The sequence below is a fragment of the Erpetoichthys calabaricus genome, chromosome 8 (genome assembly GCF_900747795.2).
Source record: "Erpetoichthys calabaricus chromosome 8, fErpCal1.3, whole genome shotgun sequence".
NCBI classification, from domain to species: domain Eukaryota; kingdom Metazoa; phylum Chordata; class Cladistia; order Polypteriformes; family Polypteridae; genus Erpetoichthys; species Erpetoichthys calabaricus.
In genome coordinates, this window is record NC_041401.2 from 121,111,591 (window position 1) to 121,220,878 (window position 109,288).

Sequence of the window (109,288 nt, forward strand, 5' to 3'; positions counted from 1 at the left end):
CCTTATAAGAATTTCCCACACCACAATCGCAGTCACTATTCAAATCAGTACACAGCAATACTGTAACTCTGTCATCTCCCTTTGTCATCTTCTCTGCCTCCTCTGCTCCTCTCCACAAGCTTTTTCTACTTGTTCCTGATTCTGGCTCCCTGATTGAAGTGAGGCTGCTCCTTTTATGCAAACCCCAGAAGCACTTTCTAGGTCTTGAAGCTGTGGCTTTGGAGTGCTTCCAGATATGCCGGGTGCCCAAAAAGGTAGGGCTCACAAATCCCCTCAGCACCCCATGCCAGCACCAATGGAACCTAACAGGGCCAACCCAAAGTATTACATTCCCAATGATGCCCTGTGGGTACCCACAGTGATGCCATAACTCAGGGGGGCTGCCACCTGGTGCATTGGGGAAGACATTGCCCTGAATGACTAGTCTTCCCATGTTCTTCCATTGTAATGGCCTCCTGGCTGGGTAAGGATCCATGAATGTCCACGTGGGCCATCTGTCAATATCAATATTCTAATATATCTTAAATTATTATTTTGAGATACCTTGAAAAATGCATTTCTAATCTTTCAAGAAAGTTACCTGGAAGTGCATTTGCAGTATCTTTAGTTGTATTTTGGAGATCTCATATCCTATTCCGATAGCTTGGAATATCTTTTTGTCTTTTTAAAAATATCTTATATTCATTTTATATGATATATCAGATAAAGAACAAACAATTTTAAGATATAAGGAAATTAATTTGATTTACCTAAGATATGGTTTAGATATTTCAAATGTTAACCATAGTGAAAATGTCTGAAATGCAAGATCTTGGTTGTATTTCAAGGTGTCTCCAAATGACAAGATATCTTAAATTATGAGAGGTATCTCAAAATGCACATTTATATTCAAGCAGTACTCCACCCAAAAATGCTACTTTTTATGTGTTAGTTAGTGATGTCCAGTAAAATGTTTAAGCTCATGTTTTTGTGGAGAATGGAGATGAAGTTCATAATATAATACAAGACAATGGTGACCAATGCTGTACAATAGTAAACAGTGAGAAAAACATTTATAAAAAAAGAAAATTGTGATGTCACTTGCGGTTTTTGGATTATTGTTTTTCATGTTTCTGTGTGGCGGCACGGTGGCGCAGTGGGTAGCACTGCTGCCTCGCAGTTGGGAGACCCAGGTTCGCCTCCTGGGTCCTCCCTGCGCGGAGTTTGCATGTTCTCCCCGTGTCTGCGTGGGTTTCCTCCGGGCGCTCCGGTTTCCTCCCACAGTCCAAAGACATGCAAGTTAGGTGGATTGGCGATTCTAAATTGGACCTAGTGTGTGCTTGGTGTGTTTGTGTGTGTCCTGCGGTGGGTTGGCACCCTGCCCAGGATTGGTTCCCTGCCTTGTACCCTGTGTTGGCTGGGATTGGCTCCAGCAGACCCCCGTGACCCTGTGTTTGGATTCAGCGGGTTGGATAATGGATGGATGTTTCTGTGTTATGTTTCTTGGGTTTTGTTTATTTATTCATTATGTGCTGTCCTTTTAAAGTAGTTACTGTCAACATATAATAAATTGTTCTAATATGTCTCTTGTTCTTTGTGGGTGGAGCCCAAGAGGCAGGGCCTCCGTGATGTCACTACTGAAGGACCGCCCACAGCATTTATCTTCCAAAACTAAAAGTAGATCCTTCAGTGGTTCATTGATGTTCAGTGAGCGCATATACCTGTGAGTATTGGATTTTCTGGATTATTGGAATTTTTACTTCTGTTTTTGATTTTTAATACCTGCATTTGAGTTTTCACCTAGAATTGCCATTTAGGGAACTCCTTTTTGCCACTTGTGTCCTTTTTAAAATTTTCTGAATAAATATTATCATTTATTAAGATTATTTTTTGGTACTTGTCCTTTCTAACCAAAAGTTTTATTGTTCCTTTACCTAGAAGAACATTTTTATGTATTTTATGATTTTTTGGATGTTATAAGAGTTTGCTTGGAACTTTGGAATGTAGTTATTTATTTTGGGTCGAGTAGACTGAATCCTCCCTGTGGAGTCAGGAGGTCAGGCTGCTTAGGATGAGGCCAATTCTAGGCAGGCTAGGAAGGCCTGGCCTGGCTTGTGGAGCCCTTAGGAGTGCTCACACCATCTTTGCTATAGAAGACAGCTGGATAAGCAACATGTGGATTATGCAGCATGACTAGTGTGAGATCCCCTCCTGGACATTTTTCATATTGTTGTTTTACAGCATTGGTCATCATTGCCTTGTATTATAGCAAACTTTTTTTAATCTCTATTTTGTATGAAATTTAAGTATTTGTTCTTGGTCATCACTACAAACTACATGGGATAAAAATAACATAATAAAACATAAAAACCATAATTTTTGGGTGGGGTAATCCTTTAAAAACCTTGACATACATGACAGATATTCAGGATGTGTCCAACAACAACATTTATTTCTATAGCACATTTACATACAAAGAATGTAGCTTTACAAGATGTCAAAGAAGAAGTTACCAATAAAGAAAAATTAATAACATTAGGCAATAATATTAAAGTAGCAAAAATAAATCTTTATGATCTTATAAAACAGATGTATAAGTTGTAGGAGAGTAGAATCCTTGTGTACAATATCGTAATATAAGTCTCTAAAAATGAGCCTGGCGATAAGGTCAGATTGCCAAGAGGACATAAAAACTCTTATTTAAGCTGGAGAAAAAAAAAAAACAAAATCTGCAGGGGTTCCAAGGCCAAAAGACCACCCAGCCCCCTCTGGGCATTCTACCTAACATTAATGAGATGAGGCATGGTGCCTGGATCAGATAGTGGGGGTTCAGATTGCCACCACAGAAGAACTGGAAAAGACAGGGGATTAGCACAGATTGCGGATCCCTGAAGAATATGATCATTCTTTGCCTATACTGTATAGTCTATAAGGAGTACAACTAAAATGTAGCTACAAAAAAGCCAAATTAAAATAATGGGTTTTTACCAGTTTTTTTTAAATGTTCCACAGTGTTAGCTTGACAAATTTCTGTTGATAAAGTGTTCCAGATTTTAGCAGCATAACAGCAAAAGGCCATCTCAACCACTTCCTTTAAGCTTGGCTCTTGGAACTATAAGTAGACCACCATTAGAAGATCTAAGTTAATGACTTGGAGTGTAGGGGGACAGGCATTCAGGAAGGGACAATATTACAGTATGTAAGGCTTTATACACTATTAGTAGCATTTTAAAGTCAATTCTAAATGACAAGGGTAATAACCTTGTAACAACACTAAAACTGGTGAGAGGTGGTCAGATTTTCTTTTTCTAGTTAAGATTCTGGCTGTTGCATTCTGCACTGATTGCAATCGATTGATGTCTTTCTTAGGTTGTCCTGTTTTGAGTGCATTACAGTAATCACGTCAACTAAAAAAAAAGCGTGAACTAATTTTTCAGCATCTTCCAATGTTATAAGAGGTCTGACTTTTGCTTAACTCCTTAAGTGAAAAAATGCAGTCCATTGACAACATTGATACTGAAAAATATTTAAGATATCGGGGACCCTTAATTCATTTTAAAATATTAGTTAAGTTTGCCTTATACGTCTGCAGTGTTTTTTGTTATGAATATTCAACAATATTTATTTCTATAGCACTTGTAGCTCAAAGTGCTTTACAAATGATAAAGAAATAATTACAAGAACTGAATGGTCATGAATGGTAATGATAATGATAATGAAGCAATAACAAAAAATAAACCATTACAGACACAAAAATGAATATGCAGCTTGTAGAATGGAACTTAAATAGTATAATTTTTGAAGTCTCTAAAGATGAGTCCAATAATAAGGTCAGATAGCTAGGGAGGACAGAAGAAATAGAAGGAAACTCCAGAGGAGGTTGATGTAGTGGGCTCCAAAGGCCTCACATTTGCTAAATCCCCAATTATAAAATTCAGCAACTGGCTGAGGAGACAAGCTTAGCTAATTCCCCCCTGAAGTAACTTTAATAGGTATAGGCCACAATCATTTTGCTAGAGTATCAAAAGTTCAAATCCGGTGTCTCCTCCAACAATCTTACCACCCTGGCAGTTGCACAGACTTGCATTCAAGGATTTCCAGTTGCATTGGAGAAAACTGTTTTTGTGGACTTTTGGAAACAATGTATTCTCACTGACATAAGCAACAGACAAAGACACAAAATGAAGGGCAGCATCATCTCTTATCTGAATCGGATTATTCCTTTACTCACTTGTATTGCACCACTGATTGGATATGGCCTACGTTATCATGCAGATGAAAATGCTTTGTTGAACCAAGCACTGTCTTGAAACACTCAGCTGTTTAGGTTGGTTTGGTTTTGTGCAAAACTGACAGCTGCACTGGATTGCCGTGCAAGTGCAAATAGTCAGATCAACACAGGTGCATAAAAAAGCACAGTATATTGGCAAATCTGGAGGAACCGAGAAGAAAAGGGTGTCCTGCATAATGAGAAACAGTCAGAAAACTTCAGAGGTCTCAGACCTCCTTCCCTAGTACACACCACCGATGATGAAGCTGCCCATCTTAATTCACATGCAGACAACAATCGGTTAACGGCTAGTGTGCAAGTCACAGCAGAAAGTGAAACTTGTGGCTGCATGGGGGACTTGTCAGTATGCCTATACTCTTGATTTTGACAGCTGCAGTTCAGTATCTTTCTGTAAAAATGCCATTATGAAAAATCTGAAGGTCATCTCACAGCAAGAAAGACTTGTATCATTGAGTCAAGAAAAACTCATTGACATGCCTGTTATCACAGAGCTGGAGGACATTAGTTCAGATAAAAGACCTGTGGAGAACTCCCAGCAGTCCCCTAACTAATGGGAAATTCCAGTAAGCAACGGGCGCATTCTGCCACAAAAGAAGGTAGACATGGTCACATTTGCAAGACCCTTGTCTTTACCAGATTGATGCCAGTATTTGGCTTCTAATTGGAATGAAGAACATGATAATTTTATGTCTATATAGTCTATTAAGAATAAGCCTTGGATTCTTAGAAACCCATCAGTAGTAAGAGAGATGGACTGTTTACTTGAAGATAACTTTAGAATGGATTCTATACTGTTGTAAAGAAAAGACAATACCAGCTGGAAGGAGTGCAAATGGCTACAGACAACAACAAATTGTGTCGGTATAACAACTGAAATAGTATGTCCAGCAGCAGACAAAGCCCGACTTCCCAGAGTGTCATGAGGTAGACGAATTGGAGATGTCTGCTATGGATTGTCAATTCGAGCCAACAAACTTCTTCAATAATCACTTTAGTATAGGCCATCCATTGAGAAACAGGGTGACCGGATTTGCAAATTGCCACGTGGAGCTGAGCAGTTACCAAAAAGTCTCAAGCAAAAGTTTAGCAAGAAGTGCCAGTTTCATAAGAATTATTCCGTATTCAAGGAAGAGATGATTAGCAAAGGTTATGATGAAAGAATTCTACAGGAAGAATTATTCAATAGTCTTAAAAGGTTGCGACTTTCAATGGATCATATCATAGCAGGAAGCACATTATCACAAATTGTTTCTGATTGTCCTGCTACATTTCAGTGACCCTCACTTGATGCTCAGCCATTGCAGGGGCCTGACTTAAATGTCAACCTGTTTGTGCTCAGAAATTTAGACAGTAGCCAGTTGCATTTTGTCATGAACCAAAGAGTACTTATTAATGAAATCCCAATGCGGTTCTCACAAGGTAACTGGAGAGCAGGCCCTGCAAATGGGAAACTGTCTAATCAGTATAGTTCAGTGTCCCCAAAACTATAATAAATAGCCTCACAAGAGGAAGGATCCATCAACCATCAGCATAAAGGAAAAAAGGACAAATCACTAATGTTTATAAACTGAAGATTTAATTTGCAATAATGATGTGAAACAAAGGAAGTTCTGAGGAGCACAAAAGGCACAGAGGGAGTTGCCTGAAATTGGAAATCCAATGGCAAAAAAAGATCCAATACATAATTTGAAAGAATTGCCAAAAACAGTGCATAAAAGGTAAAACAAAAATCCATTAGGTTGCACAGAATTCAGAACTCACCAACACCACCATGTACTGTAAGGGGTTGCTTGTTTCCCCAGCCTTTACTGGGTTGGTCGCAATCCCTATGAAATGAAAGGTAGATGGCCCCACCTCTTGGGGAACCACACACAATATTGGAATAAGGAAAAGAAACAAAAATAAATAAAAAAAGACAATAAAATGGAATTTCAACACCAATCAGAGGAGCCCCCTTGGCTGAAACATAACACATTTAATAGTCGTGAGTATCGGGCCATGTTCTCCCAAGTTAGACATTCTGTTGAGGCCTCAGCTCTGCTCAGGTTTCTCTAATGGCCTCAGGGAGATTTTCAGCAGGAAACTAAAGAGTACCAAATGACCGTACATTTGTTTGGTGTAACTTCAACACTACAGTATGTTGTGCAACTTGGTGGTAAGGAAATACTGTATGTAGAGGAAAGACTCATTGTGTTAAGGAAGGTTTCTGGTTTAACAACTAGACAAACATTAGCCATTGAGATTTTAACTCTATCATGGGAAATAATAAGGATCACAAATGATCAGATTTAGACCCAATGAAAGACAGTCCTCCAATGGAAAGAGACTGAACCAGACAGACTAAAACTCAAAAGCACAGGACAAGCCTCATACTAGTAAAGAGGTTCTTTCCATGGTCTCATCCATTTTAGATCCACTGGGAAATTTGGCTTCATTTATCTATGCTGTGAGGCACATTTTCCAAGAGTGCTGCAGAATGAAACGTGGATGTGAGGCAAGTTTTAAACTTCTACAGCAGGAGGTTTACACCAGCTATCAGATGCTTTAACTTTGGATTCAATGTGTGTTAGGAATGTGTTAGGCTTCAGTCTGCTTTTGTTATGATCCAATGTGAGAGGTCATCCAGAAGAATTCCTTTTGCTCTAAGGGCTGAGAAATGAAGCAATGAGAAGGACAAAACAAAAGAATTGCTTGAGAAATTGGGCCAAAGTCAAAACAAGGAAGACTGGAAGCCATATTGTTGAATCACAAAGCAGAACTCAAAGGTCAAAAAGTCATTGCCAAAAGTTACTAACTGCCTTAAAATTCTTTCCCTAAGTAACTACCATCATATATTGAAGATTTTTAAAAATTTTTATCCATAAACTTAGATGATTGTAAACTTGCACCACCATGTATAAATTGCCACATCATACACGATGTCATTAGCAACATGTGAATAGAAACAGCACTGTTACTCACAATAGAAGATGTGTGATGAAAGCAACAAAAAAAAAATAGCACCATGTTCCCGTCACCCAAAAGTCATTAAAAAATATAATGAATTATTAATCAAAGTGAGCGGCACGGTGGCGCAGTGGTGCAGTGGTAGTGCTGCTGCCTCGCAGTTAGGAGACCTGGGTTCACTTCCCGGGTCCTCCCTGCGTGGAGTTCGCATGTTCTCCTCGTGTCTGCGTGGGTTTCCTCCGGGCGCTCCAGTTTCCTCCCACAGTCCAAAGACATGCAGGTTAGGTGGATTGGCGATTCTAAATTGGCCCTAGTGTGTGTTTGTGTGTGTCCTGCGGTGGGTTGGCACCCTGCCCAGGATTGGTTCGTTCCCTGTGTTGGCTGGGATTGGCTCCAGCAGACCCCCGTGTGTTCGGATTCAGCGGGTTGGAAAATGGATGGATGGATGGATTAATCAAAGTAAAAAATAATACACCAGAATTCTAAAGAGGTGGGTTTCTTTTGTATTTTTTTTCACTTTACTATTTTTTTTTACTTGTATTATTCGGGGGGTTTCAAATATGCCAATTTCAAAGTGAATGTTAATTTGGTTTAAAAAGCTGATTTCAAGTTTTAAAATTATTTTAGCATTGTGATCAATGCTGTTTTATTTTTTTTTTTTTTGGACAGTTGCCAGAATATCGTAACAAAATGTATTGGATATCAGCAACACAACAATATAAGAACAGAACTGTACTCCTGGTATCCGAGTTTACGGATAAACTTCAGAAAGAATTAGCATGAAATTATTATTAGTTTTTCTGGACAAAGACCTTTGACTTTGTGTTATGACTGTGATTTAGGATTTAATTTTGGAATTGTCGCCAGATCATTTTGATTTCCTAGCCATTGAACTTGGCTTTAAAATGAGACTACATGTCTTCTTCTGGTCCCTGCATTCAAAACATACTGCTAGCTTCAGCACTTTTCAGTATAAACGTTGATCTACATGATTTCAAAGTACAAATTATGACAACTTTGTTTCATTTTGCTTTTTCAATATTACTCTGTTTTGCATGGGCATTGCCCATTTTGTGTTTCTGGTCACTGTGATGTTGCATTGTTGCATGGGACTGATTTGTGACCTGTGGCATTGTGGCAGCCAGAATGTAAAAGGATGTAGCAGGCATGTATGTGAACTTCATGACCACTTATTATGACGATGATCTGATTTGAGTTGAGTTTCTGTTGTTTGTCACCTCCAGCCAATCGACTTTAAATATCACAATGCAGGGAATTCAAGAACAAGCCTGGAAAATCCCCTGCTTGAAAGTAACACAAAAATGCAGGTAAATGACAGTGAACTTGCCTGATACATCAAATAAAAATGTCATTTCTTTCTTTTTTTTTAAGAAACTAGTGTTTTAAATCCATTATTTAAAAAAGTGAAAGTGTGTGCCCTGTGAGCATTACGTCCTTGCTTAATAATAGAGGCTGGCTTTCTAGCTGATTTGTTGAAAGTTAATGACTTTGCTGGAACAACAGAAGCCTGACGGTGTCAAATCAACTTTTTTGGAACAAAAGGAAATGTTCAGGTTAAGCCTTAATTTGTTTTTTGATTTTGAATTCTGGTTAGCACATTGGTTTTGTCAATTCATCCTGTGACTTCTGGTATAAGAGACCTCTGCTCATTTCCTGACATCTCTTACCCCTCTTCCTTTAAGCAAAAATGTACTCCTCTCTGCCCCGCTCTTTAAAAACTTCTGTCCATTTGAGTCCACCACAAACATTACACTATAGCCGAACAGCTTTTTCATTATACAGATGTTTGTGAGAAAGGCTGTGAAACTGTGACTTAACCTACTTTTAAGAAGCTAAAAGGATCAAGTGCCCTGTATTGTCATCATGAAGAAAGACAGAGTAGACTGCACTGAAACCTGCGAAAATGTCATGATTAAAAGAGTTGCAGCTTGAATTGACAAGATGATCAAAGCAGTGACAGATCGTGAGATTGGCGAGTGTGTGTTTTAGACAGACAGCTCAGCAGTTCTGAAGTACAATAGAAAAAAAAAATGCTAAAGATTTCATGCATGTTTTTGCAAGAGCGACTTCCAAAGTGTCACAGAGAAGATGCATCAAACCAGCATTTCATCCTGCTGATTACAAAATGAGGTGCTGCATTAGATAAGCTTCTGAAAACTGAACAGAGGATCAGAAAACCGCTCTACCAGGAGTTCCATGATCAAGAAATCAGAGGTAGAGGAGATATGTCAGACGGGTAAAAGAATATCTAAAAGAATGCTGCTTTCAATATGATGTCTATAATAGTTACTCAGACTGATGTGTCTGAGATAGCCTAGTGTGCCATTAGGGTGAAGCATGCTGATTTTTTTTTCATATGAGTAGAAAAAAACGTTGAGTCAAAAGAATATTCATATGGGTAAAAATTAAAGAAAATGCTAGTTGGAAAACATACAAGAAAATGTAAAATCCACTTTGTATAAATGACCTGGTCAAAGATGACCTAGAGTTTGGTGCTTTCCATCGACAGACCGCTGTTACAGTTGAAAGAACTTTGCTTTGTACCTTAAAGGAGCCCCCTCTACACTACACCATTTGAAGAACTGCTGGAAGACTGGGGGGGTTGGGGGGGATATCAATGCCAATGCAGTTTTGGCCTTCTACATATCATTACAGAAAAATTTCATAATGCTCACCTTATCTCATGATCTATCCATGAAGATGTACATTGGTGGCGCAGTGGTAGTGCTGCTGCTTTGCAGTAAGGAGACAGTGGAAGATTGTGGGTTTGCTTCCCGGTTCTTCCCTGTGTGGATAGCGCTTTGAGTACTGAGAAAAGCGCTATATAAATGTAATGAATTATTATTGGGGACGAACAGCAGGTGGCGTGGACTATGGCAAAAGGATTGGATGCCAAATTAGAAACATGTTTTTGGTGTGTGTACTTTGTAAATAGCATGGTAGTACAGAAACAGTTTATAGATGATTTGCCATAAGAAAGAGTGGTGCCAGATAAAGCACCACCTGCAAAGGTCGGCCCACTCGAGATATATTACAGAAGAATTTGATGTAAAGATGCAGCATAGTCTGACATTAATAGCAGTACGTGCTGAACATGGGTTCCTGTATTACTGCTCTTTGTTGACTTAGGTCAAGGAGAGGACATGTTCAGATCATTAGATTAGATAGTGGTACATCTTTATCAGAGCTGAGTGGGAGTTGAAAGAAGAGATTCTCAGTTCAAACAATTTCAAGATAAAGGGAATAAACTACGATATTCAACCCCATTAATGCAACTCATCATGGATGGGTTTGGTAGCATCAAAAAGGATCTGTGAAGAAAGGCCTCAAAGAAACCAATGTAAACTTGACTTTGTGAGGTAGAAACAACAAATAATCGCCAATTCATTACTGGGGTCCTCTAATAATTCAAATGATCAGGAGGCCCTGACTTTCAATCAATAGTCACTGCTGAGAAACAACCTAAAAAATACCAGAAGGAGAAATAGTGCATATTCAAGCCAAGGATGGCATCAAGGTCAGCATATAGCAGATTTACTCCAGATATTTTGAATCAAAGAGTATTTACCTGGTTCACAATATTGAAAAAGAAATTCCATTCCATTTGATATTCTTTTTCTAGACAATTCAGCACCACACAATTCATGGGTCAGGGGACGAGTAATACAAACTATGACTGACAACAAAGGACATGTCTGCCAGGCAGAAACTAGTACAAATGTTTAGTAAAACTTACTGCATCCCTAACAGTGTTTGTTCCCTGAAGCAGACATCTAAAAACGTAAAGCGTATCTGAGACTTCAGTAAAGCCTGATATACTTGTTGCTTATTAAATGGGCTGGGATCTATTAGGGTTCTTCAAATGGTATTGCTGTTTATAAAATATTTACAGCTCAGGGAACTGTTTTTGTTCTTCACAGCATTTTAAAAATTGCACATTAAGCTCTAATTACAGTTTGTTTTGTTTTACACAAGAATAATTATGGGGTTGAAAGTAAGCACACTGTGCCTGTGTGTAATTACTCTGTTATTAATTTTGTATTGATTATATCTTGGCTGAGCATCTGCATGAACCTGGTGTCCTGGCTGGCTGTGTGTGGGCTTTCCTGAGTACACCCCTCCACCCCAAAGACGGATATGTGATGGCAAATGGTGACCTAAAACTACTCGCGTGTGGGTGTGTTTTCCACAATAGTCCCCCCTACGTGAAGTAGTTTTCTGTCAAGTTATGATCAATGTGAGCTCCACTAAAGCTCCCTGCACACAACATATGACAGAGGTGGATAGAACTTGTCAATATTTTTTTGTAAAATAAACATTTCTTTTTCTTTGCAGTTTGTGATATTTTAGTGAAGGAATTTAGGTCAGACATGATAATAAAGTCTCTACGCAAGGAATAAAATGTAAATGTATGAAATACTAAAGCTTACAAAATTAATAAAAACTAAATATTTGTGGAAATAGAATACAAGAAGCCTATCAGCACCTTGTAACTGGAAAAATGAAATGATAGCAACAATGTGCATTTCTAAGACATTGTATTTGAATGTAAAGTGCCAGGTTAGAAAGCCCTGCACAATAAGAGCTTAATGGGCAGCCTGTGTCATGTGCCACACTCTTGGCACATAGTAAAACATCTGCCTCCGTCCTTAGATAAAGTCTCTTTTGGGTTCTTCTCCTTCAAGCTGCCAGTGTATTCTAAATCTGGTACTCCGGTGAAGTGCACATTAAAATCAGAAAGCCAGTACAGTTCATATCTGACATCACAATGTGGTCTGTTGTCTGCATAATCCAAGAATGAAGGCCAGAGAGAAAAATAAGAAAAGCTCCTAAGGCTCTCTTTCAATTCCAGACCACTGAAGACCAGTTTATGTGCTTAACAACCGAGTCCAGGTTCATTTCAAGTGGATGAACGGTGCCTTGGTGACTTAATTAAAGCATCATCCTCGTATTTCAAAGAACTGCCAGACTCCAAAATACAAATGTAGCACTGCTGGAGTCCATACACCCCACCTATCACAGCCTGGCCAGTGTAACAGTGGTCCAGCAGAGGTAATACTAATAGGGAGATATCGTTGTGATCCATACTAGATTCCAACTGATTTATTTCCCTGTAGCCGGGACAGGATATTGAAGCTCCTTGTTTCCCACCTCTTCCACACAACTTTTGGGACAAATGACATCTTCCACTGAGAGAGTTTCATTGCTAGGGTACTGCATGGATTCTTGTTGGGGAACACTGATAAAGGGCTCTTTTTTACACAATCTGTTCTCTTCGGCTTTCTCCACATTGCCCCTTTGCCATTCCTCGTGTTTGCCTTTCTTCCCCGACTCAGATACAGAACCAAGAATCACTGTGCTGGGATGCAGAATGAAGATGGAACCTGGGAGACAACAATAATGAGAGAACACGGAAAATCAAAGCTTCACAAGCACTGTGTATAAAGTAGGAGGGTCACTGCTTTTCATTACAGGGGTCTAGAAGGAAGAATCTCCTCCACTGTACGGTGAACAAAGTATGCTAGGAATATGCCATGTTCAGAATGTGAAACACAATGACTGAGAGAATTACAACGATCAATCCATGTTGTATAGTAACTGCAGTAAGAGGAATCAGCCTGTTGTGTGTGATGAATGCCATAAGGGAATAACTACCAGGAACTGTGGGAGACCTTCTGGTTTTATAGGGGGGAGGGCAGTTCCTGGCAGTGATTGGCAGGTGGCCCCTCTTCTTGGCGAACCACCAAGAGAACACATGGAACATATCAAGGACTGCTTAAAAACAGACAAAAACAAAAATAAAGAATGATGCACATAAACAACTAACAAAAGAGACATCCATCCATCCATTTTCCAACCCGCTGAATCCGAACACAGGGTCACGGGGGTCTGCTGGAGCCAATCCCAGCCAACACAGGGCACAAGGCAGGAACCAATCCCGGGCAGGGTGCCAACCCACCGCAGAACAAAAGAGACATAAAACATGAATTTGAACACCATCCAGGGGAGGAACCCTGCCTGAGACATGACACAGAGATGGTGAAATAGGACACAGGATCAGACTGTGGTGTGTAGTGACTGTCTTAAGAAAATGGCTGACAGGATCAGTAGGTAGCTTGCAGGTATTACAAGGTTGTTTGGCAATGTGGAATGGTGACATTAATGGAATAATGCAAAAGATCACAGGAACGGTAATAAGAAATATTTACTGAATTAGTCTACGGTGTATAGCCAAAAAAATAGGGAGTGGTCTCCCCTAGACTTTCTCATATACTCAGATATGGGGATGGATATTTGAGGAGTAAACCGCAAGACAATGAATATATTTTTATATTATGTACATTAAAGAACCATCAAAAACAAATCAAACCAAATTAATAATATATTGAACATATTGCATGAATAAAAGGTAAAGTACCACTTCCGGTTAACGGAAATAGCCCAAAGATTGATAGAAATCAACGTTTTGTACCTAATACTTTTATGCAAAATTTGGTTGACCTAAGTGAAAGGGTACTCAGGTTAATGTGTTTACATACACACACATACACAGACACAAAGACATAATTCCAAAAATGGTATTTTTGGAATCGGGAAAGTCTAAAACATCGAGATTCATTAAAATCTTGAAAACAAATATTTGGACGATTCCAATAATTTCCCTATATTTCGTATACAAGAAAGTAATAAAAAGGTCAAATATTTGACAAAATCAGTCTCTGGTACACAGCAACCATAATATTGCCCACCCGAAAGGATCAAGCTGTCCTGCAGGCTTCTCTTAACCGCAGGTAAGAGAGACTTGTGGTTGAGGTAGGGAATTGGTTTTATTCACTCTATAGTGAACAATGATTGCAACAAGGGATCTGTAATATTTAACCACTGGAGCATGGTAACAATTGCAAGAGGTGCAGTGAAAGGATTAGTCTCTATATTTGTAGTGAGTGTAAAAAGAGGGGAAGACACAGGATCAGTATGTGGAGCAAAATAGTAACTTTCCAAAGTTTACAAAAGGAGTTTTTCAAGGGTAAAACTGACAGGATGAACTAGTAGTGCACAGTAATAAACTATAACAGGTAAGTGAAGAATTAATGGGATCAGTGAGGTTAATAGATGTGAAGTGATAGCAGTAAAGAACTGATATGGTCAGGGCTCACCGAAAACATTTGAAGTGAACTGCTAGGATCTGTTTCTGAATATACAGTAAGTAACAGGATCAGTTTTAATTGCTTATTGATAGGTGGTGCAGTGGTAGTGCTGCTGCTTTGCAGTAAGGAGACTGTGGCAGATTGTGGGTTTGCTTCCCGGTTCCTCCCTGTGTGGATAGTACTTTGAGTACTGAGAAAAGTGCTATATAAATGTAATGAATTATTATTTATTATTATAGTAGTCAAGGAGTAGCAACACAATCAGCATCTGGTATGCAGTTACCACAAACAGACAGAGAGAAATGATAGGAATAGTATCACACCAAGTGTCCAACTGATATGAGTGTTCTCTAATGTCCAGTGAGAAACAGAACAGAACACTAGAAGATCAGAAGCCATGACAGGATCAGCATTCTGTACAAAGAGACCAAAGGGAAGAGTGCATGGACAAGGAATTGGTGGAACATTTCCAATTCTACTTACCAATGTTGTTGTTGACATTATCTCCCCCCTTAGGTTCTACAACAAATTGTTGCACCCTATTTTCAGGAGATAGGACCTCAGGTCTGTCATGTTCACAGCTCACACTGGCAGCATCAGTGTACAGGGATCTCTCTGTTTTAGGGTTTGAGTTGTTCTTCTTCAGTAGTGGCATGTGGTAGTGATTTTTATGATGACCACTCTCAAGCACCCCTCCATTCTGCGGGAAAGAATAAGGCTACTTCTGAGTGCATGCAAAAACAACCAGGCAGAGGCAAATAGTTTCTGCAGCATTTAGAGGTCACTCAAGGTTTACAATCTGTGCTTCTCTGAATGTATCGCAATACTGTCATGAGCTACACACATTTACGGGGGGTATCTCTCAGGCCTGCTCTGAGCTATGCTGGGGTCTGCAGAGGAGTGTCTTCACAATTTTTTAATCTACTGGTTGGAATGTTTTGGGGGTCCCTGTGCATCCCTCAATAGCAGATCTATCTAGAAGTGTAGAAGGGTCTGAATGTGACCTGCACTCTTTTTGGTGCTTCTCAGGCCTATTGTGATGTAGACTACATTGTCTTCTGGCAAAACTCATAATGCAAGTGGAAAACACTTACCTTGGGAAAGGACTTGACACCTGTGTGGAGACCAAAAAAATACAGTTTTAGTGTTAGAAGTTCATTCTGCAAATGGTGCACACACAACCCCCTGTGAAACCCTCTTTCACCTGCCCTCTTTCTTTCCCCTCCTGTATTTTCACCTGCCCCTTCTTTCTTTCTTTCTTTCTTTCTTTCTTTCTTTCTTTCTTTCTTTCTTTCTTTCTTTCTTTTTCTTTCTTTCTTTCTTTCTTTCTTTCTTTCTTTCTTTCTTTCTTTCTTTCTGTTTATACTGTATCTCTCAGGCATTTTATTGCTGTCTATACCTATCAATTTGATCATGAAATGTCCTGCTTTTGTCTTTTTTGTTTTTTTTTTTATACTCACCACATAGCCCCTTCAGGAACTTCTTAAGTCTCTGCCTCACATGTGGCAACATAAGTAGAAGCAGGAAAATGAGCAGCATCACAGCGAGAAAGCTGATTATGTGGACTTCTCCCAGAGGTGGATCTGCAAAACAGAGCAGAGCAGAGTCAATCAGTACAAAATGGGTAAAAGGAGATGGAGGACACCTCACCCTCATGGAAGTCAGTAATAGCCAGAATGAATGCTTGACCATAATGTCTTCTGGGAGCAGATTACAATGAAATTGAATGTTTAATGATTGTGCCTTCCCAGAGCAGAGATCTTCCGTTTCTATTTAACTTCACTGACCACATAGACATGTACGTGTTATTGCATACCTTGAGCAGTGGTGGTTTCAGTGACCACTGGCACATTATTGCCAGATGTAGTACTGCTGAGGAACAACTGGAGGGTAGGGGGAGTGCTTGAGGCTGGAAACTCGGTTTGGTTGAACAGCTCGGTGACAAGAGTATGGGGATGGTCCTTAGCATGTGTAGCTTGCTTAACTGGTGAATCAGTTTGGTAGGTGCTGCTGATGAGAAAGAAGAAGGCAACCTGGTAAATATGCAACTGCCATCGTAGATTATTCTATACAAAGTCTGCTTGTGTAACTGTATGCTCATAGGGTGTCACTAGAGCTCTAAAAGAACCCTACACAAACAGCCATAGGGTACACAAATCAAATTTGTTGTTTGCATAACCCACCTTGGCTTCACTGTGGTCACTTTATAGCGTTGGCATTTTTCAGTCAGAGACACCGTATCTGAGAAAGTTCCAGCTGGACACTGCTTACATTTGGTGTCAAAGGAAGCATTTCCTGCAAGAGATAACCAAAAACATAAAAAAGTGAGAATGGAAATCTGTTTATTGTGAGGGAAAGGACACCATCACTTTACTCACTGAAATATCAGGAAAGTATAGTGAGATCTTGAAGGATATGAGTGAAATGTCCCATTTGGTGAGCTGTGGAGATGGCTGGAGAAAGAGAATCACTTGAACATAGCAAATGAATATCATTGATCTGTACATGGTGAAAAATGGATACTTCATTGTCCTGGCTTAGGCAAAGTGACATTGTAGTGAAGTTGTTAGTTTGAGTTAGCCTTTTCCCCCAAGGTCTGTGTGTGGTTTCTGCCAGTTTTGGAGGAGGTATTCCATGAACCATGCATGACTTAGCTGAGTAAGACTTGCTTGAATAGGCCTCATTTTACAATTTAGGCTCAAATGGTTCCACTCAAGACAGGCTTAGGCAATCCACGATTATGCAGGCATTCATTATATATAAGCTGACTGTCGATAACATCAATTATTCAAAAAGTACAAGGAGAAAGCAATATCAGCAATTGACTACCTGTGATTTTAATCATTAAATTGCTGGGATATATGGTGTATTATAGGACAGCTTGGAAAAGTTTTAAGTTTTATTTAATTGTCACAAAATAGAGGAACATATAACAGAGTGGCAGTGTTTTCAGCAGTTGATCTACAGTATAATAATAGGTGATGCGTCCGCTATTATGAAAGTAGGAGAGGCTGTGTGGCAGTCTATACTGAACTGATTAAATGGTGAAATATATTATAGTTCTGAATTTTTGCATTGCATTCGATTGAATACATACTACTTTGTGAATTTCATACTTCAAACGCTTAAAGAAATATTAAGTGGCAAGTGGCCCAGGCAGCATTGGGATTCTCAATGATGTAGGCTCACAAAAGACTGCAATGATATTTAGACTCTGAAAGAAAAGTCAAGCTACTTGTCAAACACGTGGGCTTGGTGAGTGTCTTATGGGGACCAATTTAAGGGTACACAGGGAAAAGAAAAGAAGGAGTGTGACAGTCGTTAACCCAATTTCTGCTACCCTCCCTAGAATAGATGAGGTCCCACCAGAAGACCACCAATGTCATGCCTGCTCTTTCAATTCGCTCAAAATAATGGGGCCTAAAGCAGGGTGTGGACAATCAGTCTTTGGACCCACATGCTCTTGAGAGCATCGCTGTTGTGAAGACTGCTTTTTTAAAAGATTCTCGTCTTATCTAATTTCTTCATCTAGTTGCTAGCTGGGACCTCAACGCTTTACGAGGATTAACTGTTATTTATATTTGCATATTTGTTTCACAGTTTCAGTTTTCATCATAATAGGCTCTAAAAGATATTGTGTGTGGCTATGCTGTGCTCTGGAGCCAGGGAATGCGTTACCCTTTTGGAAGTCAAATTTCTCCTGTGGGGATCAGTCGGATTCCTAGAATAAAATGAGGGCACTAAAGCTAAACATTTATATTTCCCATTCAGATTTCCCTATATGTGGTCCTAGAGATTGAGGTATACATTTGTTTATATCATACTTGTTTTTCAGATGAACTTGAAAGAAGGCTGTTCAAGAAATTAATAATTCTTCCACCAGACATAACTGAAAAACAGGAAACACAAACGGTGCTCAGAATATACAGCATTGTTAGAAGTCTTAGTTTTTTGGGTTTTTTTCTGTATCTTTAACCTTCTCATCACTTGAGAATCTGTCATCAACGTGCTTGTTTTAGTTACAGATAAAGGTGAAAATCACCTGAATGGTTTTGATGTTTTTTAAGCTCGTCTTGGCGGCCTCTCTCCTTTTATTTTTAGACAAGCCCTACAGCCCAATTACTCCTTGCGGTGACATCTTCAGTGTCAGAGGTGCCGTGGTGTTCTTGAACATGAGAGTAAGGTGAAGATGGTTCCCTGTAATTGTCTCACCTGGCTTCTCCACACCCCAGCCTTTCTGACAAGGACTGTGTGCAATGCACGTTCGACAGGAGAACTGAGTTGGATTTTTGCAGTACATTCCTGGCTTGCACTGGCACACCCGGTTTTGTTTCTTTGTGCAGTCATTCACTTCAACTAGGTTACCTGCAGGGAACAACAAATGATACGTTAACTTGACTAACTGCAGAGGTGTGTGTAATTCTTGTAACCACGCATGACTAATAAAAACATCCCACGATGTCTGACCCTTCCCCATGTTGCGCAGATGATGAAATACAAAATAACATCAACCAAATTAGGTATTCAAAGCAAAAAATAATAGAAAAACAGCATAGGACAAAGTTTTGGAACAATGAGGAAAAGAGAAAGAAAGGGTGCTGGAATGGTGCAAATTCAGGATTAAACCAAACCCTGCTGGGTTTTTCTGTAAGGTCAATGGCAACCAAACCGATGCAACACCGTCATTCTGGCATATAAAAAAACAACATATCTGACGTTAATCTTTCCAGTTTTATACAATTACTGTACACATATTTTTTACAGATCATTCATTACTGTGAGCATTACAAGAAAGCTCAGAATCAATAACAGCAACTGAAATCCTTAAAGATTTACCAAAACTTTGAACTGTTGTTGAACAGCAGTAGTGATGCCAGGTTGTAGGTTTCTCTGCATATTCATGTGGGTTTTCTGTGGGTTTCTTCTTAGACTAATGATAATAAATCTAAACTCTCCAGTAGGGACCTACTGGCCCATTTATATGGGACTGATGGATGCTAAAAATGTCCGCTGGATGGGCTAACTAAAAGTCAACTGTTCAGACTGAAATCTTTCATCCATTCATCCATTTACTGGCCATACTTAATCCAATTTCAGGACCATGGGGAGAAGAAGCTTAACATGGGGATATCAAGCACAAGACAGCAGCCAACCCTGAATGCGACGCCAGTTGATAGGAGAGCACACTCACCAACAATGGGTCAAGACAGAACTAACCTGCATGTGACTGGAGTGTGGGAGAAAAAAAAGGGGCACAGACTACAGGAGAAGGTACAAACTTGTGGCACCACAGATTCCCATAGGGCATGTTGGGAATTGGTGTTTTGTGGCTTAGCCCTATTGGGTTCTGGGGATGCCGCCTGGGGGGCTGCAGGGACTCAAGAGCGCTATGTCATCGAGGTCCCACTTTACCCGTGACCAGAAGTACTCACGGGGATCAGATAAAAGGAGCCAGCTGTCACTGTTCCATGAGCCAGTATTGGGAGGGAGAAGACAAAGCTTGCTGGAGGAAGAATGGAGAGAGGCAGACAGAGAGAAAGAGAGGAAGAGTGCTGTATTGCTGTGCTTCACTGTACTTGGGTACTGTACTGTGCTGTGGGAAACGGTAGAAAAGCAATTCCCACAAATGATACACTTGTATGCTATGAAAGAACTTGTGTCTGCATCTGTCTGTGTCAGGTTTGGGGAGCTGGTGCGCCCCCTGCAGGACACACTGTATAATCCTTTTAATGGGTCAAGCATCCCCTAATCCTCTTCAAGCTAAAAGACTGCAGTGTTCAGCTGAGCAACTGCACTTTGAACTTTGCCATGTACAGAAAGAATAACAATGACTATAAGACATGCAGGTTAGGTGCATTGGCACAACTGAATTGTGTCTAATCTGTTTGTGTGTTCACTCTGTGATGGAATGGCACCCTTTCCAGGTGTTGTTCCTGCCTTGTGTTTAATGATTGGTGGAACAGACCCCAACTGCCCTGAACCCCTACCCTAGATAAATGGGTAACGAAGACAGATGGATCAGGGGTGGGGGTTGATTTGTTTTCAATCTTATGTTTGTAAAAATTGATTTATTTGTATGGAATGTTGTGTGATTTCAATAAAATCAATTAAAAAAAAACAAAAACAAAAGAAAACAGATGGATCAAAGAATCATGGGCTGTAGTGGTATAGACTGCTACCAAAAGGCCATCTGAGCAGCTACCTGTTATACAGGGCTATTCAGAATGAAACAGCAGATTCCAAAAATGTATTTCAAACAAACTGTATAAGACAGAAACACATTCTGCACATCACTGGATAGAAGAAAGTTCAAAGTTTGGTCCTATGGTCCTTGAGTTTGCATGCACTCAACATGAGCACCATGTGTAGTGTGACAAACATCAAAACGGTGGACCATTTCTTGCCACACACGAGTCAACTGGTCCCTAGTTACTGAATTCACAGCTTCCTCAATTTGATGTTGCAAATCTTGAAGATTAGCGGGCATAGGTGGAACAAACACTCATTGTTTAATGTACCCCCATAGATAAAAATCGCAGAGGGTAAGGTCTGGAGACCTTGGAGGCCATAGATGACGAGCAAGATCTTGTTGTCCACCTCTTCCAATCCATCGTCCTGGAATGGTGTCATTCAGGTAATGCCGGACCTCCGAGTAGAAATGAGGCTGGGCACCACCTTGCATGAAAACAGTCATTCCAATCTTCCTGAAGTTGAATTTTTAAACTTTGAACATTCCTCTATCTAGTGATATGCGGAATGTGTTTCTGTCTTATGCAGTTTGTTTGAAATACATTTTTGAAATCTGCTCTTTCATTTTGAAAGATAAGCCACAAAATCATTAAAAGTGCAGTGACTGGACATCCCTCAATTTTTAAATCTTCAAATTCAATATATATTATGGCATTTAATGATTTTGGTGGGTCTGTTATTAATATCGTGCTCTCTTTGCTGGTTCATTTTCTGTCAAAAATGGTCTCTACTCATCCTGACAAATGAAGAGTAAAGCTTGTTTGTTCCACAGTGACCACTGTGCCACCAACCTGGGCTATAACTGAATATTATGACATAACATTTTCATACTCATGTAATCAAGTTCAAGATGGTTGTTATGGAAACAATCCACAGCAAAGTACTAATTTCAAGACTGCTTAATCCTGTACAGGATTATGGGAAGGAATGGGTCCAAGCCTAGTAGCACTGGGCTCAAGGAAGAAAACAGTCCTGGACAGGTTGCTTGCCACTGCAAAGCCCACTCTCACTCACAAGAGCCAACTTGGAATCATCATGTAATCTATCCTGCATATCTGGATACATGGGAGACCATGCAAAATTCATGTAGACAACACCCAGGACACTGGATCTGTGAGGTAGTAGTGCTACCCACTGTTACTTATAGTTCATAATGCTAAGAGGAATAACATCAAACAAACCTCATTATAAGTTAGCTATTATATTAATAAATCTACCTTGACTAGTGAGCTCTGCCCACACATCCTCCTGAAAGAGCCCCACAGCTATCAACCAACGGACATACAGTAATATTTTCCACTCCAGTTTGGTGTGGTAGACTTCTCACCGTTACAGGGGAGTGTACAGCGGTTGCAGATCGGCAAATCTTGCTTTGTGGTCCAGTAATATTCTTTTTCACATGTCTTGCACTCCTTCACAACCTTAGGGCAACGACTATCTGAGTAAAAGCCTGAGGAAACAAATCAGAGCAAAGCATTGAGCAAATGCTGGGTCTATGTAAGCCCAGAAAAGGTGACAGAAAGGGACACAGGATCAAAGCCCTCATACTGCTTTCAAGACGTCAGAAAACAAACGTGTAACAGACAACAGTGACAAGTTTTCATTGGGATTTAAGCTTGGTGTTAGACTATCACTCATTGTGACATTTTTCACCTATTCTTGTAGAGAGAGACAGAGGTTTGTCTGCACATCTGCTGTGCCTTCCTCTTCTTGGAGTCCATGTAATACATTGACCTGGAGCATTATTCCTTAAGCAGAGGGCCTTTATGATGTGTTCACGCTAGGAGGTGCTATATGCAATGCCTATAAAAAGTATTCACCCTACTTGGAAGTTTTCACATGTTATTGTTAAACAACTTTGAATCACAGAGGATTTCATTTACTTTTTTGACACTGATCAACAGAAAAAAACTGTTAAATGTCAAAGTGAAAACAGAACTCTGAAAAGTGGTCTAAATTAATAACAAATATAAAACATCAAATAATTGAATAACAAAGTGCCCCCTCCCCTTGACTATGACACACCTACATCATTCCTGGTGCAGCCCACTGGTTTTAGAAGTCACACAATTAGTTCAATGGAGGTGACATGTCAGTAGTCAAGGGGTTTCAATTGATTGTAGTATAAAGGCACCTTATCTGGAAGGTCTATCTTTTGGTCAGTCATTAAGGTGTTCTAACCTACAAAATGAAGACAAAGGAACACCCAAGCAACTCAACGAAAAGGTGATTGTAAAGCGCAAGGCAGGGGATGGAGACAAGAAAATATCCAAAGTCACTGAACATCCCTTGGAGTCCAATTACGTCAATCATTAATAAATGGAAAGGGGAAGGCACAGCTGTAAACCTGCCTAGAGCAGATGGCCCACAAAAACCGAGTGAGCATGCAAGAAGAGGACTGGTGAGTGTGTAATGATGAGCATGGGAAGTGTAAACCCAACAGTGTGTAATTACAGCCCACAGTGCCCACGAGGTCAGTCACATAACGCCCCAACATCTCAAAATGCCCATTGCATGCCCGGTTACACTGTGGGTTTGTGAGGGTTATCTCTGACTTAAAGGGCATTTTGTGTCTGATGTCGTGGTCATTACCAGACTTACCTCATAGGTATTGCAGGTTGGAACTGATCTGTATTATTTTGTCATTGATGGACAGAAAGGGGGTGCTACATGGAGTATGGTTCTATTGACTGGTGGGCTCACATAGTAACTATACCATTCTAATTTTATACAGCTGGATGCCAAGTTGTTTTTTACATGTCCACACACCAAGTGGTACTAAGGGTTTATATTGTATTTATACTTTTCCACTACATGGAAGGTTTAAGTGTGTCTATGTGTCTGCTGCTCCACTGTTAGACAGTAGGGGGCACTGCATGCTAAATGAGGGTGCTTTTTACATTGTGGGTACTCTCAGATATTCTATGGACTGCACTACACTCTGTCCTTGCCAGTTAAGTTTGTGTTTCTTCCAACTGAGTGTATACAGTATATCTTTCTAGTGCTGCAGGTAGAAGTGGCATTTAAGGTGTTGGCTTTACTATCACAATGTCTGGCACTGAGAGGATATGTTGAGGGTGCTGTGTGCTCATTCAGAGTTCATCACATGGCCACTATAGGGCTGGCTGTGGGCTCAGGTCGAGTGTACCTGGTCTGCACTCCGGGCTTCACTTTTTCCAGGTCTATAATGGTTCAGACAGGACCAGCGTCGCTTTTCAATTTGGTAAAATGTTAAATGACACCTTCTGTACTCAAAGTGTGATTTCTAAATGACTGTATCTAAAAATCCTGGCAAGGGTAACACTGTGCTCCTATTGTTACATTGCTTGGCCAGCAGGCGGAGCTGTATCATTGGGCAAGGCAGTGTTGTTTTGGCTGTAGGTGGCACTGTGTGCCCAGTGAGAAGGTGCTTGTGTTCCTGGCAGATTCTCTATGTCTCATTAGAAATGACGATCAGCCTGCTTACAGAATGGAGATACGACTGGCAGGCTGGTGCAAGTGCTACAACCTGTCTCTTAAAGTGGACAAGACAAAAGAGATGACTGTTGGCTTCACTAAGGCCCATGCTGCTACATCCCAGTGCACATCAAGGGATCCGGGGTGGAATTGGTCAAGAATGCCAAACTCCCTGGTGTGCACCTATCAATTGACTTCACCTGGACAATTAATAGAGCAGCATCTCCACTTCCTTCAGCAGCTGAGGAAAGCAACTTTACCTCTAATGATCCCACTCAACCCATATTCAATACGGGCACCATTAAGAGTCTCCTACCCCGCTGCATCACTGCCTGATTTGGTCTCTGGCCACGAGGTCCCACAACAGATAGTGCGCACATTAAGAGTAATTGATGCATCCATTAAAGACCTCTTTGTCAAGCCCTGTATCCACAAGGCCCACAGCACTGTGAAAAAACTGCTGCCATGCACCCTCTCTGCACCCACCCACAGTCTCTTTGTCCTGCTTCCATCTGGCAGAAAATACCACAGCATTTGAACCAGTTCTTCCAGGTTCTGTAACAGCTTCTACCCCTTGGGAGTCCAGATGCTGAGCTCTCTGCTACCCACCAGCCCTCCAACCTGCTCACAGAAGACTACCTATACTGTATACAGGACGTCTGTTACTATTGTTGTCTCTATTGGCTGGTTTTACTGGTTTTGCACTGGTCCTGCATTATATAGTATGTACTATTTGTTGTATGCTGCACGATGGTCTTGGGGACATTATTTTGTACCACTGTATGCTGCAATATGGTGTATGGATGGTATGACAATAAAGTGACTTGACCTGATGCTATAGTCGACCACAAGGGGAGTGAAATAAAAAAGAAAGGCTGAGAAGGCAGTCAGGGCCACAGGGCCGTCTTAATGTATGGGCACAATGGGCACTGGCCTGGGTCCCCAGAAGCTCAGGGGCTCATCGTGTTTCTGATGGCTGTGTATGTTTCTGTTTTGCTGTCAAAACAGGGGCCCCAGCACACTACTTTGGCCCCAGGGCTATGATGCTGTTAAGATGGCTCTGGGTCGCTGTTCACATCTTCACTGTTTTATGAGGGGGTGCATAAAGTGAAGTAGCTTATGGGCTGTGCAGTGTCCCAGGAATTGTATGTTTTCAATTTATTCGGCTTTCATGTCCATTTACTGTGAGGGCTCTCTGTCCGCGGCTCTACACCACATGCTAAGATGGGAAAGGGCGCCCAAGTGATCTCACTAACTGGGTGGTGCTTTTAGTTCAGTTCTGATTACTGTATGATAAGTAAACAGTGCAAGTCATGGCTGACATCACTCCACCTCACGCCTCTTCTGTCTCAAGCACAGCGGGAACGGCGGGACAAAACCGTTTGCTGAATTACAATTAAAAAAAAAAATGCCCCGCTTGGGTACCACAAGTTGACTTCCGTTCTTACTCACCTTCTGGGCAATGGAGGCACGTACTGGATCCAATCTTGTAGTACTTGATTTCTGCCCCTGGGTCAGGTGATATCTTTAAAATAAATCATAAATATGAGGCATTTGAATCAACGGAGATAGAATAAACAATGAATCCGACGTCTGGAACTATGGGGAAGATGAAGGGGGTCGCTGCAGGCCCGCCATGTCATCATACACTCACCTCCACAACAGGAAACAGAAACTGCGGTGTGACCACCGAGAAAAATGATGAAGGAGATTTCGTTAGAGGAGTCTTTGAGGGGCAATACGTTAGAAATGCGGTTAGACTGTTTTATCTCTAGGAAAGATGACAAGAGGCAGACTAGGACTCATTTTTTCAGAGGGTCCTGACGAGGGTAGCACGCAGGTCAGGAATGAGCCAATTATCAATACAGGTGCATGGGCTCAGGGGGTTTATCCGCGGCGCCGCCTCAAAACACCATCACAGCCTCTGAAAATGCCCGATCTTAAATGTGGACATTTTGTAAGCACAGTAATAAACCTGCTGGGGTAGGCGAATTTGCGTTTTTTTCCATTCGTGAGCCACGTTGGTGAGCCCAGGTGTGTATCCAGGAGCCATGAGTTGGCAACGATCGGTGACCGGTCTCCTTAATTAACAAGATATCTTGTTAATCTTGTTGAGGGTGGTGCCATTTGGCATCATTTTCGGTTGCTTTCTGCAGAAGCTTCTGAAAACAAAATCCAGGCACGTCAGCTTAATAGCAGTGCCGTGGTATGCGAAGCCTAAAATTATCAACAAGAGGATGAGCTAATTTGCTTGGTGCGCCAACGACCGATTGTGTTGCCAGTAATGTCAACCACCACGTCGCCTACAGCGTTTCAGTGCAGCTCTCTTCGGGGGAAGTACGCACCGCTTTCTGTTTAAAAGGAATGGCTTGTCTCAAAATAAATATGACAAGGGCAGAACAGTGTCCGCAACAGCCGGGGCACCCCCTGGACCCTCTCCTTGCCCGTTCAGGCAGATCTAAGCAATCACGTTAACGACAACGCCTCATCGTAAGTGCCAATGGAGTCACGCTTGTCCTCTTGCATGTTAAAGCTGGGACATACAAAACAGTGCGACATTTGCGGTAATCTGCTCACTTGAGTGTATTTCTGGTCGCGTTCTTTCACCACGTCTGCTGCTTCTGGTTGGGTCACGCAACGGTGTTCAAGGCTGAGTAGGACAAAGATCAGTTAGTTCAGTAATGAGCTATAAAAGGTGCTAAATGACACCGCTGGGCGCGAAGGGACTGGCCCTACACCCATTCCTGAAACGAAAATTTAATTTTCCAGTATGCTCTGTACAATGTCGGACACTTCCAGTAAACCGAAATGATGTCCTTCTGCAGCACTGGCTGGCCGTTAAGGGCGAGGAAGGTGAGAGCTCGTCTCGTTTGACGTTGCGGTGGCCCGTCTACCCATAATGCAGCCTGTGAATCTCAAGTGCTGCTTTCCCATGACAGGGTAACCCTGAGCTGGCGGCCGCAGATTCACACAAGCAGAACCACAGTAGAAGCTTCAGTTTTTTAAATGAGCTGAATCTGGCAGGTCTCCAGACGCTCGCACTCATCTTTGATCCTAACCTCAAGTGAGGGCAGTCCTCTGCGGAAATGCACACATCCTAGAGACGCAGCATCCCCTAGCAGCAGAGCCCATGGGTCTTTGGTCACCGCTGCCTGACTTCAAGACTGTCACCCATGTAGAGTTAGGAGCTTTGAGGCAATCCGGGACACCAAACTCGCCTGCTGCCGCCAGCGTTTGATTATCAGCTCATCTGCTTCTGCCGAGGGCACTTCGTCCTCCACCATCCACCCGTGGGCCGCCTCTCTTGCATTTGACGGAGCATCACTTAAGTCTTTTATCTGACATTCGGATCGCGTTTTCCTTAATGGTGACTCATTTTTTCTTTTAAATTTGCTTGCACCGCGCACTTTCGCTCGTTTCATCCGCGCGGATCCTTGTGCTTTGATTTGTTCATACGTCCATTTTGCACCTTATTGACAGAAAAGGAAGCCACCTTCAGATTTATTACTTAGGTAGATTTGGTTGAATCCTTAACCCAACGAAAGTCACTTTGCAAATATTTATTTCTATAAAAGGTGCACCGGCGGGTTTAATAACTCGTTCAATGTCATATAGCGAGGTTGAAGTAGGCACTGAGTTGGCAAGTAAAGTCCAAACCTGCGCCATACTTCCTGTGGACTAATACAGGCTAGCAGTCTCTCATTGAGGTACGACTAGATAATAGTGAATAATTCGTGCCACTGGGCGCCTTGTGTTGGTGCAAGAGATTCGATTCGCTCTTCGTACTACAAACACCGCAGAGGCAGTTTTAAACAACCTGGAGGCACAAGAAGCAGTGCCAGGGTATGTTCGCTGAAGTCCAATGGGCAACTGGAATAATCAGTGCATGGGTTGTGCATTTCTTTGCCATCTTTTCCATTTTCTTCTCACCGATACCCTTAGTCCTGTCCCACACCCACACAAATCTCCGCAAAAGTCAGACTCACCTGCTCGCTTGACAGGACGCCCCCCACAATGCAGACGAAGAGGGCGGTGCGAAACGTGCTCCGAGGCTCCATCCTTTTCAGAGACAAGAGGCTAGATTGTGCAAGAGGGGAGGAAGTCTGGCTCCAGATTTAACTAACACAAAACGCGTGGGTGGGCGGGTGTTCCAAAATATGTCACAGGCATGGCAGTGAACGGATGAGTGACACTGTCCACAGCGCCAAGACGGCAAGTCTTCACCAAACGAGATGGCGCTCTGGCTGTAAAATATGGGAAGCTCCAGCAGGGTCACAGTCGAGTTTACACGGTGGAGAGGGGCGCCATGCTACAATGCCGCAGATTCACGGCGCGGGGCAGAAAGGACAATCGCTGCCCTTCGCAGCAAACTGGACAGCAAAGTTGTAAATGTCGCAGATTAACACTTGCAGAGATAATGCAGCCGATCCGCGCTGCATGGGTGGGCACTGCTGTGGGTTATACAGCTAGGGCCAGTAGGAGGAAGTTGGGTTTCGATTCTAATGCTAAGCACCGGCACCGAGGGCACGCCAACATACGAGCTACTCAGTACGGTGACCGCAACTTGCGGTGCACACTGCTGTAGGAGGCGGGAGCGGTCTCGGAACTAAAGTTTACGTGACGGTCGGCTCCGAAAGGACAGCCTCGTGCTGGTGACTACAATGAGTACTCCGTCACCCTGACAGTGTCACGCAGACTCCCCCCCCCCCCTTTGTAAAAATTACAAACCTTCATTTGAACAATTGCACTGACTTACAAAGCGCATCTCTAAATATGGTGCTCAAAGGTGACATACAGAGTAGTGATTGCTAGTTTGGAAGTTGATCCTATTTTTTGCACCCTCTTTTCCATTACACAGATGCTAGAAGTTCGTGAGTATCACAGAAAAAAACTCGTGTAATATTGTACACCGGTCAAGCACTGGGCACATTTAGATATCCTAACGTGCCCGTTTTACAAAGCGAGAAGGACCCGGGGAAATATCACTCTGACACGAAGAGAATGTGCAAAGTTCACACAGAAAGTGAAAGGAAGTCAGATTTGCAGTCCCTAGCCGCCTGTTACCTTCTTCTCTAGTTGTGGGGTGACATATGAGCCCATAAACAAGCGGTGCGACTCACTAACTGTGGACTTTCGTGAACGTCAGTAGAACGTGAGAAGGGCACAGACGGGCGGCGCCAGAATCTCCTATACGTGACGTCATTTCGGACAGTAGCGCTGTAGTTGCTATTTAGAAGGATGGCAGCGTGTGAATGGTTGAAAAGTACAATAAAATTCGCCCGTGTTCATATTTCCTCAATCCTCACTGAGCCGTCCCGGAATCGATTTTTAAGAAACGTAAACGACTTCCCCCACTCCATCAGCTTCAATTCCAAAGACGCCCTTTTCGGGAAGATTAAAGGTAGGAGATACCTATTCATCTATCAGTCAGTTCCTGCTATGTAATAAGAACTCACAAAGACACCAGCAATTTAGAATAATTGGTGCTTACAGATTGTTTAGTCATTACTTCTAGGTAACCAAAGCTTTCTTTTTAAAACGAGACTTACAAAGAACCAATGACACATTTGAAAATTATTAGCCATTGTTAATCTGTTAATCGTTCACTGCAAAACCTTCAACTTAAAAAAGAAAAAGACTTAAAAATACCAACGAACCCTTTTAAATATGGGCTACCTATTCAGTGATGTTCAACGAAGGCCTTGGTTATGTTGCACAGGCTTAAGTGACAGATGCATAGTAAATAAAGCGTTGCCCCCATAACATATTGAAAAAAGCAGAAGACACCCTTCTTTAATCCTAGACCGCGTCGTCTGTTTTCTCCCCCCAAAAAAATTCCAGGTGGCGCGTCCACGTTCTACCGTCCCTCACGTCGGCAGCTGGCGGCCAAAGCCGTGCGCCTTTGGAGTAGAAGGTGAAGATGACAGGATAGGCTGCTCAAAAGGGTCGTTTCAGTCGATCTAGGGAGCTCGGAGCTGATGCTGCAACGGGATTGTTACTACATCGACGCCAGGTTGGGCTGCACGGCCACACATGCTGAGGCTGAAACCCGCCGAGAGATTCGCACCCACAGACAAGGACCGGCGCTGATGCTTGTGAAAGCTTAGGGAAATTCCGGGCGTTCGCGCTTCTTTCTAAACCAGATTACAACTGCAAGCGTCCCCATATCGCGCGTCTCGAGCGGCGCTTCCTTTCGCCCAGGTGATCTCAGCATATTTGCATTAGCGGTGGGCGAAGAGATGAACTGCGCTCTCTCGATGTTTGTGTTCAGGTGGTGATTAGGAAGTTCCGCGCTGAGGTCGACGTAACGAAAGGTGCTGCCGCTTTACATTTGTCTGTCAGCTCGCGAAAAATGACCCGGGTTAAAAAATGGCACCTAACCCCAGTAATCACTGAGAGGGTGTGAACGAGGCAGAGGCATTCCTGGACTAGGAAGCACTGGCCGTGAACTGCTCTGCAGTAAACTGATGATAGTAAAGTAAACGTAAACAAACGGTTCATGCCTCTCCTTTTTTCAAGTCTTCTCTCCATCACTTATTAGAGGTGCGTCCAAGTCGGGACCCAAAGCCCCATCACTGTTCCCTCATTGTCTACCAGCAGCAGTCTGCATGTCACACAATTAAAACATAATCATCTATTTACATATCCATTTATTTCTATAACAAAGTAAGACTTAGGCAGAATTCCAGTGAGCCAGATGCCATCCAAGTATGATCAAGTGCAACACAGGAATCAATTCAGGGCGGGTTCTATATAGCGAAGGGATGCCAGGGATGGACGAGTCAGAGGAATGCCCTACTATTGGGCAGATAGGCCAAACAGGGTCCATACCTTTATGGTATGAACCCCTACTAGTGGATGGAGGTCTTTTCCAAGTGTCATTGTGGGTAAATCTCCAAGGGGCCGAACTCCACAGTGGTTTAAATAAAACTAATGAAAGAGAAACTTTGAGGGACTCTGCTGAATATTTGGCTTGAACCCTCAGACAGAGCTTTTGTGGGGCTAAAGCCATTCCTGAGTCCTAAATAAGGCTTAGTGGCCATTTTCTGGTGGTGGCCCATTAACCTCAATAGAGTCTGCCAGCAAACACCCTCTTTGTCTGCTCCAGCCATGGGACCCAGTGACATCATTCAGGGATCTGCAGCACGGGGTGTGAAGCAGAGCATCTTGGCACAGGGCTGTTCTTCAAAATGTATAACTGTTAAGTGGGTCCCCAAGACTAAAACAGTCATTTAGCAGGAAAACATGTGTTTGCAGGAAAAGGCAGGTGTGGATGTTAAGCATAAATAAATAATTGTAGCTTCCTTGCAGTAATACATTCACATCCTATCTCATCTTCTGAAACTTCTTCTGGTGAGGGCTGTGGCTGGAGCAGGCCAGGCATGTCAACCCAGGCCTTTTTGTCCCCAACAACAGATGCCAGACGTGGTGCAATTCTCTGGGTTTCCAAAACCAGCTATGAAATAAAATCCCTCCAGTGGGCCCTGCCTCGGCTGCAGAGTCTTAACCCAGAGGGTCCTACCAGTTAAGGCTCCAGCAGGGAAATGCCTGGGGGCATCCCTATGACATGTCCAAACCACCTCAACTTGTTCCTCTCAATCCTGAGAAGCAGCGACTCTACTCTGAGGCTCTCCCGAATTGCTGAGCTCCTCTAATCCCTTTCACAGGGTGTCAGCCCAGCAGCCCTGCAAAGAAATATCATTTTTGTTGTTTGTACTCACAATCTAATTCTTTTGGTCATTATCGTTGGTGAGGACAGAGATGTACATCGTAGATCGACTGGTAAACCAAGAGCTTTGTCTTTAGAGTTATGCAGCACCCACGAAGCAGCCGCCATTTCAATCTATTTCTCAATCTTACATTCCCTTATTCCATCACTCATGAACTGCTCCACTAAGGGCAATGGTCCTCACCTCACCTGGAGAGAGCAATCCACTCTTTCAGAGAAAGAACCATGGAAGTGCCAATCTACAACCCTTCCTCAAGTGTGTGTCAAATGTCATATTCAGCCGAGGGAAAGAGGATAGCATCATCTACATAAAGCAATGAGGCTTTATGATGGAGTTTAACACCTGCTGTGAACAAATTCAACTTGATGCTATGTATTTGAATACATCTCTCCACTGTCTTCATATAAAGAACAAATTACAAACAAAAGCAGTTAAATTTCCCATCATTACTGCAGCATGTCCCACAATACTTCTGAGGATTACCAAACCCACAAAACACATTCAGACTGGCTTATCCTACTGTCAAACACCCTTAGGCAACTGTACTAGAAAGGAGGGCCGATCCACTATTCCATGGCCAAAAAGGAATCCATATTTTTCCTCCTGTATCTTGGGCTCAACCATCAGACTTAGTCTCCTCTCCAGAACCTTGGCATATACTTTACCTTGGAGACTGAAGGCTGTGATTTCTCTGTAGTTAGAACACATCCTCTGCTACCCCTTCTTAAATATGGAGACTACAACACCAGTCTGCCAGTCCAAGGGTACTTTACCCACCTTCCAAGTGACATATTAAACATTCTATTCCAACAATATCCAGTGCGTTTAACATCTCTAGTTAGATCTTATCCTCCCCAGTAGATTGCAATCATGGAGTCCTTTTATCACTATAGCAACTTCAGCAACAGTGATAGGATTCCCCCATTAGGCATATCAAACATTGTCACCTGGTAGGAGGTTATGCCCTGAAGGTAACGGAGTTCCTCAAAGTGTTCCTCCCACTGCTTGTCAATTTCCACGAAAGAGGTCAGTACCTTTTCCTCCGTACCTAACACAATTTGGGCTAGGTCATGACTTGTTCTGAGGCGTCAAACAGCATGCCAGAACTTCTCATGGCCATCCAATAGTCATTTTCTGTGGCCTTTCCAAACTCCTCCCATGTTCGAACTTTTGTTTCCACAGCTACTTTTGTAGCAGTCCTTTTAACCTGTTGGTATGTCACAACGGAGTCAGGAGATTCCACAGACAGCATTTACCTGGCCACCTTCTTTAGCCTGACAGCTTCCATTATCTCTAGTGTCCACTACCTGGTCCTAGGGATGTCGCTGTGAGATGACTGAACAGCCTTTACAGTATAATGGTAAAAATAAAAAACATTCTCGGGGAGTCTTAAATCACAATATAAGTGGCAACATTCAATCTTCTAGATATGAGAATCCCATTAAAAGAAGTATTAATTGTCCCAAATACTTCAAGGAGGTGCAAGAAAAATGTAAAAAACCAGACATAGCAGTCCTTTTACTCAAGACGCGGTTGTCGGAAAACCAAGAAAGAAACCGAGCCACGAGGCACAGAGCACATCATCACTAGGACACACCCAAGATCTGTCTTGAGGGCTACAGTCCTTCCAACATGTTAGGTGTTCCACCCTAGCGCCACAACGACAAGGATCAGGAACAGACTGAATGTCATACTCAGATCCTTCAATTGCAGCGATATTCTGGGAGTACAATAAGTACGGTGATTAACTGGTCTTTGTGTGGAGATATGGAAGATGCAATGAAACTTAAAATGGGCTTGCAGAACCAAACTGTCTGATACAGAACCAACTTGTCACTGGATCACATACGGATCAATCAACCATGATGCTAGTTTGGGAAGGAACACTCAGTCAGGGGTCTTATCTCTTGAGCCACATCTTCTGCCCTGCTCTAAAATTTAGGCAAACCATTTGACAGAGGTCCCTGCAATGGTCAGGTTCTTTCGGACAAGCTGCCACACTGAATGCAATTCAGTAAGGTAATCTGTAACTCTGGAAACAGCTAAAGTTAGAGATGTGAAATCCAAAAGCTATGGCTGAAATCCATATAAATACTTAATGGGAGACATCTTAAGTTCTAAATGACGTGGAATATTTCTAGTAAATGCAGGCAATGTAAAAAGTTCACTCCAGTTTGTCTGACTAGAATCCACAGTACAACAAAGGCAATTTTCCAGATCATGGTTTAACCCTCTCTATCTGACCATTTGCTGCTTTATGATACCCACTGGTTAAATTAACCATGTACCCAATACGGTCGCAAGGTCACCTCCAGAAGTGAAATACAAACTGAGGACCATAATTAGAAATAATGGTAGTTGGTGAGCCATGTGGACAGGCTGTGTGTTTAATGAAGAGAGTATCCAGTTCTTTAGCAGAAGGTCATATTTAAAGGGAATGAAATAAGTGTACTTAGAAAATGTGTCTGCTACTACAAAAGTAATAGTAAATCCATTAGAAGGTTTATGAGAAAACCCATAGTCACTGCATCCCATGAGCAAGAAGGACCAGGTATTGGTTGTGGCAACCCATTATTCTGCGCAGACTGGAAGAGATCTTCAAGATGAGTAGGGGAGTTAATTATGGTTACCCTAAGGAACTTCGGGAGTAAGGAGAGGCTCAGGCTCAGAAGAAACCTCATCTGGATCATATATTCTTGAAAAGACATCAGCATTACTTTTTTTGCCAGGTTGTTAGGTGATGTTAAAACTGAATCAACTAAATCATAGTGCATATCAGTCTTGATGTGCATTCATTCTTTATGCTGACTTGATGTATATAGGAGTCCTTCAATTCATGTATATTTCAAAGGAGTATTTAGTTTCTTCCAGCTAGCGTCTCCATTCTTCTAATGCTACTTTTATAGCTAGAAGTTCTATATTCCTGATATCATAATTTAGTTCTACCAGGGTATGTATTTTAGAGTAATAAGCACAATAGTGTACTAATCCTGTATCAGGAAATCTCTGTGATAATATTGTATCAATATGGATATATCAATCTCAAAGATGAACTGTAGAGAAGGGTTAAGGTGTCTCATATTTGGAGCACTAATAAATAGTGGTTTTAGTCATTCAAATGCCTTCCGTGCTTCTGTTGTCAAAGCAAACATTTTGCCAGATTTTCTAATAAAGAAGGTAATGGAGGAAATCACAGAAGTAAAGCTTTTAATTAATAAAGTGATAATAATTATGCAAATCCAATGGATATCTGCACTTGCTTAAGAGACCTGTCCATAGCCAAACCCTTGCAGGTTATTTCATAACCAAGAAATAATATATGACACTTGTGGAACTTCTCTAATTTCTCTCAGTTAACATAAACATTATTGTCCCATAATCATTATAGACCTTCCTTTACATTGTGGTAATAATCAAGCTTTGACACAATAAAGAGGTCTGGGGCAGCCTCCCGTATAATTGAGAATTGGCTGCTGATGCAAGAAACAAGTTTGATGCAATGGTCTTTACAGACAAGAGTCCACGACAGAACTGAATAGGTTAGGAAACATGGAGGATATATAGTTGCGAACCAGTAAGAGGATGGATCTTGGGACCAGAACTGGAAATTAAGTCATCAGGCTGCGACTTTTTGGGATGTGGAAATTATGTCATTAAGAGGTGGGCTCTTCTGCTGCTCTGGAAGTGACGTCATGGGAGCTGTGTGAAATTTCCCATATTTGGTCTGTGGGGAGATAAAAGAAAGGATTAGTGCACTCTGCCACCCCCTGGTCTGACCGGGAATTACCTTCTCTTGAGCCCTTTAGCTGTCTCCCATGCACATGTACTGTATGTGACAATATGTTGAATATGGGAAGCTACATCTTTAGAAAACATTAGGGTATCATCAATATAAACCAATACAAAAACTCCTAATACATCATGAAATGCATCATTTACATGATTGAAATACCTTGGGTGCATTTGCCAATCCAAATGGCATTACTGTAATTGATATTCATAGTGCATATTAGTGGTATTAAACGCAGTCATTCATCTCCATTTCCCCGACCCCCCAATAAAACTGTTAGCCGGAGTTAATAAACCATTCTGTTACATTTTCTTTAATGCAGTTCTCCATTGCAGCAGTTTCTGGCTTGAACATGGCGTTTCCTTTCCTCTTAGGTAATGGGGTATCTGGCAATATGTCAATTGCACAATCATATTTCCTATAAGGGGTAATTATAATGATACACTTTTATGGAATACATCTTGAAATTTATCATGTTCCAATGCCTGAACATTCAGCTTGGGGCAGAGAAAACAAGGCTGAATATTAATATGCAAATAAGTATAATAACAATATGCACTCTGTTGCTTAATGTCTTTGTGTTGCCATTCAATGACAGGGTTGTATATCTGTAACCACAGAATGCCTAGCAGTACTGAGAAACTTGTGTGTGAAGTACAAAAGAGGTTATGGTTTCTTCATGGAACAACCCCATTCAATCAAATGCTTGTAGACAGTCCCCATCTAGTGACAGAACCCTTGGTTTGAGTTGTAAAGCTAATGAGGTTAAAGCAATGATTACAAATAACCCTCACTAATAAAATTCTCTGCTGTTCCAGTATCTATCTTTGCCAAAATAAATCTGTTATTAATCATTGCGGGCACAAGGAGTACATTTTTACATCAGGACTGATCCCCTACACCCCTTTTCCTCAATACTATAAGAGGCATACTGAACTGTATCTCTAGTACGTCTGTTACCCTTACATGAAACCTTATTTATATGACTTTCCTTGTCTTTACTTTACTTAGAATCTCCCCTTTCCCTTTCAGTGTTAAGATTGAGTGTTGACAAGATCTCCAACCAGTGTGATCTTAGTGACAGGGGTCCTGAAGTCAATTTTTAAACTTCTTAACAATGACAATGATAATCTCTATCTCTATCATGGCCCCACGTTTTCGGATCCAAGATTTTGTTCTGTCTAAGCAGGCAATATTTTTTTTTTTTTTTGTAAAGGGACAAGAGAAAGTTATAAACAAGAGCCATCAAAGGATTCAAGGCAGTGTTTCATCAGAACAAGGGGTGAAGCAAGAATCATAGTCAAGAGCTCAGAAATTAAGTCTTGTAACTAGAAAACCACCAAAAAGGTAATTGCTAGAAAATAACAGTTACAGTTTTTCTCAGTTGCTTTGGTGCATTTCTCACAACAGGATTGCAGTTCTCAAAATTGCTCATTCAATTCCCACAACCTTTAGTCAGTTGTGCACATCATAACAGCAATTTCTGGGTGTTTTCGTCATTTTGCAATTGCTTTAGTTCACTCAGGCAGATGCTTATGTGCAATTCCCAGCTATATCATGCATCAGCGGTTGCTTATGTCATGATGATCAAACTGCATTGTGTAGCCCTCTTTTGCATAGTCTTACACTCCAGACAAACTTGTCATTTTTTCATTGTGTAAGTCATTGCAGTCAGAAGTGTTCAACAAGATATCATTGGCTGTCAAGTGTATTTTATAGGTTTCTACAAAACGTTTTTTGGTTTGTATTCACAATACTAATGATTCCTGCACCACCTTAAATTGCTCTCAGGTGACACATTATTCAGGGCAGGTGTGAGATCTTAGATCAATCAAGCAACTACTCACTGAGCAGTCCCCTAAAATTGCTCCTGAACCTGCAGCTGGCAAGCATATAAAGACAAGGCACAATGCAGCGTGGAAGCACATCAAGGAAGGACAACCTGAAAATGGAAGAACAGCAAGAAAATGAACAGGGTCACCAGCCCAGACCAAGAAGAGTAGGGGTGTGTGGTGTAAGGAGACCAAACAGAAGAGGTTCAACACATAGGTCAGTTTCTGATGAAATAAGGGCCACAATTGTGGACCATGTTATAAATCATGGCCTTTCAATGGCTGAAGCAGGTCAAAGGGTGCAGCTAAATTTGGGGAGAACAACCGTATCCTCGGTTGTTCAGACATTTCGCAGAGAGAACAGGTGTGTAAATCAACGATTTTACTCTGTATTTGTGTGTATTACTTTATAATGTTACAGTATGTCATATATTTACAATAGTCCACACTAGACAATATGTATGTTACTGTTGTCTATTCAGTGTTGTATTTTTACTGTGACACATAGGACTTCAAGACTTCCTGGAAGAGGTGGCAGGGGGCCTATTTGCACTCCTCAACAGGAAGAGGCTATTTGTGCTATGGTCATAGCAAATAATGCCATAAGACTCAAGGAAATACAAACTGCCATTATTGCTGACAATGATGTGTTTGAGAATGTCCAGTCTGTCAGCATCTCAACTATTGACAGAGTGCTGAGGAGAAACCAAATGAGTATGAAGCAGTTATACTATGTACCATTTGAAAGGAATAGTGAAGAAGTGAAGGAAAGTCGGTACCAGTATGTGCAGGTAAGACTGAACATGTGCAGTAATACTGTAACTGTAATCTACTGTACAGCAAATAGTCCAACATTGTATATCGACATGCAGTACAGTTGATTTCACCTTGACACGTTTGCTACCACTGTGAATGCAACATGAATATGTTAGATTTGACTCTATTGTCTCCAAAATGAAAATGCATTTTACATCAAACTTACTGTAGTATCTTGTTTGATACAGCGTATAATGGACGTGGAATCAAGTGAACCACCACATATTTTCATATACATGGATGAGGCTGGCTTCAACTTGGCCAAAGGAAGAAGACGTGGGCGTAATCTGATTGGACAGAGAGCTACTGTTGACATGCCAGGCCAGCGGGGTGGGAACATCACAATGTGTGTGGCTATTTCGGACAATGGGGTCCACACTCATATTCCTCTTGTGGGGCCATACAACACCCAACATCTGCTGACCTTCTTGAACACCCTCTACAGGGATCTCATTCCTGAAGAGGACATTGGTAAAGAAAATGTACCACAGTATGTGATCATTTGTGATAATGTGAGTTTCCATCACTCCAACCTGATCAGACAATGGTTTGCCAACCACCCCAGGATGCTGATGGAATTCCTACCTCCATATTCCCTATTCCTCAACCCAATTGAGGAGTTCTTCTCGGCTTGGAGGTGGAAGGTATATGAGTGTAATCCACATACACAAATGACACTGCTTGCTGCCATGGAAACTGCGTGTGGGGATATAACAGCAGACGCCTGCAGAGGCTGGATAAGACATTCTAGGAGGTTCTTTCCACGCTGCATTGCAAAGGAAGATATCCATTGTGATGTGGATGAGAACATGTGGCCCAATATACAGGACCGACAGCAATTGTAGAGAGAATTTGGAGTTTCAGTATGTATTGTTTTCAATGTTGTAATTTTTTTCCTTCATTTCATATGTTATGCATAAAGTATTGAAATGCATTTTTTTGCTAGACTCCAAGTGCAGTGCATGGTATGTCACCATATACCTGTGCAATCAATAAAATATTCTTCTTGAATCAATCTCCCGCAATCGATTTGTATTTTTATGTTTCCTGCCCTTGTCATTCAGATGTTTTGTGCATCAGAAAATGTTTAGATTGTGCCAATTTTATATTGATAACATGACTTTACATTTTGGCTGTCATGTCCGTGGACGATGATTCATGGACTTGGCATTTTGATGGCACTGACATATTCAGCGATGTAAATACTTGCTTTTGAGGCATGGATTAAGGATTTTGAAGAGGTTACCTGCTTTTGCTGGTCATCCATGACGTTTTGCCATTTGCACTAAGTGTTTTGAGAAATGCACTCGCTGTTATGCAAATGTTAAGTCTGTTGTGAGAAATGCACCAAAGCAACTGAGAAAAACTGTAATCCAGTCTTGGATACAACGTACTGAGTGTGTGGACTTTTATACAGTTGTGCCAATGACGTCACAATGATGGGGATGTCTGGGAAACATTGCAATGGCAGCAACCAGCGCTGTTACCAGAAAACAACAGAATCCACAAGAAAAACAAAATTGGCGTTTCAGCATAATGGTCAAAATAAAAAACTAATAAAAGGGAGTTTTGAAACACAAAATAAGTGTCAAATTTGAATTCCCTAGTTGTCAAAACCCCATAAAAAGTACAAATTGTCCCAGGTACGTCAAGGAGCTATAAGAACAATTAAACAAAGAAATCCACCATGACAGTGATCAGGAGAGTGCATTGGTACTTGGACGCTGTTTTGGCTGCGAGTCAGACCTCTTGGGGCAGTTAGGAGTTCCTTCTTGTTCTTCCTCTGATCATCCCTCCCTTATTTTAATAAAGCCATCACTTGAAGTATTTTGGGTTCTTGATCTCTTTTTTTTTTCCAGAGGTGTCCAATCACTAAACATCTAAATATAAAACACACACACAGACCCGCTCCACACACATCAATATACACATGCAGCATGCAGAAGGCCTGCATGGTCTGTACAGAGGTCACATAACTCTCTCCATCGTCTTATGGTTTTCTGTTTGACTATTGAGCCTACAATTTCTCAGTTTGTGATTGGCTGGGCTTCTCTGTGCCCTGTGAAGGATTGGCATCCTGCCCACTTGTATTGTTAAAATAATCCCAAAGTCTCTATCAGTAGCAGTAATATTACCACATTACTTGCATGTCCAACTAACACACAATACATTGCCACTCTACAACTCTCTTTACATCTGCACTTTGGATGTGGACTGCATCTGGATAAAATTTTGACAAACTACATTTAAACATTTACAAAATGCTTCTCCGTGGATTGGACAGAGATTCAAGATCACCTTCAATGTGCAAAATTCAAACTAGATTCGGAGTACTTGGTTGTTGTATTTGGACAGAAAACGCATTCATATGTACCACTTGTGTTAAATGTGCCTGCCATCCATTTCCTGGCAGTCCAAATGTGGTCTGGGTGTTCTGATCACAAGTGCATTTACAACTGCTCTTTAATGTGGTCAATTGCTCTTTGAGTCTCAAACACAGATGCATGTGTGGGAAATGGATGGATTTTACAGTCCGTCAGCACTTGTATGTCTGCATTACTCATATCTCACTTATAGTGTTTGAGTGTGTGTGTGTGATGGTGAAGGAATGCAGTAGGAAGAAGACTGCACACTAGTGATGCAAAGGTTCATTTTGTAAATGAGTGCCAAAATGAATTTGCACTGGATAAGTAAGTTATTTTTATATGCACCTGTATTATTTCATATGAGATATATAGTATTTGTGAAGTTAGAATATGTGGCACATAATGTCCTGGGTAGAGGTCTCTTCCAAAATGATAAATATGCTAAAATATACAGATAGATAGATAGACAGTGTCGTTTATTAAACTAAATGAACACCCTGTATATGTATTTAGTCTAAATATTGCGTTTCTGCTGTTACAATGTACCTTACTAAAAGCGGCACTGTCAACAGAGAGTCATCTATAAAACTGACTGGGAAGTCATCACGGCCTTTAATGGTTTTTCATACTGACTCACACTTCTTTACCAATCTCTTTTGAAACAAACAGTAAAGACAGAGCATGCAACACCATTGAAAGGTGTTGCTTTACACGTTCATATCTTCCCCAGTTTTATTTGGTCATATCTAAGAGCAGTTTATTGTGGTGAGATTTTTGGGAACCATCCATCATTGGCGTTAAGTCTCCTTCACAGTTCAGATCAACCCAACCTCTATACCGGGGAAAGATCTCAATGTCTTCAGTTTAGCACTCAAGGATCATGGGGGCAGCAGACTGAGTGAGGTAGACCAAACTGCCATTTTTATATCCATCAATTTCAGCTACTCCTTGGGCATTCATGAGCCAGCCAAGAAATAGAATTTCTTCAACATGTCCTGGATCTGTGGGGTGGTCTCTGCCTAGTAAACTGGGATTAGTTATTATTTTGGCAATGTACAGATCAGTGATTCTCACTGCTAAATAATAAATAAGCCAGAAACCATATGTACAAAGCTTATTTGTGGCTGTGCTCTCGACTTTTCTTTTCCGTTGGAAGTGACAATAAGCAACCTTTTACCCTCACAAATCATTAGACTCTCTGACTCTGTGCTGTTCCCCTGATCCAAGTTGTACTTTTCTTCACCTTCACCTGTTAACTCGACCCAATGTTTTCACCAAAGGTTATTGTTCTAATATCACACAAAAGGTGTAAGTACAATTTTCTCTGGGACAGAACCATGCCTTCACATTTAGAAGCAGAGATACTCCGATCAGTACACTAGTGGCCATGTTCAGATTAAGGTAAAAGAATATCATATGAAAAGAAAAGAAAAGAGATGCCATCATTAGATAGCAAAGCTGGGTATTCATCTGGCGGCACTTTCACAATATCACATGGAAGTGGCATGAAGATACACTATTGGCATTGAGATACCTACCTTGAACAAACTGGACTTAAGTGAGGCTCATTGCAGAGGTAAGATGAAAGAAGTCTCACTTCTCTTAAATGCAAAGTGTTCCCCTGCCTCCTGAGCTCACTTGTAATGTCATTAACGCAGCCTGTTGGTGCAAAGGCCCTGTCCCCTATTTCTGTGTAACACCAATGAGACACTTGTGACATGAAAACCAAATTTGGCCCAACCAACTGTTCCCTTTAGCTTTACATCTATGGAGCCTGATGACATAAGACATAAGAGTTTCAAATTCCTGAATCAAGTTAAGAATTTTCTCAAACTGTCATAGACCTAACACAGAATATTTTCCAAATGAAAATCTTTCTCTAGGAGGTCCAAAGAAAATGGCAGAAATAGCTTGGACTTATCATATTGGTCGAACTACCTCCCCACATCAACTGACAGCGCCACTTTTCTTACATATGCCTGTAGACTAGACAAAATGGTAGCAGACCTTTGACTGTTGATCAAGCATCACATTTAGAATAAACAATGGATGACTTGCAATAATGTCCACTAACAACTCCTTGAATATCAAATCATTCATGACATGATCATCTAAATATACCATTAAAACTACAGTGGGTAGGCTGCAGCCTTTCTAGCCATTTACTCACATTCTTCAATATGGCTTATTATTTTGCTGTTTTTTTTTTGTATAACCACAAGCAATGGTGACATTTTCCTTCAACAGCAATACCCCCTCACTGGTCCAGCCACAAACAGTACTTCCAGAGTAGCAGACTAGTGACAACTACATGACTAGTACTTTGCTGCTTCCCTCATCAATCCAGGATCCTTTTTTGTCAAAGAACAGACATTTTACCTTCCCAAAAGTCCAAACTGCTCAATTCTGTAAAACCCATGCCTGTTGCCCCCAAAATGACTGCTTAGCTAAGTCTGCAGAGGAGCATTAGCCTTTACAAAGTATACTCTTTTTCTTTTATAATCATCACAGGTAGCTAACTGGGTTGTTTCTGCTGAGGAATTCGCACAAGGTGACTCCCACCTGTATCCTGCTAGTCTTCCATCAGCAGCTCCAAGAGGCACGCTTTAGGCCTCTGGATTACAGAACAGCCTACACTGGATCCAGCAAAACACATGGATGTTCTATAATTGTTGAGTCTTGCAGCTGCTAAGGTAGAACAAGCAACAGAGATGTGGGTATCACCCTGAGCAAATTCCTCAGCAGAGACAAATGGTACAGTGACCCAGCTTCACTCAGGGTAGTGGTGAGCATTGCAAATCTGAAACAAAGAGAGAAAGAGCCTACTGCTATGTAACAGACCCCCCTCTTAGTGAGAAGCCTGACAAGCTTCAATATTTAAGGACATTTTCCTTGAGCTCCAGCAGCTGAACGTTTTGTTCTGTAATCCAAAAGTACCAAGCTGGTATCCTGCAGCTGCTCAGAGAAGATGAGTAGCTCATAGCGAATTCTTCAGCCAAGACATGGATCTTCTTTTATTTGGTTCAGATTCAGATTTACCTACCAATGAAGAGACTCAACTTCAAGGACAGTTATTTGAACCTAAGGTGGGGTACCATCCCTTGAGAAGTGTAATGTCATACACTTAGTACCAAAAGATGTCCACAAAAAGCAAGAATGATTATGTCCATTCAACACTTGAAGCACACCCGTCTCATATTTAGAAACAGAAATTACTTCTGCAACCATGATGTTAATTTGAAACTTCCATGATGTTAAGTTTCCATTTTCTTTCAGTAGGACTAGTCTTCTTCCTTTTCTTCATCATCCTTTCCCACTTCTATGTGGGGTCAATGCTCTTGATCATGCATTTCAGTCCTGTATCTCCTCCTCAGTCAAGCCTTCAGATCTTCTTTTTCTTTATCCATCCACCTCCGCTTTGTCTCCCTCACTTTTTCATCCCCTATTCCTCTTCTTTAGTAACACTAGAGTATATCATTTTAATGCATTTCATAAACCTATCTAATCTGGGAGCCAGAGCTTACTGAATGCAAGACAGAAATCAGAAATCAATATCAGGCTGTTATGTGGATCTAAATACACAAACCCACATGTACTCATGTAGAGCCCAATTAAGGTTAAAAGTTAAGCAAACCTAACATGAAAAGAGAAGCACTTCAAGAAAATGTTACACAGACACCAGGAGAACATGCAAACTCCAGACACAGTAGTCACCTGGCCAGGATTTGAACCCAGCATGCTGGAGCTGTGAGGCAGAAGTAGCCACTGCTTTTAGTCAGTGCAGAATATACTTAAATTAGCTGTGTTATGTGGCTTGACCCCTGAAATTTCCTGAGACAATGGGCATCATGGGCGGCACGGTGGCGCAGTGGGTAGCACTGCTGCCTCGCAGTTGGGAGATCTTGGGACCTGGGTTCGATTCCCGGGTCCTCCCTGCGTGGAGTTTGCATGTTCTCCCCGTGTCTGCGTGGGTTTCCTCCGAGTGCTCCGGTTTCCTCCCACATTCCAAAGACATGCAGGTTAGGTGGATTGGCGATTCTAAATTGGCCCTAGTGTGTGCTTGGTGTGTGGGTGTGTTTGTGTGTGTCCTGCGGTGGGTTGGCACCCTGCCCGGGATTGGTCCCTGCCTTGTACCCTGTGTTGGCTGGGATTGGCTCCAGCGGACCCCCGTGACCCTGTGTTCGGATTCAGCGGGTTGGAAAATGGATGGATGGGCATCATTTATAGTGTTAATCGGGTGTATGCATCTAACTGAGTGCTTTTTGGTATACAATATTTGTATTTGTTTTTTTTTTTAATTATTACTGTAGTTCACTGGAGCTCCATACTCTGGAATATACTGATATACAATTGATCATGAATAAAACATTCATGCTGTAGATCAATTCTTACTTTTCCTAGTGACAGACTTTGGCTTTTGTTGATGATTAATACAAATATTGGAAACTTTATTCCTTTGAATTAAAGCAGGTAAGAAGCTGAATAATGGGAGTTTAGAGTATTTGTGTTCATCTGCCTTGAGCTCTATGCTTGCTGGGATAGGTTCCAGCTTCCCTGCAACTCTCCTCAGGAAAGAGCAGGTATTGTTATTATTATTATTATTATTATTATTATTATTATTATTATTATTTTATGTTAAGAATTTTAATTTATTTACATCATTCACTCAAGCATTGCTTTTCATGTTTTTCATCAGTTGTATGTTCAATCTTCCATTTTGTTTTATTTCCATGTGTTTTACTTTAACTTATTTCAAAAAGCAACAACATTTACAGGCTGCACATTTAGGCACCCTGTGCAGTGAAGTAGATGCATGCATGGTATTCCTTGAGCTAGGAGGAATTGGATCAAGCAGTTCTGAGAATGAAATTAGATGTGAAAAAGCAATGAAATATACAGTAAATCTACCTTTAATGGAGCTTATCTGTAAAATTGCAATTCATAGATTATGAGGAGAATAATACATGTCATATAATTTTCAGCACAATGTCACATCCCAGTTTAAGTGGAAGTAATGCTCACAACTAGATATAGCTCGGCAGAAAGTGTACAGCAAAAAACACACAAATTCACAACCTTTGATTTTTTTAGCTGTTATAGGTTGGTTACAGTCAAGCAGAGCCGGCCCTAGGGCAAAGTGAACGAAGCGACCGCTTCGGGCCCACAGCTGAAGGGGGCCCACTGCGCCCAAGGTTTTTTTTTCCTGTGATGCGACGCTGCTGTGGAGGGCTCAATGGAACAACAGACTCTTTCACTCCAACCTCTATTACTAATTTTTTTATATATATAATTCACGGGCAACATATTCCATCACCTAATTACTCTACGTGGACATCTCCACTTGGCACTCCAATCTTCATTACGCTTCACTCAGGCCCTCGCGCCTGTTGCCGCCTCCACGGCTCATCTGTGCCTCTGTCCTCAGTAGGCGGCCACTTACGCTTCAGTCAGGACCGCTCCGCCGCACTGCATTCTCGATAAAGCATAAAAGCTGCAGGGGGGGGTCGGGCCCCTTATGGGGCCCTCGGTATCAGTTTGCTTCGGGCCCAAAATTGTTTAGGGCCGCCTCTGAGTCAAGTCAGTAATTGTTCATATGTAGCGTATGAGAAAATAAATATCAACATACATTGTACGTTTTGTCACAACCAGACAAAGAAAACACTGGCAAAGTGAGTAAAGTTTGTTGACTATTTATTAACACAAAAATTGTGTATACTTTTCAGTACACAGTAGAGGTGTTTCAGTATATTGTGTATGAGACAAAGTCCCAATGTATAATGTATGTGTTTCAGTACACAGTGTATGAGAATTATTATATACTGTATTTGTTTCAGTACACAGAGTATGCCTTTAAATATCTGGTGTATGTAAACTGAAGAATTAACGAAGTCACAAACAACACCTTATAGAAAAGAAATAGTAGGGTGAATTACATTTACAGTCAGTGTAGGTGCTACCATTTTTGTTATCCTAGACAAAGGTGTAAATGGCCTAACACAGAAGTTTTGGCAGCGATGTTCCATGGGTCAAGACTTGGAGGGGAGGGCTCCATGCATGCAGTTAGAGGTATAATAAATCTGGCTGGTTGATTTGGGTCCCTCTTGGTATTACGTGCATGCATAGGATTTGCTTAGGTCATCTAATAAGTTGATCGGCACTGTGTAGAATGACCATCCCCACTCTCCGGCAGGGAATCCAACTCCTCCGGTATTTCTCTCTATCTCTCTGGCTTGAGGTGTATGGCACACTACAAGTGTGCAACCACATGTTACTACAGCTTTGGTGACCCTTCCCTCTTCTACTTCAGAGTTCACGATTCATATCATCTGGACTCCTTCTCTTGTCACACCACCTCTGCTTATTCACTTGCCTGTTCGTGCTATCGGCAAGTGGTGCTGTGGTGCCGACAGGGTTCACCTGGTAGCCACATGTGTCTGAAAAAATAGGGTGCCTTAAAGTAGCCCACTCGCTACAGCATTATTATTATTGACAAATGAAAAAAATACCTGTTGATTGTGTTTCTTTCTTTTCTGTAATGTCACTAAATTTAAATCAAAACCATCAGAGTATTTTTGAGATTTTGAGACATTTCATTTTTCTGTCGTAGGTGGGGTTTACCCCTAAATATTGATATATCAAAATTACCTTTTTTAGTGGACACCTACTGCCCTGATGTACCATCCTGCCAAATTGAATCTTTTAAGCTAAATGGGAAATAGGGTTTTTTTGTTGATGAGTAAGTGAGTGAGTCAGTTAGTCAGTTTTTCACTATATATTTATATATATATATATATATATATATATATATATATATATATATATATATATATATATATATACATATACACTTTTTAATCAGAGTATAGCATCAAGTCAATAAAACTTCTGGGCTATTGATCTGGTCAGTTAAGTAACAGAGGAGGTTGTTAATCAGTTTCAGCTGCTTTGGTGTTAATGAAATTAACAACAGGTGCACTAGAGGGGCAACAACGAGACAACCCCCAAAACAGGAATGGTTTAACAGGTGGAGGCCACTGACATTTTTCCCTCCTCATCTTTTCTGACTGCTTTTTCACTATTTTTGTTTTTGGCTACGGTCAGTGTCACTACAGGTAGCATGAGGCGATACCTGGACCCTGCAGAGGTTGCACAGGTAGTCCAACTTCTCCAGGATGTCACATCAATACGTACCATTGCCAGAAGGTTTGCTGTGTCTCCCAGCACAGTCGCAAGGGCATGGAGAGAATTCCAGGAGACAGGCAGTTGCTCTAGGAGAGCTGGGCAGGGCCGTAGAAGGTCCTTAACCATTCAGCAGGACTGGTATCTGCTCCTTTGGGCAAGGAGGAACAGGATGAACACTGCCAGAGCCCTGCAAAATGAACTCCAACAGGCTACTGGTGTGAATGTCTCTGAGCATACAATCAGAAACAGACTTCATGAGGGTGGCCTGAGGGCCCGATGTACTCTAATGGGCCCTGTGCTTACTTCCTGGCACCATGGAGCTTCATTGTCATTTGCCACAGAATACCAGAATTGGCAGGTCCAACACTGGCGCCCTGTGCTTTTCACAGATGAGAGCAGGTTCATCCTGAGCACATGTGACAGACGTGAAAGGGTCTGGGGAAGCCTTGGAGAACATTATGCTACCTGTAACATTGTTCAGCGTGACCAGTTTAGTGGTGGGTCAGTGATGATCTGGGGAGGCATATCCAAGGAGGGACGCACAGACCTCTACAGGCTAGACAACGGCACCTCCACTGCCATTAGGTATCGGGATGAAATCCTTGGACCCATTGTCAGACCCTGTGCTGGTGCAGTGGGTCTTGGGTTCCTCCTGGTGCACGAAAATGCCCAGCTGGTCCTCACACTCGCCTGACCTAAATCCAATAGAACACCTTTGGGACATTATGTTTCGGTCCATCTGATGCCTCCAGGTTGCACCTCAGACTGTCAAGGATCTCAGTGATGCCCTGGTCAAAATCTGAGAGGAGATCCCCCAGGACACCATCTGTTGTCTCATTAGGAACATGCCCCCCACCGACATTGTCAGGCATGCATAAAAGCACATGGGGGCCATACAAACTACTGAGTGCGATTCTGAGTTGCTGCAATGAAATTTCGGCAAAATGGACTAGCCTGCCACATCATTTTTTCACTTTGATTTTCGGGGTGTCTTTGAATTCAGCCCTCTATAGGTTGATAATTTTCATTTCCTTCAACCGATGTGGCATCCTTTCATTTCTAACACATTACCCAGTCCATATCAGTATAGATATCCAGCAGGATTTTTTTTCCTATTGAGATCTGATGTGTTTTCAAAGTGTTCCTTTAATTTTTTTGAACAATTAATATATATATAGATGTTGTATTAAGCAGCTTGTTAGTAACAGAAGAAAAGAAAAAGACAGACTTTGGTCTCAAGTCTCCAGTTAGTCTGTTAAACAAATATCTTTCATGAAAGTGCCGGACCCTGCTTTAAACAGAAAGTGAAAAAGCCGGTTGAGAATTAGTTAAGGGGGCAAGATGAAACTTGTTTTTAGACACCTAGCTCTGTGACATGGTTATCTTTCTGAAAATTCCAAGTGATACCTCCCAGAAGACAACAACAACATTTATTTATATAGCACATTTTCATACAAATAATGTAGCTCAAAGTGCTTTACATGATGAAGAAAGAGAAAAAAAAGACAAAATAAGAATTAAAATAAGAGAACACTAATTAACATAGAATAAAAGTAAGGTCCGATGGCCAGGGAGGACAGAAAAAACAAAAAAACTCAAGACGGCTGGAGAAAAAATAAAATCTGCAGGGGTTCCGAGGCCATGAGACCACCCAGCCCCCTGTAGGCATTCTACCTAACATAAATGATATCAATCAGTCTTCATTGTATTCAGGGTTCTCATGGAAGGACTTTGATGATGACAATCATGTGGAATTCTGGTCTTTAATCCATCAATGGAGGGACATCACTGTGCTTTGAATAGGTGGTGGTGGCGCAGATCGCCACCACAGAAAACCTGAAAAAGAACAAAAGAGAAAGTAGAAGTTAGTACAGATTTTGGAGCCACCATGAATAACAATGATAATTAATTGAATATACAGAGCAGCAGGATTAAACTAAAATGAAGCTATGAGAAAGCCATGTTAAAGTAATGTGTTTTCAGCAGTGTTTTAAAGTGCTCCACTGTATTAGCCTGGCGAATTCCTATTGGCAAGCTATTCCAGATTTTAGGTGCATAACAGCAGAAGGCCGCCTCACCACTTCTTTTAAGTTTAGCTCTTGGAATTCTAAGCAGACACTCATTTGAGGATCTAAGGTTACGATTTGGAGTGTAAGGTGTCAGACATTTCAAAATATAAGATGGATAATTTAAACTATAAGCAGTATTTTAAAGTCAATTCTAAATGGCACAGGTAACCAATGTAGTGACATCAAAACTGGAGAAATGTGCTCGGATTTTCTTTTCCTAGTTAAAATTCTAGCAGCTGCATTCTGCTCTAGTTGCAATCGATTGATGTCTTTTTTGGGTATTCCTGAGAGGATTGCGTTACAGTAATCTAACTGACTGAAAACAAATGCGTGAACTAATTTCTCAGCATCTTTCACTGATATAAGAGGTCTAACTTTTGCTATATTTCTTAAGTGAAAAAATGCTGTCCTAGTGATCTGATTAATATGTGATTTAAAATTCAGGTCAGAGTCAACAGTTACCCCTAAATTCTTTACCTCCCTCTTGACTTTTAATCCTAATGCATCAAGTTTATTTCTAATAACCTCATTATATCCATTTTTGCCAATCACTAAAATTTCATTTTTCTCTTTATTTAGTTTGAGAAAATTACTACTCATCCATTTAGAAACACAATTAAGACATTGTGTTAGTGAATCAACAGAGTCAGGGTCATCAGGTGCTATTGATAAATACAGTTGTGTGTCATCAGCATAGCCGTGTCAAGGCATGTAGAGCCTTGTGGAACACCATATAGAATATCATGTGTCATCGAAGTATAATTACCACAACTAACAAAAACCATGCCAGTGGTAACTCAAGAAATACATAACTGAGAAAAGATATAAATATCATAGGGTCTTTCCAGTTACCTGAATAAGAATGCCGTATAAATGAAAATAAAACATACAGTACACTTTACAGGTGTTCACAAATGGCACGTGTAACTGAAGATGTAAAGGAGCTGCCTGAAAGTTTGGGGAAAACTTATAAAGTTCTATGAATGTCACAGTTTGACTATGAGGAGGTTTTTAATTAAACAAGTTAACGAGACTCATTAAAAAAATGAAATAATAACAATAACAATAAATAATGGGCTGGAGCCCTGGATAGGCTCTGGCCCTGTGACCCTAAACTGGATTAAGTGGGTTTGACGCAGTTATAATCATGACATTAATAATAATAATTAATTATTTGCACTTAAATGATTATTATGTGATTTTTCAGGATAAGTGAAAGGATTAATTCCATAATGATACATGCCTTAGCAACCATGGGATCTTACACTTATTAATCAGTCTGTCTCAACTCCTTTGAGATATTTTAATGCATTTCTCTTTATAAAGCTCCATCCTGAATGAGCAGCCCTCTAATTATCTTGCCACAGGATTTGTATTCTGTGGAGTATTATTATATAATGTCATCTGCAAAGATGCACTCAAGCTATCCATCAAGGCCAAAGAGACATAAGATGTTTAAAGTATAAAAGTATGAGGACTTTAATTATAAAGGGAGGACAATTGAACAGGGAGAAAAGGGAAAATAATAAAAGACCTTACATCACGAGCAGGGCCTGACTATTCCCCACGTGCCCCTGCCTATTTTTACAGCGTCTGGTCTGTTGTCCACAAAACACTCCATACAGCATTTCACTGCCCACCTCCCTTTAAAACACGAACAAACACCTTCTTCACATGCTGGTCTGCCTTCCTTCCTCCTCCCACTCAAACCCATGCCAAATTCTCACCTCTTGACTCCAAGTTCCCTGCTGCTATGGCCAGAATGCATTTTTAAGCCCTGACCTTTTATTGCTTCTGGGTACACCTGAGGAACTACTTGTTGGAGTCCCTGATGAAGTAAAGGCCTACGGTTGTATGAGCAGAGCTCCCCTAGTGGCCCCAGGTGTTTCTGCAGTTGTGTCTCTGAAGGAGCTATGCCATAGCACACCAGTGTATATGTTGCCCTGTAGCACCTGGAAGAACATCTCCTCAAAGTTCCCCTACTTGGTCTACGATCACTGTTACATATTGGCATTGCAATCTTTTGGTCACACAAACTGTTGCTGCTTGTGTTTCCCTTACAGTAGTACTTTGAAACATTAATAACTAGCCATTGTACCTGTCAAAGACATGTAATAGAATAATTAAAAACTTTTGCTATCTCTTGTCCTATATTTGCTATCTCTCTTAACCGGCGTTCCCATAAAGCCTGTTTCTCAGACTCTATCATTAATTTTGAGGTGTATTTCTCAACTTCTATCTGAATTTAACCCTTACCATCTTTGAAAGCAACGCTCTCATCGTGCGTCCAACACCTTTACTCCTTATTGTCTCACACCCATAGTTCCCCTTTCATCGCATCACCAAAGCCAAACTGACCAATCAGATTGCTCAGAGGAACTGGACACACAGACCATAATGTTTTATTATATAGTAGGTTGTAACTGTTACTATTAAGTATTATCAAAATAGCAAGGCAACGTGGTGGCTGTGAATATCACTGTTGCCTCACAGGTTCAGCATGCTGGATTCAAATTTTGTGCCTGGATGTCGTCGATGTGAAGGTTGAACATTCTCTTCATGTCTACATGGGTTTTCCTCCTAGTTCACCAATGCAGGTCAGGTGAATCCAAACTGGTCATGTGGGAGTGTGAGTGGACCCTGTGATGGACTGGCACTTTGTACCCAGATAAACCAGGGTTCAGCCCCACATGACCCTAAACTGGATCAAGCCAGTTTGAAAATGTTATGTTAAAACAGTATGTAATATTGTTATGAGTATTCTAAAACTTTGACTTGGCACCTCTGAAACACAAAGTTTCTTGCTCTTGGCCCATTCTTTACCCAAATGTGTACAGTGTCTACCACACTTTGGTTTAACTTGCACTTAGAGGCCCAGATAATGTAACATGTGCCATCCTCAACCCTGCCTAATCCCAATCCCAAAGCCTATCCTGGCAGCTTTGGATAAAAAGGCAGGACCATATTCTTCCTCAGAAGACTTTAATATGGCTCAGAATCCAAAGTTCCACAATGAGGAAGCAAAACTGTTGCCCCAAACCTTAACAACTCCTACTTGAATTCTTGACACTTTTAGATTGTTGCATCTTCATTATGACTGAGAAGATGGATTTTACATGAATTTACAGGCTTGTCTAGATGGTGTTTTGAAAACCTAAAATGAGAAGCAATATTGTTGTTGTTTTGGACAGCACAAGTTTTCTTTGGGTGCTTTGCCTAATTCTAATGTTGACATATAAATAAGGATATCCGCATTAGAGATCTGAAGATCTTTGGATTCTCTTAAACATGCTCTCCAAAAGTCCCTGTTGCTCTGAGTAAGAATTTTCTTTTTTTTTCTTTTTTTTATTTTATTGAATTTATTAAAAGCAAGTAACTTTCCATACAAACAAGTCAAACCTGACAAAACTAAATTTTCAAAATTACAGAAACTTTGAACTGAAAGAAGTAGATCTGAGAATGTTTCATTATTGTGGTGTCATTAGTGTCTTCAGTTTCTTAATTCAATGACTAACTGCCATTAAGCAGACTCGCCTTTTTATAGATTTGTAATCCTATACTGTGTCATGAGCACTTCCAGCACTCTCCCCAAGGTCATTCGATTGTAGACTATACCGCCCTGTAATTGTAGGATTAAATTTCGTTAAGTTTCTAAAATGTATATGGTAGATGACCATTCAGAATACACCCTGATCACTTTTGCACATAAGGTAATTCTTACTAAGCCATTTCTTTTCTTATTGAGCTTTTCTCAATACATTGAAATTTTGAACATAAATCCATTAAAAAAGTAATGCTTACCTCTGGTTGGACATTGTAAAGTGTGGCATGGGGGTCGGCTCTGCTCACAGTCGGCACACTCTCCACATGTGTATTCCCTGACTGCTTCAGCTTTCCTCCCACATCCTTAAAATGTTCTAGTTAGGTGCAGTGCCAGCTCTAAATTGGCTCCTGTCATGTGCCCTGCGCTGCCAGAATGGACTTTACTAACCATGATTTGTGTTAAGGGGGTATGAAAATTGACAGATGGATGACAGGTTTCCTAACATGAATGTTACAGATTTAGAATCTTATCTGACATTTTATTGACATGATAAAAACAACACTTCTGTATTTTCTGAGCGTGCTTACTGTAGTGCAAGTGCATGTGGGGCTTAGAGGCTAAGGTTGCAGCAATGGGTAGCAAACAGGAGAAAAAACCCTGGATGAATGCCTTCTGATCACAGCGTATATTCTGCAGTGCTAGAGACACAGACAGCGTATCTGACATTTTATTGACATGATAAAAACAACACTTCTGTATTTTCTGAGCGTGCTTACTGTAGTGCAAGTGCATGTGGGGCTTAGAGGCTAAGGTTGCAGCAATGGGTAGCAAACAGGAGAAAAAACCCTGGATGAATGCCTTCTGATCACAGCATATATTCTGCAGTGCTAGAGACACAGACAGCGACTGGACACTACATCCTTGTGTCACAAGGCAGAAGCCATCACCAGTTCACAGAAAAAACTGGGGAGCAAGAATTGTAGTACTTCCCATTCTTAAAAACATGAGTAAGTCAGACCAGTAAAACTGACACATTCGCCCTGTCTTTCTTGGTGCTTTTTTTTTTGCAAAGTTCTGACTGATCTGCTTCTTTAATAGTTAAGAAACCCCTTTAACAACAGTGGGCTATCCCCAGAATTTACCACTAAACAATCAGTTCAAGGCCACACTTGAACACAGGCAGAGAGGGTCCAGCAATTTCCCCAGTCAAGACATGATACAACTTGTGGGAATTTACCAGGAAACAAAGGCGTAAAAAGTGCAAAGCCTTATGACAAGCACATGTAAGACCTGTTAACAATAGTGTGTGGAAATCTATCATAAGACAATCGGGTGATGATGTGCATCAGCTTAATATTTTTCATGGAGATTTGTTTAATAAGGCGAGCTATTTGTAAATGTCTGGAAATTAGATGGGGCTAAGCTTTTAATCTTATTATCCAGTCCAGTTCATACCTTACTGTACGTAGGTGTGAATCATCTGCAGCACCACCACTTCTGTGCAAGTAAATTGAAACGTTTTCTAACAGTAAAGCGATCAGTTTCTTCAGGTGAAAGGGATGACATGTGGCTCTGACAAGGTAGAAATTAGGCTTTAAAGCGACAGATAAAGATACACTAGCATGTTGTTTAGGGATCCTTGCCATTTTCATAGTTAGCTTTGCTATTGTTGAATCTCTCATTCATAGTTTTGTTTACATCTCAAATATGTTTTTGCAGTTCAAGGGCAAAAACTGTACATGGGTCTGGAAAATTAAGCTATACTAGAACAAATGGAGCCCAGACTACTATTGTTCATAACTTAAAAACCTAAAACAGAAACAACTCTGATGCTGGTGGTCAAGGTTCTTTTAGGTACTTTTCAGGACCCCAGCCACTTGCCTAGGGCTGTCATGTGCAAGCATCATCAACTAAAGGAATTACTGGGTGGTCTTACTGTGCAAAATGATAAAATACCATGATGAGACCCCTGGGATGTTTCACCTGGTACAGTTCCAGATTCTACAGTATGTGTGAAAGAGGCTACTGTGGTATATACAAATTCAAAAAAAGAGTAAAAAATACACTTTACAATGCTTACTTAGGGTTTCTGATGAGGAAAACAAAAGATGCTCAGGATGTCAGAGATACACGTAAAAAGCAAAGCAGGTTTTGACAACTGGTATAGATGCACCAGAGAAGAAACTGTCATTGGTTTCATGAGGCAGATCGAAAGCAAGCAACTTCAAAACATCTGCAGGAACTTGTGAACCAAATGAAAATGCAGGAAACCTGACTTCACCATTTGAACTTGCCAGTTATGTCTGCAACCACAAGCAAACGAGTCAAGGCTGAGGACTGTATCGTATCATCTGTACAGCCCCTCAAGTCTCTCACTTTACATAGGGACTTGCTGTTCATCCACCAGATACATTTAGGTCCATCTTCTGTGGTATTGATTGACTGAAACAAAAGGAAAAAAAATCATTAAATATTAGCAAAATTCAGACTACAGCTGATCTGCATGACCACTGCGCATGCTATTTAATTCATTTATCTATTTTCAAACTCATTTAATGTGATTATAGGGCTTTTGGGATGATTCTGTGTTTCGTCATTTGTATACAGCACACAAGCACAGCTTAGTTCCACAGACACGCACACACTTAAAACAGGCAGCAGAATTACAAGCTACTCAAAAATTACAGAAAACTATCACTAGATAGATAGATAGATAGATAGATAGATAGATAGATAGATAGATAGATAGATAGATAGATAGATAGATAGATAGATAGATAGATCGGGATTGAAAAAACAAAAAGAAGAAAAATCAAGAAGTTACAAGCCAAGATTTCCACAATCGAGCAGACCAGGATTCAATTACATTACTGGAAGCAGCATGAGTCCTCGCTGCGGACAACTTGAAACGTATTAAGTTGTAGAAAAAGAGCTGCCAGTTGTCGACAGTGACACGTTCAGTCAGTGGGCGACAACAACTAGTTTGGCTGTCAGGGTACCCAGACAACTTAACTTGCAAAAGCCTATAAAGGTCTGAAAGAAGAAAGATTTGAGGTAACAGAGGAATACTGCAGGAAAGAAACAAAGACAGTAGGTGACATATACAGGTGCTGGTCATAAAATTAGAATATCATGACAAAGTTGATTTATTTCAGTAATTCCATTCAAAAAGTGAAACTTGGATATTAGATTCATTCATTACACACAGACTAATGTATTTCAAATGTTTATTTCTTTTAATGTTGATGATTATAACTGACAACTAATGAAAGTCCCAAATTCAGTATCTCGGAAAATTAGAATATCAATTAAGACCAATGAAAAAAAGGATTTTTAGAAATGTTGGCCAACTGAAAGGTATGAACATGAAAAGTATGAGCAAGTACAGCACTCAATATTTAGTTGGGGCTCCTTTGGCCTGGATTACTGCAGCAATGCGGCGTGGCATGGAGTCGATCAGTCTGTGGCACTGCTCAGGTGTTATGAGAGCCCATGTTGCTCTGATAGTGGCCTTCAGCTCTTCTGAATTGTTGGGTCTGGCGTATTGCATCTTCCTCTTCACAATACCCCATACATTTTCTATGGGGTTAAGGTCAGGCGAGTTTGCTGGCCAATCAAGAACAGGGATACCATGGTCCTTAAACCAGGTACTGGTAGCTTTGGCACTGTGTGCAGGTGCCAGGTCCTGTTGGAAAATGAAATCTGCATCTCCATAAAGTTCGTCAGCAGCAGGAAGCATGAAGTGCTCTAAAACTTCCTGGTAGACGGCTGCGTTGACCTTGGACCTCAGAAAACACAATGGACCAACACCAGCAGATGACATGGCACCCCAAACCATCACTGACTGTGCAAACTTTACACTGGACCTCACACAACGTGGATTCTGTGCCTCTCCTCTCTTCCTCCAGACTCTGGGACCTTGATTTCCAAAGGAAATGCAAATTTACTTTCATCAGAAAGCAGCAGTCCAGTCCTTTTTGTCTTTAGCCCAGGCGAGACGCTTCTGACGCTGTCTCTTTTTCAAGAGTGGCTTGACACAAGGAATGCGACAGCTGAAACCCATGTCTTGCATACGTCTGTGCGTGGTGGTTCTTGAAGCACTGACTCCAGCTGCAGTCCACTCTTTGTGAATCTCCCCCACATTTTTGAATGGGTTTTGTTTCACAATCCTCTCCAAGGTGCGGTTATCCCTATTGCTTGTACACTTTTTTCTACCACATCTTGTCCTTCCCTTCTCCTCTCTATTAATGTGCTTGGACACAGAGCTCTTTGAACAGCCAGACTCTTTAGCAGTGACCTTTTGTGTCTTGCCCTCCTTGTGCAAGGTGTCAATGGTCGTCTTTTGGACAACTGTCAAGTCAGCAGTCTTCCCCATGATTGTGTAGCCTACAGAACTAGACTGAAAGACCATTTAAAGGCTTTTGCAGGTGTTTTGAGTTAATTAGCTGATTAGAGTGTGGCACCAGGTGTCTTCAATATTGAACCTTTTCACAATATTCTAATTTTCCGAGATACTGAATTTGGGACTTTCATTAGTTGTCAGTTATAATCATCAACATTAAAAGAAATAAGCATTTGAAATACATCAGTCTGTGTGTAATGAATGAATTTAATATACAAGTTTCACTTTTTGAATGGAATTACTGAAATAAATCAACTTTGTCATGATATTCTAATTTTATGACCAGCACCTGTATGTGTCCGACAGAAAGAGACAGGGTGACAGTGCCAGAGCATGTGGAGAAAAGTGCCAGGTAAACCAAGGGAACATAATTGACAGAGAGGACCAGCAGTGAGGCCCATCAGAAACCGCTTGCAGGGAGTAGATTAGAGTCTGTGTAGAATTTTGAACTGGGTGTAGTTTGGGTTTTTAGAACAAAACCTTACATTGGAGAGAAAGGGGTGAAGGGAGAGGAGAAAGGTCTCTGGACCAAAGAGAAATCAAACACAGACGTTTATAGGATGCTTTGCAAAGTAAGGAGTAGAGGCTAGAGACAGTTTTTTTCAGAGAGTACAATGTGTGATTTGGTAGGGGGGTAGACAGGGAAAGCCCACATGTTCTGAGCACTGATTGCATGTCCAAAAAAAAACTGGAACCAGTTTGTAAAGACTGGAACATCGTAAGCCCCCGAACTATTAAACAGATCCCCCAGCACACTAATTCTAGCACACTGCCAAGGAGGAAATACACAGGGCCGGCCACCTATGGAGAATACAGAAATACATGAAATACAGGAGCGAGGGTGTGCCACTTCCCAGAGGGTGCTAGTAACTTTTCCACATGATGCCAGATGTTGATGGTATATGGCAAAATAGGTCCCAAGGACAGTTTGGTGGCTTTACACATCATGGAGGTAAACAGAGCACCCTGAAGGGAAAGTTGTAAAGCAAGGAAGATTCTATGGGGAGCCATGGAGGGGGATGAGTGGGGGGACACAGCCATGACAAAATAGGGTAGAGCGTGGAAGACCAATAGTATAATTCTAGGTCAGGCCATGCTACACCTTTCATTCAATTAATCTCTAACCAGGCTTGGAGGTTTAAGGTTTGGTCTCTTGCCATTCCAGAGAAACCTTGAGATCAGTGACCTAACAGAAGCTTTTATTTTTAACATCCAGTGGTCATTACCGCCTTGTTTGTCCTGAGCTTGTTTATTTTTGTATGCTGATGTCAAAACAATTTATGACTATCGATCAAGCTCATAGGACTTGATATTATAATCCCAGTATTTGGCACTTTCTTGATGTCCTGAATGGGTATCAGGGAATCTGCTTTTTTGCTTTATCAGTGTTTCGTTGATAGGCCCATGACACCTCCATAGGGCTCAACAGTGCTACCTGGCATCCCAGTTACGCTCCCATCTGCGTTTACCCCTCGCTTGTCATTTTGCAGTCCAGTTGGGATCCTTTCTCTTCAGCCAAATTCAGTTGCCTCTTCGTTCAGCAGCTTCTGAAAGCAACTTGACGGACTGTCAGAAGGCCTGCCCTCATACTGTCATCCCCTTCAAAAGGCTGATTGCTGACATGGCTACAAATCCTCTACACCCTACCTTTAGCTGGAGCATCTGGGTATGCCAGCCGCGTTGTTCTGCCTCAGCTGCTAAACTGCTAAATTTTCCTCTTGTGACAAAAATACTTCTATCGCTTAAAATGAACACAGCACAAAACCGGGCTGCCTTTTCTTAATTGTATACATTAAATTTAATTGAAAGAAACAAATGCAGTCACACAGTCATAAGCACAGTACATTTATTGTAAAAAAATATTCATTTGTACAAAACAGTGTGGGAAGAAATGATGTAGTCACACTGGACTGATTAACTGCACCAACACCACAACACTTGAACTTTGATGTGAACCACTTTGAAGTAGCCCTGCACAGCCAGTCATCTCACTATGCAGTGGGGGAAAAAAAATCTGCCCACACATACTGTTATCAGGCAGGGAGTGAGCAAGCACACTGGACAAAGCTGACACTAGCAAAGGGTGGAGCCATTAACAGTAAAGCCACCGACATGACACTGGCTGCCTCTCGGCAGCTCCTTCTGCCATTGACCCGTCTCCTCTATGAAGACTTCATTTTTGGGAGTTTTGATGCTTTTGTGCATTTGGTTTTATTTGCTTTAAATACCAGTGGTGGGCTGGCGCTCTGCCCGGGGTTTGTTTCCTGCCTTGCGCCCTGTGTTGATTGGGATTGGCTCCAGCAGACCCCCGTGACCCTGTAGTTAGGATATAGCGGGTTGGATGGATGGATGCATTAAATACATTCCTTACTTTTCCCACAGCGGTTTGGTTTTCTGCATATTTTTTTCAAGTAGAATCTGAGTAAACATGACACAGAATGGTGACATACATTTTTTCCTTTATTTATTAGGTAAACGTAGAAGATCACCAATATTTCATGTGACACAATAATTGCTATTTTGAGTGCAATTACAGTTGACGCTACATTTCCTCCCACGCCACTGTGCAGGAATTGTTGCCCATCCCTCCCTGCTGTATTGCTTCATTTACGTTTCTAAATATAAAACGCCTGTTTCAGATTCAGTCAGAGCACCTCAGTAATGGAGTTAGGTCTGCAATATTAAAAAAATGGATTTCTTTCAGCCATTCAGGTGTAGACCTGTACGTGTGTATTTTCAATGATTGTGCAGCTCGCACATACAGTAATACTTAAGATAATGTGCAAAGGGTCATACATTCTCACAAAAAGTCCTCTAATATAAAGTGTACTTCATAGTTCTTTCAGTCACAAAGTATCCTCAGGACAAGACATTGTCAGCAGTGTGCTTGAAAGCTGGTATTGGGATCTTGCTCTTTAGTGCAGTGCTAGCATTTCTCCAGCTACAAAAGGGCACAATGATTAAAATCAAAGACTGGGCTATGGAGCTTCGTTCCAGAATTTGTACAGAGAGCTCATTTCCTTATGTTCTTATGTTGAAATAGATCTCAGGAAGGTTTTCAGGAATTTGATTTGCATGTGGCATGACTTGCCTCTAAAGTCTGTGCATGGACATCACAGATAGTTGGATTCTTGTAAGGCTTTTCCTAAATCTCCCTTGAGTGTTAACCAAAGTATTTAAAACAGTGGACCTTAATTATATTTATAATTGAGGTTGTTACTCCGAACTAAAAAAAAAAAAAAAAAAAAAAAAAAAAGAGTTTTCTGCACTTCATTTTCTCTATACTACAGCCCTCTATGGGTCTGTCAAATTCATTTAAAAACGTACAAGAAATCGTTACATACAAAGGCAAATCTGCTTAATTACATTAGATTGATTGCTAAGGGCACTAGAGCTAATCATGGCCACATCCAAGGCAGGGACCGGCTTGAGATGGGATAACAATCCACACAGGGTCTACTTAGGATCACACGTGAAACTAGAACACTGGGGGCAAATACTTATTCACAGCACTATGGCATAAGTGAACACTATATATTGGTGTTTTCTTACTTAGGAATGAGATTAAGACCCTGCTTCTTTCTGCCATCAACATTATGCTAGATTTACAGAAAACCCTTAATTGAGCCATGATGGCACCATCTAGGATGGGTTCCCACCTTGGACCCATTACTTTTAGCTTTGAAATGAGATTCGTCTCACCCCAAGAACAGATAGGTTTGACAACAAAAGACAGAACATTGCCACACTGATCATGACACAATTTCTAAACAAGTCATAAGTGAAAACTAGCCCAGATACACAGTCCCTTGTGCTGAGCCAGCCTGATTTCACCTTCACACTAGAGTGTTCTTTTATTCTAGCATAGGAATCCTTCCCCACTTGACCACAGATGAAGATAGCAGCCTGACAAAGTACAGTATGAAGAAACACAACAATAAAGCTGGCAGGCCCATTCTGGTAAACTGTTATTTACTGGAATGCATGTTACAACTAGCCAATCAGAGTTGTACTTTGGATCATAATGAAAACACACACTAGTCATTTTGAGAGAATGTGATTAAAAGATTGACTTCACATGAAAGATGTGTATAGCACAGGCTCCACCTTATGACTGTGGTGGAGTGAAAATGAACAAGCTTGATATCCATAATCACCACTCTGCTGTCAGCTATGCAAATTTATCACAGACAAAATATGGCATCCACATGAAGGCAAGGGTGTTTCTCCACACAAAGTGAAGCTCAATGCACGACTGCAGCGGACAGCCAGGGCCCGTTCCCAGCCGAGACACCTCCATAGTGGAAGGACCAGGGGAGAGGACAAGCACAGGACACTACTTCCCCCAGAGCAATAGATGGGTTGTAGCGGTGCTTCAGATTCCCCCAGAGCTTCATGGAACTTGGAGTTTGTCACAGCCCTGTTGGGTTTCGTGGGTGCTGCCAGTATGTGCTCCAGGGCTGTAGTATGTCAGGCTTCAGCCACATCCAGGAGTACTTCTGGCTCATACTGACAGGCCACCTGGAGTGCTTCAGGTGTAGCATAAAAAAGTTCTGCATCATTTCTTTCAAGGAGCCAGAGGACAAAGCTTGCCGAAGGAGAAGAGAAAGAAAGTGCTGCATTTATTGTTAATGCTTTTGTACTGTGATGTAGGGAACGATTTGGGAAGGCCGTGTGTGCTGAACTTGTGCCTGGTGTCTGTCTGTGTCAGGTTTGGGGAGCTGGTGCGGCTCCTGCACACCACACCGATTAAAAGGTTTCAGTAACACTACAACACAATTTTGATTCCCTTATTTTAATAAATATTTTTAATATCAAACCCAGTCACAATTATTATTATCTGCTGGCCTCACTCAACAAACAACACACAAATAATGGATTCAGGGCACATGCCAAGTTTTCATTACCAAAAAGATCAGCTATTACAAATAAATCCATGCAAGATTTTCAGTGTAAGATTCCCCTGATGTATTTGCAATGGAGCAAGAAACAGAGAGACTGTAAAGACCATAAAACAGATTTCAGATGAATGATATGTGAAGTATAGCACAGAGTGCCCAGGTTGTCAGTCAGAGAGTTCATCTACATGGGTTATATGGCACTCATTGCACAAACATTAGGAATGTTTTCAGAAGCATTAGTAAACGGAGTCTCCCGAGGTAGGCACTGTCCTTGTTGGCCGCTCCATGTTCTGGAGGTGATACTCTGCAGCACGTGATAAGCTTAGAAGTTCATCTGAAGAATTGATAGGTTCCTCAGAGTTCTTGTCATGAAGCAAACTTAATAGTTTGCCGTTCAGCACCCCAGACACAGAGCAGCTCTAAAATTTAAAGACAAGCTCATCTTAATTATTTGATTATATGCCTCACTCAAGCCAAGCATCTCAGTCTATGAGTAAAAGAAGTCCGCTTACCTTTCTTATGCCAAAGCTATTGCTATGTGAGGTGGATAAGGAGCCACTGTTGGACCATCCTGAAAGGCAGTGCTAGAGATAGAGGCAAACATCAGCAGAGAATAGTTATCGAAAAAAAAGGCAAGATAAAAGGAACACAAACTCTTTGCAGATATTTCACATAAATGGTAAATAATGACATTTGTGTGGAATTTACAAAACACTTAAATGTAGAAAGCTGGGAGTTATGTCAGTCAAAGCACACAGTACCTGGAGGCCATATCTGAATATTACTGAAGAGGAGAAACTTACAGAGGGCAGAGACAAGGAGTCTGTAGGGTCAAAACTCTTTCTTCGATGTGCCTTGTACTTGTAGGCAGGTAGCAGTGTTGACCGTGGGATACTGATCCTAAAAGCATACAATGTCCAAGTGAATGGTTACCTCACACCCCATGCTTAGGTGCCGAACAGCCTAAACTAACAGGCCTCCTACCTTATGAAGGCCGGCTTCTGTTCACTACTCTGCAGGCGATTCCTTGGAAGCTTGCAGATGGCACAAGCAGCCTCAGGTTCAAGAGGCACAGTAAAAAGGCGACGGTCAACTCTGTAGCAATGAGTACCTGAAAGAAACAAGAAACGTTCATTCATCATGTACTGATGTTACAGGCAGATGGGGGTGGGCACAACATGGACAATTACAAAGCAGTGGTAATTCGAGATGAGCACACTTTTAAAGGATACTTTACTCACATTGGTGTGTGTCCAAGGAAGGAAGGAGGTCTAGCTGGGGCTCCACCAGTGGAGGGGCTGTAAACTCAACGTCCTCCTCTCTAGAAATAAAATATGGCAAGTTATCACCGAGTCAGAGCATTACCAACTGTAGCAGCCGCTCCAATTACCTGACAATGCTGCTGTAGAAGCAATCCTCCTTGTTCACCTGACGAAAGTTTCTCAGCTCAGAGAAATATTCCTCGGACTGATCAGAGAGAGAAGATTCTGCATCCAACTGGCCTGAGAGCAGGAAACTGTGTGTTACTGAGGATCATGGGACAATAGTGAATAACTACTTTAAAAAGTGTGCGCATTTATGGACATACACATCCAAACTAAATCAGGAACAGAGCCCTTTTTTATTTTATATCTGAAAGATTGTTATTCCCTGGGAGGGGGGATTGGGTTTGGGGGAAAACACAAAATGTGGCCATTGCCTGCATTGAAGAAGGAAAGAAAAAATGGGGGAAAAAAAAGTGTAGCTTTCTCAGAAACAAATACATAACAGACAAACTGCAACTGATCAAAACTTGTACTCTGCAAACAAAACCATTTCTCTCTATTATAAAAAAAAATCCTGTCGGAGTGAATGATAAGATCATGGAAGATAGTTATAAGACCCGCGAGGACCTTACACATGAGACATTGTGCCAAGAGATTGACCCAGGACCGTCTCGTGATGACGTAGAACATGAGATTCTTGCAAGTCACGCCCTACTTACAATCTATCAAATATGACAAAGGGGCAGCAAAACATTCAGTCTTGTGAAGGATTTGAGCACACACAGATCCAGGGTCTCATCGCATATAAAGCATACAAGGACAATATGTTATAAATAAAACGTCGACGAATAAGCGAAGAAGAAAGAAGCGCGGAGAAAAGAGACTCAAAAGCATTGGAGAGAAAAAAGAGCAAAAGAGAAAAAATAATCTAGGTGCAAATTCAGAAAATAAGGCAAATAATTATCAGCCCGTAACAAGTGGAACTGAAACAAAGCACGTCCAATCGGGCTCAGAATTAAAAGACAAAGTAGAACTTCATAAAGATACACATGCAGAGCAGGTTATGAAAGCAGTGGAATTCGAAAGGCTCCAAAAAAAAAAAAAAAGTATGCACGATACAAATGGAGAAAGTTAAAAAATATGAAAGTAGGAAAATCAGAAAGTATAAAAAAAACAAGAAAGTAAAGATTGCAGTAGCACAAACAAACGGAAATTATTACTCGAAAAAGGGAAAACAATCACCACGGACCAGGTGTCATTGAAAATAAAGCAGGATAAAGCGAGGTCAGAAATAAGAGACAGTAGAAAACAAAGTAAAACGTCATAAAGAGGTTACAAAACAAAAAGGGACAAACGCATGCAGAGCAGGTTAGAAATAATTCAGGACAGGTTTCTCTGTTTGGAATTTCAGCACAGACAAAGTGATCCACATCATTAGCAGTTAATAATTTTTTTTGCAAAGTAACCAATAAATGCATGTGAGGGAAAACACGTTTTTGAAATTCTCTGACTTAAACTTCAAAGCCTTACAATATTTACATACTTCTGATATATCACCTGTGTCCATATATTCGATCTCTATTTGCCTTTTAGTTATTTCTCCGAGTAATAATTTCTCTTTTTTTTTGCGCAAATGTGATGTTTACTTGTTTTTTTTGACTGTTGTTTTTTTCTGCTTTCATATTCTGCATCTCGCTCTGCATGTGTTTCGCGCCTACGTTTTTTTTTTTTTTTTGAGTCTTTTGAATTTCAGTTTTCATTATCTCTAACCTGACAAAGTCATTAAACACATGTCTCACTGACCTCATTTAAAAGATTCAGCATATTGGGACTCGAAAGATTCCAAATATTGTTTTTACATCAGTTCTGAAATAAAAGTGAAACTCATGAAATAGCAACAATTCAAAGAAAAAAAAAAAAATCTTCAAAGTGTGTATCCGGAAAACCAAACACGGGGGTTGGCGAGCGAAGCGCGCAGGTGGCAAAGCCCCCTAGTTAACATGAAAATTCAGTGTGCCGAAATGCATCCTCATATACAAACACATGGAAAAAGGTTGTGTGGCCTAGTGGGTACAGCACTAAACTGTAACCCACTGCTTCGATCCCTACCACAAACTCAGCATGATCAGAATCAACTTTCTAAAGTAACTAGTCTTCCAATTGTGGACTTTTATAGTTAGTCATAGTATCTGCAAAGGCTCCTACTCTCTGCATACTGTTTTATTCTAAAGTGGCATAGCACCTTGGGGTGTTTGAGAAAGGAAAACACAAACTTTTATTTATTTATATATTTTTTTTAAATAAAGCGACTGTACAACTGTGCTATATTTAATGCATTTCCACTTTTCTTCTCAAAGATAAACACATACCTGCTATCCAGTCATAGCCCAAAAAGGCCTTTTCACACAAGTCTTTATGGTATTCCATGTCAGCCTGAAAGGTCACATGAACCTCACCTTTCTAGAAGTAGGAGCAGAGAGAAAAGTGTAAGGACGCTACCACTCAACATATGGCACGAAGCCTGCAATCCTCAGTGGTGCAATGCTGCCACCTGTCAATATTCAATTGCAACTGCACCCACTTTAGGCTACCCTCTGCAAAAAATCCTGATGGGATACAACATTCTCTGCAAGTTCTCCCCATGTCTGTCGGGCTGCCTCCCCCAGTCCAAAGACATTTAGGTTAGGTGGATACTAAATTGGCGCTAGGGTGGTTGGGGCGTTTGAATGTGTTTACTGGGCCCCTAAACTTTGGAATGCTCTCCCTGCTAATATAAGAGGTGCTCCTTCCGTCCCGGCTCTCAAATCCCGGCTGAAGACTCGCTACTTCAGTTTAGCATAGTCAGACTAGAGCAGCTGATTAACTGTGCATATTGCATCTCTGTTGTTAGTCATTAGCATTAAAACATAAGTGATAGGATAGGTATAATTTTAAGACTGTTATAATTTGTTACTAACCCTCACCTATTCTGTTTCTCTTCTCAGTACTCAAATGTGGCACTTGGTGCCACTGCCCTAATGCCAAGTCATCTTTTGACAGAGGAGTAATGGAATCACTGGGTAGAATGGTCTTTTCAGGACGCTGGCTGGCTCAAAACTGACTCCACTGTGGAATGGCCAGTAGGGGACAGGCAGCTTGATGGCAAGTTCTCCAGGACTCTGAACAAATCAGAATCCTACTATTTGATAACATCTGCTCTTTCATGTTGCTCTGTACTTGTACTATTACTATTGTATTGTATCGAGGATTACTTATGTTCGGTTCTGTGTATTGTGTTGTATTTACCCCCTTTTTTTGGCACTGACTGCATGCCCAACCAATTTGGATAGGGGTCTCCCTCTTTGAATTGCCTGTCTCAATGTTTCTTCCATTTTTTTTCCCCCCACACAAAGGTTTTTTTGGGAATTTTTTCTTGTCTTCTCAGAGTGTCAAGGCTGCGGGGTTGGGTGGCGGGGGGGGTCAATTGATAGGGCCTGTTAAAGCCCATTACACATGTCTGATTTTAGGCTACACAAAAATAAATTGTACAATATTGTACATTGTGACTGTTTACCCTGTGATTGACTGGCGCCCTGTTCAGGGTTTGTTCCTGCCTTGTGCAACCCTGTTCAGGACCAAGTGGATTCGACAATAATTGACTGATTGAACAGAATATGCACTGAGCTCTAAACCTCATGGCTCAAATCACTGGCCTAGTTCAGGGACATGTGGTAGGGCAGCAGGATATGGAAAACAGCAGAAAGCAAAAGTGAATCCACAAAGAGAAGTAGTGTTTCTGGACTATGGACAAAACAAAATGGTAGAATGTGCATCAACATACCCGCTCTCTGCTTTGTTGCATAGCTAGGATGGATTTTGGATTTTTACCACCTTGGGTAGTATTCTCTTTAAGGCGGACATTTCCGACATCAAGCAGCTGATCTTTATAGAGTGGTTCTTGCAGAAATGTCATCTGACTTTGGTTTATTTCCAGCATATTTCGTTTGCTGAAGGGTGTAGACGTCTGACAGTCTCTCAGAGCCTTGCTGCAGTGTTCACTACATGGACCAGATTCTTGCAGTGACCTTCTGCCATCTTCGTCTACAAGCTGAAGGGATTTATGGTCCCTCCAAGTTTTTTGTGGTCCATACTGATATTCAGACCTTAGCTTGGATCCTGGAACCCCATACAGGGCTGCTCGGGCCTTAACTTCTTGCCCACCTGTCACTCTAATTACCGTCTCAGAAGGTTGTTGTGTCTGTAGAGAAGTTACATGTCTTCCATTAGACTGTGATGCTGCATTACTTTGGGTCTAAAGAGAAGACAACATAAGAGAAGAAGCTGTAATAAATACATTGACTGTCCATATTGCACTTGGCTCCAACAGCAGCACCTTCAACCTGGTCACTATACCTCCCAGTTCCTTTATGCTACACTTAAATTCACAGATGTATAATCAAGTATTAAAAGTACAGTTTTAACACTGTACCTCATTGGGAAGTTGCAGAGGATGTCACATGCCAGATGATTGCAATTGCTTTTTAGTTGATTTGGTAAAACTAGAACAAACACTCAAGCAAACAAAATTGAGAATACTCCAGAATACAAACCTGCCCTTTGAAAATACAAAACATATCCACCCATTCTTCAACCTGCTTGACAAAGGGCACATTCACATTCTCATAAACGCACACTCTAACAGTCACCAATTAATGTGACCGGCGCATTTTTGAGATAATCTAGGTAGCTGAAGAAAAAAACCACACAGGTCATAAGAAAATGTTTAAGTGCCGCACAGATAGAGATTGAACCAGAATCACTGGACTCTGGAGCTCTGAAGCAGAAAGTTAACCTCTGCACCACCATGCCTCCCTTTAACATACATAGATATTTTAAGTGATACAAGCATTGAGGCAAATACATGTTTTAGTTAGAGAAATCAGCAGTAAAATAAACGCAGGAAGTAGTTAGCCCAAGTTGCACTTTTTTATATTGCGGTTTATATTTAACCTCATGTTCTTGTATTTTTGGCATGCAGTATGTCAGTGTGGGACAGTGTTTTAGTTTTGAATTTAAGAAACCTGGCAATTTCGCTAAACTAAATTAAAATTGGGAGGCACAGATGAGGCAGTGCATAATGTTCCACTTCACAGAGCTTGCTCACTGCTGTGCCTGGATTGTGAGTGGAGCTTGCATGTTCTCCCAGGTTTCATGTGAATTACCTCTAGAGATTTTACCTTCCTCTCACACTTCAAAGACATTCCATTATGCTGACCAGCAGTCCCCAAATGGCATGTGAATCACAGAACGCCACTGAAGTAACTGAAGGATTGCCAAGTTAGGCACCACCTGCCTGTGACCCTGGACTTGAAAAAAAGTTATTTCAGAAAAAGAATGGATGTGTGCATTAAAAACACACACATATGTTAAACTGGGATGAAAGCTCCTGAGAATAAACTAGTCATCCATCTACTATTTGTAGTAATCCGCTTGTTTTATTGTAGGGTAGCAACAGGTTACTCTGGTGGCTTTGGACCCAAGGAATGTACCAGGCTTGGATGGAACACCAGTCTACCTGCAGGTTATATTCAGTCATTCACCCACACTCAGAACAGCTCAGTCTGGATACACAAATTAACCAAACTGTATAGTGTCCCGTGGACAATGGAAAAAACAGACCGCCTTTCCAAGGCAAATCCTGGTGAATTAGGGGCAACAGTCTAACTTCATACACTGAACAGAAAACCAGCTCTTCAGAGCTGTGTTACATCAGCACTAACCACTGCGTCACTATACAACCTTATAAACAAACCTACTAAATATAAGCCTTTTTAAAATTTTTCTTTGAGGGGTTGAGGTGTGGTGATACAATATCTAAAATGTTTCTATTTGTGCAACGACAACCATATGATGTGTTTATTTGATGTTCCTCTGCTCTTTATATTTTCTCACTTGTTATGCATTTTATATTCTAAAGATATTTTCTGCATATTGTACTCAAGTTTTAGCTCTCATTTTCCCCTTATTTTGTTTGTTTGATACTGCTTTCATCAGGGTGGCAACTGGACTTGGAACAGAGTGGAAAGTCCAATATCCATGACCTTCTTGTGTTAGAGCACCAACAGTCTATCCATTCTGCATCTGAAAGCAACTATTTAAAAATAACTGATTAATTTCCTGAAAAATCCTTTTGTAACATTGGGTGGCTGTGGGATAGAACCTACTCAGGCAGCAACAATGTACAAGGCTCCAGTCCAACACAAGACCTGCACATCAATTCATTTAATACACACAAACACATTTCATGTCTGGGACTAAATGAAAAGAATACATGGGGACAGGCACTGGGAGCATAACTGACCAAGTGGAAACAGATTTAAGGGGTACATCAGGAATCCTGTTCTGTGCATTAACAAATTAAAATGACTAAATTTAACTCTGATATAATGCATACTTCTGATTTGTCCATTTTTTTAAAATGGAGTTTACAGCCTTTGGTGCAAATGCATTTATGTTGTAAACACAAAACAGGTATAGAAATTTGGTGAGAAAGCAGTAACGCTTCCTCCACAAGTAATGAAATCTATTCTTGCTATCAACCTTGACGATAGCACCTTCAGGTTCTTAATCTTTCAGTAGTTTAACATATAAACTTGGTGTTTGCTCTATTTCCAGGGTTTTCCACAACTTTTACAAGAAGACCTTCATCAAGCAATCGTAATCGGGTTGTATAACTAACCATGCTTCTCGAAATACATGTCGTAAATAGCAGATAATAATATGGAGTGTATTCGCTGAAAATAAGTTATTTGAAGTCAAATATTAACTTTTGCATTAGAAACACCTAGATAATCTATAAATGGTGCAACATACTTTTTCTCGATCAAAATAGGTCTCTGGTAATCTTTTGGGGAGTACAGTTTATCCATCCATCCATCCATTTTCCAACCCGCTGAATCCGAACACAGGGTCACGGGGTCTGCTGGAGCCAATCCCAGCCAACACAGGGCACAAGGCAGGAACCAATCCTGGGCAGGGTGCCAACCCACCGCAGGACACACACAAACACACCCACATACCAAGCACACACTAGGGCCAATTTAGAATCGCCAATCCACCTACCCAACTGATAAAATTCAGTGTTGTCAGATTGCACGTATTACTTCAGTCCGATTGGGTGGAAGCCGTCCCTATCAAGCAGCACTCACCTATCACTGGTTTAGCTGTGTGTAGCTTACACGACCCCTATCCTTTCTTTTATGAGGAAGACGGAGGTAGCAAAGTTGTGACGATCAAAATAAAATAAAAAAATAATTTAACTCTACAAAAAGGGCAGGGGCCGTTGCCTCTCCTGTGCACGACAGTGCCTTCTCTGTCCGAACCAGGAACTAAAGACAGGACTCTGGAAGTGTGAAGCAGCACAACTACCCACTGCTTCAGTGTACCACTTGGTTTTAAAAAAAAAAGTGTCCTACACCTGTAATTAATGTAATGGTATCCAATGTTCACTCTTTAGTATCGTGACCCAGCAATCGGAGTGCTAGACGATGAAGATAATTTTTCTTTCTCAGTCTCCACCAGTGATCCGCCTCACGTAACGGGGTGTTCAGTTGGAAAGAAATTTAAACGGCTGACCAATACTGAATGTGTGAAGTATTGCCACTAGTAAGGCGCTATATTCAATAAAGCTGTTTGGCCTGGTGAATAAAACACGGTTAGCACGGAGGCACCAAGCTGTCACGGAGCAGGTGGTAATAATGCAGACTGTAATTCAGCCTCACACCATACCATAAATTCACGAAGTTCTATCATGCACTCGTGAACCCTCCACATTTTTCAGGAGTTTGGAGGGCCTCGCAAGTCAGAACCGAACCCATCCGGCAGTCCCTCAGTTACTGGCTCAAACGCCCTCCTAACTACCCTCCTTCTTCTGAGGAATCGCTCGGCCCGGGTCGAGAAAGATACCTGCTCCAAAATAAAGGCCTGCTTCGCCATGAGCCGCTGGAGGAGCCTTTTGTTCTGCTGCCGCAGTTCCCGTAGCTGATCGAAGGAGGACATTTCTTCTTTCAGTTAGGAATGCGCTGCTTCGATTCCAGCTTCAACTTCTACCGCCGTTTTCCGAGCACAGCCGCCCACTCCAACTGCCACAGTTTTCTATTGCACCTCCAACTGCTTCTCGACTTTCACAGCAAGCAACAGCAACGCCGCTTAAACGAAGACCTCGAAACCCTCGCTTCGGATTGGTTACTTCCGAGAGACCACGCCCACGACGATTCACTTATAGGCAGACCGCTTCAACATTCTCGCGTGTCAAAAAACTCTTTAATATGTTTTGGCGTACTGCGGACTGCAGCCTTTACTTTCAGGGTGCACCGCCACAAATTCGCAGTTTAAGCCAACTAGGTCTAGGGCGCATTGTTGTTGTAGTGATGTATCCCATGGTCCCGCGCGGCCGCACGTGTTTGTGGTTGCCACGGTGACCACAGACGCGCATGGCGTTCTTGGCCGCCGAAACACTGGTCTGTGACTGTCCGGAACGCAGGGGACAGAGGAGGAGGAAGTGAAAGCCACCCAGGGACTGTATCCAGCTGGACCGGGATCACTTGAGTTCTGACGTCTCCTCAACAGCTGACTAGGGACACATCACCTTCTTAATAAGTTTCGAGTGGTGTCATCACCTGGGATCAGTTTCTCTTGACTGTGTAAAATTTTAAGCCAGCGCGCATCCTCCAGCTTGGGAGTAATGCAAGGTAGAATATGGATACAGAGCGCCCGTCAATCAGTGACCCTGCCCAAAAGGAAAATCCGGCGAGACAACTGTGCCAGGAGGCAGACAAGCTCTGGGCCCAAGGTTACCAGGCTCAGGCTACCACCTGCTACACTAGTGCCTTTGGACTGAATGCGGGTGCCACGGCTCAGTATGTCAGTGGTTTGAGTAAACAAGACCAGGAGCAAATTGTTGTCATCTTGGAGAACTGGTTGGATTGGAGACAAAGTGACAGACAGCCCTGCCCAGATGTGAGACCTGGGTTCAATTTAGGGCTGGCAGCTGTGTTCCTCTCAACAATCCGCCCCAACAATCTACAGGCATCACTCTTCAAGATGGAAACTCTTCTAAAGAGCGGGCGCTGTACAGAGGTGCTGGAAAAGTGCAACAGGCTGCTGGAAGAAACTTCAGCAGGATGGGAAGAGCTTGGCTCCAGTGTTCTGCCGGTTCTTTTGACTCGGGCTCTGGCCTGCCTTCTGCTGAACTCTCACTCTGGTGACGGTGTCACAGATTACCTTCAAGCATTCCGAATGCAGCGTGGAGAGACTGTGCAGTTTGTCACTAATAATCAGGCAAAGCACCTCCCGCTGATTGTGCAGGCACTGCAGGATCACCAGCGTGTCCACATTGGACAGCAGGTAGAGTCCGACTGTTACAACCTCTTAGTAGCACTCGTCCCGAATGCAGGTGGCACAAATGAAGACAGTATAACTGATAACCTGCAGGCTAAATGGGATGATGCCCAGCAGCACCAAAGCTCATCCTCTAGAAAGTCTCAACGGCTAGTGGACAGTGCTGCTGCTCATTTCTCTGTTGGGGGTAGAGGAAGAGAACTGTTCCAGGATATCGCTTCTGCTTTTCAGCTGCACCCTGTCGCTGCTTTACGACGTGTTTCTGAAGTATTTGGCCCGCAGACCCAAGCAATCATGCAGTCCCAGCTGCAGCAGCAGGTGGACCTTGAGCTGGCATCATACAGAGAAGTGGTGCGTAGTAGACAGGACCTGAGGTCAACAGAGGGGGTAGAACTACTTACACCTATAATTTCTGCACTACGGGCACTTGCCCACATGAAGCCAGTCGGAGGCAACCAGGAAATTCTAGTGCAATTAGTAGACTGTCTTGTGCTGACAGGTAACTACGGTGAAGCTCTCAGTGTTTGTCGGGAGCTGCGCCAGGCCAAGAGTCCTCAGAGTTATGCCAATACAATTTTGGCTCTCCGTGGTTTTGCCTGGGTCCAGGCAGGTCAGCTGGACAGGGCTCTGGAAGACTTCAAAGCAGTGGTGGAACACCCAGCTCCCAATCCCAGCAGCTGTGTACGGGCATTGTGTGGACGGGGACTCCTCCGCATGCTGACTGGCAGCTCTTACTTGTCCGCACTAGATTATATCACTGCCAGCCAACTCAGACTGGACGAGGCTGTCTTGGTGGTCAAATCCTATGTTCCCTGGAATCAGCGAGGACTGCTGTGCACTGTACTGCAAGAGGAGGGACGAAAGATGCTACAGAAAGCTGCTGATAACTGCGATGGCAAGAAAAGATCTAGACATGAAGCAGCAGACTCAACTAGTTGCCTTACTGCTAAAGAAGGGTAACCTCTCAGTTTTCCTGTATGTCTGCATGGCCCTTGGCCTCTGCATTCTATGCTTTACCTCTTTGTTTACTTCACTACTTCTTGCAGTGATGCTGCTGCTGTGCACTGTCTGGCTTGCCTGCTCATGGAGCTTGACCCTAGTTGTGACCTCCCACGAATCCTGGCCACAGACGCCCTCTACAAACAAGGCCGCTCAGAGGAAGCATATCGACTGCTTCTGGTTGCCCAGGAAGCCCACTGCCCCCCTGTCCTGGCAAGACTTGCCCTTCTCCAGCTACGTCGCGGCTTCTTGTACGATGCCAACCAGGTAGGTAAATATGAAATCAAGAAACTGGAAGTGCTTAGGTCTGGGGGTACATTTTGAATGCATGATCTTTACAGGGTTTTTGACTCTTAAGAGCAGAGTGCTGCTTTTTCCTATTTGAAATTATTGTGGGTAATTTGTATATAGTCTAAGGCTTCTTTGTTATAACTCCTTTGTCTAGCTCCTAAAGAAGCTCATCCAGTTGGGGAACACGTCCTGCTTGCTGCCTATTGTGGCACTATGTAACCTTTCTGACCGCCAGCTGTTGTGGCATCACTGCCATGCTGTCGCCACACACATTCTGGAGAGCAATCAGGGGGACACCTTTGTCAAAGAGAGTGTGGCTTATCTTTCACTGGCCATTATTGCCTCTGGTAGGTGCTAAACACTCAAGAATACATACCCATCTGGTATATATTGGGCAGACTGTCTAAAATATAGCTGTAGAGAGTTGACGTATGTGAGGTTTGTGAATGTAAATCAGATGGTATAGTCAAGCTAGGCTAATCAGTTTAGTCTAGGACCTATTATTGTAAGTGTCATCTCATGCACTTTGATGTATACAGTACTGTGCAAAAGTTTTAGGCAGGTGTGAAAAAATGCTGTAAACAAAGAATGCTTTCAGAAATATAAATAATGATTGTTTATTGTTATCAATTTACAAAATGCAAAGTGAGCGAACAAAAGAAAAATGTAAATCAAATCAATATTTGGTGTTACTACATTTTGCCTTCAAACCAGCATCAATTCTTATAGGTACACTTGCACAAAGTCAGGGATTTTGTAGGATTCTAGTCAGGTGTATGATCAACCAATTATACCAAACAGGTGCTAATGGTCATCAATGTCACACGTAGGTTGAAACACAGTCATTAACTGAAACAGGAACAGCTGTGTAGTAGGCTTAAAACTGGGTGAGGAACAGCCAAACTCTGCTACCAAGGTGAGGTTGTAGAAGACAGTTTCATGTCATGGCAAGATTGAGCACAGCAACAAGACACAAGGTAGTTATACTGCATCAGCAAGGTCTCTCCCAGACAAAGATTTCAAAGCAGACTGGGGTTTCAAGATGTGCTGTTCAAGCTCTTTTGAAGAAGCACAAAGAAACGGGCAACGTTGAGGATTGTAGACGCAGTGGTCAGCCAAGGAATCTTAGTGCAGCAGATGAAAGACACATTAAGCGTATTACCCTTCGAAATCGGAAGATGTCCAGCAGTGCCATCAGCTCAGAACTGGCAGAAACCAGTGGGACCCAGGTACACCCATCTACTGTCTGGAGAAGTCTGGCCAGAAGTGGTCTTCATGGAAGAGTTGCAGACAAAAAGCCATACCTCCGACATGGAAACAAGGCCAAGCGACTCAAGTATGTACGAAAACATAGGAACTGGAGTGCAGAAAAATGGCAGCAGGTGCTCTGGACTGATGAGTCAAAATTTGAAATATTTGCCTGTAGCAGAAGGCAGTTTGTTCGTTGAAGGGCTGGAGAGCAGTACAATAATAAGTGTCTGCATGGTGGAGGTTCCTTGAACGTTTGGGGCTGCATTTCTGCAAATGGAGTTGGAGATTTGGTCAGGATTAATGGTGTTCTCAATGCTTGGAAATACAGGCAGATACATATCCATCATGCAATACCATCAGGGAGGCGTATGATTGACCCCAAATTTATTCTGCAGCATGACAACGACCCCAAACATACAGCCAAAGTCATTAAGAACTATCTTCGGCGTAAAGAAGAACAAGAAGTCCTGGTATGGCCCCCACAGAGCCCTGATCTCAACATCATCGAGTGTGTCTGGGATTACATGAAGAGACAGAAGGATGTGAGGAAGCCTACATCCACAGAAGATCTGTGGTTAGTTCTCCAAGATGTTTGGAACAACCTACCAGCCGAGTTCCTTCAAAAACTGTGTGCAAGTGTACCTAGAAGAATTGATGCTGTTTTGAAGGCAAAGGGTGGTCACACCAAATATTGATTTGATTTAGATTTCTCTTTTGTTCATTCACTGCATTTTGTTGATTGAAGAAAATAAATGATTAACACTTCCATTTTTGAAAGCATTCTTTGTTTACAGCATTTTTTCACACCTGCCTAAAACTTTTGCACAGTACTGTAGTTGGACTTGTTTGTTGTCTTTTGTAGATTTCTCTTGTTTAGGGTGAAATTGCCAACAAAGTGAGGCTTTTTCTTTGCCATCTGCAAGTGAAGCAGTAATAAAGGAGCAATGAGAGGATTCACAAGGGCACAAGCAGTGGCACATATAAGTAACAGAAGTGGGGTGATGTCAATATATTTGAGCAGCCAGCTCTCATATTAATCTTTAATAGAGAAATAACTTCTAAGGGTATTGTCCAGGCAGAGAACATTTCTTTGTGTGATCCCAAAACCATATCTAGTTGTGAGTTGGATTTTGCTCTTGGTCACTCACAGGCGGAGAGGCATTCAACTCTCTTCTGGCTCGAGCCCGTTGCTACGCACACTTGGGACAGTATAAGACAGCAGTGTTTGACTTCAGTGCCATCCTGCGACTTGAGCCAAACAACGTGCAGGCATTGTGTGGCAGGGGCTTCACTCATTTGATCCTCAACCAGCAGAAGGTATGGACTTCTTGAATGCACAATGTTGTTCCTGTCAAGTATTATTTGCCATTTATAACTATGAACCCATTTATTTTCCAAAATTGTTTGTTTTCATTTGAGAGTGGTATAGATGTCTGTCCTGTCAACAGTGGGTATAAGATAGGGGTGATTTCCCAGTTCCCAGGTTTCTGTCCAAACCTTAATAGGGCATATTTACACAAACCCACTTATATGGAGCCATTTTAGAGATATCAATTAATGTATTTGGAATGAAGAGAGAAACTGAAGATATATGGAGAAAAATAATGTGGATATTGGACAAACATACAAATATCACAGAGACAGAGAGATATGACAGGGACTCCCTGGAGCTGTGAGAATGTCACACCACATTTGTAACCAATTTATTAGAATTCTACCAGGAAATTCATTAAATCTGGGAAGATAAAAGAGAGGCAAGTAGGACTGGATCAAAAGCGAAAGAGATTATTTGAGATTCTCATAGTGATGAACACTTCATCATTTAAGACTGATGAATTAGAGATACAGGAAATAGTGCTTGTGCTGAGATGTACATGATCTGAGAGAGGCTTGGAGTGATAGGTAGACAGCTGGAGAGTAACAATGGAGAGACAGTGGAAAACATGCATTATCCAACCTGCTATATCCTAACTACAGGGTCATGGGGGTCTGCTGGAGCCAATCCCAGCCAACACAGAGCGCAAGGCAGGAAACAAACCCCAGGCAGGGCGCCAGCCCACCGCAGGGCACTCACATTCACACCAAGCACTCAATAGGGACAATTTAGAATCGCCAATGCACCTAACCTGCATGTCTTTGGACTGTGGGAGGAAACCGGAGTACACAGAGGAAACCCACGCAGACACAGGGAGAACATGCAAACTACACACAGGGAAGACCCAGGAAGCAAACCCTGGTCTCCTAACTGAGAGGCTGCTGTGCTACCCACTGCGCCACCATGCCGCCAGAAAAACATGTCTCCACCATTACAGATTCAGGGACTTTCCCTGTTCCATTGGTTAAACACAGACCCAGACACACATTAGACTGGGTATATATACGTAGCATCTTCAGGAAATGGGTTCGAATGTTTCAGCACACTGCAGAGAGACACACTAAAGACATTCTGTTATTGATAGTAAAATCTTTGAGTTAGGCCAGTAAATGAAGCGGAGGTGATTCACAATGGGAGACATTTTTCAGGAAGTGAGAAGCAATGAGCCATTCAGGGCCTCTAAAGATTTGTTTTTTTTTTAATTGCTCAAGATTTTGCTGACTTGCCACTTTCTTCCTGTAGGAGGCGACAATGGACATCATTGCAGCAGTCAAAGTGGATGCAGCACATGTCACTCGGGATGTTCTTTCTCTGAAGGATCAGGCAAGAGAGCTCATCTGTGGGTGGCTCTGTCAGTACTGCAGGGCATCCCTTTCTGAGTTCACTCAGCCTGAAGGTCCATCCTGCAGAGAGTCAGGCTTGAATGAAATACTTCTAACAGCGGGCATGCTCATTAGCATCAATAGTGGAAGGAGCAACTGGCACCTTGTGTACATTGACATACTGTTGGCCCAAGGTAGGTTCTATCAATAAACATTTTCTTTTAGCTGCCCTGTCCTTACTGTGGAATTAGGGGAGTTCATGAGAATATGGGTGACCATGTTCATGTGGTCCACCAGTTAATCTGCATTTTTTTTTTACTGTGTAGGTAAGAACACTGATGCCATGGCGCACCACCAAAAGATATTTGGAGTGGAACCAACAGAGCTACCAGCACGGGCCAGACTGGGGCTCATGGAGGCATTACAGGGGAATCTGACAGTTGCTGCTGAAGAGCTGAGCAAGATTGCTGAAGATGACACATCTACTCTCGACTTCCTACTGACTTTGCTCCCTGAAAAGCAGAAGCGAAGCCTAGCTCAGGTATGAGATGACACTAAATGGTTATCCATCCAAATTTTCTCAAACTATTCAGGGTGCCGGGAGTCAGGGCCTATCTTGGCAGCAGCAGATGCAAAGGGAGGGACCAGTATAGGATAGAGTGACTGTCCACCATAGAACACACTCAAATTCATAACCGCACTCACACATTCAACATCAATTTAAAGTCATTAAACACTCTAATACGCATGTCTCTGGGATGTGGGATGAAAACCAAAATACCTAATGAACACCTACACTGAAATGTGGAGAATGTGTAAACTCCACATAGACCGTGACCAGGCCAGGGTTACAACCAGGAGCAGTGAGGCAGCACTGCATTGCAATTCCACAGCTACCAAATAAGTAACACATGGGAAATAAGGCTTGTAAAATGTATTATTAGCTGCACTGTTTGCTGAGTTCTTGGCCATGGTTTCAAATTTCTCTGAATTCCTAGTATGGGTATCAAAAGTTGAAGAATTCCCGAGACTGATTCCTGAGGTGCCTCGCAGTAAGTATACCTGTGCTCGCTTCCCAGATCCTCCCTCCGTGGAGTTTGCATGTTCTCCCCGTGTCTGCGTGGGTTTCCTCCGGGCGCTCCGGTTTCCTCCCACAGTCCAAAGAAATGCAAGTTAGGTGCATTGGCGATTCTAAATTGTCCCTAGTGTGTGGGTGTGTGTGTGTGTGTGCCCTGCGGTGGGCTGGCGCCCTTCCCGGGGTTTGTTTCCTGCCTTGCGCCCTGTGTTGGCTGGGATTGGCTCCAGCAGACCCCCGTGACCCTGTAGGATATAGGATATAGTGGGTTGGATAATGGATGGATGTATGGATGATTCCTGAGGCTGATGAGCTCTTACTGTAGACTCTAAAGGTTACTGACTCTTGACAAGGAGGAGAGAAATGCAAAAAGCCATTGATCTGTAGGCACAGATGCATAGGGTTACTAATAATCTGACCTAAGATTCAAAGGACCACTGCCTTCCTGGCACAAGTGTCAAGTATGCCTCCTCTCTTGCCGCAGTTATCAGCTGGAAGTAAGCACAAAAGTGGGGAAGGGAACAGGCGTGCAAACAGGAAACACTGCAACTGCATCACCTCTCCCTTTCCATTCGCTTGTCAAGGCTCAGGCGCCAGCTTGTTGATGCACAGACGCATTTCACAGCGCTGCTGACCCAACTGTCACAGGGTTAATTACAGGCGCCGGCTGTGCCACAACAGCAACTGGATTCTTCTATAAAACAGACCACCTTGATCTGCAATGTATGCTAGAGATGGGATGGCCCTACCAAACCAGAGAAAGGGGAACTCTGGCAGTAGAACCACATTATTCAGATTGGCCGACCAACTGCCAGTGCTGAAGAATAGCCAGTTGTGCATAGCACTTCTTCTATTATAAATTAGTACATCATGTGACTTCATTTTTTTGTTTCCCAATCTTTCCTCCTGCAGGTGGCAGCCCAAAAGGCAAGTTCACTTAGTGAGATGGGCCAGTCAAGCCAGGCACTTGGCTTATTGTCCTTGGCTACAAAGGCGGGTGGAGAAAAGCAGACCCAGTATTTACGCCAGCGAGCCTTCTGCCTGCTGCGGCTAGGCCACAATGAGCGGGCCATTCCGGATCTGGATCGTGTCATTCAGAGCCATGTGTTTCCTGCTACTGCCCAGAATCTCCGTGAGATGGTTCAGGACTACTGTGGACGTGGCCAGGGCCTTCTGCTTACACACAAACAGGACCCTGGTCTTGTGGACTTTTCTCAGGCTCTTGACCTAGATGCACAGTGCACCGTGGCTTTTATTGACTGTGGGTTGGGAAGAGTATGTTTGGTGCAACACTTCTTACAAGGAGCAATGCAACAATTTGAAAGGCAGCACCTTAAGGAGTCATGGCGCCTAGCTGGCTATGGCCTGCTCCTTGATGAGAATAACTTGGAACTGCGGAAACTGAGGTCCAAGATCAAACGAGAAGCATCCGGCTCCTGTACTCTGAACTAAAAACACTGTATGGTGCTGCATCTAGACCTTCTTCCAAAGTCAACCACCGTGTTATCATAATGTACCAGTTGGGATCATCTGTGGCATGCAAAACCCATTTTGTGCTGGTCACATTATCTAGCAAGGCTGGAACCATCCCCAGACAGAACACCGGGGGCACACTGGGCCTGTTTGGACTAACTAATCAAATGAAAAGCTATGGGAGGAAAACTGTGAGGTAGGTGTGTGGACTTCAAACAAAAGATGAACTGAGCTGGAGCCCAGAAGTGTTAAGACATCAGTGCAACCTACTGTAGCACCGTGCTGCCCCACAATTTTCCAGTATCATTAAAATAAATAATAGAGGGTTCTTAACCCATGGCCTACACTCCCAGTGTAACTTTGCCTGGGAAGAACTGAGAAACAGCTGCTGGACTTGCTGTCATTTCTTTAGTGTCTATTAAAGAAATTTCAAAAACGTTCTTGTTTGATTGTATCACTGTGCTGCCCACTGGGCATTTTGCTGGTTTGACACACCCGTGTCTGCCAGACTCAACAGACCTCACTTCACTATGTATTATGTGTCTCTGGGCCTGGGATTTGACTGCCTGTTGCTTCCTTAAGAATAATAAAAAAAAGACATGGAGATGGACATGCCAGTTCTGTCCAGAAACATTATATACTGTAAATGGCATTGCCCTGAACTAAGACAGGTAACAGAGAGCAAGCTGCAAAGGAGCAGGGTGAGCACATGCACATGGAGAAAAATAATGAATCCAATCGAGAAAAATTTTAAACATGCACGCTTCTGTCTGAGCAACATGTCACCTGGCCATGTCAGATGCCCCTTCGTTAGTGCTGAGCCGCTCTCCCTCCACTGCTAATGATGCCGCGGAGCTGACGGAGTTAATGGCTGTCACCTTCCATCTCTCAGGCAAGCTAATTAAAGCAGCTAATAAAGCGCTAATGAGCTGGAACATCTCGTCAGCCCAGCTATCAGCACTGTGCCAGTGCAATTTCACACCTGACTGAGGCTAATGCCCAATGCCCTCTGTCCCATAACCACCAATCAGAGTGGAGATGCACTCTGTGCACTGCTAATAGGTGCCAGGTGCCGCAGTTTTTCTCTGCATGCCAACCAGACTCGCCCATCATACCATATGGGATTGCTTCTTTCCATTATGCAGTCATCTATGTAGTCATTGTTGTTTAACACAAAGCATTGTATAATGAGTTATATACTATAATAAAGTGCTTTTGAAAATAATGCACTACAAACATACAGAAGACAAATAAAACACAATAAATGTTGGTATGATTAGTCCATAGGTGAAGGGCAACTGCTTACAAGAGGGTCACCACAGAGCATTGCCCTTAATGATAAAGTACATCCTGCTCTGATCAGTCCCTCTAAGAGTAGATGGCATCTCTCCTGAACAGCCCACGGTTAGAATGCCGTATCATCAGTAGTGGACATTCCTAGTCCTGAACAGTAGTACAAATTAGGCCTCAACTAAACCAGAGTAGGTGATATGTCTTCTAGAACAATCCAGGGAGCATTTTAGTCAAGAGGGTCTCTATTGAACAGTTGCCATCTCTTGTGAGACAGTCCTCTACTAAACTGACCATTGCTTTCCCGTTTGAACAGTCCAGTCCAGAGTAGCCCGCACCTTAACCAGAGTCCCTACAAAATAGGCCACATCACTTCTTGAATGGTTCACTAAAGAGCCGTTAGCCATGAAATAGTCTTCACCACTTCCATTACAGTGCAGCTCAAAGTCACTTATGAAAAAGTGGACAATCAGATCTTATCTCCCTTGGGACGGTGAACTGCAAAGCAGGCTGTATCTGTCCTGCGACTGTTTCATTCTGTATCCATTTATGAAGCGGAAACCATGACAGCCTTTAAGAAGAATCTGGGTGAGATATTGGGACATCTTAGCTAAACAAATGGGCTTGATGGACTGAATGATCTGATCTCATTTGTCAAATTTCTTTTATTTTTTACATTTCTTATGTCCATCTATGACTGCTTTTTCCATCGATAGTCCAATACAGAGTAGGCTGCATCTTTACCAAGGTTGTCCCATTCACCAGGACAGCCCACTGCAAAGCAGACCATTATACACTTGGAATTGTGTTTTTCAGAGCAGGTTGCAGCTTTCCCAGGGTAGTCCCATAGAGAAATGATAAGATGTGCCATTTCAAAGCAGGCTATCTAGACCACGTCACTACTGGGACCATTCACTACCCTAAGACATTTCCTTTCATGACAAGTTACTTCTCTTCCCGAGACAGTCCAGTGTAAAGCAGGCTATATATTTACAGGTTGGTTCTATATGGAATTTCATACAGGCTACATGTATTTGTAGGCCATCCACTGTGGCGAAGGCTGTATCAACCCCAAAACAATCCCCTTCAGAAGGGGCAATCCAACCACCTATTGGTGATCCACCACAGATTATAGGCAGCACTTGTATCATATGGAACAAGCCACATCTGCTCTTGGACAATTTACGCGATAGACAGGCCAGGTCAGCCAACTGCAGAGACAAGCATATGTGCCCTGGGACAGTTCTGTTCAGAACAGACTGTCTCTTCCTTTAGGAGAGTAAGTGGCATCTCATAATTTACAGCCAATAGAAAAGTCTGTAAAGAGAGTATTTGTTGAATTGACCCATTTGGTACAGACTGTGTGTGATTAGAAACCAACACTCGCTCAATCTGCAGCCATGCTGGGCCACATCAAGCAGCCGTGCCAGTACAGGAGGCTGGTGCTCCAGTCTCCAACATGTCAGCAGCAGTACAAAGGGTTAAGAGCGACTGAGTGAGCACCTCTCTAATCCCCCCTCCTCGTCTCGTTCTTCCAGCAGTCTGTGAGCATCCTTCACCTGTGAGAATAGCAATCGAGACACACACACACACTCTGCAAGTACACAGGCAATGTGAAGTGGCCTCGCAGTGGACAGGAGGCGCTCTTACGCTGCAAAAGGTGAGGAAAACTTCTTTGTCTTTTTATTCTTATTTGCTTTCTGCCAACAATTTTGTTTTTATGTGAGACATCACTCCTCCTCTCATCTTCATGGCATGCACTGAGACCTCAGACATTGCATTTGTGTCTCAAAATGCTGAAGAGGTGGAAACTGGAGTCCCAAAATGACTGAAGGACAGCAATGCCAGGTCCCCAGTGTATCGCTGTATGATCTTTCCTGCCTTGTGCCTGTCTTCGATATACATGTGCCTTACTTGCTCCTATCTGTGCCAAGGTGCTCTGGTGACAGACCAAAAACATTGTGCAATAATCACTATTACATTTCTCACAGTTCAGCATGAACTGAGAATAACCAATTTGGCAGCAGTGAATAATCCTTAGATTATCGATTGGCACATGAGAGGCTTCAAGGGGACTTGGGGTGAAGATTCTGGCTCTGTCTTGAGGTGTTAAAGATACAGACATAGTGAGGATTGCTGGCTGCACTTCCATTTAGAAAGGATTGCTGCACCACACAAGACTTCAAAGAGATTGTTGATATGGTATGTGATCACCAGCCTCATAAAATGCCCCTGTGGTTTTAAATTAATTAGTGACATTAGGAAGCAGCTAATGAAATTTACAGAATAAGAGAAACATGGCAGGACCAAATGTGATTATTCAATTAAATAAAAAAGATCACTTGAGCCAGGTCAATAAGCAGGGCGCCACTGGCCACCTTTTGACATGCTATGAGCCTCAGAGCATACTGTAGGGACAATGGTCATCATCGATTCTGTGGTCAATTGCAAAGCAGCCACCGGTCAGTAAACTATACAGTTAGCAAACCCAAACTGATCCATTTCATTGTGACAGATGACTCTCGGGGGTTTTAGTTGTGATCGATGTAGCCTGACAAGGCATGGAAAGGGCGGTGATTTAGGGGTTCCGATCCAGTCAGCACCATACTTAGCTAAGGGGAACCCACCGCACAAGAGCTGGCCATGTTGGGATGAACTGGAGGAGTCGCGCGGCTATCCACTCTGTTCCTGTCGCTTCTGCTGTTCGGCAGGAAAAAAAAAAAAAAACCTCTCACTGTCTTTTCCTTCTCGCTCGCTGGCTGAGGTCGGCAAACAAACGCTCACTATCTGATTGTGATGACCTGCGGAGATGCAGCGTCTCTTTCTGTCCACGAAAAGATCGGCCCTAGCCGTACATCAAGTAAAGTCTGTTCTGCGTCCGACCGAGGGACTACTGGTCCGGTAAAGTCCGTTTCTTAGACATGTAGGAAAAGGGTGCGCAGCGGCCAGTGGGAATCGAGTCGATCAAATTGATCAGAGTGATTTTGAACTAAATCTTGTTAGCGTCTAATCTGCCAGCTGGAGGTCAAGAGGCTACTCACCTGCATCCTTTGCGCCTCCTGTTTTATTCAGAGTGACCATCATGGGGAAATCAGAAAGTCAGATGGACATCGTGGAGAAGACGACTAAGATGGGCAAGCGGTGGTGCAGCGTACTGGAGATCGCGCTGATTGTCCTTTTGCTCCTGCTGACTTGCGGCTTGGCTGGACTGCTGGTCCTCTACATGAGCGCAAGAGGTAAGCGTTCGGAACAGGAGTACAATATTCGAAGTGCCTCCCAGTAAACTTTAAAGATGAAGTGTTAATCTGTAGTTGCTTGGATCTACCTAAACGAATGTTAAATCAAAGTGAGATTACTTTCGCTCTGTCGGTCTTCTTGATCTTGGGTTCACATGTGTCCATAGAGTTCTGGCACGCCGGTCCTCATTGCTGTTTATACATTTTCTAAACTCGTTGACGTTTAGTTTCTGGACGGAGACAGTCAGACTCAGTCGACGTATTCGGGACAGGCTCCGGTTCCCAGTCTCCCTGAACGTGGACTAATCGAGTTAAATACTTAGATAAATGGTGGAGACTTTGTAAACCCAAATTGAATTCAAAGCAGCGAAGCACGATCGGAGGATATGGTTCTTTATTACGCATGTACATTATCCGTAGTCTCTTCCTCTGATTAACTATTATATATACAATATCTTTAGTGCTGCATGAATACACTAAGAAAATTTAGTTGTTCTTTTTTATCGATAACGACTCACATTTTGTTCTGTATTGATACTGCTGCTGCTGCTCTGTTTTACTGTTCAGTACAGTGATCTGACCCTTACTGAGCCCAAATGTGTCATTCGTACTTCTTCACAATTTCAAAGTGCAATAAACGCTAAATCCACCGCCAGCGGTCGCATCTAGAACGTGGGAGCAGGGCAGCGGAGGTTCGCGGGTTTGGACCCTCAGACACCGTCGCTATATGAGGTGCAGCTTATATCCTTGATGAAAGTGGAAGATTTCAGGTACATGTTGCACTGCCTTTTCACTACACCGTCATTGTTATTTGATGCATAATAAAGAATAAGGGACATAATCTAAATGGAAATATCAACTTGTACAATATTGCAGTAACTTTATAAAGAGAAGCAACTTCCAGTCGCAAAATCTTTTATTTGGCCATCACAGGACTGCAAGTTCGCGCTATAATAATCGGAGTATCACCAAATGCAACAAAGCAACTGCGCTCAGAATAATTCGGACTCGTGGGCACTTGTTTATAAAGTCTTTTTTATTACGTAAAGGCGTCTGACTGTTCTGCTGCCTTTATTGAGGTTTAACGGAAGAATTCAGGCTTTGTTTTTGAAGCAACCCTGCCTAGGCGCTGGACACAGTGGCTGATCCTGCTCTTTTGACGGCATTCAAGTTTTAGAATTTAAAGCTTTCGACTGTTTATTGAATATTCGATTGCGTATTGTTCCGCACCGGGATCAGCACTTCCACTAAATCCACTCCAGTCGATCTTAAATCCTTTTCACAAAAACGAGGGTCTCTGCACTGGCCGTGAAGGAGTGCAGTTGTGCGCCTCAAGGACTGGCGCCCCCTCCTTGCACTCAGTTTACTGCGACACTAACCTAGAATGCGCTGATCAGAAAATGCATTAATGGCTTTGTGGACATTGCTTGACCTCTGTGGCATGTTTATATATGGGTCTTTAACTTAGCACATAGTCTGATCTATGAAAGTAGCAGCTTCTGGGAATGCCTAAAGTCACACTGACTCTTAAATGCTGTCGCTATAAGAGAGCAGTCTGGAGAAGAATCCCGGTGTTGTACGTGACTGGCTATCGTGTCCTCGGTAATGGCGATCAAACACCAGAGGACTTGTAAAACAATAGCTTTGTAACCCCTTAAATCCTTCTCCCTAAGACTCTTTTTATTACAGACACCACAACAGTGTGGTCAAAACCTACTTTGAAGTGAGTAAGCATGCACTAGTGAGTCATGTAAGCCCTGAAGAACAAGTAAGTATTGAGGATCCATGAAATGGCATTTTATATAGTGCCTTACGTACTGAGCATGGTCTGTGGCTGTTTACATTATAATGAGAAGGGGCAATGTTGTCTCACTTGTTCATGGAATAAACACTGTGTCTTCCTAGGATTTCAAGGCTTTCTGTGCTACTCACTCTTTGTATTTTGGAGCTACTGATGGGAAGTCTTCTGTTCATTAACAGGGTTGCACAACACTGCAGTTAGAGTTCTAATGTTGTTCACCGTCTTTGTTGCATTTGCATACCATCCCCATGTTTGTTTGTTTGTTTTTTTTTGGTACTTTGGTTTTCTTCCACAGCCAAATATGAATTATGTTATATCAACTGGTGTTCCAAAATTGGTCTGATGAACCACATCTCTTCTAGAACCGATTCCAGCATTTTGCCTGATATGGCAGGGATACCTGGGGCTGCCAGAGGGAGCTCTGGGAAGGCACCCTCAGGGGTTGTGTTGGGTTATGCCTGATTTCAGAAGTGGTCCAGGGATTGGGTATAAAAGAGGCCAGTGTGGCCACTGCTTTGGTGAACTTGGAATCCAGTGAGGTGTGGATGAGAGTTTAAGTTTATATGTCAATGCTTCTTCATGAATCATTATAATAATAATAATAATAATAATAATAATCAAGTTATAGTAGAATGTATTAAACTAGTTAGCTTTAAGCTATGTAAGAATTCACTGCTAAAGGGTTTTATTTTTTTTTCTTCTAAGCAGTCAGGAAGTGCTATGCTTGTCTGATCGGGGCCTCCACAGCCCAGGCCTTAACAGTGAAGTTGCACACTGCCGCTTACCGGCACAGCTGCCTATGATTTTAGCCTTAAGAGATGTTATTAGTGCAACAAGCAATTGTTTGTTGAGCAGTCCAGTTTTCACATGTGGGTCCTTCTGATTCCTACTTAATAGTGAGAATTGATTAATCAAAATGCCATCAATTTTTAACAGCCCAGAATTAAGAACATGAGAATGAGGGGTAATGAGGGGAAGGGGTAATTGGGTGATGCTCATCTCGAGGTGGTAAATACGTCGTTCACGCCAAAGTGATTGTTATGAGAATGTGTGGTCTGGGAAGGGAAACTGTTATGAGAAGGTTCTACTGGGAAAGAGACTGCTGTGAGAAAGTCTACAAGGCAAGGTAATTGTTGTGAGAATGTCCACTGGACCAGGTGATTGTTATGAGAAGAGGTATCGAGCGAGGTTATTTTAATGAGAAACCCTGCAAAGAAAATAATGGGAAATGGTGTGAAGTGGGGATATTTTGAGATAAGAATTTTAATAAATATGAGGCTTGCCCAAAGCAAGGGGCTCACTTCACTAAACTGAGACAGTGCTTATGTACTCTGCAATGGTTTCCTAAGCTGTGCAATAAAATCCATTTTGTCTATCTGAAGACTCTGCCTGTTTTTTCTAAAGAAGTTTTCTCCATGACAGTGGAAGGAGAAGACAAGAGGAGCAAGAATGGAGAAAGGCAGAAGGTGTGGGCAGGGTCTTTTCATTTTGCTTTACTACCTAATTTGTTATGTTTTGCCTCTGATGCTCCATAACCTTCTTTTCTTCTGGTATTTTTTTAGTTTCTTTAGCATGTTTAGGGTTTGCGGAATGCAAGAGCACCCTCCACAGGCCACAATGGTTACTTAATCCAGTATATGCAGTTTAGAATTTGCATATTTACAGTGGTAACAAAATCTTTTGCACAGCAGCCTCACAGTTGTAGAATCCCAAGTTCAATTCTTGCTGTGCTCCCACATACACTCCTTATGTCCATTTTATTATTATTTTTTATTCCTGGATACTTTGGATTTTTATAACATCCCTAAAATGTGTATGTTAATTGGGCACTCTAAATTGACCTGCATGAATGAGTGATGGATTGGTGTTCTATCCAAGTTTGGTTCCTACCTCGCACTCAGAACTGTTTTAGATTCCCATAAGCCTACAAAACAGGCTTAAATAAAGGCTGACTAGTTGGAGGAATGCCTTTCTTATACAACAACACTGTTTCTTTTTAGACTCTTCTGTTCCCCAGACCAGTCTCAGTAACATCTGTACAACTCCTGGATGTGTGACTGCAGGTAAGGTTTCCTAAAATAGGTAAAGTGTCCAGTCAGCTGGTGGTTTCAGATACAGACTGGCTGTGTCATCTGCACTGGGTGTCTTGGTGATGTTTATCCTTTTATTGATGCTTGCCTATGGAATGCTCCATGTTGTCTGTCAAATGCCCCCCATCCCTAATTGTGTTTCCAGCTGCTCGACTCCTCCAGAACATGAATCCTAATGTTGAACCCTGCCAGGATTTTTACCAGTATGCCTGCGGGGGCTGGCTAAGTCGCCATGTGATTCCAGAGACGAGCTCACGCTACAGTATTTTTGACATCCTGCGGGATGAACTTGAGATCATTCTCAGGGGTGAGTGGCTAATAGGTGAGGTGTCAGAAAACACAGAATCATTTTCCTAAACTATACTTCCCCTTCAACCACCTTTCATGCAGGTGTTCTGGAGACCCCTAACCACCTGGATCGGGAAGCCTTCAAGAAAGCAAAGCAACTATACCAATCATGCGTGAATGAGAGTAAGGATGGAAATGGTAGTGATGACTATCGTCCCCTTACAGATGAGCGGAAGCCTGCCCACACTCACTTGCCTTTATTTCTCTGATAGGTTTGATTGAGATGCGAGACTCACAGCCTTTGCTGCAACTTATTGATGCGGTTGGGGGATGGCCAGTGTCATCCTGGGACTGGAATTTAAATCATGGTGAGTACAACCAGCACATCAGAGTGGACTGCAGCTGAACACTCCCATCTCCAAGCATAGCTTCAGTGTCTGCCTATCTGTCCACATAGGGGCACAGTGGAGACTAGAAAACACACTGTCTACTCTCAATGCTGTCTACCACAAGAAGGCTCTAATTGACATGTTTGTGTGGACAGATGACCGCAACTCTAGTCGTCATGTCATCTATGTAAGGATCTTGCACTTCAATGATTGGGAGTGCCTTATTTGCAGTATCCCTTATAATGAAAGGGAATTGGCACCTTCTGGATATTTTTGCTTGCCTGTACACCAAGTCTGGTGGTTACTGACCTAAAATCATCCTTTGGTTTCTTCCTTATCAGATAGACCAGCCTGGCCTGGGGATGCCATCCAGAGATTATTATTTTAATGATGGCAGTTACAAGAAGGTGAGTATCACCGTCACTATGTTACATTAGATCTGACATATTTTGGCTTTTAGGAAACATTGACCAAATAAAATGTATGGATACATGTAAGGATGCCCCTTATGGAGCCCAGAGCCTGGGTCTTCTCATGAAACCCATTGGCAATTCTGACTGGCTAACATATCTCACGGCATCCTATTAAGTAGTGCCTGCTACAGTCTGTGCTTCTTCGCCCCCTGTTGCAGTCTGTGCTTCTTCGCCCCCTGTTGCAGTCTGTGCTTCTTGGGGCAAGTTCTACAAGAGTCATTGGAATGACAAAATACCACAGAATTACAGCATTGGCATACAGTTTAATGCTTCTGGCCCTCATAATGTAATACCTTGAAGCAGACCAGGTTGTCTCTGCTAAGGAATTCACTCAGTGTGACACCTCTCTTGGCTGCTCATCCTCTCTGAGAGGTGTTATGGATTACTTTAAAATAAATGTTCTTAAGTCCCTCTGCAAAGGGCTCGGTGTATATACTGTATATTTATTTATTCAATACACCTGTTGGAGAGCGGTAAGTGAACTCTCTATTTTACTTTAACCATTCTGACTAGATCTAGATATTCATTCCTAGGCCTATATAGACAAAGATGAGAAAGACAGCTAACAAGTAGTAAGTCATCCCATAGGCTATGGAAGTTAAAGTACACAATTTATCGCATGAGACAGGCTATGCAGTGTTTAGGCGAGGCTAAAGGAAACCTTTTGTTCTATAATAGCAATATACATGATTATAAACTAAGGTGGTCCAAAATAAAAAATTAACAGATTCAAGTTCTCCTCATGGCTAGTTTTCTTCTTTACCATATTTATATTAAATGCACAAACTTTTAAAGAAAATAAACAAGATTCAGAGGTCACTTCATTTGGCAGTTTTTAGGTCATCTGTACTGTACAGCAGAAAAATGTTGTACAGGTGTATGTAGGTCTACAACATTAGCACTATCTCTGAAGTTGGAAAATCCATTTGATGGTTTGCAACCAGTCGAAGAATAAACTGTTTCTCGTCCTTTGTCAAAGTGTCATTGTACTTTTTGATGAGACTTGTACCTCTTTCAGCTGCATCATTTGCTACCATCACGCGTGCTGACAATTCTCAAAATTAATTGAAGGCTGGATCATCTGTCCACGGTTCTGGTGTGTTCTTGAGAAAACAACTGAGAACTTTCTTTGCCTTTTTCCATAAGGACAAGAAACAAGGATGTTGTCCTTTGTGTTACCAGAACTTTAGCTCTTCAGGTTAATTTGTCAGCTTAAGATGTTGAGGTAATGGTGGGCACCGCAGCCTTTGCACCTTCTTTTCCTTTGTTTCTTCTGAGACTCTGCCATCCAAAAGGGCTAAAAAAGAAACTTCTACGTACTACTAGAATATTCTGGAAAATACTTCTTAATACTAGAATGATCTGGAATCATCCACTTACTATAGAATGTTCTGGGAACTCCACCTCAGTACTAGAACGTTCTCCGCTTCGTTGTTTTTTTATTTTTACTGCTTACTAATCACATATCCAGCCAAGACCTCCATGCAAGTGTACATACGTAGTAACAATAACAAAATATTCAGAATTCAACAAGATACAAATGTTTTCCTATTAAGCCAGAATTTCACAGGTAAGCAAGCTTTCCCTGATGATCAAAAATAAGCCTTGTGAAGAAATGATACTACAAATACCAACTTTGCATATTTTTTGTGGACCACCCTAGTATACATTTATATATGGTTAAAGATATAGAAAAATATATAGACAAATACATAAACAATAATTTCCTTCACAGAGGGCAGTAACAGAACACAGACTCAGGGCTTTAGGATTAAAGAACAGCCCTTTCAGCAAGTCAAATTAAAGGGGAGTCCTCTTGCTCCCTGACGAGTTGAGCCACCACCCTTAGCAGAGACAAATGGTGTTGTGACCCAGACTTGGTTTTGACAGTGGAGGAGACTGTAGCAAGGCTGAGAGGGAGAGACAGAGAGAGAGCCTGCTGCTACAAAAGAAGAACCCTTGCACTTAAAAGCTCCAATCTGTACCAAAAAACAGGCCTCCATTCCTTTAGTTCCACTTGTTAAACATGCAAAACCCTGAATTCATGCCCCAGTGCTGCTTTTTCAGGATGGACAAATAGCTGCAAGGGGGATATTACTCTGAGCAGATCCTACTCTATTATTCAACACATCTTTTAAGCAGTTAATCACTCTTCATGTCATTATATCACCTCCTAAGGCTCTTTATAACATGCCGGCATCTCAGCCACATTAAATTATTAACCATCTGCTTTGGCTGTGCAGGTGAGGGATGCCTATCTTCAGTTCATGGTGACAATTGCCACCATGGTGCGTGAGGACAAGGGCCTCAAGCAAAACGACAGCTTGGTTCAGCAGGAGATGATGCAGGTCTTAGAGCTGGAGACAGACATAGCCAACGTGAGTATGGGGCATTACTGCCACCTGATGCAGAGTCTTTCACTTTCGCCTGCTAATTTTAACAGCCAGATACTGTGTGCTTGGCATAGGCCTACAAGTCTTCATTACCGCAATAACTGTAATGAAATTGAGATGCATTGGCCTGTCCAGGATTTTTGATCCATCCATTCATTTTGGTCTCCTCTTAATCCTGTTCACGAGAACAGCCACCCTTCCTAGCAGTATTGGAAACAAGTATACACACATACACACACACACATACACACACAGAAAACATGCAGACTCACACAGATGGATCCTAGGTTAGGTTTCAAACATAGAACTGTTGCTGCAACACTGCATTAGCACCAACTACTGCGCCATGCTGGAAGTGAGACAGATAACACAAACAAATATTTACTTTGCATAGCACCTTTCATTGTAAGTTTTACATTAAACACATTGCATTGGAAGTGCAGAAGAACAAAGCATTTGTGGCTGCAGACTGGAGTAACAATCTTAAAATGAAAGAGTAACTGTTATTAGTACTACTTTCTAAACATCCCCTTACCCATTGCCCAAACCCAATTAATACACATTAGGCATAAGACAGGAACCAACTTTTGCCAGAGTGCCAGGCCATCACAGGGTGCAGTCACTCAGAAACACAACAATTATATTTTTTAAGATGCGTGAATGTGGACTAAACCTACAAGGATGTTGTGCATGAAGAACATGAAAATCTGCTGTACACTGACAGCGACTGGGCTGTGATTGAATCCCTGGACCCTGAAGGAGACAGAAACCTGCTGCAGATGGCCACCACATCAGACTTTACCACTCACACAGTCTTTGAGCAGGGCAAAATGGGCACAGTGTCAATCAGGATTTGGCACCAGTTAGTTACACAAAGGTTGGTATTTGAAGTTGACTGACAAGCACTGAGAATGTGATTGCACCCCTTCCTCCACAGGCCACAGTCCCGGCAGAGGAGCGGCATGATGTCACCATGCTGTATAAGCAAATGAGTCTAACTGAGGTTCAACAGCTCTTTCCTCTCAATGTGAGTTGGATACTTGAAAATCTGGAATAAATGGACCTCTGACACTACACACTAACTTCAGCTATGTTTTTCTGTTAACCAGGGGTTCAACTGGCTGCATTTTATACAGGGGGTTCTGTCCTCGGTTAATGTGGCTGTAAAGCCTCAGGAAGAGCTGGTTGTTTATGGTGTCCCCTACTTACAACGGCTCCAAGGAATTCTCTCAGTCCATTCCACCAGGTAAGTGTGAACACAGTTAACTTATGCAAGTTCAGTCTTGGGTTTGGGGTCCTCTGTGACTGCAGGTTTTCTTACTACAGTAATTGATTTCTTCTTTTACTTTGACTCCCATCTTAAGCAAGTTTTTATTTCAGGTTCAATTGTTTTTTATACTAACCCAAAAATGACAAATTGTTTATGGCGAATTTTTACAAGAATTTATGTTACATGGAGAATTTATTCTTTGTTACTTTTTTAATGTTCTGGTTTAATCCATTATTTACTAATAAGCCCATCATTTGGTAACACTGAAATAGCTGCTCTTTAACTTTCAGTATTGTTTGCAAAGGTGTCTGCTAGGCTAATCATTGATGGTCAGTATTTGAAAACGATTAAGAGAGAAAACACCGGCACAGTTCAAGAGAATCAAAAATAAAATGACAAGACAGTGCTAAACATTTCAAGATAGGACAAAAACACAAATATTTTGTAATTTCTTATTAAATGTAAATCTCGCACTATAATCCTTTTTCGTTTAGAAAAATGCTGAAGGTTAGCTAATAATTAATGAGATCAATTAGAGGTAAAAATGACACACCGATTGTGAAACTGCTTGGAGCAAGAAGGGGGTTCATGGGGCCTTTAAGGACTGAACTTGAAAGCCACTGATCGATTGTATCGAAATACAGAAATGTAATCAGGATACAAGGTCATCAAGAGATTCCAATTCTGCTCTCTTTCTGTTTTCAGTACTTTGCAGAACTACCTGACATGGCAACTGTTAATGGACAGGGTCAGCAGTCTGAGTCGGCGTTTCAAGGAGGCTCGAGCACACTATCGCAAGGTAAACACTGCAGCTTGAACACTAGACAGACATCATAGTACCACAGAGCAGCGATGATGGCTACTCGGTTCTGCCTGTTCATTCTGATGCATTGTAGGCTCTGTATGGAACCACGGTGGAGGAAACGCGATGGCGAGACTGTGTGCGCTATGTACAGAGCCATATGGAAAATGCTGTGGGGGCACTTTATGTGAGGGAGACATTTGCAGGGCACAGCAAGCAGATGGTGAGAAGCCAAATATATATAAGACACTGCTATTACAGGCAGGTGCGGTCATGCTTCTTTTTACATTTAAACTCACTGACAGGTTAGTAAACTGATTGACAAAATCCGTCAGGCCTTTGTGGAGACTCTGGATGAGCTTGCTTGGATGGACAAGTTGTCCAAGGAGAAGGCGCAGGAGAAGGTAAGAAGGGACTTGGTGTATGGCCAATATTCCACGCATGCTATAAATTCACAGATTGGCATTTTGCCTTTCAGGCGATGGCAATCAAAGAGCAGATTGGATACCCAGACTACATCCTGGAGGACACCAATCCAAAACTTGACATGGAGTATGCTCATGTATGTAAACAAAATTTCACAATTAAATGGAAGCAGGACACTTGAGAGAGTTGGGTCCTAGGGTTACATAGTACAACTGTGCAGGCATATCAGCGTTAGCATTGGTGTACTTGTGGTTTGAATTTGCTCAACATGGCCAGTCCTCAACTCTAAACTTATAAGGCAGGACAGTGGCATGTCAGGAGCTGGTTTAAAATGGGCAAATGGTTAGCTACAGCTACTCATTCTCTTAAATTTCCTCAGCTTAACTTCAGTGAAGACAACTACTTTGAAAACACACTAGAAAACCTGCGGGCAGGTGCCCAGAAGAGCCTCAGAAAGTTACGTGAGCGTGTAGACCCTGAATTGTGAGTTCCAATGCGTTCAAAATAAATTTATTTTGCACTGATGTTAGAGTAGGGGTAGCGCATTTAACATGGACAAGTCCAACCAGGAGACTGGGTTGGAATCCTGACCTGGTCACATTGTGTGTGATGTTTGCATGTTCTCCCTGTGTTTTTGTGGGTATCCTCCCACATCCCAGTCATAGTTAACTGGTGACTCCAACCTGGTCTCATATGAGTGAGTGTGGGAGTTTGTACACTGCTGCAGACTGTCAACTTGGTCAAAGTTGGTTATTGCCTTCAATCAGATCCTGTCAGAATAGGTGCTGGTTCCTGTAACTCTGACCTAGATAAAGCTATTCTGAAAATTAAAGGGGGGTGTTGTTAAAGCAGGAAGGCAAAGCTTTAGGACTTCTACTCAGTTCCACAATTAATGTTACTTAGGGGACAAATGCCCATTGAAGTTGGTCACAGTACGGTAGTTATGCTATGTGATCTAACATCTTATGACTATTAGGCATTTTCTTCCTAGGTGGATCATTGGTGCTGCAGTGGTGAATGCCTTCTACTCTCCCAATCGGAACCAGATAGGTATGCTTATAAACAGATAATCAGAATGGTCTAATCAGAGGAGAATGCTCTGAAGATAAATATCATTTCCCATCTGTTTCTATGCTGAACATTGTTCCTTTTGTTACAGTGTTTCCTGCTGGGATCCTGCAGCCACCTTTCTTCAGCCAAGACCAGCTGCAAGCATTGAACTTCGGGGGCATTGGAATGGTTATTGGTCATGAGATCACCCATGGCTTTGATGATAATGGTATGTATTGTACCATTATTATGCTCCTTATGGACCCAGGAGGCACACAGCAGATGGGTAGATTCCTTACTTTTTCTTCTGATAGGAAGAAACTTTGACAAAGAAGGCAACATGTTTGACTGGTGGAGCAACTTCTCTGCCATGAACTTCAGGGACCAGTCACGCTGCATGGTGAATCAGTATGGCAGCTACACATGGAAACTGGCCGGGGGACAGAATGTGAGTGGGTTATAGCCAAGTGAGCAGTTTGTGGGTTAGGGAAAGTAAAAAGGTTCATAGACAGGTCCCAAATGAGAGGAGCAGTTAGTCACTGCCTAAGGCCCTTGTCATCATCTAGGTCAGCAAGATAAAAATACTTGAAAAGGGTCATATACTGTAGATATGTCCAGCTTTAGCAGAAGGAGGGGTCAAGGATTGGGTCATACTAGGAAGCAGAAAAAGGCAAGAGTAAGTCTGCACCAATGGGCTACTTTGTCCTTCACAGGTCAGTGGCATAAGCACTCTTGGAGAAAATATTGCTGACAATGGAGGAGTCCGACAGGCCTACAAGGTAAGCTTTTGCAAACCCAAAATGCTTGACTGACAGTATTTTTGTACCTGCTAATGCCTAACTTTCAACTTTTGACAGGCTTATATGAAGTGGATCGAGACAGAAGGTGAAGAACCACAGCTGCCTGGCCTAAATCTCAACTACAAGCAGCTCTTTTTTCTGAACTTTGCTCAGGTAATTGATCTAGGTGCTTGGTACCCAATACTCATCCATCTTTCTACATATTTATTAAATTTTTCATTACAGGTTTGGTGCGGGTCATACAGACCAGAGTATGCCAGCCAGTCTATCAAGACGGACTCACACAGCCCACTTGAATATAGGTAGGACAGCGCCTGCCTCACCATCCTGCACACTTTACCTAGGTAATGCTTTTCTTTTCTTGACACCATTATCTCCCTCTCCTGTTGACAGGGTCATTGGTTCTCTGCAAAACTTTGCGGCATTCTCAGAAGCCTTCCACTGCAAGCTGGGCAGCACTATGCATCCATATGAGAAGTGTCGTGTATGGTAGACAGATGCTAGCAACCATTCTGCCTTCTGGTATTAGTTGTGCTAACCAAAAAGGTGCTTGCTAATGTACTCTAAACCCACACTGTGTGGCTTTCTTCAATAAAGATGTCCCTCCCACCAGCATCAGTTAGCCATTTAGGCTCAACGTATGTCTATAAAAGGGAGTCAGACTGCATGTGATGGGGGTGCAGAGGTGGATATGATTGGACAGCTAATCTGACTGTTACTTGCTCCATCACATAACACAATGACCGTTTTGCTTCTTCCCTCTTTGTAAAATCTATCATAAAATGATCTAAATCTTTCTTTCTCTTGTGTAAGTCTGAAATTCTTGACAATACCAAGCAGACGCAAAATATGTGCTTTCAGCTGCCTGAGCTTGAATGCAAGTGTTGCTCTAGGGTTACCTGCATAGCTGGAGTTGTGCATCTACACATGTACATGTGCCTTTCATTTTCTGTCTTTCACATCAGATCAACAACTTCCTTTAAGCCCAACATACGCTGGCCCCTCATTGTCTGACTAATAATAAATCTGAATACTGGGCAGGGATGTTTTTTTATGAATTTAGATTAATTTTGAGATATATGCATTACAATAGAGGAGATATAATACAGCAATCAAACACACATTTCTTTAACAAAAACATGAAAAAAAACAGTCCAATCAAAAATACAATCAATCCAGTAAATCACAGAATGGATTAAGAGTCTTTTTTTCTGAAAACCTGTGTTTTGGACTACTTCGTTCCTCCTAGTGCCCCGACTCTGACCCGCTTGACAAAACAAAATCGGCGGCAGTAAGAGAGGAAGGAAGTCAACAGAAACTAAACAAATGTAAGTAAAAATAGTGTGAGTGACGTTATCTCATTTTAAGCCCTGCCTGTAGAAAACAGACTGTGCCTATACATGTATTAGGTTTGTGTGTATAGAGTATATATACATGGGTACTGCTATAAAAAAAATATATATAAGCTCTTTATTAATATACAAACAATTTCACCAAACCAGTATAATTTACCTTAGTGGAATAGAAGTACAATAACAGAGATGCTAACTGAGTGATCATCTTTCCGCCCACCGTAGGGTCAACAAGCCCATCGGCACAACGTCCTGGCAGTTGGTCACCTTGTACAAACATCTTCATTACACTAAAACACAAAATTGAAAAACTGCTAGATTAGTAGGATCTGCTGTGGTTTTATAATTCAATGTCAAAGAACTGCTAATGTGAAACTTTCCAGAGACCTAAAGCAGACCAACCGTTAACACAAATACTTGGAGCTCAGACAGATCTTCCTCCCCACTTTGACAGGAGGCCTCATGATATTTTTCTATTTTTATTCACCATTGACCACCTACCCACAGTGTCTGGTACAACTGTTTCAGTACCATCTCAAGTTTAGCACTGTCACAAGACACACTCTTTGATCTCTACTCAGCTTCTTTATTTTACCTTGTCACTGCAGCTGACACTTTTGTAATGTTAAAACCTAAGGCCAGTGTAAACCAACATCCCTTTGAGACTGTTACTTTAGAGATTTATGGCTGGACTAGCACCAAATTGTGTGGCTTACAGTCATGTGAAAAAGTAAGCACACCACATGGAATGTTTTTTCTTTAACATACAGTCAAGTCAGTGACACAATTTTCTTAATTTTGGCTCTGTATGCCACCACAATGGATTTGAAACAAAGTAAACATGTTGTGATTTAAGTATAGCCTTTCAGCTTTAATACCAGGGGTTTGACAAAAATAGTGTATTAAAACAACACATTTTATATGTTCACATACGTTTGAGAAAAAAAAAAATTCATAAAATGTACTTATTTTTCACATGACTGTATTCCTCTGTTTAGTCTAGTAGAGTTGCCATTATATGTAATGAACATACTATCCATCCATCCATTTTCCAACCCACTGAATCCTAACACAGGGTCACGGGGGTCTGCTGGAGCCAATCCCAGCCAACACAGGGCACAAGGCAGGAACCAATCCCGGGCAGGGTGCCAACCCACCGCAGGACACACACAAACACACCCACACACCAAGCACACACTAGGGCCAATTTAGAATCGCCAATCCACCTAACCTGCATGTCTTTGGACTGTGGGAGGAAACCGGAGTGCCCGGAGGAAACCCACGCAGACACGGGGAGAACATGCAAACTCCACGCAGGGAGGACCCGGGAAGCGAACCCAGGTCCAAAGGTCTCCCAACTGCGAGGCAGCAGTGCTACCCACTGCGCCACCGTGCCACCCCTATGAACATACTAAGTAACAAAAAATACATTAATAAATAGGACTTTACAAGAATAATAAAATTTGATCTGAAGCCATTGAAAAAAAATATTAACCAAAGACATCTTAAAGAACAGGATAGTATCAATGCAGTAAAGGCAGTTTATTATACCTTAAGAACCGAGTTATAAATCTGGCTCAGTAGTCCCTAACTGTAGTGAAATACATAATTTAACTAGAACAGAGTTGAGAATACTGAGAAGCAACCAGGCCATAGTGATTGTGCTATATCCTGAAAAGCACAGTGTGGCAGTTGGAAAATAAATGACACCAGGATGTCCAAGCTGACAAAACACCACAAAATATCAATTTCTCCTCTTTTAATACTGGTGCACTCTTTGTAACTGATAAAAGCTGCTAACAGCCAGTTACATTTGTGACAGAAGTGACTCACCTCAGGTCTCTGGCTGGCCTGCACTTTGGAAGTGATGCCTAGAGATTGGATTATTGTTTCAAGGGGTACATAGTCACCTGGAGAGTCCTGGGTAAAGTGCAACAACACCTTGTCACCACCTAAAAAAGCAGACAAGAGGCGAAAGAGCTGTTAAGAGGTATGTGGCACCACCTTGAGGCCATCTTGGAATACTGCATCAAATGACAAAGAGCATTTTCTGAGAATGCAGGTCTGTTAGTCAAATATCTGAGCTCTCAAACAGTGTTGGTCATTTTACACAGGATGGGAACATTTAAAAAACGTCAGCACAGATTACATGTCAATTTGGTATAATCAAGGTCAGCATAGATCATACACCAGTTTTGTATAATTAAGGTCAGCACAGATTATGCATCAGTTTTGTATAATCACCATGCTAACACACATACATATTGGTTTTAAGAAAGTGTGGCAAGTGTGCTTATGAAACATTCCTTCTTGCTGAACCTTGCATTTCTCATTGCTATCCAGTTGCCTACACAGAAGACCTCACCTTGGGAAACAATCAACATTCCTCCACTTTGCAGCAAATCTCCTTTGAAATTTCCAGAAATACCTTGAGCATTGGCCTAAAAGGACAGAACAGGCAAACAGACACAGAAAATAAAACAATTATTTAACACCATGAATGTCACATCCCTGGGCCACCTCACACAAAGCATATTTACATTATATAAAAATTAATGAGAAGTATTGGTTAGTGTTTAATAGTGATTCCTGATTCTGGAAAAAAAATGATACTGGCAGCTTCTCAAACAATACCAGCCCTCAAAAATATCCACACCTCAGCACCAGTTACATACAATGCCACAGTTAGGCCATCTATGCACTCCTAACTTTGTACATGAAACCTTTCCTAATTTGTGTAAATGTCAAGTCAAATGAAAGTACCTTATTTACAACCTTGCGCACCTTTTTCCCTAGGGCAGCTGGAAGGACACTCAGCATGCCATACCTACAGGAGTGAAAAGAAGAGTGTAGATATTAAGGTCAAACTTGTATTCTGAGAGCAACCTTCAAACTCCCTGTGGTTGCCAGCACTCACCTTTTGAAAGCCAGGTCCCTGTAACACTGTTTCTGCTCATCAATGTAAAGCTCTAGGAATGAAAAAGTGTGCTCAGAGTTTCCAAGTCCACATGGACATATGCACACCCTCTCAATCACTTGCCCTTCATCTCATTTACACACACACCACAATGTACATACTTCTCAGAAATGCACCCAGTTTATACAAGGAGGTCCACACTCTCACTCACTTACAGCAACACACTGACATAGAGAAACATACAGTCCAATCACTGGCACTCACATGTTGATATTCATTTAGTATTCTCGGACAAACACACAGAGAATCAAAGTGACTAGGCATTTGTCACAAGAACTGTGTGCAACTTGCTAATCTCCAGTTGCATTACTAACGGGCTGGTTATGAAATATGTAATCTCCCTACTCCATCCCCCTGAACTTTACTCTATTATAAAAGCAGCAATATCCAAGAGTGTAACTTTGGAAAACACTAAACTAACTGTTTTGCTTCTGTGTTAAAAACTAAATTAAAATTTGCAGATCCATAACCAACAGATGTTCAAATGAAGCAGTTTTAAACTGATTCAACACTGAATGTCTTGTGCTGATCCCTGTTTGTACACATCTACAACTCTTCTGGTAAACGTCCTTTTAGATATATATTTAATTCATTTTGACTAAGCATTGTGTTTAAAGTTATCAAAAATGTAATTGTGGATATTATAAAATGCACTGTTAATTGACTTAACATTTCCAATCCTTCTTAATCTAGTTGAGAACAAAACTGCTTTTCCAAATAAATTATCTTGCTCATCAGAGTAAACTTTCAGCTGACTGTCACTAAACAGTTCAAATATCTAAGAGATATAAGATTTATCTATTACAGTATAAGATTTCAGAGTATCCCTCGATAGATTAACAAGACTTAAAATGTATTTTTGGTTATCTGAAATTTTGGGTTAACATATTTGCAGACCTCTCAAACAGCATATATGGAGTAACACCTTATGGAATAAGATACAGAAAAATCTATTGTGATAACCTTTGCTTAAATGTAAGGATCCTAACACATTCAATATATTTAAATGGGAAAATGGCATCTTATATTATATACAACTAGAAAAAATAAACGATCTCTGTGAGTGTGAGGAACAATTCCAATTATTTTTTCATTGGTTAATTTAGGTTGTTTTAAAATAAACACACCTGGTTTCTTCTAAACCTTTTCCTTTGTCTTAACGTTGCGCATACATATATATACACACATAAACAACTTCAGTCTGGGCTCTCTTGTCATATAGCTCTTGGAGCTGGGCAGAGGAGGGGGCTGAGAGTTCTGCTGGATATAATTTTAATGGAAGATAATGCTTGTAACACTGTATTGATTTGATCTTTGAGTGGTGGGACTGTGATAAACTTACACTGATTTGTTTTATTAATTAAAAATCAGTTGGGGGTTGCAGGGGGCATAAAATCTACCCTTGTACCTTTGGGTACAATGCAGAAACCAGTCCCTCACAAAATGCTGAACATGCATACAACCTATACTCACAAGGGTGCAAATTTGGAATCTACTGTATAATTAACCTTTCTGAACAGATATTATAGAAAAAAAGAACAGCTGAACATAAAATTTTGCGGACACAAGGAAAACGTGTATAGTCATCAAAAGAGTGAGGCCACAGCACAAAACCGCAGTTGCATCTATATATAAGTGTATACACAGTCATATGAAAACGTTTGGGAACCCCTCTCAGCCTGCATAATAATTTTACTCTACTTTCAACAAAAAAGAACAGTAGTATGTCTTTCATTTCCTAGGAACATCTGAGTACTGGGGTGTTTTCCGAACAAAGATTTTTAGTGAAGCAGTATTTAGTTGTATGAAATTAAATCAAATGTGAAAAACTGGCTGTGCAAAAATTTGGGTCCCCTTGTAATTTTGCTGATTTGAGTGCATGTAACTGCTCAATACTGATTACTTGCAACACCAAATTGGTTGGATTAGCTCGTTAAGCCTTGAACTTCATAGACAAGGGTGTCCAATCATGAGATAAGGTATTTAAGGTGGTCAATTGCAAGTTGTGCTTCCCTTTGACTCTCCTCTGAAGAGTGATAGCATGGGATCCTCAAATTAAATCAAAAAAGATCTGAAAACAAAGATTGTTCAGTATCATGGTTTAGGGGAAGGCTACAAAAAGCTATCAGTTTCAACTGTAAGGAATGTAATCAGGAAATGAAAGGCCACAGGCACAGTTGCTGTTAAACCCAGGTCTGGCAGGCCAAGAAAAATATAAGAGTTGCATATGCGCAGGATTGTGAGAATGGATACAGACAACCCACAGATCACCACCAAAGACCTGCAAGAACATCTTGCTGCAAATGGTGTATCTGTACATCGTTCTACAATTCAGCGCAATTTGCACAAAGAACATCTGTATGCTGCTGTGGGCTGGCGCCCTGCCCGGGATTTATTCCTGCCTTGCACCCTATGTTGGCTGGGATTGGCTCCAGCAGACCACCGTGTCCCTGTGTTAGGATATAGCCGGTTGGATAATGGATGGATGGAACATCTGTATGGCAGGTGATGAGAAAGAAGCCCTTTCTGCACTCACACCACAAATAGAGTTGCTTGTTGTATGCAAATGCTCATTTAGACAAGCCAGATTCATTTTGGAACAAAGTGCTTTGGACTGATGAGACAAAAATTTTGTTCTTTGGTCATAACAAAAAGCACTTTGCATGGTGGAAGAAAAACACTGCATTCCAAGAAAAACACCTGCTACATACTGTCAAATTTGGTGGAGGTTCCATCATGCTGTGGGGCTGTGTGGCTAGTTCAGGGACTGGGGCCCTTGTTAAAGTCAAGGGTCGGATGAATTCAACCCAGTATCAACAAATTCTTCAGGATAATGTTCAAGCATCAGTCACAAAGTTGAAATTACGCAGGGATTGGATATTCCAACAAGACAATGACCTGAAACACAGTTTGAAATCTACAAAGGCATTCATGCAGAGGGAGAAGTACAAATGTTCTAGAATGGCCGTCACTATCCCCTGACTTGAATATCATCGAAAATCGATGGGATGATTTGAAGCAGGCTATCCATGCTTGGCAGCCATCAAATTTAACTGAACTGAAGTGATTTTGTATGGAAGAATGGTCAAAAATACCTCCATCCAGAATCCAGACACTCCTCAAAGGCTATAGGAGGCATCTAGAGGCTGTTATATTTGCAAAAGGAGGCTCAACTAACTATTGAGTAATACCTCTGTTGGGGTGCCCAAATTTATGCACCCGTCTAATTTTGTTATGATGCATATTGCATGTTTTCTGTGATGCGACGCTGCTGCGGAGGGCCCAATGGAGCAACAGACTCCTTCACTCCAACCACTAATTTTTTTATATATATAATTCACTGCAACATATTCCATCACTTAATTACTCCACGTGGACATCTCCACTCTGCACTCCAATCTTCATTACGCTTCACTCAGGCCCGCACGCCTGTTGCCGCCTCCACGGCTCATCTGTGCCTCTGTCCTCAGTAGGCGGCCACTTACGCTTCAGTCAGGGCCGCTCCGCTGCACTGCATTCTTGACAGAGCATAAAAGGGGCCCTTCTCTTCGTAAAGCCATCACTTTCCTTCATATCAATATATTTCCATTTTGTTAGAAAGAACGTCTTGTAGATAGTAGTTTGGCCTTGCCGAATTTCCACAGTTTGAAATTATTGTATTCCAAATGTCTTCAGTTCCACTGCTAAAGAAATATAAATCAGGTGCTCAAAAACGTAAAGAAAAAGCCAGTCAGTGTCAAATGGAAATCGTCAAAAAGTGATGGTTGTAGATGCCGGGAAAATGCATTTCTGCAGCTCAGAATGCAGGAAATCGCTTGGTGGCCTGAGCTCTGCCCCGGACCCCCTAGCTGCAGGGGTCTTGTCTAGGGCCAGCTCTGTGTCACTGCTGAAATACTACTGTTTCCATAAGGCATGTCACATATTAAAAGGAAGTTCCTACTCTGGATTTTTGTTTATCATTGGCTGAGCTTTCAAAGAATTAAGAGGGGTTCCCGGACTTTTTCATATGACTGTATGTAATATAAAGCAGGGGTAGGCAACGTCGGTCCTGGAGTGCCACAGTATGTGCAGGTTTTTGTTCCAACCCAGTTCCTTAACGAGAACTCAATTATTGCTGATGAAGCACATATTGCTTAAGTGACATTTTAATGCTTCATTTTAGTGGTCTCGCTTGTTAAGGTTCTCCAACCTTAATTGATTATTTCAATCTTAAACTGCTGCATTCAGTGTTTTAATTGCTCCATATTAGCAATAAGATGTAAAAGACAAAGCAGCCAGCAGTTCTCCAGCTAGCTTTTTTCCAATTACATCTGTGTGTGTTCATCATGCACGGTTTGATTTAATAAAACACTTAATAGAAAAATGTGACAGACTGAAAATGATCTGTTTTAGGCTTCAAATCATTTGGATGATATCCTTGGAAAGGAAAAAAATCTACGATATAAAAGCCTTACATTGCACAGACTAACAAGCCATAAAATTAAATAAGGTCTGAGATTGGCAATGATTGGTTTCTAATTAAGCAATTGGGTTGAATGAAAACCTGTAGCCACTGCGGCTCAGCAGGACCGACATTGCCTACCCCTGTTTTACATCTTATTGCTAATAAGGACCAATTAAAACACTGAATGCAGCAGTTTAAGATTGAAATAAGCAATTAAGATTGGAGAACCTTAACAAGCGAGACCACTAAAATGAAGCATTAAAATGTCACTTAAGCAATATGTGCTTCATCAGCAATAATTGAGTTCTCGTTAAGGAACTGGGTTGGAACAGAAACCTGCACATACTGTGGCACTCCAGGACCGACGTTGCCTACCCCTGATATAAAGTACACATAGCACATTACAGATGTCAACTAAACATTCGGCCTAATCGCTACTGAGATTGGCATTTTATATCTCTGCCTATCCATCTCTAATTTTGATTACAACCACTCAAATATATACAGTGGGCATCTCTGATTCGAATTCAGAAGTCAAACTGTCATTGTATTTGGCCAGTCAGAGTAACGCATTACCATTACCGAGTCTTCCGCATTTCTCCGGACTGACTCGTTTTGCGGATTCAGAGCAATACCGTTAGCTTATTTCATATGCCACCCTTTCACAGGCCCCATTTCTTACACTGAAAGGTGTCGAATCTCAAAGATCGTATCTTCTACCCCTGCCTAATTAACCACCACGATCCCACTCACGCTGTATTGTTACACCTTATGACGCGTTGCCAATACTTGGACTCACCGCCCTGGAAGAAGTTGCCCTCCTTGAACTCTTGCAGGCCCACCTCCTCTGGGGCCACGCCCACAAGCCCCACGCCATTCGCCTCCAGGTCGCCTTTTAACTTGCTTAATTCCGAAGCGGTCCAGCGGCACACTTGGCACCCGAGGCGTCGCAAGAAGAGTAGGACGACGGCACGATTTTTCCAGAGAGACCGCAACTCCACTGTCTGAGAGAGACAATACGTTGAGAAGAAGGCTGGCAACTGTCGCCATTGCGGCTCCAACTGGGAGCCAATATGGCCAAGGCGGCCACTGAGCAGCTAACTCCCCTCTATTTCACGAGGGACGCGACATACCAACCTCACCATTCGCGGCGCTTTTCAACATGTTCACTCCTATTTTACTGAGATCCACAGAAGCCATGTTAATCCTAGGCATCTTTCAAACTAAGCGAGTAGCTCCCCAGCTACTCCCCCTAGCCTTACATGTAACGACGGGAGGCGGGGCCAGTTGTATAAACCTTCGCGTTTTGTTGTATAACAGCTTAGGCGGTGGGGCAAAGGCCGGGGTAGAACAATTAGAAGTGGAGAAACAGTAGGTTAAGGCATATGTGACAGTGCACAACACTGAACTCCTTTCGGATACGCACCCTTTGGTTGATATCCTCAAACTGGGGAATTCATTACGACAACACGGTTAAAAAAGGAGGCTGACAATTTGTTTTATACAGTGTATGAAATAATTTGAACGCAGAGCAACGTAGATTACTAACCAAATCAGTGGACACAAAATAGGCAGGCGATACTCCTCGGTAGGTCAATTTATTTGAACCCCTGATAAGTTTAAGAAGGTGGATGCTCAATTTCAAATGCCACCTTTCACGATTAACCACATTTCAGACTCGTTCTGGGGTATCGTACAACATATTGTAACATCCTAGCCAGGTGGGAGGCATTTTGGAGTGACGGTTGGGCCGATTGAGGGAGGGCGGAGTACAGCGCGGGTATGATTGACGCGCAAAGGGGGGCGTTACCCGGGACGGCAGGAGGGTTCGAAGTCTCGTTGGAGAAAGGGCTAGAAGGTTGTGTCGTGGGGTTACGAAGTCGGCGTTTTTCTTTTTCTGTTTTGCTTTTCTTTAACTTTGTCCCTCAGGACCACAAATATGAGAGAAATATAGGCGATTGTAAATAGTTCAAAGTCGTTCATTTTTTTGCTGTTACAACCTTGTGTTTTTTTTTCTTTACTGTTCAAGTAAACTATTTTCTGAACTTTACTTCGTCCGTCTGTTTTTTTCTTCTTTTTCGAAACTGACTCGAAGGTCGCAACAATATTCTCCATTAATAATGTGCATCCATTATTTATCATCGTGTGTTTACAGTATTAGGTGGGTAGTGCTTGGGCTCTAGTCCTGTTCCCAGATGTGGTGCCTTCTCTGTGCTGCTTGTGTACAGGTGCTGGTCATAAAATTAGAATATCATGACAAAGTTGATTTATTTCAGTAATTCCATTCAAAAAGTGAAACTTGTATATTAGATTCATTCATTACACACAGACTGATGTTTAATCAAATGTTTATTTCTCTTAATGTTGATGATTATAACTGACAACTAATGAAAGTTCCAAATTCAGTATCTCGGAAAATTAGAATATTGTGAAAAGGTTCAATATTGAAGACACCTGGTACCACACTCTAATCAGCTAATTAACTCAAAACACCTGCAAAAGCCTTTAAATGGTCTCTCAGTCTAGTTCTGTAGGCTACACAATCATGGGGAAGACTGCTGACTTGACAGATGTCCAAAAGACGACCATTGACACCTTGCACAAGGAGGGCAAGACACAAAAGGTCATTGCTAAAGAGGCTGGCTGTTCGCAGAGCTCTGTGTCCAAGCACATTAATAGAGAGGCGAAGGGAAGGACAAGATGTGGTAGAAAAAAGTGTACAAGCAATAGGGATAACCGCACCCTGGAGAGGATTGTGAAACAAAACCTATTCAAAAATGTGGGGGAGATTCACAAAGAGTGGACTGCAGCTGGAGTCAGTGCTTCAAGAACCACCACGCACAGACATATGCAAGACATGGGTTTCAGCTGTCGCATTCCTTGTGTCAAGCCACTCGAACAAGAGACAGTGTCAGAAGCGTCTCGCCTGCTGAGTGGTCCAAAGTTCTCTGATGAAAGATAATTTTGCATTTCCTTTGGAAATCAAGGTCCCAGAGTCTGGAGGAAGAGAGGAGAGGCACAGAATCCACGTTGCTTGAGGTCCAGTGTAAAGTTTC

General features: G+C 41.9%; 5 protein-coding genes across 12 annotated transcripts; 2 read left to right on the forward strand and 3 right to left on the reverse strand.

Moving 5' to 3' along the window:
- Nucleotides 1–11,581: 11,581 nt before the first annotated feature.
- Nucleotides 11,582–28,162, reverse strand: si:dkeyp-61b2.1 (tumor necrosis factor receptor superfamily member 1B). 3 transcript variants are annotated; one of them, XM_051930430.1, is made up of 10 exons: nt 28,077–28,162; nt 25,543–25,615; nt 21,962–22,084; nt 18,598–18,750; nt 16,569–16,680; nt 16,202–16,392; nt 15,846–15,968; nt 15,480–15,499; nt 14,869–15,085; nt 11,582–12,621 (listed from the first exon to the last, which is right to left on the reverse strand). In XM_051930430.1, the coding sequence occupies exons 1-10, from the start codon at nt 28,146–28,148 to the stop codon at nt 12,341–12,343; spliced, it is 1,365 nt and encodes a 454-aa protein (XP_051786390.1). In that variant the 5' UTR covers nt 28,149–28,162; the 3' UTR covers nt 11,582–12,340. The 3 variants fall into 3 exon arrangements, with proteins under 3 accessions (XP_051786390.1, XP_028663193.2, XP_051786391.1); XM_028807360.2 differs by having other exon boundaries at nt 16,202–16,395; XM_051930431.1 differs by lacking the exon at nt 14,869–15,085 and having other exon boundaries at nt 12,464–12,621; nt 16,202–16,395.
- A 34,107-nt stretch (nt 28,163–62,269) lies between these two features.
- Nucleotides 62,270–72,285, reverse strand: miip (migration and invasion inhibitory protein). Its single transcript, XM_028807361.2, has 9 exons — nt 71,932–72,285; nt 67,808–68,278; nt 66,357–66,447; nt 64,113–64,224; nt 63,964–64,043; nt 63,707–63,833; nt 63,526–63,622; nt 63,235–63,306; nt 62,270–63,141 (listed from the first exon to the last, which is right to left on the reverse strand). The coding sequence occupies exons 1-9, from the start codon at nt 72,022–72,024 to the stop codon at nt 62,959–62,961; spliced, it is 1,326 nt and encodes a 441-aa protein (XP_028663194.2). The 5' UTR covers nt 72,025–72,285; the 3' UTR covers nt 62,270–62,958.
- Nucleotides 72,286–72,333: 48 nt separating this feature from the next.
- On the forward strand, nt 72,334–81,587 carry ttc34 (tetratricopeptide repeat domain 34). Its single transcript, XM_028807362.2, has 7 exons — nt 72,334–74,321; nt 74,412–74,631; nt 74,810–75,002; nt 77,057–77,223; nt 78,524–78,797; nt 78,930–79,144; nt 80,591–81,587. The coding sequence occupies exons 1-7, from the start codon at nt 72,724–72,726 to the stop codon at nt 81,128–81,130; spliced, it is 3,207 nt and encodes a 1,068-aa protein (XP_028663195.2). The 5' UTR covers nt 72,334–72,723; the 3' UTR covers nt 81,131–81,587.
- Nucleotides 81,588–83,775: 2,188 nt separating this feature from the next.
- Nucleotides 83,776–97,961, forward strand: mmel1 (membrane metallo-endopeptidase-like 1). Of its 2 annotated transcripts, none has more exons than XM_028807366.2 (23): nt 83,776–84,101; nt 85,514–85,677; nt 89,479–89,541; nt 89,714–89,875; nt 89,959–90,039; nt 90,129–90,224; nt 90,314–90,432; nt 90,587–90,652; nt 92,962–93,096; nt 94,049–94,138; nt 94,221–94,357; nt 95,087–95,180; nt 95,278–95,406; nt 95,489–95,587; nt 95,662–95,745; nt 95,989–96,092; nt 96,601–96,659; nt 96,769–96,888; nt 96,974–97,107; nt 97,373–97,438; nt 97,517–97,612; nt 97,685–97,761; nt 97,853–97,961. In XM_028807366.2, the coding sequence occupies exons 2-23, from the start codon at nt 85,524–85,526 to the stop codon at nt 97,950–97,952; spliced, it is 2,265 nt and encodes a 754-aa protein (XP_028663199.2). In that variant the 5' UTR covers nt 83,776–84,101; nt 85,514–85,523; the 3' UTR covers nt 97,953–97,961. The 2 variants fall into 2 exon arrangements, with proteins under 2 accessions (XP_028663199.2, XP_051786383.1); XM_051930423.1 differs by lacking the exon at nt 83,776–84,101 and adding an exon at nt 84,770–85,342.
- A 72-nt stretch (nt 97,962–98,033) lies between these two features.
- prxl2b (peroxiredoxin like 2B) lies at nt 98,034–107,565 on the reverse strand. Of its 5 annotated transcripts, none has more exons than XM_051930440.1 (7): nt 107,375–107,565; nt 107,032–107,236; nt 101,729–101,780; nt 101,575–101,638; nt 101,177–101,252; nt 100,645–100,763; nt 98,034–99,101 (listed from the first exon to the last, which is right to left on the reverse strand). In XM_051930440.1, exons 1-7 carry the CDS (start codon nt 107,375–107,377, stop codon nt 99,075–99,077), a joined length of 546 nt encoding a protein of 181 aa, XP_051786400.1. In that variant the 5' UTR covers nt 107,378–107,565; the 3' UTR covers nt 98,034–99,074. The 5 variants fall into 5 exon arrangements, with proteins under 5 accessions (XP_051786400.1, XP_028663197.1, XP_051786398.1 ...); XM_028807364.2 differs by having other exon boundaries at nt 107,370–107,565; XM_051930438.1 differs by having other exon boundaries at nt 107,032–107,232; nt 107,366–107,565.
- Between the last annotated feature and the right edge of the window lie 1,723 nt (nt 107,566–109,288).

Excerpts from the sequence above, each read along its gene's own strand:
- si:dkeyp-61b2.1 (XM_028807360.2), bottom strand. The coding sequence starts at position 28,148 with ATGGAGCCTCGGAGCACGTTTCGCACCGCCCTCTTCGTCTGCATTGTG. Across the intron at positions 15,969-16,201 it reads TGAAACCACCACTGCTCAAG|ATCCACCTCTGGGAGAAGTC; the intron begins GTATGCAATAAC and ends TCTGTTTTGCAG. Across the intron at positions 12,622-14,868 it reads TAATGTCAACAACAACATTG|GTTCCATCTTCATTCTGCAT; the intron begins GTAAGTAGAATT and ends GTTGTCTCCCAG.
- miip (XM_028807361.2), bottom strand. The coding sequence starts at position 72,024 with ATGTCCTCCTTCGATCAGCTACGGGAACTGCGGCAGCAGAACAAAAGG. Across the intron at positions 63,834-63,963 it reads TTCCTTGGACACACACCAAT|GTACTCATTGCTACAGAGTT; the intron begins GTGAGTAAAGTA and ends TGTTTCTTTCAG. Across the intron at positions 63,307-63,525 it reads ACTCCTTGTCTCTGCCCTCT|CACTGCCTTTCAGGATGGTC; the intron begins GTAAGTTTCTCC and ends CTCTATCTCTAG.
- ttc34 (XM_028807362.2), top strand. The coding sequence starts at position 72,724 with ATGGATACAGAGCGCCCGTCAATCAGTGACCCTGCCCAAAAGGAAAAT. Across the intron at positions 75,003-77,056 it reads ACTGGCCATTATTGCCTCTG|GCGGAGAGGCATTCAACTCT; the intron begins GTAGGTGCTAAA and ends GGTCACTCACAG. Across the intron at positions 78,798-78,929 it reads TGACATACTGTTGGCCCAAG|GTAAGAACACTGATGCCATG; the intron begins GTAGGTTCTATC and ends TTTACTGTGTAG.
- mmel1 (XM_051930423.1), top strand. The coding sequence starts at position 85,251 with ATGCAGCGTCTCTTTCTGTCCACGAAAAGATCGGCCCTAGCCGTACAT. Across the intron at positions 89,876-89,958 it reads ACTTGAGATCATTCTCAGGG|GTGTTCTGGAGACCCCTAAC; the intron begins GTGAGTGGCTAA and ends CCTTTCATGCAG. Across the intron at positions 95,588-95,661 it reads AGGAGAAGGCGCAGGAGAAG|GCGATGGCAATCAAAGAGCA; the intron begins GTAAGAAGGGAC and ends TTTGCCTTTCAG.
- prxl2b (XM_028807364.2), bottom strand. The coding sequence starts at position 107,447 with ATGCCTAGGATTAACATGGCTTCTGTGGATCTCAGTAAAATAGGAGTG. Across the intron at positions 101,781-107,031 it reads GGGCAACTTCTTCCAGGGCG|AGCTTTACATTGATGAGCAG; the intron begins GTGAGTCCAAGT and ends TTTCATTCCTAG. Across the intron at positions 100,764-101,176 it reads AATGTTGATTGTTTCCCAAG|GTGGTGACAAGGTGTTGTTG; the intron begins GTGAGGTCTTCT and ends CTGCTTTTTTAG.